Below are 143533 nucleotides of genomic sequence, written 5' to 3'. Positions count from 1 at the left end.
ACCAAAGACGCTGGATCAACCCACATCTCTACGTCGGAAACGGAAGTTAGGATATCCCAGCTGGTCCATCCTAACCAGCGCCTTCAGATACCGAGGCGCAGAGATTGGATTATAGTAAGTAAGGGCAGGGGTCTGAACCCCCTACCTGCAAGAAAGTCAGTAGCTCGGTTCCTTTCTCTGTAGATGTGTGAGAACCGAACATGCCGTTGAGAAGTCATACTCCGGATCAAAGCCATGTGATGTCTGAAATCCGCAGCGCCAAGCTGTCCAGATGACAACAAGGTAACCAGAGCCGCGGAGTCAAGCTCAATCCAGATGTGTGTCGAAAGCTCCATAACCATCTCGAACCCCCGAATCAGAGCCAACAGCTCCGCCTCAAAGCTCGATGATGCGGCTATCGGAGCACAGAAGGCACGCAGAAGTCCTCCATCAGAACCTCGAACCAATCCTCCCTCCCCCGCCTCCATTGTCGATGTAGAGAAGGCACCGTCAGTGTTTAGCTTCACCCAAGGGGTATCAGGGGGATGCTATAAGACCATGAGTGACCGCAGAACACGCTGTCTGGGGGAAAAAATGCATGAAATCAACCGACGGCGAGCATCCCCTCCAGTGGGTAGGGGTGATCTTGCCGGCCAAGACAAGCACGTGCAGGTGGTAAGTGACCTGCCAAATAACATGAGAGTGACGAAAAGGACGACCGCCATGCTTGCAGCCGTTCCTCTCCGTCCAAAGAAACCAAGCAATCAAACAGGGAACAAGAAAACTAATATGTAAGGCGGGAGCCCTCTGGAAAGAGGACCTCCGCCAGTGACCTAGTCTAAGTGCAATATCAGTGCTCGTGTGAATCGGTGTGTGCGAGGAAGGAAACCAGGAATCGAAAAACTCCCATGCAGAAAAAGGCGATTGACTCAAGAAAAAGACATGACTAAGAGACTCGACTGAAGGAGACCGACAACACTGACATCTAGATGCTAACTCAATCCCCCTCCTCTGCAACTTCTCATCCACCGGCAACCTACCAAATAACAACCTCCAAATGAACACCGAGATGGTAGGGTCAACCCTTGGTTCCAGATAAGCCCAAAAATCTCCCTCTTCGGCAATCTAGTCTGGTTGCTTTCCCAGGCTGAGGTCACAGAGAACTCGCCATGGCTAGTCAGACTCCACCGCCTCACATCCTTCGCCCCCAACTCGATCGGCGTGGCTCTGATCTAGTCTATCACATCTAGAGGAACGTCAAACCTGAAAGATAAACTATGCAGCATATCCCCATCCCATGCATAATCATGCCAATATGATGCAACTGCCTGAGATTGAGGAGGATCATTTCCCGGGACGCACAGACTCCGGATGGGGCTAGCCCCAAGCCAGACATCATCCTAGAAGCTGATCTTCCCCTCACCCAAGGACCAACGGATATACTCATGCATGTATGACCAAATACGCCGCAAAATTAAATTACATATTATCATCTTTCATCCATCCACATATATTTAAGAAATTAAATTACACTTAATTATAATAAAAAACTTAATTTATTAATTTTAAAAATAACTCAAATAATTTGGGTATACCCGATCAGATATCGGGTTCCGCTACCCGATCATCCAAAATTCTCACTACCCGATCCCGATCCGGATCCGATACTCGAAAATCATGTTTCGGATATCCAATTACTTGACTTTTTCGGGTTTAGATATCGGGTATCCAATACCCGATATCTATTTTGACAGGCCTATATATCAGCTTCGTTGGTTACAACTTTAAAAATGAATCGCCAAATAAAATGGCAATATGGCATGCCCCAAACTATTTTATCAGTATGGATGCTATTTTGATATTTCAGTAGCTAACAAAAACTGGGCTCATAATGCCTGCTGGGGAAGTAACTTAAAGCTATTGGAGGGACATGTGAAAACAAGTTCCATGGATGTTGATTATGTGCCATTATTCCATAATTATTGCATTGAAAAAAGCCGTGACATTTTAGCTGGATATCCTGCTTGCAAAAAAACTTGTGACATTAAAGTTACTATTTACTAATTTTTACATTAATACTCGTATCGAACCCAAAATATATATTCTTTGAGAACGGAGGGAATATTAAGCAAGCGTATATAACTAACTACATGACACATTGGCAGTGTTTACCAATGTGATCTGGACAATTATATAACATACAACAATTAAAATTTTAATAATGAATTAAGTATATGATTTTGATTTTATTTCTTTACTTACAAAATATTAATTTCTATACATTCTCTATTTTTGGAACGTTACAGTCGAACCTTGATACATAAATAATCACATATTCTAAACTCATTCATTTCATATGGAAAGGTAGTATATTTAATTTTTTTCTCTTTATTTATAAAATATAAGAATTTTTAGCTCAATATGGTATACTATCATGCAACAAATTAGAACTTGACTAATTCAGTTTACAGTTTTAGTTTTAAAAACTTTATATTTTTAATTTAAAGATTTCTATTTTTTTAATTATTAATTTTTGGAACGTTAAGTCAAACCTTGATAAAAAAAATAATCATATGCTTTTGACTCGTCTATTTAATATTTTAAAGCTATAAAATTATTATTTTCTTTAAATAATCATATAGTGTGTTTTTATACAGCATTTTAAATTTCCTAAAAAAAGGTTCTTAATTTTTTTGTAAAATCTAATTTCAAAATCATAAAACTTAAATTTTAAAAGGAAAAATTCAATCATTATATACTAAATCACAAAATCCTATATAAAGCAGACAATAAATCATTGGATTTTTTTTCACATTATGAGTCTCAATTTCTCATAATAATATATTCAATGTGAAAAATTGTAAAAACAAATTCTCCATTTATACTATTTATATTATTTTCTCTTACTTTATCAATTTTTTTAACTATTTTTGGTGGGCAAAGGAGTATAAATAAAAATTGGTATTCGATCATGGAAAGTTTAAAATTTTGTTTTCAAATTGGGCTCGCAAACATCCATCCCTAAGATTGGTAAGCACCGGAATTTTCCGCCCCTAATTTCTCTCCCTGCTTCCTCAACGGTGTCCACCGCTCCGCCTCCCCTCGTCAGCTGGCTCGTAGCCTTCGCCTCCGCGTTTTTTAACCTAGTTAGTCTCCGATTCAAATATGTGTTCAATTGCATTGGTGTTGAAATTTTAGAAGCAAATAATTGATGTCATAAATTTTAATGTTGTATAGTTTGAATCTGCAGTACAAGAGATTAGAATCAAGTAAGGAATTTCATTTTACTTGCTAATTGATATGCGGCCTAGGAAAGTTAGCCTTGTGGTCATGTTTATGCCTCTCAAGTTAGTATAAATATAAATTGAGACTTTGTGATAACAACAAACTCAAACCTAAACAGTAATAATTGGCAGTAAGCATTTACTATTATTTAATATCCTTGATTGTTGCTTAATTTGAGTTGGAGGTGGAAGCTAATGTTGAAAGGGGAAGCACCTACAGCTCAAGGGTGAAGAGTAAATTTGAAGGACTTGATTTTTACTCATCTTCTTCTTTTCAGTAGCAAGCACAAGGGGCAGCAGACTACTTAATATTCACATTGGTGATTAGGTACTATTTCTGGAGGATATGCACAATGCAAATATAATGAACTATCACAGGGCTAACTTGTATATTACTCAAATCTGTTTTCTCTTGCCACACTTACAGGTGGCCACTTCATGGCTAAAGTATGCTTGCTCCTTATCTTCCTCTTGTATTTTCTTTGTCAATTCCATAGTAGATCTACACTTGTTTGGTTGTTGAATTCCAATCATAATTTTTGGTGTGTTTTATCAGGTGAATTGGAGGAAGATGCGAGCTGAATGGGATCAACAAACTGAGAAGACAAAAAATAGTTTTAAAGCATTGCACACTCAAATAATGTTGTAAACAGTGGCGGATCTAGGGGGGGCAGGAGGGGGCGGTCGCCCCCTCCGTGCGACTATTTTTCCCTTATCGGGATGTAAATTTACCATGTCTGCCCCCTCCGTTTGCCTCCGGCGTCGCCCCGAACAATAAAAAAAATAGCCATGTCCGCACTAAACCAAGCTAATACTATATATTCCGCCCCCTCCATTTCCGGATCCTGGATCCGCCACTGGTTGTAAAGCTATTTCAAATGAAGCGTACTGCACTTTTGTTTAGTTTAATGTCATTTAAATTATGTTCACTGTCTGTTGATTTAACACTACTACTATTTAGAAAAATGAAATATATTCAAATATAATTTAAAAATAATCTTAAAAAATTCCCACAATTACAAGCATCCAAGCACGATACTGAATTCCGGCTCTCACACACTATTAGAGCATCCACATCCGTGCTCTTACCAACGAGCAGGAATATGGGCCCGGACCCACTTTTACTCTCTACTCTTAGGCAAGAGCACAACGTGCTCTTCCGCAATGACATGCTCAAGGGTCCCACCATTCTATTATTCAATTTAAATAAAAACATTTCCAAAATATTAAAATGCATTAAAAATAACCGGAATAATATTACAAACTACAAAAAAATTAAAAATTACATAATTAAAATCCTAAAAATTAAAATTTTCTTCATTAAAGTCTTAAAAATTAAAAATTACATTAATTAAATCCTAAAAATTAAAAATTACATAATTAAATTCATAAAATTAAAAAAACTCACTACTCGTGGCCGAATTTCGCCCAAATGGATGATGAATGTGTGTATTAATAGATGATTTTAGGATTAAATTTTTAAAAAAAATTTCAAAAAATGGTAATAAAATCTGTATATTTTTGGGAATCCAAAAAATATATTTTTTTAATTTTTGGTATTATTTTCAATTTTTAAAAAAAAAAAAAAGAAAATGTCAACTGCCAATAGAAACGCGCTACGTCAGCCTGCTCTCTGGCACGGACGTGCTCTTAACTAAGAGCAGCGCCGTGCCAGCGGCAAGAGCGCAGCCGCGGACAGCGGTGTGCTCTCCGCTATGGATGCTCATAGTCCCTTTTATAGTCAATGAGTCTACACAAACACATCTTCCATGAATGCAATCACATCCATGGCCTATTATGATTAAAATATTATATCATGATCATGCCAACCTAAAACGGTCATCATCCTACAGAAATTAGTTCGTGAAACTTCACAGCGTACACCACAAACTACACAAGTATTCAGTCCAAAGAATTTGATAAACTAAGGATGTCGAGAAATTGACAATGAATCATACACATCTATTCTATTGACCATATTTATTATGTGAACCTTAATGGGAATTAAAATATTTAAGTGACACAAGCTAAAATCTAGTGTACCAAATTTATTAACTCTTCTTAATTAGGAACAGTACTAAAAAAAGCATTGCACGGTATACAACGAATGCAATTTATATATTTAAATCTAGAGCCACAGTATTTCACAATATTAACAAAATCCACAAGAAAAAGCAATGTTAAAGAGTAAACTCAGACAAAAGCTATCACCAAAATGCAAGACTCCATATGGGTCAAACCCTGATTCAACGCAATCTTCATCTAAACTCAAATGAATGAAGCCAAGGTCTCAACAAATTGCAAAACTTTATATGTGGCCAACCCCTGAATGAAGCCAAGGTCTCACAAAGTGTGAAACTCTATATGGGCCAAACCCTAAATGAACTAAATCTTCAACAAAAATGTCTCACCAAAATGCAAGCTGACTCGAACCCATGTTTCATCAGCTAAACTCAAACAGAAGCCAAATTCTCACCAAAGGGCACGACTGCATATGGGTCAAGCCCTAACTGAACGAGATCTTCAGTCGATAAAGTTGTACAAAGTAATACGTCCCTCCACCATAACTAGCACAACCGACCCATTCATTACCCCCAAAATCTCCCCAAATCGTGGTGTGGGTTGATTATGCATCATGACCCAATGAGGATCAACACCTTCGAGCTTCCAAACCTGCATTGCTGTGTCGGGAGTACCATGATCCACTGTGTGAATTTGAAATAAATCACCGTTGGATACTTGGTTGTAAAACCTCATCCTACTTAGCAGATTCGGATCTTCCAATTCCTCTACATAGAGATTATCCGGATACTCAATTTCACTTATTTGATTGCTAGCCCTGTTCAAATAGGGTATATCCGACATGTAATTTTCAGGCACCATTACCACTCCCCATGTAGTCAACACAACATGCCTCAAAGTAGGGAGTTTGATATCAGAATTAAACTCCAGAATTTCCCAGGTGTGAATAAATCTCAATCTCATCATCGGACTCATCTTCTTCCTTTCTGAATCGGAGTCCCTCTCATAGCTCTTCACACGGGCAATCACGTAGAACGGGGATGTGGCTGGATCGAACTGGAAACTCATTCCTAAGGCACAGTTGTACCTTTCGTCGGCATTAAACGTAAAATATCTCGATAATATATCTCGAGTCCCCGGAAGCCGGATCATAGACCCAACAGTGGTCTCTATCGACTTGCTTACTCTCAACAGCAACAAACCATTCGAACAATGGGACAAGTAGGTTGTTGGAAGGAGAAGATCTTGGAGAATCAAGAGGCTGATTTTCCTACAATCACAATTAATAGGAAGATTAGTATTTTATATTTTCCATGTATATGAAATTAGGTAGATCTTACCTTATGTGTATTCTTGTTGGTAGCCTATAAGAAGGCATGTATAGCTGCTCCAATAATCAATTGAATCGAATGAAATTATCACCCAAAACCCATCTTTTAACCTATTTTATCATGGCTTCAGAGCAGGAGTCGAACTAGGGCTCAGATTTTACAAAACTCATCACTGCCCACCCCATACCAATCTCGGCCAATTCACAAAATCAGAGAGCAAACAAACTCAAATCAGTATCCCAACAATGTCAGACGAAAAGAAACCAACCGAATCAGACTCAGAATCATCAAGAAGCAAGATACGAGCAAGTAAAAACGTAACTGTTGCGTTTAAACTCAATGGAGGAAATTACCCTCTATGGTCGCGGCTAATGAAAGTTGCGATTGGGAGCAGGGGAGGCTACTCCCATATTACCGGAAAACCAACTCCGCCACTGCCAGGGAGCAAGGAGTACGATGATTGGGAGGAAACGGATTTAATCGTTTTCTCCTGGATTGTGGATAATATCGAGAACGATATCATTGCCGATTTCGCTCATCACCAATCGGCCAAGGCAATTTGGGACAGTCTAGCTACCACATACGAGAGTGAAGCCGATCTATACCTCGTATACGACCTGGAAGATAAAGCAAATACGATCAGACAAGGAACCATGGATCTAGAGACATATTACTGCAAAATCCACGGGATGTGGATCAATATTGATCGGTGCCAAAAACAACCGATCGATTGCTGCGAGAAGGGCGTGAACCAGTTCAGAATCTACTCAAACACCAAGAGGCTACTCCGATTCCTCGCGGGATTGAATGATGAACACGAGGGAGTGCGACGGGACATCCTCAAAGAAGCGTCCCCCCCTCCGCTAGAAACTGCCTATGGGTGGATCAAAAAGGAGGCAGCCCGACGGAGGTTAGGGACACCGGAATCCCCAAATCCGGTTACCCATAGTCACGGAGGAGGAGACTCGCAGGGGATTGGACACGGACTGGCGGCTCAAGGACAGCGACCCGGAGGTCAGGGGATTGGACACGGACTGGCGGCTCAAGGACAGCGACCCGGAGGTCACCGAAACGGACCCCCCAGACAACCCACCACCACCCACCGCCCGGGAAACAAGCCGGTGGACAAATCGAAGTTGTGGTGTTCTCACTGCGGGATGCAGAAGCATACCCGCGAAACGTGCTTTCAATTGCACGGCTACCCTGAATGGTGGGAAGAGAGGCAGACGGCGAAGGCAAGGATGGCGGTTGGAGTAACCACCGGAGATGAGTCACACAAATCGGTGGCTGGAAACCGAGATGCTCAAATCGGGCGTGGGAAACAGAGGAACGAACCGGAAGCCTCCAGCGGAGGCGGGAACGGCGGTGGATTGATTGGCACCGGCAATTTCGCCGGCAGAACACGAGACCGAACTGGGGAAGGCGGCGACATCGGAGGTAACGGGTTAGGGGGAGTGAACCCTAACCCTCACTTTCCTTATCAAACCCCCAATTTTTTTAAATCTCGCTTTCCTCCCCTAGATTTCCCTAAATTACAGAATATACCCCGTTTTTTGCATAATAGTCCCCAAACTTGTGATGTGTTACACCCTGGACCCCAGACTGTTGAATTTTGTGAAAACCCCCCAGATTGTTTGGAAAATAGACAATTTAGCCCTATCCCACTTAGAAATCAATTTGAGCCCTTGGACCATATTTCCGCTGCATTTACAGTAAAACGGGATAACCGGGATGAAAAAAAGGGTGGATATTTGATTGTGGGGCAACCGACACCATGACTCCAAATAAAAATGATTTCATTTATTTTAGTGATATCACTAAGACCTACATCCAAACTGCCAGTGGGGAATTAATTACTGTGGCTGGGGCGGGTACTATTGAGATATCCCCGACGTTAAGATTATCAAACTGCCTCTATGTTCCTACTTTGTCTCAGAGATTGATGTCCATAAGCCATGTAACAAAAGAATTGAACTGTACATTGCTGATGCATCCGGATTTCTGTATTTTGCAGGATATTCGGACGAGGAAGATACTTGGGCGTGGCACTGAGAGCCAAGGACTCTACTACGTGGATGAGATAGCTCAACAAGGCAGTGCGATGCTGGCTCACGGGTCCACGAAAATGGAGATTTGGCTTTGGCACCAACGACTGGGACACCCCTCTCCTGGTTATTTTAGTTTGATTTTTCCTAAACTTTCTATTCCCAAAGATTTTTCTTGTGAGACTTGTGTTTTGGCCAAGAGCCATAGACAAACATTTAAACCTTCAATTACTCGTATGCATTCTGTTTTTTCCCTTGTTCATGCTGATGTGTGGGGTCCTGCACCTGTTATTGGGGGGAATGGTTTGAGATACTTTGTGATTTTTGTAGATGATTGCACTAGGATGACATGGATATACTTTCTAAAACACAAATCTGAGGTGGTTGATAAATTTATCCTTTTCTTTAATCTTATCCAAACCCAGTTCCAAACCACGATAAAAACCCTTCGATCTGACAATGGGAGGGAATTTGTGAACCAAAGAATGACAGATTTTTTCACCGAAAAAGGCCTGATCCACCAAACTTCTTGTCCTTACACACCAGAACAAAATGGGATAGCCGAAAGAAAGAATAGAACCATCCTCGAGATAACCCGAGCCTTGATATTTGAGTCTAAGGTTCCCACACACTTCTGGCCCGAAGCAGTTGCTACCTCTATCTACCTTATAAACCGACTTCCCACTAAAGTCTTAAACAAGAAAACACCCCTCGACACCCTCTCCAAAATAACCAAAATACCCAAACACCGTAACCTCCAACCAAGAGTTTTTGGGTGCACTGTTTATGTCCATATCCCGAAACATGAGAGAACAAAATTATCACCTTGTGCTACCAAATGTGTGTTCGTGGGCTACGGAATTCACCAAAAGGGATATCGATGTTATGATCCAACCACAAAAAGGGTAACCACCACCATGAATTGCAATTTCCTAGAAACAGAGTTCTTTTACCACACCCAACTTAGTAGCCAGGGGGAGAGTGAGTCGAATAACTCAATAGACTACCTAAGTTGGTTTGTGCCCGAGTCAAATCACTCCAACAACAACCTAACAGAGTCAGTTAGCACCGCCACCGAGCAGATCTCGACCACTCCAGAGTACTCTCAACCGCAACCAAGTGTCTCGCCTCAACCGATATCCGAAACACCCGAGGTAACTCCTAATCCACCTCACGAAGATAGTACTACTGCTGACCCTATTGATACAGAAACTGTCGATGAAAGCACAACCCTTGATGAGAGTACAGGACGATACATCCTTCCACCTCGAAGTAATCGTGGAATTCCTCCAAAAAGATTCTCCCCAGAAAAGACAGGCAGGAAAAATCAGTATGCGGTGGCTAACTTTGTGAAAGGAAATTTGGCCAAAATGGCTAGGGCATTTGAGGCTGCTCTTTACGAGGAAGAAGAAATCCCCTATACCGCAGAAGAGGCATGGAAAATTAAACATTGGAGGGACGCTATATTTGTAGAGATGGATGCATTGCTAAAGAACAAAACTTGGGAAGTCAGCCCACTACCTGAAGGAGCTACTACAGTGGGATGCAGATGGGTGTTTACAATAAAAAGGAGGCCTGACGGATCCATTGACCGATATAAGGCAAGGCTAGTAGCAAAGGGATACACCCAGACTTATGGTGTCGATTATGCAGAAACCTTCTCGCCAGTAGCGAAGATCAATACAGTGAGGGTACTTTTTTCGATAGCCGCCAACCGGGACTGGCCGCTGCACCAGTTCGATGTGACAAATGCTTTTCTGCATGGAGAATTGACCAAGCCGGTCTATATGGTCCCTCCACCTGGATTTACTGGTGACTTCAAAAATGGGGACGTGTGCAAACTCAAGAAAACGTTATATGGCCTCAAGCAATCACCCAGAGCTTGGTTTGGGAGGTTCACTGAAGTGATGAAGAAGTATGAGTATTGCCAGAGCAACTCGGATCACACCTTGTTCCTCAAAAAGAAGAATGGTAAGATCACATGTCTCATTATTTACGTTGATCATATGATTATCACTGGTGATGATGAGGAAGAAATAGAGCAGCTAAGGAAGAACTTGTCCAAGGAATTCGAGATGAAAGACCTTGGTCACTTGAAGTATTTTCTGGGAATAGAAGTGCTTAGATCAAAACAAGGGATCTTCATCAACCAGAGGAAATACGTACTCGACATCCTGGCAGAAACTGGAATGCTAGATTGCAAACCAGTAGACACTCCAATGGTTCAGAATCACGGACTACAGATTCGAGAAGGAGCCAAACTCGCTGATCGAGGGAAGTATCAACGGTTGGTTGGGAAACTCATTTACCTATCCCACACCAGACCAGATCTTGCATATGCCGTTGGAGTAGCAAGTCAATTTATGCATGCTCCACAGGAAGAACATTGGGAGGCAGTAATGAGAATAATACGGTACTTGAAGGGTACCCCGGGTCATGGAGTATTGTTCAAGAAACATGGGCATTTGGAAATACACGGCTATACTGATGCAGATTGGGCAGGAAATCCGAATGACAGGAAGTCGACAGCAGGATACTTCACCTTTGTAGGGGGAAACTTGGTGACATGGAGAAGCAAGAAACAAAAGGTAGTGGCATTGTCGAGTGCAGAGGCCGAATTTCGGGGAATTAAGAGTGGATTAACAGAAGTGCTATGGCTCAGGAGATTGATGACCGAACTCGAACTCAAATCCACACAACCATGTCGATTGTTGTGCGACAACAAGGCTGCCATTAGCATCTTAGAGAACCCAGTCCAACATGATCGGACGAAGCACGTGGAGGTGGATCGACACTTCATAAAAGATACCATTGATGCAAAGATAGTGGAATTACCCTATGTCAAGTCCGAAGATCAATTGGCGGACATCCTGACAAAGGCAGTGAACTCAATCTCTTTTCGAGGTGTATTGAACAAGTTAAGCATTGGGGATCCCATCACTTAACTTGAGGGGGAGTGTTGGAAGGAGAAGATCTTGGAGAATCAAGAGGCTGATTTTCCTACAATCACAATTAATAGGAAGATTAGTATTTTATATTTTCCATGTATATGAAATTAGGTAGATCTTACCTTATGTGTATTCTTGTTGGTAGCCTATAAGAAGGCATGTATAGCTGCTCCAATAATCAATTGAATCGAATGAAATTATCACCCAAAACCCATCTTTTAACCTATTTTATCATAGGTATTTTCTACGTTGATCACAAATTGCACCAATGCCTCGTTAGTAGAGCAAAGATAGTAATACCTGCTCATATTTATCACGCTATCGCGGTCGACAATAACAGATACGGGTGGATTTGGGTGGCGGAGGAGGTGTTTCCAGCGGAACGGATGAGAGCATATAGTGGCCTTCCAATGCTGTGATACTGCCTTCATTCTCACAAGAAACTTGCTGTCACGACCGCCATTTAGGGTTAATAAATGCGGGCAATCGTGATTAAAGAACTTAAAGAACAGACATAGAAAACTAGGGTTTCAAGAAAGGTTTGACCCAGAATTAATAAAACGACCAAGGGTTTGACATTATTCAAAAGATACCAAGTTTTCAAACATTCAAATAGACAGCTTCAAAGTTTAATAAAAGACAAGTTAAGGAAATGTCACAGCGGAAGCATCCAAGAGAAGAGTGAAGTCATGTGTGGAGACACAACGACACTCAGTGTTTCAAGACAACCATAGTTTTTATTTATATTTGCTCAACACCACCAACCGCTCGTCGCCGCTCAACCTGCACATAGGGAAAACACATGCAGGGCTGAGTACTATAAAAATAATACTCAGTGGCTCATGCCGAAAACATTTTTAAGTAAAAATATAATTTATCATGCCATCCGTAAGTAACCATCGGGGTTTAGCTTTAGAAAGGCCCGAGGCACTCAAAAACATTTCTCATAGTAAAAGTCGACTGATCAGTCATTTTCCCATAAACGTTAGCCATATCTGCCAATACATGACAAGGAATGCGGCCGCAAACCAGGTCACTAGACCGGCCAGCCCGTACGCTAGCACACGATCTACCATAGGTGTACACTAATCCAAGTAGGGTTTGCGGTCCTACGAGGATCTAAATTCGATTTAAATAATAGTGGCAAAAGCCACATCAGATAGGCACGTTAAAACAAAACACGGCATGATAAACATAGTAATTTCCACCGATAAAGTATTTAGGACATTGTCCTTAGTTAAAAGAAAGCCCACCTCGACCGTTTAGACCTTAAGTACTTCTTTCCCTTTGTTATCACACTTCGTGCACGAGTTATCACCTTTAGATAATATGTATTATCAATCAGTCACAAACATTGACTCATAATTATGCATGTCCGCAACGTTTCCCTTTTCCCCAGCAACAAAAGGAAGCACACCGTAGCATGCATCATCGAATAACACATCACTTCATCATAGAGTGGGTTCCTTAACACATACATATCATGTATATCATTTAAACACAACAACATCGTTATTTTCGCAAGGATAGAAATCTGGCAGAAAAGCGCGGTCATTTTGTAAAATTTATTTAAAATTCATCCGGCCTCCGTTGGGGCTGAAACTTTCCCAAAATACAGTAGACACATCGAATATCATTCAGTTAAAATTTCACATCAAAATAATCTTTTTAGGTCAGTAAAATTGAAAACGTAACTCACTGGTCGATAAAAAAAATTTCTGGCAGAACTGCGCAGTCAACTTCAAAAATTCACCAAAATTTCATCTTTCATCCAAATAGGTTTAAATTCACACACGACACAGAAGACACCTTGAGTTTTACTCAGAAAAAGAATCGTATAAAAAGGAGTTCGTTTGGTAGGTCAAACATGCGTCAGAGCCTACTGTCCGAACACTACAGATTTCATACTTCAAAATTTGAATTAGGGTTTTATCCTCATTCGTCCAAACACAACCTTTTTATGCTTCCAACACACAACCATGCTTAAAAAGGTTCTCACAATCATGTTCTCATATAATCACACATCATTCACTCATGATTCATTTAGACTTCACACAAATTCATTCAAAACGCATATTCACAATTTGTTCTCATTCAAACACGAATTCCCACCGATTAAATTACTAGATTTCAAATCCCTATACTCACTATATGCATGAGGGAGTCAAAACAATGTTTGAATGGAGAGGATGAAGAAAAGTTCGATTGTACCTTTCTTGATTGAAAGGTTCGGTAGAACAAATATAAAACTTGATTCTTCAACAACTCTTGGCAAGGATGAAAAGATCTTGAGTGGAGTAGAAGAACAAGTGGGAGAGGTGTGGGGAGGAGATGGGCGTGTGGAATGAGGAGGGAGGGAGGCGTGTAGTGACTAGGGTTAGGTTTTTCTCCCTTGTATTTATAGGGTATGAGAATTAAATTCCAAAATAATTAAATAAAGATTTTGAGAAGATTTGGTGGGGAGAAGTTGACGTGATTTCTGGGGAGGAATAAGTGGGATTTTCGAAATTATAGGCTATTTAATTAGCCTATGATTTAATTTGGTATTTCATGGAGTAGAATAAAAGAACAAGGAGCAGAATAAAAATAATAAATCCTCCCAATAAATAGTGAGTAGGCGATTTTTATATATATTCTCCCACAAGGAATTAAATTCAAATCCTAATTTAAATAGGATATGACAAGATCTCCTTAGATATGGTAAGATTTGTTAGGATGTTTATATTTATTCATGGAAGGGAATAAATAAGGGATCAAAATATATAATGAATAATTTCCTCCTCCCATAAATAGGAGAATTTTGAAATCTCCATGGTGTAAGGCATAGGTGTCGTTTTTCTCATAGAGAGAATAAGGAATAATCGGACTTTGGATTTAATTTGGATAAATATCCCAAGCAATTAATTAAATCCAAGGAAAAATAGGATTTCTTCTCCAATAATAACAGGGGTCGAAAATGCCAATTGAATACTGATGCTCCTATTTAATCTCACTCATCCCTTAAGAAATAATTCGCCACAATATATTTCACCCCGCATAGATTATTCACACAGCCACGTCACAATTTCAACCATTTTCACTTCCACCACATATTCTCAACACTTTGACCTTTCAATGGCCACGTCATATGTTCCACATCTTTGACTATTCAACAGCCACGTCATATGCTCAACGGATTTGGCTAATCAAATCAAATCTAAATTCCAAAACGCAATTAGATCACACAGAAAATATGCAATTAATTCACTCATCATTTAATTCACATACTTCACGGCATTAAAAGCATTAAATGCAAAAATTTTATGCTTCGCAAATTAGGGTTCTGAAAGTGGGGCGTTACCCTTGCATGGAACCCTAACTAGAATTTGATCAAGAAGATCACCATTCAGAGCACCTGATCTATCGCTGCCATAGTTTGATGGATTGTGAAAGTCAAATGTTTGAATTCATAAATGACTGTTTGAATTTGATACATGATATATGGAATGCAAATAAAGCTGACGTGTGAGTGTTGTTAAAAGAGGAAACGAGAGTTAGTTAGAGCTGAAACAAGAGTTAGTTAGAAGCGGTTAGAGTTGTTAGCCATTGATTAGTTACACACTCAGCTATATATAAGTTGATATCTCTCATTTGTACTCATTCAATTCACATATTAATGCAAAGCTCTTCTTCTCTCAATCTATCTTCCTTCTCGCCGAGTTTTATCTGTGTAGGTGCGATTCCGGTGGCCGTTCTCCCCTCCGGCAGCTCCAATTCTGCACCAAGTGGTATCAGTCGTAACAATCCTTCGTCTGTCATGGTGGAAACTCGCTCCGGCGACACGCGTCGCTTGGAGGAGATGCTATCGGCCGCCTTGGCTGACTTCTCCGCAAAAGTCTCTGAATCCGATCGCAAGCATGAGGAACTCGACTCAATTCGCGATAACGCTGATAGCGCAAGAGATACAGCTATGAAGGAGCTGTGCGAAGCAATCCTCGCTCTGCAACTTCAACATACTGAGATTCTCAATCGATTTGTGCCGAATCCTACTGCTGCTACTGGAAATCAATTTGCTGGAGGTATTCCTCACAATCATTTTGGAGGAAATGGACCTCAACGTCAGCCGTACTTCGCTGCTCGCCAATCGAAGGTCGGCTTCCCTATCTTCTCCGGCGAGGACCTGGCCGGCTGGATCCTTAGATGCGATCATTTCTTCACAGTCGATCTAACTCCGGAGGAATCTAAAGTGCGTTTAGCTGTGATCAATTTTGAAGGCAGAGCACTGCAGTGGTTCCAGAATTGGTCGAGGTATCAGGATCACGCTATGGCTACTCCTTGGCCTCTATTTCTGCAAGCACTCGAAGGAAGATTTGGCGATCAACTCCTCGGTGATCATATGACAGAGTTGCTCGCATTGAAACAAACAGGTTCATTCTCTGAATATCATGACCACTTTGAATTACTCTTAGGTCGTGTGTCTATCTCTTAATCTTTTGTTGTGGGCCATTTCATCAACGACTTGAAACCTTATGTGCAAAAAGCCGTGAGAATGTTTATGCCTCAAACTCTTGTGCAGGCGTATGCTTTAGCTCGTTTACAAGATATGTCTACACCGGTTAAAGAAGGACTTACTCAGCCTAGTAGACGATTTAACACTTCTGATGCTAGATCTTCACAAGCACACAATTCTAATCCCTTGCTCCCCACTCCTATCACACCTGCCTTTAAATCTAAAAGACTTCTCACTGAAGAAGAAATGGATGACAAGAGAGCTAGGGGTGTGTGTTATGGTTGTGATGAGAAATTTGAAAGAGGTCATCGATGTGCTAGGAAACAGCTGTATTTGCTTGAGATAGATGATGGTATGCTTCATGTTGAACCAGAATCTGATGTAATTAATGAGGAATTAGATGAGAAGAATCCCTTAATATCAATTCATGCCATTAATGGTTCATCCGCAAGAGGCTTTAGGACCATGAGAGTCACTGGAAGGTTGGGAAGGAGAGCTCTTCACATCCTTATTGATTCTGGTAGCACTCACAATTTTCTGGACCTCCAAACAGCCAAGAAGCTAGGGCTATCTCTCACGGGAGTGAACCCTATGTATGTGGATGTAGCTGATGGTAACAGATTGGAATGCAACTCCATGTGTAAAGGATTGAAATGGTCATTGAGAGGCACCACATTTGTCACTGATGTACTTCTTCTGCCACTGGGCAGTTGTGATATGGTGTTAGGCATTCAATGGTTGGAAACACTTGGTGATATCCAATGGAATTTCAAGAACCTCACTATGGACTTCACTTTGAATGGCAGACGACATGTACTTCGGGGAGGTCATAATGAGCAAGTGATTCACACTGCATCAGAGAAGGAAATGACAAAAATCCTTAGCTATAATGCAGGAGTCCAATTGTGTTGTATTCAGTTAAATGGTGAGGATTACTCTGATTTTTTTGTTGTGCAAAGCACTGATGAGCAGCAACAACTCCCCCACTCCATTCAGAAATTCTTAGATGCACATCAGTCTGTATTTGCAGAACCTACTACCTTGCCCCCTATGAGATCACACAACCATAAAATCTCGCTGATCCCTGGTGCCTCCCCGGTTAACTCTAGACCATATAGGCACTCTGCCTTACAAAAAAACATCGTGGAGAAACAAGTTGCTGATCTATTACATCAAGGTTTTATTCAACCGAGTTCCAGTCCATTTTCTTCACCCGTAGTGCTTGTTAAAAAGAAAGATGGAACTTGGAGGATGTGTGTTGACTATAGGCGGCTAAATAAGCTCACTATTAAGGACAAGTACCTCATTCCCCTTATTGATGAACTTTTGGAAGAACTCAGAGGTGTCACACTCTTTTCAAAGATAGATTTAAGGGCTGGTTATCATCAAATCAGAATGGAAGCTCAAGATATACCTAAAATCGCTTTCAAAACCCATGATGGACACTATGAATTTGTTGTTATGCCCTTTGGACTCACAAATGCTCATGCAACATTTCAGAGCCTAATGAATGACATCTTTAGACCATTCTTAAGGAAGTTTGTGCTAGTTTTTTTTTATGATATATTGGTGTATAGCAAGGATTTGGACTCTCGCTTGCTGCATCTTGAGAAGGTCTTCCAGAAACTGCATGAAAACTCTTTGTTTGCTAAAGCTAGCAAATGCGAATTTGCTAAGAATCAGATTGAGTATTTGGGACATATAATATCTGATGCTGGAGTCTCTACTGACCCAAGGAAAGTTCAGGCTATGCAAGCTTGGCCTACACCCACTGATGTTTCTAAATTGAGAGGCTTTCTTGGCCTCACTGGATATTACATAAAGTTTGTAAAGAATTATGGGATAATTTGTAAACCCCTCACTGATCTACTCCGCAAAGATGCATTTCAGTGGGATGCTAAAGCTGAGGAGGCTTTTTTGGCTCTCAAACAGGCCATGGTCTCTCCACCCGTTGTAATACCCGTTTTTTTTCTATCTTTTTAAGTTAAGAACTTTTGTTTTGAGAATGAGCAAGCGATAGAACTTGAATAAAATGCCGTGTTTGTTTCGATTGGTTGTGAATGGAAATAGTGAATGCTTGAGTCGTTGTTGGTTAATCGTGTGGTGAAAGTAGTCGGCGAGATTGATGTGAGTTCTGTCGACGTGAGTTTTGGGCGTTCGTTTACAATGTACTTGGAATAACAACAATGTACTAAAATAATAAAACACCACAATTTAATCAATGTAATAAAATTATATATTTTTTGGGCCTATCACTTTTGTCTATTTTTTTTCTTAGCCCATTTATCCTTATGCAATTGGGCTACTTTTAATATAGCCATTATTTCCTAATTCCTATTGAATTCCTGCAGCCAACATAAATCCATTCTTCTAAATTCTTCTACACGTTTCTTTACTCATCAAAACCTCCACTCCAAAAATCTCTCCAACAAACAAATCAACTCTCTGCATTATATATCTCTCCCCACAACTGCATCTTTTATCAGCCGTTTCATAATTTCTAGTGCAGATTTCTTTCCTTCCAACAAAGGTATAATCTTCCACTTCAATTCAGTGTATACAACTCTCTGGTTATTAAATCCATAGCACCATTTTTTTTTCTTGTCACAGTTAAGAGGAAAACAACTGAGCAACCTGTGAAATAACCATCCCTCTGCAATCTCAAATTGTTCTCTTCATTTCAAAGGTACACTCCCAAATTTGGAAATCCTCTGCAAATTAACATCCAAACATTCATAGTAGTACACGAATTGAAATTTTTTGAAACTGTTTAATGTTTTGTGCTTGATAAAGTCTCGATCTTTAGGGCCATTAGAAACTATCCTCTCGTTTCTTTAATCTCTAGATCTTGGAAATCCTTTTCTCCCCATTAATTTTTGAAATCTAATAATTAGAAATCATATGAAAGCTTGGGTAATAATAGAATGGGGAAACAGGAGAGCGAGAGCTTACCTGTTGTGAGAAACGGTACTGCCGACGGAGGAGCTGGGTAGCGGCTGGATTGCAGTGTGATGGCGAGGACGGTGCTGAGACAGAGACAGCGACAGCACAGTATCGACGGCGGCGACGGAGGGGCGTGAGGCGGCGCCGAGTTTGGGACGAGGGAGATGAGTTGGGATCGTTCCTGTTTTGGTGAATTGCAGAAGAGGATAGAGAGAGAGAGATATCTAGAGGGAGACAGAGAGTAAAAAGAAATAATTCGAGAACTAGAGAGAGAGCATTAGCCGAATTTGTGTTTATGTGAAAGTTAGGGAGAGAGAGACACTTTTGCTGGCATTATATTAAATTCTTTTGGTTGTGATGGAAGGGAAATACGTGTATTTTTAAAATTTTGTTTTAGATTTACTCTTGTGCTTTTTTTAAAATCAGTGAAGAGTTGGGATGGTATTAATGTTTTGTGAATGGAGTATGTACGGGCGATGGACGTGGAGGATGTTGAGCAGAGTTCATGGATTGTTTTGTCATGATTAATAATTGTTGGATTTGTCGTGTCTTCATACTCGGCATTTTCCGTGTCTTGAACGCTTCCGCTAAGAGTACTTTTCTTTAGAGTTGTTTATTCGTGCAGAGTCTAACTCGTTTGAAAATTGTTTATTGTCCATTCTTTATTTATTTAGAGTTGGTATTATTGTTAGGATAATATTATGACGTTTTCAAAGTTAATCCAATTATTAAATTTTTGGTCAAATGTGTATGTTTTTCCCCTTTCTTCCCCGCTTCTTTAATCCTCCCCTAGTCGCGATCAACCGTATTTTCTATCCTTAGAAAATGCGGGCGTGACACCCGTACTTGCATTGCCTGATTTTTCTATTCCATTTGTGGTGGAGACCCATGCTTGCAGTTATGGCATTGGAGCTGTGCTTATGCAAAATAACCATCCCATTGCTTTCATAAGCAAGGCTCTTTCACCCAAGAATAGAGGGCTATCAGTATAAGATAAGGAGCTCTTGGCCATTGTGTTTGCTGTACAATATTGGAGCCATTACTTGAGTAATATGCCTTTTGAAGTCAGAACTGATCACAAGACATTGAGTCATTTACAGAAACAGAAACTCACTACTCCGGGGCAACTCAATTGGCTCTCCAAACTGATGGCTTTTGACTTTGAAATCACTTACAAGAAGGGTGCAGGCAATATTGTTGCTGATGCTTTATCTAGGGTCCATTCATCTGAGATATTTTGTATGGCTATAACCACGGTTGCTACTGATATCTATCCTTTGATTCAAGTCTCATGGGAAGCTGATCCAGAGTTGCAGAAGGTGATCCAGGAGCTCAAACAGAATCCTAACTCTACATCTAAATTTTCTTGGTTGGGGAATCAGCTTAGAGGAAAAGGGCGTCTGGTTGTAGGGAAAGATGAGGCTCTGCGATTACAAATTATCCAACTATTCCACAACTCAAGCTCTGGAGGACACTCGGGTGTCCTTGCTACCTACAAAAGATTATCCTCTCTTTTCTACTTGGCCAACATGGAGAAACAGATCAGACTCTTTATTCGTGAATGTTATACTTGTCAGCGTTTTAAATATGACAATAGTGCTTCACCGGGGCTGCTCCAACCTCTGCCTATTCCTGAAGCTGCTTGGTCCCAAGTCAGCCTTGATTTCATTGAGGGGCTCCCTTTATCTCAAGGGAAATCGACCATATTGGTGGTGGTGGATAGATTGACCAAGTATGCTCATTTTATGTCTCTTACTCATCCATATTCAGCTCTCTCGGTTGCTCAAGCCTTCCTTGATCACGTGTTTAAACTCCATGGTCTTCCTACTATTCTCATCAGTGACAGAGATAAGGTTTTCCTCAGCCAATTTTGGTCGGACTTTTTCAAATTGCAGGGTGTAGAGCTCCATATGTCCACAGCTTATCGCCCTCAATCCGATGGCCAAACCGAGGTTGTAAACCGATGTTTGGAGACTTATCTTCGATGTATGTGCGGCGATCAACCCACCAACTGGAGTAAATGGCTGAGTCTTGCTGAATTTTGGTATAACACCTCTTTTCACACAGCCATTGCGACCACTCCTTTTGAAGCCTTATACGGTTATCCCCCTCCACTTCATATTCCTTATTTCCGGGGTGATTCAACCGTGCATGATGTGAATGAGAGTCTTTTGGCTAGAGAAGCTATGATGGACGTGTTGAAATTCCACCTAGGCCGCGCTCAGGCCGCACTAAACAACAACACGTTCGGCATCGCTCAGACTGACGTTTTGCTATAGGTGATTGGGTTTATTTGAAGCTCCAACCTTACCGACAGAACAACCTCCATGATAGACAATTCCATAAACTCAGCCCCCGCTTCTTTGGACCTTTCAAGATTGTGGACAAGTTTGGGGAGGTGGCGTACAAGCTTGCATTGCCTGCTGATGCAAAAATACACCCGGTTTTTCATGTATCTCAATTAAAGAAGAAGGTAGGGTCACTCTCTCAACTCCATGGAGGTCATAGGCAACTCAAATTTTTTGGAACCAGTTCAGATTCTGGACCGCCGTATGGTGAAATGTGGGAATCAACCGGCAACTCAAGTATTGATACATTGGACCAACTCCTTCCCCGAAGACACAACATGGGAGTTCTTACACGATATTCAAGAGAGATTTCCTCAATTCCAACCTTGAGGGCAAGGTTATTTGAGGGGGGATGTTTGATACATGATATATGGAATGCAAATAAAGCTGACGTGTGAGTGTTGTTAAAAGAGGAAACGAGAGTTAGTTAGGGGTGAAACAAGAGTTAGTTAGAAGCGGTTAGAGTTGTTAGCCGTTGTAACTCAGCTATATATAAGCTGATACCTCTCATTTGTACTCATTCAATTCACATATTAATGCAAAGCTCTTCTTCTCTCAATCTATCTTCCTTCTCGCCGAGTTCTATCTGTGTAGGTGCGATTCCGGTGGCCGTTCTCCCCTCCGGCAGCCCTAATTCTGCACCAGAATTCTTGTTTACCAGTTATCAACCGATCAAAACTAACGGTAATGTTTCCAATTCTAAACTCTATGCTTCATTAACTCATTAATGCTGATGCAACCTATATTTTGTTGACTACTTTGACTGAGGGTATACAAAAATTACTGTACTGAAATTTTGTCAATAGTAATATTTCTAAGGATAAAATAAAATGGCTGAACGAAATGCCTATTCACAGTAGCACCATTAAATCCGCCCTTAATATGCTTATCTCTATTGTTTAGCATTTTATCAATAGCACCTAAAAATACAAAGCAAAAAAAACTAGTAGAAAAACTAGGAAAAAATAGGGTATTTAGAGAAAAGAGATTGGGTTGAATGAGTGATAAATGAGGTGAAAATTTTGATATTGATAGAGTGAAAATATAGAAAAACATTATAAAAAATTTAAGAAGAGATTGCATTGCAATAGCGCCCATCCCTCCGCCCATAAATTTGTCGATGATCGGTCGCCCAATCCATATGGTGAGTGCTAATGCATTTTCTCCGGGCAATGTTCTTGCAATAGCAGACATAAATCCACAGTTCGCTTAGGGTGGATTGGTGGGCACTATTGCGAATGCCCTAAATCATAACTAATTGGGCGGATAAACTAATATTTTATTTCATAATATTCCTTTTGTCCCATTAAATATGAAACATTTGGTTTCTGGCACGTGATTTTGTGTAGTTTTGTTTTGTGAATTATTGAAGAAAGAGTAAAATAAGATAGATTAAAAAGTAGAGATGATATTATTTCCATTTCAGAAATATATTTTATTTTTAATTAGACATCTCAACAAGAAAAACGTTTTATTTTAACTGGACAGAGGGAGTAATATATAAGCTATTTAAATTGTTAGAATGGATTTATGGGCACTATTGCAAATGTCCGGAGTCATAACCAATTGGGCTATAGGCCAAGGCCACTTTTAACTCTCTGTCTAAGAGCATCTCCAATGGCGGACGTCCGGTCGGACGTCCGCGACGGGCGACCTGGACGTCCGCCATTGTGGCGTTTCAACTCTGATACGGACGTCCCGTAAGGACGTCGGATGTCCTCGGACGTGCGGGCGACAGGCGGGCGGACGTCCGCCATTGTGGCGTGGGTCGGGCGTCCGGTATTTAATTTTTTTTTAAACTCTATATATACGGCTCGTTGAACTTCATTTCATTCGCACCACTTGTGTTAACAAGTTTCTCTCTTCTTTTACTATAAATTTCATTTCTACTTAATGGAGACCGACAGGAACTCCCCCGCCACGAGCGAGTCGCAGACTCCGACATTTCTCGCCGAACTATAGGGAAACTCTAGCGGAAATGCGACAACGGTTCCGGCAATGTCGGGGATGGGTGGAATGGGTAGGATGGGTGGTATGGGTGGGATGAGTGGTATGATGTCCCCTTACTGCAATATGTACAATTGGATGGGTGGGATGGGTGGTATGATGCCCAGGACAGCGGGGATGGGGGGCATGACCCCAAATATGATGGGGATGGGGATGGGGATGGGGGGCATGACCCCGAATATGATGCGGATGGGTGGGATGATGCTGGGGATGATGCCGAGGATGATGCCGGGGATGATGCAGACCATGCCTGGGGGAGGGGGTGGCAGGGGCCCTGAACCACTAGCGGATGATGTCTATCGGCCGGTTATCGATATGTTGTCTACTGATACCCCCTCCAGTTTTGTTCCGGAGACTCAGTTCACCTGCGTGGATACTTTCTCTTTTGAGGAGTTAGGGCTATCTCCAGTCAGGGAGACTCCCGATGATGTGGGGACAGCGGCAAGGGGCAGGGGCCAGGGCAAGGGGAAAGCCACAGGCTCTTCCCCGCGAACGGTGGCTGAGGAGGAGGATGATGAGGAGACGGTAAAGAGGACGGTCTGGAGTGTGTGGGAAAACGTCGTGCTTTCGAAGGCTTGGGTTTCAATAGTCGAGGATCCCTATGTCGGTGCTAACCAGCATGTTGACAGACTGTGGCATCGCGTCGCTGAAGCCTACCTCACACACAAACCGGCTGGAGCGAAGTGTCGCGTGCCCGAACAATGCCAGAAACAGTGGGAGCGGTTAAGGCCTAAGCTTAGTCGATTTGCCGGCCTCTACCAAAACAATCTCCGCCAGGCAACCAGCGGTATGTCCGAGGAGGATGTGAAGAACCGTGCCTTGGCGCAGTACCCCGACAGATCCTTGAAGTTCAAAGATTTCGACCAGTGGGATATCTCATGGTGAAGGATTCCCAAAAGTTTTGTGGGTGTGTCGAATCGGGCTGGCAGAAGCGGACGAAGATCAACGCTTCCGGTGAATACAGCAGCAGTGCTGGTTCGCACGAGCTCCCAGAAGCCGAGGAAGTGTCCCCGCTACCTCAATCAGACTCCTGCCGGCGTCATCGCCTGATTGGGCAAAAGGCTGCGCAGTGGAAGGCTAGGGGAAGCAGCAGCGGTAGCGGGTCGTTCGAGGTCCAATCGGAGGCCCCTGCTCCCCCAGAAGAGTATAATCGTCTCGCCCGCGCGCAGATAACGACTAGTTTGGTCCGGACCATGCATAGGTGGCATAGCACGACAGATCCTGTGTACAAAAGGATGTTGAAGGATGTCATCGATGGATGTCGGCGCGATTTGGGGATGCCACCCATTGGAGATGATGGCGCCGAGATTAGCGGCGGGGACGACGGGGGTGGCGACGGCGAGGGCGGCACGGGCAACGAGGACAACGCGGAGTGAGCCGAGTCTAAATTTTCCCGTATTATGTTATTTTTATTATGTAATTTTTCTTCTTTTTTTATGTAATTTTTTTTAATGAAGCATTCGCAATTTTCCCGTATTCCGTGTCAAAATTATAATTCCGTTACGTTTATAAATAATTATGATTTTTTTTATTGCGGGAAGTCCTAGTGGGAAGGGCGATGAAAATGGCGAATTGTGAAGGGGATGTCCTAGTGACGTGGCAGTGGGATGGGAAGTCCTAGTGACGTGGCAGGAGGTGTTTTTGGGAAGTTCTAGTGGATGTCCGAATGAGACATCCGTGCATTGGAGATGCTCTAAGATGTTTTTCAATCCACTACAACACAAATACTACTATGACTAATTATTGATTATACTTTCCAATCTCAGCCAATCAAACACTATTCGCATAAAGTATCGAAAGTTAAATTGTCCGATCATCAGATCATGGGAACCAAATTGTTTGCAGAATCACTAGACATACATGTGTCTGGAATTCATGTTTGAGTCTCTCTCTTACGAGTATTATCAATCAGTGTGCCATCATATTCTATTATTAATTTCTTTTACAATTATTTTTAAAAGCAAAAATATAGAGTTTTGAAAGAAAAAAAAATGCCCTCGTCCGTCGGGCGCTAGCCGGTTGCAATAGTGGATGAGCGCGACGGACGAGCGGCTCGCTGGTCGCTCGTCCGCCAACTGATCCACTATTGTGGATGCTCTTAGTGTAGGAACCGTCCATATCGAGAAATAGAGAGAGAAAAACATGTAAAAAGAGTGTGCTTCCAAGTTTTCTGCACAACGCAGCTAGGTTTTTGTCATAGTCGAATGTCCAAACATTGTCCGATCATCTTGAAATTTTAACAGGAGGTCAAGTTTCATTCTAACTAAAAAAAATGAATTTGAATGGTTAGACTCAGTTATTAATATTTTAACGTGACTGCTGTTTTTTAAGATTTTTATTTCATCTCTTTTGGAGTTGTGTTGATTATCTTGTGTAATTCTTTGTGTTGTTAAAGACCGGATATCATTATAAATTTCTAGGTTGTATTTTCTCTTTGGTGATAACGGATTTGGTAGAGTGGCTGGTTTTATCTCTTTACTTTGAAAAAAGTTTTTTCACGCAAAATCTTGGTATTTCTATTTTCTATTATCATATTTCATTATCATCTCATTGATTTGTCTATATTAGGTATTACTAGTATATTGTGATCTAAATATTTTTTTGCACATTGAGAAGGTTTGTTTATCTATTCTGCTTATAAATTCCTGTTTATGGGAAGTTCTATTTATGAAAAGTTTTCTTTTCCGTCTGTTCCATAGAAATAACCAATTTCTATTTATGGAAAGTTCTCCTCAACTCATCACTTATATACCTCAATTTATTTACATCTTATACCATCATGGTCCACCACTAAACACCAATAATAATGTGAGTCTTACTATCCACTAACACTATTTTTAATTACCCTTCTCATCTCCTCTCTTATCTTACCAATTATGAATTAATTTTTATGTCGTCCTAAATATCCCTATTTTTATGGGACGGGGGAGTATAAAGCTTTCATTTAATTTTTTTTTCAAGAATCCATTTCCATTAATATCTTCAAATACAAAAATAGCGGTACAAATTTTCAACTTGCTTCTAGCCTTCTCTTTTTAAATTTTGCAAGGAAAGAGTGATAGACTCTAATTGCATATAAAAATTAATATTCTATCCATTCACAAAAATAGTTTAATTTTGTCATTTTACGTTGTCCAAAAAAAAGTCTCAATGATAAAAACGAAAAGTTTCTTTCTCTTACTTCACGTACTTACTTTCTATCTCATACTTTACCTAATTTTTTTCATGTCTCTCTTGCTTTTCTAATTTTTCATTAAAACTCATGCTATATGAAATTGTTTTTTATGGACGGAAAGAGTAAAAAAATGTTTTGGATAGCTATACGAAGATGCTTTAAGGGGACTATTTAAGAATAATGACGTTTGATATCTAGAGCTTTTGACTTCTGATTAATCAGTTGTAGTATATTCTAGTTGGGACAGGAAAGAAATACTCCATTCGTCTCAAGGTAGTTGGATCGTACTCTTTTTTAAATTGTCTAAGGTAGTTGAATCATTTCATTTTTTGGAAAAAAAATCTCTCTTCTCTCATACTTTATTCTCTTTTCATCTTTCTTATTTTATCTTCTATATTACTTTACTCTCTCTTCTTTAATCTTTAATATATCAATTTCTTAAATCTAAATGCTCCAACCACCTGTCTTCTTTAATCTTTAATATATCAATTTCTTAAATCTAAATGCTCCAACCACCTTGCCAGAGGGAGTATAACTCAGCTGTAGAATATCACTTTGATACGAGTACTTCTAATATTATTATTTTGTTTAGATATATTAATATTATTATTTTGTTTAAATATATTAGGTATTTGCATATCTTTTCATATATTTGTTTCTTGTTCATTAAGTTAGGGTAGTAGTTCTAGTATTATAAATAGGATAGATTGTTATCTTTTTATTCATTCAACCCATTAATGAAATCAGTATTTCGCCCAACTTGACTTGAATCACAAAATTCTATTTCTCTATCGCTGCCGATGAAAACTTCTCGCGCTCAGCTGTAATTTTTTGTCGTCCAAGCCACGACCAGTTGTTAAGGACCTAAATCCTTAACGTCGATTTCCACACAAAATCAAGAAACGAGATGTCGTCGTTGTCGAGCGCCCAACGTTTGGTCGTGACTTGGACGGCAAAAAGGGGCGGTTGAGCGCGAGATCAGCCTCGTCGGCAACCTTAGGAGATGTTTCTTGTTTGCTACTCAATTGAGCCAAAAGAATGATAATTTCATATATTGATTGAATGAATAAAGTGATAACAATAACTCCTATTTATAATGCTACTGACTTAATGAACAAGAAAACAAAGATATAAAAAAAAGATATGCAAATCCCTAATATATCTAAACTAAATAATAATAGTATAAGACTTGTATCAACTCCCCCACGGTTAAAATCCACCTTGTCCTCAAGGTGGGAACCACGAACCAAGGACGAGAGTTGAAAGCAAAAGCTTTAGCTAGAAGTCTCCTCCTGGATCAAACACATATCGAACAGCTGAATGTCTCCCTTTATCACCTCCAAGAATGCTCAAATATGGTGTGTCATTGCACGGAGGGATGAATCGTGTATCGACGTCGTTGGATGTCGAACGATGAACAATACTTGGGACATTGCCATCAAAGAAATCCACGTAGAAATAGGCAGTTATCCTTACACCAGTGCAAACACTTCCTCTCTTAAACCAACAATTCGTAACATCCGTCGATGACATTTGATCAACACTGAACGTTGCGATTATCTTCTCCACTTCACCAATAGAACCATCCTCCTTTTTATCTTCTAGCAATGTCTCCTCCTTTTCACCAATCTTCTCATCATATACCCCAACGAGCACTTGCGGTGACTTATTGTCGTTCTTGACAATCCATTTGTTCTTGACGAACTCTCCAGGGGACTCGTTGTTTGGAACATCAAGAGGAGCGCCATCATTGTAAACATCGGTAATGTCATTGGGAACATCATCACCGAATACTATCGTGGGTGTATTATCAGTTTTCTCTTCGGCTAAATTCTCATCTTGAATGTTCTCCTCAAACTCCTCCCCATCATCCGCATAACAGAGAATGCGTTGTTTACACACATGTCCCATCACCCATTTCTCGGGACAGTGCCAGCAGAGACCCAACCTGGACCGTTCTGACTTCTCCGCCTGGGAGACCCGTATTAGCGGCAGGCGTGGCTGCTCCGGAGTTTGACTGGTCACACGTGCGGGCTGACTGTACAGGTCCCGCGTTGGCTTTTCGGTGGAGTAGCGGGGCTGGTGGGAGGCGGGCTGGACTCGCGCTCTCACCTCCTCCCGAGGGCGAGGTCGATCCCAGCACGTCTCCAAGCGTCGGGGCCGGTCAACGGTCGGGTAGCCGCGGTCCTGCTGTTGCACCGGTGGGTTCCAGCACGTTGGGCGGTGCCGCTGCGTTGCGGTTGTCGGGTAGCGATCAAACCCTAATTGGTTCTGATGATCTCCGCGATCAGATAGGTGGCCACCCCTCTCGACGTAGCCACCGCGGTGTCGGGGCCAAGCGTCTTGCACGCGATCGCGGTACCCGATGGGCTGGTATCTCGGCTGTGGGCGACAATCAGGTGGATCCAAGTGGTGTGAGACGTAGGGTGATTCTGGATTAGGCCACGACGGTGGACGGAGTACTTCCACCCTGCTGCTCGGAGGGTCCCAACTGGTTACACGGCAAGGTTGGGCCGGCTGGTAGGGACGGAATGGCTGTGTGGCCTAAGGGAAGTCGTATTGACGACGACGATATCCGGCGTAGTCGTATGACATGTTGACGGACTGAGGCGTGGTTGTGGTAGGGGTTCTGTTGCCACAAAGCAGATAAACCTCCTTCCAATATTTCTAGGCCTAGGCAGTGAGTAATATGGTGTCTGGCAATTTCTCCGATTGATATTCTCATAGCACAGAAATTGTCTATATCTATAAACTTTCTTTACCGAATTGCCAGTCACACGGACGCTCTGCCGCAGCTTGAATTTCCAACTATAATATTGTTTTGGGTTATGGTTGATAGAAGATGGAGGATGAGATGCGGCAGTGATGGTGGTGCTGCGGAGGGTGTGCGGAATGATTCCGTTGGTCAGCGGTGTGGCTAGTTGTTGTGCGCGGGTGGATTCCCGTCGGGCAGCGACGTAGCTATGGTTCGATCGATGTTGTGGAGGGTGAGCTCGGGATGAAAGCACCAGTTGTTAAGGACCTAAATCCTTAACGTCGATTTCCACACAAAATCAAGAAACGAGATGTCGTCGTTGTCGAGCGCCCAACGTTGGGTTGTGACTTGGACGGCAAAAATGGGCGGTTGAGCGCGAGATCAGCCTCGTCGGCAACCTTAGAAGATGTTTCTTGTTTGCTACTCAATTGAGCCAAAAGAATGATAATTTCATATATTGATTGAATGAATAAAGTGATAACAATAACTCCTATTTATAATGTTACTGACTTAATGAACAAGAAACAAAGATATAGAAAAAAGATATGCAAATCCCTAATATATCTAAACTAAATAATAATAGTATAAGACTCGTATCACACTTCGACGTGATAGAAATGAGAGGCGGATTATTCCCAAGTCCAATGTGAGTGAAGCATTGTATATCCTATTGCGAGGGAGATATTATCCATTATCCACAGACTCCGATAATAACTTCTCTAAGCAAAATTAGCTGAGTTACTTTAGACTTGGACTATTAATAGTCTAACAATATCCTAGTCAAAAACTCATCTTGCCATGTCATCATGTCTTTCTCATAGCCTAACTACTGCCTTAGTCAAGCAACAGCTTAGCAATAGGCTAGCAATAGTCTAGCCAATGCAATAGCTCTCCCGAGAAAAAAAAACACAAAAAACAACAATAACGAAATGAATTGGGGAAAAAAACCATAGAAAGAAATGAAACAGGAATATGATATTTTAGAAAAAATAAAAATAGTTGACAAGCGATTGGCTAACGATAGACTAACCGTACTAGTCCGCGCCCTAGCTCTAGGGCGTTGGTTTTTCGTCCACTCGGCTAGCCTATCGCAATAGCGGACTAGTCGAGCACGCCGGTGGCTAGAGCGTCGGCTAGTCCGCTATTGTAGATGCTCTTACATTTCAATGAATATACTTCCAATCATGGATATCATAATCCATCTATTTTAGAATTAAATAATTAAAAATAATTTTAGTTATATATGTGTTATTTATTTATCTTTTCTACTAGCTTCTAGTAGTAATATATTAACAACTCGATTGTTTCATGACTTTCATCCCGTTTAATTTGCATTCACAACTCAAATAATCATTTCATCCCATCTAAAAGTCTTACACAATTATTTTTCTCTTTTCAAAAAAATCAATATAGAAAAATCATCTCACAAACAGAACATAATAAACTGTCTTGTGTATTCACCATAGATCTTAAACTAGATCCCCAAAATGGTTTACATGACCTCCTCCATGGTGTATCTGATTTGTAAAATGTTGTCCGTGGTGTATCTGATTAGTAAAATGTTGAAGCTAGTAGATAGTTTGATTAATTTATTATTCCGTAAACAAAAAATAGACAACATTAAGAATGACACAAGTTTTAATGTATAATTGGTAAAGTAAGAGAAATATAAGAAAAAGTAAGAGAGAGGGAGGGAAAATGTAATGGACACACAGTATTAGTGATTGTGAGATCCACATTCAAAATGACGTGTGAGGTTAGTATTTGTTGAAAACTTTATATTTTTAGACTTAGTCTATATTTTGTAGACGGATGGAGTAATAGATTTAAAATCCGCTGTTGTAAAAAATATTAGAGACTTTAGGGATGTCACATGTTTTAACAAAATTGATAAAAAAAATTAGAAAAAAATGATCAGGATATTATAGTGGAGATTGAAGTTCACCTCATAATAAAGAAAAACTTGCTAATTTGATGAGAGCGGATCAAAATGGACAAATGTTACTTTAGTATGTGGACGGAGTATCTTCGCCCATAATAAGAGTAAAATTATGATGTCACCACAATTAACAACACTATTTTTTAACAACACCATTTTTTTAATAAGTAACATATTTCTAAAATTAAAGTTATTAATATATACTGTATGATATATTTACACATTTAATATTATCATAATTAACAAATATATATTTATTCTTTTAATTATTATTCTTAAGAAAGTTCATCTTGTTAAGGTGGACATTTTGGATAAAAGCAAAATTCCTATAAAAATAGAGAGAATTTTGAAAATAGTACTCGAGATTTAACAAAATTGATAAAGTATGAGATTTAAAAAGAAAAAGCGATTGGAGTATTTAATCCGAACCAATCTCAAAATCCAAAATTGGCCTAAAACAAAATCAAATCAATCCGAAATTTGAAGGGAAAAAAATCGAATCCAAAATTTGAAATTCAGTTTGGTCCAGATCAGATATTCGGATCACGGGTACTTTGTTCACCCTTATACATATTCCAATTAGTCATGTCACTTATAATTTATTGTAAAGCTTTCAGTAATTTTTATCTAACTCTCTGTTTCTTAAAATTTATGATGAAAAAGTGATGGACTCCTAATTGTGAATGGAGGGACTATTTATTTTATAAATTTATTTTGAATAGCTATATGAAGATGTGTAATAATAATGGCGTTTAGTATCTAGACCTTTAGACTTTAATTAATTAGTTATATTGTAGTTAGTACAGGAAAGAAAAATAGACCATTAGTAGAATTATCACCTTAACTCCCACCATGTTCATATCTAGCTGGTTAACTTACTACTTTTGTCCACTTCCAACTAGTGTTGCCCACGGTTCACGAACCGGCGGTTCCGGTTCGGAACCGCCGGTTCCGGTTCGGTCGATGGCGGAACCGGAACCGAACCGTGAGGCTATTTCACGGTTCCGGTTCCGGTTCGGAACCGCCGGTTTTCCGGCGGTTTTGGCGGTTCCGGTTTTCGAACCGGCGGTTTTGCCGGTTCAATTTTTTTTTTTTTAAATTTGAAATTTGACTTTATACAATAAATCGGAACAAGACAATGCATAATTCAAGCACAAATAAGACGAATAAGGAGAAAATGAAATAAATTTTATTGATTTTGAGTTGTAACGGACAACGATACATTACAATTTACAATACATAAGTATACAATACAACAACATACAACAATATAATATAATTTACAAGTGTCGTCGCCTCGTGGGACTCGGAAGGTAAATAAAAAAAACATGAAATGGGGGGGAAAAGGAAAAATTGAAAAGGGCTTGGGATCAACTTAAACTTTCAAAGTTAAACTTTTCAAATTTAAGTTGAGTTGCCTACGTATCCACAATTTTATTGAGGAATCAAAGCCCACGTAGTTCTCTTACCTTAGGATCAACCTTTTTTTCTTGCAAAATGTTGTCCATTTTCTAAGCAAACACATATCAGCACGCCATATACACATTGCTGCATTTCTAATAGGGGCAATTTGATCTTCCAAAGCAATCAATGCATCTCGAACACACATAGCACAAATGAGAAATTGGAGACAAAGAAAGCGAATTGGGAGATTGAAGAGAGAAACTCTTATTAACACAAGAGTGGGGTGAATGTAAATGAGGATAGAGGGGGGTATTTATAGATAAAAATGGGAGGGGAAATGGAAGAATTCGAATTTGAAATTTGAAAAAAAAAAATTTGAATTGTCGGCAAAACCGGCGGTTTTTGGCGGAAAACCGCCAGAACCGCCGGTTTCCGGGCAAAACCGCCGGTTTCCGGGACAAAACCGCCGGTTTCCGGGACAAAACCGCCGGTTCGGTCAACGAAACCGTCTGCAAAAGCTGCGTCATGTCGCCTCGTTTCTCGCGCCGCAACCGGAACCCCCTGAACCGCCGGTTAACCGCCGGTTCACGACCCAAAAACCGCCGGAACCGGCCGGTTTTTCAGCTGAAAAGCTGCCGCCGGTCTGTCCCATCCACACGCCTTGAAATACGCGCCCGAACCGGCGGTTCCGCCGGTTAACCGCCGGTTCCGAACCGTCCGGAACCGTCGGTTCGGTGACGGTTCCGGTTCGAAATATCTTGAACCGGAACCGGACCGCGACCCAAATTCCGACGGTTCCGGTTCGGGAAAATGGCCACGGTTCCGGTTCGGAACCGGAACCGGTGGGCATGTCTACTTTCAACTATATACCCTACACGGAATTCAATCCCATGTGTCTTCATTTCAATCGTCTCTTTCCCCGCTTTCATCAATTTTGCTAATGCGATCCTACAAATCATACACAATAATATCATTTTGCTTTTGATGCTCTTTTCATTATTGCTAATCTAAGTTTTTTTTCGTTGTTATTTTGGGTTATTAACGTATAATATCATGTAACTTTTTAAAAACAATTCTACAAATTTCAAATTTAACAAATAATATCATCATCTTTGATATCATTTTCCAAGATGGATATCATCATCTTTGTTATTTTGTGAGTTGAAAATAATCCGAAAGCTGGCGGTGTTACACGGATGCAGCTACATTCGCAGAGTCCAAGATGATCGGTACAGGTTCTTTATTGCTATCGCATGACAGTTTATTTCTTCATGCGTTTTTCATCTTGTCAGTATGAGATTTTTCCTCCCCGTGTGTATCTGAAGCGAAAGCCATTCGTACTACACTTCAGTATGTTTCTCAACACTGCCCTGGGCCAGGTATCATACACACAGATGCACAAGGGGCAGTCTTCTCCATTATGAACACATCACCCGATTGGTCCGAATACGGACCCGTCATATCGGAACGTCAACAATTACTACTACAGAGACCTGATGTGGTAGTTGCTTCGGTTCGTCGTTCAAACAATAGATTAGCACATATTATAGCTCGTAACTCTTGTATGTATTCTCCTTGTATATTTTGATCTTTTATTCCGAATTGTATCATCAAATACTTTTTAATACTTGTATGTTTTGATCTTTTATTCCGAATTGTATCATCAAATACTTTTAATACTATATTATTTGCATTTAAGAAAATATGTGACTTCAGGTGGGATAAATAGTCTTAATAAAATGAATCTCTTTATATAAAAATAAGTAGTGAGAAGTATATAAAAACAAAAAGAAAAAGAGTAGATGAAAGTAGACTGAGTAAACGGTGAACAAGTTGCAATGAAGCAAGTACGTAAGGTCATCCACAACGCTGTTCCTATACCGTTCCTATACCGTTCCTTAAACCACTATTTGAGGGCACCACTGTACTTTTTTACTCCATTCCTTAACTAAGGAACGGAACCTGCAACCCTCCGTTCCTTAACCGTTCCTTAACCGTTCCTTAAATTACTATTCATTCAATTTCATTTTTTTTTATTTCCAACCCAATTCAATTTAAATAAACACACTTCATTAAAATTAAAATAACATTACAACTTAAAATTCAAAAAAATTAAAAAAAACATAATTAAAATACTAAAAAATAAAAAATGACATAATTTAAAATACAATTTTATAGAGACAACCAAGAATGAGTTTGTCCCACATCGAAAGTGGAATATAAAACATTCAAGGATGTCTCTATAAAATAGAGATAACCAAGAATGAGTTTGTCCCACATCGAAAGTGGAACATAAAACATTCAAGGATGTCTCTATAAAATAGAGATAACCAAGAATGAGTTTGTCCCACATCGAAAGTGGAACATGAAACATTCAAGGATGTCTCTATAAAATAGAGATAACCAAGAATGAGTTTGTCCCACATCGAAAGTGGAACATGAAACATTCAAGGATGTCTCTATAAAAGAGAGACAACCAAGAATGAGTTTCATAAATTCGCAAGCCCATCAAATATATATGGGCTAATACGAATTTCTAGTATTCATTTATTTGTAAAAATTGTTTTTAAATATAAAAAACAATTTTTATAAATAATAAATATTTTTTTTAAAATTCATTTTTTTAAAAAAAAAATGAATTTATTGCGTCAGCGTGACGACGCCCACTCGCGGGCCGGCGAGTGGGCGTCACGCACGACGCAGGGCGAGCCACGTCGCCGAAGCGCGTGGCGGCACGGACCGTGCCGCGTCTCGTGCCGACGGCACCCGGGACGGCATGGGAACGGAACCGCGACGAAACGCAGCGCCGCAACGCGTTCCGCTACGGTTTCGTTCCGAAGGAACGAAACGCGGAATGCCCGCAGCTCGCGTTGCGGGTGCCCTAACGTAGCAAAGATCTTTCTGGATTATCGGCGATCGAGTGGAATAAATTACATGGTCTCTTCATTTTTACCTTTCTTCTCACTCACTCACTCACTCAGATCCATTCCTTTTTCTTTCCTTCATTCATTTGCCCTTTTCGTTTGAGGGCTTTCTTCTCCAGCTCTCTAACGAACGATCCACTCTCCCAATTCCAACCTAAACAGCTTGAAAACACATCCAAAATAAAAATAATTATAATAATAATCTGTATCCCTTCTCCTTGAAATTCATCAACGGAAGTATATCGATTACCTCATTTTCCACACCATTTGGTTTAATAGAGAAATTTGGTTGCATCAGCATTCTCGCCGACACATCTAATACTACAACAGAAATTCATTCAAGGCACAGTGTTGCTTTGAAGAGAAATCACGGAATTTATTTTGAGGCGAAACGCCGCAAATTCAATCTCATTTAACGTAAGAGAAGGGGATTTTCCCGTGCCCTAATATTAATCGGGTGGGGTTATGTCTTGTTGTGATTGGAAACAGTTGGCGATCAATTGTGAGTGATGGATATTGCGTCGCAGCTGAAGCGCGGGATCTCGCGCCAGTTTTCCACGGGGTCGTTGAAGATGAGCCGGAGATTCAGTTTCCAGCGGCAGAACTCGCTGGATCCGCGGCGGAACAATTTCCGGTTCAGCTTAGGGCGGCAGTCGTCGATGGACCCCATACGGCGGACTCCGGTGCCGGAAGACAGCGCCGAGGAGGAGATGACTGTGCCGAGCAACCTCGACAGCACAATGCAGCTGCTGTTCATGGCGTGCAAGGGCGACGTGGATGGGGTGCGGGACTTGCTGGATGAAGGGATTGATGTCAACAGCATCGATTTGGATGGCAGGACAGCACTGCACATCGCTGCCTGCGAGGGTCACGTCGAGGTCGCCAGGCTTCTCCTGAGCAGGAAGGCCAATATTGATGCTCGGGATCGATGGGGCAGCACGGTACATTGGTTTATTTGTTGTGCTCTGCATTTGCGAAACTAAGAATTAATGGTGCTTGATTGATGGATACTTTTATTGTGCCACTGGAATTTCTTAAACTAGCTCAAATTTAAGGAGAGTGATAGTTAATGATTCCTTGTTTTACTTTACTTTTGTGGCAATGACTATATTAATTTTGATAGATTTTCATTTTGATCATGGCAGGCTGCTGCTGATGCCAAATATTATGGAAATGTGGAAGTTTTTAATATGTTGAAATCTCGTGGAGCTAACGTACCAGTAAGTATGAAAATCATTTTGTAGAGAAACTTATTTCCTTTTTACTGTCTCTAATATAAATTTGTTCTGTATTCTCAGAAAACCAAAAAGACACCCATGACGGTTGCAAATCCTCGTGAAGTTCCAGAGTATGAGCTCAATCCATTAGATATTCAAATACGAAGAGGTGATGGCATATCTAAGGTATGGTCTTCCGTGCAACTACCAGAGCATTGTACTCCAACTAGAAATTTAATGGCTTGTCAATATATTTGTATGTAAGTAATATGTATGACATATTGCTTTGAATTAATGGATTATCATTTATCAGGCATAAAGAGCTATTGTGCCTTCTCTATGTTGCTGATTATCAAAATGTCTCAAATTTTTCTCATGGAAGGAAATGATTACATGTTATCACACTTAGTTAATTCGATAGGCTGATTTTTAGGTATGGTATCTGTGAACAGGGATCTTATCAAGTTGCTAAATGGAATGGCACTAAAGTTTCAGTGAAGATACTCGACAAGGACAGCCATGCAGACCATGACTCGATGTATGTGCTGCTTTCTTTCCAGCTTTAATTCTAGTTTATCTATTTAGTTTCATTTTTAGTAAAAAAATTTCATTTGTATGTCTGTGTATCTTTATGCAAATTACTAAATTGGCCACCCCACCTAAAGCAGTATTGGCCAATTTATATGTTAAAAAGAGAAATGAGCTAACTCTTATAATGTGCATGCAAGTTAGATGAACTTAACTAATTGAATGTGTAGATAGTGTTTCTCAAGCAGTGATGTTTCATTGAAGTGCATTATCGGCATCCTTAATTTGCGAGATTGCCATGTCACAGTTACCTGCTAAGAACGAAATCTTTCAGTAAATTCTAGAAACTTTTTTAGTACTCATATGTCATTCACAATAGTTCCCAATCTTGGTTTTTCTTTTATCTATTGGCATGAAAAGGGGCTATGTGGCTAATGAAATTAGGTTTTTTACATGTTTTAGAGGCAAAAAGCTGAACAATAATTCCATAGTCTTTTATATTTGACATCGGTTTCCTTACCAATTAGCATACTCTGATGTGTTATCACAACTTGTTGTCTGAATGCAAGCTGTAAAAAATTTGCATTAGTACTGCCATAAAATCTGATAGTATTATTGAATCATCATGTTTTCTTTCTTTTTGTTATACTAGTACCTAGTATTTTATTTTCCTGTCTATGCATGACTTGATGAACTAAACTAATTATTATGCCCTACTCTGCAGAAATGTGTTCAGGCATGAATTAACCTTGTTAGAAAAGGTTCGGCATCCTAACGTGGTTCAGTTTATTGGTGCTGTCACCCAAAATATACCTATGATGATTGTTATGGAGTATCATTCAAAAGTAATCACCTCTCTCTCTCTCTCTCGCTACTCCCACTTCCAAGGCATATATACATTGTACCTCTATAAACCGGTGTAGCTCTGTATTTGTTGTTTGCTTCCTTTAGTATTAGCTACCTTAACCATCTTATGGTATTTTGACTTCTGCTTTGTGCATTCGTATGTAATGATGAATTTGGATTATATACTAGTATTGTGTGGCTTGTTTAGTTTTTAGAGTCTCTCATAGGGTCGACGGATGATAAGTTGTGTGTAGTTTCCCCCTAGTAACCACTTTGCTTATTTATGCTTCAATTTTTTCAGGGTGACCTTGCTAGTTACCTTCAAAAGAAAGGGCGTCTATCCCCGTCTAAGGCATTAAGATTTGCTCTTGAAATTGCCAGGTACTTGTGCTGATTCACAAAGAGATACTCCACCTGTTCTGTTAATCTGCTCAATAAGTGCTTGCTTCTGCTGTTTTTTCTATCTATGTTGCTCTTTTGCTAGTTGCTTCATTATTTTTTTCATAGTGCTTTTTGTTCAGTTGAGAAACATTTTTTCTTCTCCAGCTCTCTGGTTGAACTTCTGAGTTACTTCTATATTTGTTGCATTCTGTTTTTCTATATGATGTTCTTTTTTTTGCAGGGGCATGAATTGTCTTCACGAGTGCAAGCCTGAACCAATCATACATTGCGATTTAAAGCCAAAGTAAGGAATGCTTAAGTTGGTTAGAGTGTCTGAATGTTTTCCACTTAGATGGAGTATTTTCTTTACAATACACGTTTTTTTTAATATTTGCAATTTTTGTAAGGTGCCAGAAATATTTTGCTGGATTTTGGAGGGCAGCTGAAGGTTGCAGGGTTTGGTGTTACTAGGTTGTCAGCACAGGAACCTGATAGAGTAAAACTTTTGCAGCCTGAGGCCATAGATCGTTCAAGTGAGTCTTCACAGTTCTCACAACTATTTTACTAGTTTCTGTAGTTCAAGTTACTGTTCAGTAAATGGAAATTTCTACCAGTTTGGCTAGTTTCTCCAGGCTATGCTTGATTAAACATTATAATATACTATGAAGTAGTTTACGGTCTTATTCTTTTCTATATATGCTATATGTAGATGTATACTTAGCACCAGAGGTGTACAACAACGAAGCATTTGACAGAAGTGTGGATGTGTACTCTTTTGGTGTTATGCTATTTGAGGTATACTTTAACTACATGCTGAAGCACTTTGAGTGCACATGTTTGAAGTATGTATTTGTGACAAATGATATGATTAAAGTTTAAAATTGTTTGCCACGCTTCTTATAACAGATGATGGAGGGCTCTCCGCCATTTTCTTCAAAATCTCCTGAGGACGCTGCTAGGGTGATTTGCTTAGAAGGGAAGAGACCATCATTTAAGTCAAGATCTAATAAATCTTTTCCTCCAGAATTGAAAGAGTGAGTTATTCACTTGATCAAAGATGAAAGGCATAGAATTGAGTTTCACAAAAACAGCTGCTGTTCTTCACGTCTAATGCTGGTGGTGTATCCCAGGTTGATCGAGGAATGCTGGCATTCAAGTCCCAGTGTGAGGCCGACATTCTCACAGATCATAATACGATTGGATAAGATTGTCATGACATGCTCCAAGCAAGGATGGTGGAAGGACACTTTCAAACTCCCCTGGTATGCTCACACGTTCTTTCTTTTTATACAAATTATAGCACAAAGCAAAAAACGAAAACATGCTAAAACTGGCTATCCAGCTTGTCACTATGTGACTATGTTTTGGGGCATTGTCAAGCCAAAGATTTGTTATAAATTTTTCCGAATACAAATACTTGAGAAGAGGCGGATTATTTAAAGTGAGAAAAGCTCGCCTAATAAGGGACTTTGCTGAAACTGAGCAACAAAATGGACTAAATGAGACGTGTGATGATTAATAAGATGTGTCGTTGTGCAGGAAATAAGGGGTGTATCCGATGATAATCCATTACTCTCTTTGAACGTAAGAAGCTTGTACAGTACCCCACGTTCAAAGAAAGTAATGCAGGATCGCGAGCCAGTGAAGGGGCACACATAAGCCCAAGAACGTTTGTATTTACACAAATATATAATCGGAGTTGAGTTTATTATAAGTACATATTAATGTGCATATTTTTTGTTGCCGTACTTGTATGAGAGTTAATGTTAATACCCTTCATTTCTTTACCTTTCAAATTTTATTTACTACCCCAACCACAAAAACAGTGTTGTATTAAAGATAAATTCAATTCCTACTCCATATTGATAATGAGAGATCCAACATATTATTTACCTTTATGCATATTGACACGACCTCGGTAAATTTCTAACAGTACATAATTAAGATCTGAGTTATTACTGTTCGTTCTATTAATAACGTCTTACAAGGATCAGTATATGGAAATTAAGAAATGTATATTTTGTGGCTTTAAATTAACGAGGCCACCCATAAGAAAATTTTAGCCATTTTTTTGGGGTTTGAAATATTATTAATAGAACAATCAGAAAATGATTTTTAGATATTATTACAAAACCAAGTTTCCCATCAGGCATCAGCAGTTATCAATCCTAAGACCTAAGTTATCAATCTCAAATTTTCAGTTACCTTATTGTATTAAAAATGGTTTGGGGTACACAAATTTTCCCTGTGAACCTGAACCATAATCCATAATATCTCAATCTAAATTACCTTATTTTATTAAAACTGACATCGTTTTAACTTTTAATTAAAAAAAAATTGTCATTTGTCACTTGCGACGAACACATCAACCTTTATTTGAAACAAAAAAAATTAAGTTTGAGGGAAAAAATAAGAAAAAAGATTGAAAGTTCGTGCATTTATAGACAAATTATCTTCTTCTATTCAAACAACGTTGTTTTGATGATACGCTGAATTTTTCATATTGACACTTTTGGCGAACATGCCGGCTCCATTTGGAAGGAAATTAGAATCTTATGTCGTCGAGCTCTCTTCCGCTCGCGTTTCCTACCTACTCGAGAAAACTAGGATGATCTTTGAAGTTTAAGTCGCGGAGGATCAAATCGTCGGAGACTACCATAAGGAGAATACTTTTTAGAGATAATTATTGGGGCATACAATCAGAATCGACCCGGTAGGACTTCTATACGCTCTTACAAGAAGATTCGGTCGTGTGAGTTACGTAATTCAAAACTTCTGAATCATTTACAACAATGAGGAAAAACAATTGGCTAGTGTATATAGTTTGAAATCTGCTTTCAAAATCTATCAAACTGACAACAAAAAAACTTTCAAATGTGTCTTAACTTGGGGAAAAGTTTCTCGCATCGACAACTGGGCGGGTGACATAGAATCGACTTCGAGCTCGGGGCTGGGGCTGAAATGCTCAATGTACACTAATACGAGCCATTATTCAACAAGCATCGAGTCTACATAATGAGCCAAGAGCCGCGACCTTGTCCAACTGAAACGAAGACGACGAAGATTAAAGGCAAGGGAAAACCGGTGGTTCGAGCAGTGCACCCCCTATACCTTCGGAGGAGCGATATGGGTAGAAGTGTCTTGTTTATCCTTTTGCAGAAATATATAAATACCGAAATGAGAACAACGTGCTCACAACAATTTGAATCCCTCTAGAGGAATGATTGAGTATTTTAATTATAACAAATTGAAATAAGAAATGAAGAAAAAAATTAAAATGTGGGATCTATGAATAGTTATGGATAAAATAGTGTTTGTGATAGGAACAATTTTTAGCGACATGGTTGTGGATGGGAGAGAGTTACAACCTTTGGGGTTGAATTTCAATTTTAGCATACATATGAGGATAGAAATGATATGTGTGAAAAATGGGATGACTCAAATGTAATATTGAACAAATTTGGCATATAAGCAAAGTACGCATTCCCCATTCCCTTCCAAAACCTCCCCAAACCCCTCCTGATCAATTGCTTCATCACTTTCTATTTAATTCATAATTGTTCCAAACCCTGTCGATTTCTTCTCCACATTCGTTCATCATTTTCTTGCTGCTTTCCTAACAATCTGTGAGTAACCTCTCTCTTCCTCCCTACATTTTCTCACACACAAATAAGACATTCGCATAAGAGCACCTAATGTGCTGGAAAACTGAATTTCTTTCTTTTTTTAATAATTTTTTTCATTTTAAGAAGTTGTTCGTCGATTGCTTACGATTGGGGTTTTTTTTTGGCTCTGGAGGTTAGATGGTCGATGGTTTCAATTAAGTTCATTTTCTTTGTTTTTTTGTTTATATTTTGATTTGGCTTCTTTACTGATTGTTTCTGCAAAATGTTTCATCTTCCAACTCCATGATTGCAGCTCTGTATCAGTCGAATTTTGTTGTATATACGCTCCTGTTCTGTTCTGTTTTTTTTTTGTTTAATAGTTTATTGACTCTAGGTTTGTCGATGTGCCAAGGGGATTTCTAGGCATATATGTGCACATATAGCAGAGGTGTTTGTATGTTCTGTAATTCTTTCTGACTCTCTCTAGATGTACTAGCTAGTTTCTTTTTGTTGTTTTGGTAGTTTCTATATGGCAGAGATAGTGCTTTATTTAACTAATTAACAAAGGTTGGATTTCGTTCCTCACCTAATAGATGCTCTATGGGGTGTATGAATCCAGCAAAGTATATAAGCAAGTCACGCCCCTGCAATATCTATAAGCAGATGAATCTGATTGCTTCTTCACTGCCTTGAGAGAGATGGAGTATTGTGCAAGGCAATTGACTGTTACCAGCAACTTAAGTTTATGCAGTCAATCTTGTTGAATGGTTCATCAATTGTCTTTTTTAAGGCCACTTGAGAAGGAAAATATATAATTTTATTCAACTCTAGTATGCTCCCCAGGGTACAAGTAATTACTTTTGAAACCTTGCAAGTGAAATCTTAATTAGTACTAGATGGGAATGAAATATAACCTCGTACCTTTTGTTTGACTGACATGAGTACCACGAAAATTCTTTTTAAATAAAGGATTGAATAATTTCTTATAGTCTAATCTATCATGACCTTTGTAAACAAAATTCACTTCTTTAGATAGGTGCTTGTTACCTGATTATGTTTTGATCTTGTTCAATAATTAATTACCTATATAATTATAACCGAATTGGTTATAATAAACAGAAAAAATCCTTGACATTCCTAATTGGTTAGGTTTGCTTTTGACTGTCAGATATGCTGTTGAAAAGTTATAGAAAGACTATAGAAGTAGCTTACTTTATAGCTATCCTCTGCCTAAGGAATCAAAATACCAAAATTACTAATGTTTCTCTCCCACATAACTATACCGATTGACCGCCACGTTTCTTAGAGCGCGGTCCCTACTTGCATTTGGGATCTACCTTGGAATTATTTAAAATTGTAGAAGTGGTTTATTTAATATATTAAGTAGGGCCGATTAGATTTGTTATGCAAATGTAATTTCTATTGGAAGTTCTGGCTACTACTATTGGTGTTTAACTGCTTCATGGTTGCAAGAAATGGTTCCAATATACTTGATAACCATGGTCAAGTCTCAGATTTCAAACATAAAATTGACTTCTTATTTTCCTTGTCCTGTTATTTATATTATATCGTATTCAGATAAGTAATATGATGATACACGTTCTGATTCAGTTCGTATTCATTTGTCTTTCTTGTTCCGTAGCTTTGCCTATTGGGTTGGTGAAGTCTGTCTTTGATTTTGGTGAAGTGAGGAAATAATGGCCTCTGGAGTGATTTTGAGAAGGAGAAAGACTCTTTCAGATTACTTGAGTCTCTCCCTTCGCTCTATTCAAACTTTCCATACATCTGGTTGTGGTCAATCTTGCTCTCCTAGCTACGCCTCCATCACAGACCACAATCCTCATAACATAGATCTATTGAGAGAAAAACAGAAGACTTCAACTTTGTGCAAGAAACCACTGAATCCTGTAGCCTTAGGGGTCTGTAGTCCTAAAGCTTATGAAATTACAGCTCTAAGATATGGGAATGTAAGGTTGGATTTCAACTGCCTGATGGGTGCTAGGATGATATCACAATCTAGATGTTATGCTTCAACAGCAACTGCAAGGCAGCCTGACCCAAGAAATGATGATGAGGATATTGAAGAAATGACTGCAAAAAGGAAAAAAGAAGCTTCTCCTGAAGAATGTGATCAGGCTGTTGTGGCCTAAGTACTGCAAAAGCCAAAGCCAAAGCTAAAAAACTGCATGAATCTCAGATTACTGTTAAGCCGATCTTAAAGAAACTATGGGCCACATTTTTAGGTATTGGTCCAGCTCTGAGGGCCGTGGCTTCCATGAGCAGGTCAGATTTTCTTTTTAATCTATCTATATGCTCCACTTTTATGTTAAACTAATGAGGAAAGGTGTCATCTATGATCATGTAAACAGGGAAGACTGGGCCAAAAAACTCGTACACTGGAGAAGTGAGTTTGTATCAACACTAAAACATTACTGGCTAGGATTTAAACTTCTAGGGGCTGACGTGAGGATCAGTTCGAGATTATTAATGAAATTGGCTGGTGGAAGAAGTCTCTCCAGAAGGGAGAGGCAACAACTTACAAGAACTACTGCTGATGTTTTTAGGCTAGTCCCAGTAGCTGTTTTCATCATCGTTCCTTTCATGGAATTTTTGTTGCCTGTTTTCCTCAAGCTCTTCCCTAACATGCTACCTTCAACCTTCCAGGATAAGATGAAAGAAAAGGTATGGACCAGAAGGCAATTGGCGTCTTTGGGATGCTGTTCAATTACGTGTATTTTCATCCCTATTTTTTTATGGCTACATCTTATCTTCCACAACACAAAAGTCTGTTCAAAAAATATTTCTTCTCATCAGGGAAATAGCTAATTATCTGTTTATCTTCTGCTGTAGAGATTTTTCAAAAATTTCTTGGAGCTTTATTGTGATATTTTTGAGCTCATATTACATTCTATGTTTGCCAAAATGCCCCCTCAAAAAAAGATGTCTCACTTCCCTTTTTAGTTTGTCCCCCGCAAAAGATGTCACATTTCCATTTTTGAAAAAATTTCTCTCACATTACTATAAAAATTATATTCTCTCTCCATTTAACACACAGAACAAAACCTCCTAAAATCCCTTGTCATCCGTGTGACATCTTTTATAGGACGGAGGAAGCATGAAATATCCTACATTTAAGTCTACATATCTACATCTTTCACCTGTTGCCTTAGAGATCAAACTTTTAATGTTATTTTATCATCCTGCAGTTGTCTGATCTATTACTCAGTTCTGCTTGCTATCTTATCTAGTCAATTCTCAATTTTATATTTGGGGGCAAGACTTTTGTCTTCCCCAATGTATACTCATGGGCTCAATTCAATATTCGTGTTTCAGCCACTAGCAAGAACAAACATTGTGTATATCATCAACCTTTACCTGCAACTAATACACGATGTCTTTTGTATTCAAGAGTATTTCTTATTGTCCCAACTTTTATATACATTCTGGAGCACTGACTCAAAACCCCCGACCTACTGGTTTTGGATGGAAATGTCTTACGCTTATCAACTGAGAAGCACTTCGTGGTCAAATCAAATGAAATCTTTTAATTAATAATGTAATTAATTGTTTGTTTCAATCCAGATACTTTCCAGTGGTTAATGATGATTTACATGTCATGAGCACTTTATAACTCTGTTTCTGCTGAAAGTAAGATTTTTTGACATCATCATCATCACTAGTATGTTTCCATGCACTCTCTTGCAGATATTTGCTGAGTGTTCTGTCTTTGTTTGGTTATATTTCTAGAAGCAATCTTCATCTTGAATGTTATACTTGCAGGAAGCACTAAAAAGAAGGTTGAAAGCCAAAATAGAATATGCCAAGTTTCTCCAAGAGACTGTCAAAGAAATGGCAAAAGAAGTCCAAACTTCAAGGAGTGGAGAAGTTAAGAGAACAGCTGAAGATCTTGATGGGTTTCTGAACAGGGTCAGTGAACATTATCATTATCATAAGTAAAAAGAGAGAGTCTCCTGAGTCACCAATTTCAATGAAATTTAATGTTTTCTATACAGATTAGAACTGGTGCTCGCGTCTCAAATGATGAAATTCTAGGATTTGCTAAGTTGTTCAATGATGAACTCACTCTAGATAATATCAGCAGGTTTGCATTCTCAAGATTATGATTGTGTCTCATTGCCATTCTGTTGAATATGTTATTAATCTATTTGGTACAATTTTCTTTTCGACAGGCCTCGTTTAGTTAATATGTGCAAGTATATGGGAGTGAGCCCTATCGGGACCGATGCTTATTTGCGGTATATGCTTCGGAAGAGATTGCAGAGGTGTGCTATTTCCCCTTCCTGTGTTAATTGTTTGATACATAGACTTTTTGCTATTAGAGATTGCACAATTTTTGCAGCTTAGGCCACTGTAGTATCACTTAACTATAATTGTATTATCACTTAATTATAACTGTTGAGTGTTGTATGAGCGTAACTTGCGTTGACTATGCAACTGCTGTCTTTGACATGATATTTTCTATGATAGTACTGACATTTCCGCACATTCTCTTGAAATAAATCCTGATACTCCCAACCTTTTGTATTCTTTCTTCTGTTAGTGGGTGATATCAACTTTTATGCTATAGTTTGGTCTTTGAAATATTATCTGTTGTTTTACTCAGTTAGCCGACTTCAAAAAATTTAAATCAAACTGTATTATATGTTAATATATACTTATTAAAGTCTGTTTGGGTTCTCTTTTTAGCATAAAAAAAGATGACATAATGATCCAAGCAGAGGGCGTAGAATCTCTATCAGAGGCAGAGCTTCGTGAAGATTGTAGAGAGAGGGGTATGCTTGGGGAGTTTTCAGTGGAGGAAATGCGTCAACAGGTCTGTATCACAAAAAATTATATCACTTAATTGTTATCAGTGTTTATAGGGTTTCTGGGTGGCAACCTTACATATCATGAATTGCATGAGATGATTAGTTATATTGCTTGAGCATGAACTCTGACAATGTCTTGGATGGAATGTTTAACACAGACTACAACTCAAGAGTGAACTACTATAATTGGTGAATACTGTATTAGAAATTTGTATGCTGATGAAAGATATGCCAGCGATAGGACATATATTGGTGTGACCTACATCCACTAACCTCTCTCTTTTCAGTTGCGAGATTGGCTAGATTTGTCTCTGAATCACTCTGTTCCATCCTCACTTTTAATTCTTTCCAGGTTAAATTTCTCACCTAGATTGTTCACTATCTGCTTTGAAAATTATCATTATACATCCTTGCACAGCTGTAGAATTTTGATACATCTGCTAATGTTGTTCGCAGAGCCTTCACTGTGACCGGAAGGATGAGGCCAGAGGAAGCAGTTCAAGCTACTTTGTCCTCACTTCCAGATGAGGTTGTGGATACTGTGGGTGTTACGTCATTGCCATCTGAAGATTCTCTTGCAGAAAGGAGGAGGAAGCTGGACTACCTTGAAATGCAGGAGGAACTTATCAAGGTTGATCATTTGTTTACTTTTGCTCCTATTAACATTTTCTCCTGAAACTGTAAAATTCTTGATCTTATGTACCCCCTTTTTCCCATTCATTTATGGGGCTATAGAGGAGGAAGAGAAACAGGAAGAAGAATTAGTCAGGAAAAATGAATCTGCTGATGCGGAAGTTGATGTTGCTTTGAAAGAGATGAGCAATCCGATGGCAAGAGAAGCACAAGAGCAAGCTAGAGCTAGAGCTCTGGATAAACAAGAACAGCTTTGTCAACTTAGTCGCGCATTAGCTGTTTTGGCTTCTGCATCGGTAATTAAGAAATTTCTTGTGTGAGTTTCTTGAGGATAAATGTACTCCTTCCACATTTATACTTTATTTATTATTGCAGTCAGTGAGCAGGGAGCGTGAAGAGTTCCTGAGGCTTGTGAATAGTGAGGTATTTTTGACTTCCATTCAGCTACAGTTGAATATTAATTGGTTGACTTTTGGCGATGAACAAAATATTTAGCTGGCTTCATTCTTTTACCAACTCTTAACCATTATGACACCTTTTATGATTTGTGCCTTGTTGCCTGGAAAGGCGATAAATCTGTCTTTTCAAGTAATTGCTTTATTTTGTGCAATTTTACTTCCGGAATTGGCTTTAAATTCTGCATTCATTATATAGAACTTCAATTATTCTTCTGAATCATTCATTATATTCAATTCTCAAATTTTAAATCCATATAGGCCACTTGGAAACGTAACGTTTTTCTTTCATGTTTTCAACTTCAACTAAACTTGTATGCAAAACATCGATGGTTTCTTCATCTTCTCAGATTAAGCTATACAATAGCATGGTGGATAGAGATGGAACAGATGGCGAAGAGCAGGCAAAGATGGCATATAAAGCTGCTCGGGATGAAAGCAAGGATGATGCTGAAGTTCCTGAACAGAACAATGTTTCATCTGCTCTTGTTGATAAGGTATGTCTCTCCCTAGCAGTCCATAAGAAGTAATGGATGGCCTTTCATGCCTTAGGCTAGGAGAAACAAAATGAAAAAAACTGGCCAGCACTATATAAGACTATGCTAGAACTGGGTGAATGAACATTTTTAAAAATATCCGTGCACCTTAATAACGTATTGATATAAAATTTAAAATTGCCAATTTGTGGGGTTTTAATATTGAGGAAATTAAAAAGTTTTATTTAATTCTAATCATTAGTGGACAAAATGAAAAGTTTTGGTTTTTACTGAATTTTGATTGAGGTTTCAACATCCCCATGATATTATATTTACGGAGATTTAATATTGCCATTGATTGGTATTTATAAGTATGAGGAATAACGACCTTTTGTTGTATGAGTATGCGGATTAACCGAAAGGTTGTAAAGTAAATCTGAGATTATTGCTTCAATGGCCTTCCATTTCATTTTCCAAAATTTATTATACATTTATTCGTTACTCATTTCATACAAATACAATGGCGGAAATTATTGTCATTCATTTTCCAAAATTTGATAACATTTACGTAACGCTTAGTTTTTAATTTTGAGAAATTAAAAGGTTTTAAATTTTTAATAATAGGTGAAGAAAGTGAAAAAGTTTTGAGGAGTTATCTTCTATTTTTGGACTATAAATATATGACATTTGGTAATTTATCCACTTACATATTTTTTTTCATCACGTTTTTCACTCCCTCCATATTTTCCATTACTCTTCTTGTTTAACATGAAGTTATGATATTCTTTTTTATTTTTTTCTATTATTAAAGTTTGTTTTAAAGTGATTAACAAAGTAAAATTGAATTGGGACGGAGGGAGGATTTTATTTATATTTGGCTCATTTGTTGGTCATGATGAGTATATTTTAACGTTAAGGGTTTAGGATTTAGGTTTCAAGGTTTGAGTTTTTAGCGCATTAGGGTCACTATATTGCAATATAATGAAGCTCGACTATGATAAAGTATAGTGCTAATTTAAATGGATACAGAATACAAAAAAGATTACACACAATTTTGTGACAATATTATTCTGCGTCGGCGCTTTTATACTTCAAAATACAATTTTAAAACCGTTTTGAGGTTTGAAAAGCTATCGTCCAATTTTAAAACTTGCAATACTACCAATTTGTTTTCGGAATCAAAACTTGATCTTGTGTTAATCAATTAACAATTTAAAATCGTATGATAAAAAATATTTTGTCGTGCATCGCACGTGGGTTGAAACTAGTGTGGTTAAAACTTAAAACAACCATGAATCAGTTTCATTCATCTTTACCAACACAAATTCTAGGTAATATGTGTATAAGTTTATGTAGGTAATTCAAAGGGAGATGTCCAAGAAGTGACTAGCATAGGAATTACTATAAATTAAGGGCAATTATTGTTTATCGTAGTTGAGCTAAAATTTTAAATATAATAATTTAAATTAGTTAGTACGTACTCAAATTGTCACTTATATAATTTCAATGACTAGGTACGTAATATATTAAATGATTTTTTTTTTCAAAAATACCAAACTTTGATTTTTATTTAAGGTAAGTTCTATCACCAATCTAAATCTAAAAATGTATACAAACAATTAACGAGTGTAAATGCTAGACTCAGGAGAAACAAGAGAAAATAATAACAATGGATTAATTAATTATAAATATATAAGAGTATGAAATTCAAGACACGATCGAGTCTTATACATGGATACATATTTATCTTTTTCCAAATTCTAGTCAATGATGGAGAAAATAGTGTCTTTGTACATGAATGAAGGTTATTCTTGTCAAAATAGAAGAAAATGGACTAACCTACCTTGAATAAAATTAGACCAAAGGTTGGCAGATTCATCAGTAATCCAATTCCAATTTCCAAACTCAACTAACTAAAAACTGTGGGAATTAAAATTATACTTAAATTGGTATAATAGTAATAGATGATGATGAAAAGTGTTTTTTTAGTTAGTTAGTTTAACCAACCATGTAAAAAGAAGTTGTTTTAGTTTCGATTCAGAAATTTTTTTTTGTGTGCGCGCGTAGGTTAAATAGTTACTAGTATGAATTTATACTATATAATTGTAGGTCTCAGTCAATGTTTTGTAGTCCGTTTCTATAGCAACTGTTGAACTGTAATCAAATTATTTCAACTGAACTAAATGAGTCTTATTTAAAGAGATTTTTTCTGTTGACTATCTTTATTTTTGCTTTTATTTTTTCCACCGGAGAACTAGGGACTGAATCTGGCCTCTGAATTTTTATGGAGTAAAAAATAGGATATTTGTCCTTAAAATCATGAATTTTTACTAAATTTTGATATTTTCCATAAACTTTATAATTGGTTTAAAATATCATAAATTTTATATTCTATTTGTTACTCCATTTCCCAACCTAACCCATATAAAATATCTTCGACAAAACACTTATTCTACGTGGGCAGCCGTGAAATATTTATGATATGTCAGACCACTTTTAAGTTCGTGACAAATAGGATAAAAAGCTATATAGAAAAGCATGTTGATTTAGTACTGTCAAATAGGATAAAAAAATGCATGTAAGTTAGTATGATATGGTGATTGGACAAAATTTAAAGTTTATTATATTTTAGACCAATTTTTAAGTTCGCAAGTACTAAATTTGGCCAAACTTTATGATTTTAGAGACTAAATCCAAAAAAAATATGAAATTTAAACTTGTATACTAAAAGATTATGCTTATCAAGAAAATTCGCCATTGTAGCTAATGACAAGGAAAAAAGGGGTGGATTTGCTGTGATCAATTACAATCGGTTTTGCATGTGTAGTGATTTTACATCCAAACGATCTATGACAATGGTTCGTTTAACAATGCTCGACGGTTTTGCATGCGTAGTTGAATTGAATCCAGCTGGTCTGTGGACAGTGGTTCGTTTAACAATGCTCGTGAATAGAATGTTGAAAACGTGAGCAATAAGTGATCAAAGGTGTAGCACCCCGTAAAATTGTGACTTTTATTATTATTATTTTATTTGATGGCTTATTTTATTTTTAATTAATGTGGATGTTGAATGAGAATTTTTTGTGGAAATTTAATTTTTATGTGATGAGTTAATTATGTGAAATTAATTGTTTTGAGTTATGTGAGTTAATGTGATTAAGCTTCCAATGAGTGAATTAACTTAAATGAGATAATGCATAATCATTCTGGCCATTTTATATGAAATTTTCGGCCCTCCTATTTATTGGAAATAATACTTTCTTTCTTGGATTAATTAATTGCTTTGAGATATTTATCCAAATTAAATCCAAACCCAGTTATCCCTAATTTATTCTACATGATTTTCGTCCCCTATTGCTTTCAATTACCTTGTGGAATTAATTTATTTGTTACCTATTTTGTGGGAGTCTTTTTCTACAAAGAAATTACCAAATTTAAATCTTATTCCTATTTAATTTGATGATTTAAATATATTTTCCTTGTTTACATCCCACTATCACACGCCTATTTTCTTTAATTGTGGAATTTATTCATTAACCTCTATATTTTATTCTTCCACAATTTTAATTGCCTTATTTAATTGTGGGATTATCCTAGACTATAAATTAAAAGAACCATAACCCTAGCCCTCATATTTTTCGCCTCCCTCTCTTCTCTCCTCCCACACGTTTTTTTCCTCTCTTCCTCTCCTTCTCCACCAATCCTTCACCAATTCCTTATTCTTGCATCATTGTGGAGTTGGAAATTCAAGATTCATCGAAGAATCGTATCATTCGTCACTCCTACCGATTGTTTTTCAAGAGAAAGGTATACTCTGATTCATCTTTCTCCTTCTTACCATTGAATCCATGTTTCTTGATCACCTCATGCATATAGTGAGTGTAGAAATCGTAGATCTAAAAATTAATCGGTTGGGAAGGATGTTTGCATGAGAAAGTATGTGTATGTGCGTGTGTTAGTTTGTGGATGATTCATTGGTGAATGTTATATGTAAATAGGAGAACATGGTTGTGATGTCGTTTTTGAAGCGGGAATATGTGTTGAAAGCATGAATATGTATGTGTGGATGAATGATAGACAAACTAGGGTTTGTAAATGTTGAGCATGAAAACTGTGTCGGACATTAGGTTCCGACGAGTGTTTGGCCAACCAAACGATCTTATTTTAGCACGAATTTTTAACTGAGTGACATTTTAAGTGTCTTCTGTGTTGTCTCAAACTTTCAGCCTCTTTTGACGAAAGATGAATTTATAACGAATTTTTCAATTGAACTGCGCAGTCTTGTCAGAATTTGTATTCTCGTCCAGTGAGTTTCGTTTTTGTTTTTGACCGACCTAAAGATGTGATTTTGGTGTGGATTTTTAACTGGATGAACCTTGATGTGTCTACTGTGTGGTGACCAAATTTTAGCTTCAAATGATATCGGATGGATTTTAATGATTTTTACAAAACGACTGCGCTGTTCTGCCAGATTCATGTCTTGATTGAAATAGTCTTGTTGACAAGTTTTGAATGAAATACATGATACATGTGTGAGTAAGAACTTATCCTATGATGTGATTATGCGTTGCACGTTGATGTATGCCAAAGGGTTCGTATCGTTTATGATGGTGAACGGTGGGATGGGCAATATGAGAAAACGATGAAAGGAACGATAGGGCATGCATGAGTAATGTGTTGATAGAAAACTAATTGTGTTGTATTATGTGGTTATGATGTTGATAAGGGTTGTTGTGCGTACGTGGGTACGAAGAGCAAGGATTTCAATAAAGTTGTGAACCGTGTTTGTAAGCAATCGAGGTGTGCATTCTTTTACTAAACTCATTTTACGTTTCAAATTATGATATTGGAGATATAAGGGTGGTTTAAAGTGTTATGTCATGCCATGATTGTTTTGATGTTGAGATTGTTGTCTGATGCCTAGTTCGTTTGAGCTTGCTCCGTTAGGCTATATGGCTATGTGTGATGTTGAGATTGTTGTCTGGTGCCTAGTTCGTTTGAGTTTGCTCCGTTAGGCTATAGGGCTAAGTGTCAAACGAATTCGGGTCTGAGTAGGGCCGCAAACCCTATCAGGCTGTGTACACAGGTGGGATCGGGAGCCGTCCTTGCTAGTCGGCCGGTCTCGTGGGCGAATAGTGTGGCCACACTTTCGTCGCACTATGGTAAGAGGATGTGATTGATTGATTGTGGAGAAAGTGAGGAGATTGTTTTGACTGGCCAATCTATGAAAATGTTTTGTGATACTCGATGATATTCTTTTCTAAAATGTTAAAACTCGAGTTCACTATGGTATGGATGACATAACTTTTATCAAATATTTTGGCGTGTGTGTCCACTGAGTATGTCAAGTACTCAGCCCTGCATATGTTTTCTTTATGTGCAGGTTGAGCGGTGATGTTGCGGCGGATGTTGAGTCGAGCCTTAAGAAATTCCGGATGCGTCGTGTCTTCATACATAAGCGTCTCCCTATGACTCTCTAGACACCTTTATTCCGCTGCCTTGTTTCGAATCGTTCTTGATAAAGTCTTTCGTTTTACTCTACACTACTTTATGACATTAATTACCTTGAGATATTAACCCGCTGCTTAATTGTTTAATCGATTAGAACTTTTCTTTTGAAGCTTTGTTTAAGATGTTGTCTTTCATTGTTTTCCCCTTCTTCTTCCCCGCTCCTTAGTCCCTTCCCTAGTCACGATTTCCCCTTCTTTGCTATCCTTAGTAAGGGCGGTCGTGACAAAAGGCTTTTTGCTTTTCATTTCCAAGATTTATGATCTTTCACCAACATGTAATCTCCAACTCCATTAAGAGATATCTTGATTGTAAAGGCTTTTCAAGTGCTTTATTCTTTCCTATTTATAGGTGGAGTTTGGGATTGAGAAGAATACACCAACAATTTGTGCATATCATCGACCAAGAGCATCCACAGTGGGACGGATGTCCCAGCGGACATCCCGACGGACTTCCCAAAAACACCTCATGCCACGTCATAAGGATATTCCACTGTACTACCAATGCACAATTGCGGACATCCCTAAGGACATCCTGACGGACATCCCACAATAATAAAAATTTATAAATGAAAAATCGGGACGTCAGCCGAGAACACGCAATGGCGGACGTCCCGACGGACGTCGTTGGAATGCCATGGAACTCCGGTGTCTGCAGCGGACGTCCGTATCCGTCACGTCTGCGTGGGACATCCTCCGTTGTGGATGCTCTTAGGGTTGGCTAATGGTAGAGAAACTATACATTTTTTTGGACCTATATATACATCTTTAGTTGATTCACCATCGTGTGTTGGATCCTTAACTAATGCTCAAGTATATCGTTATTCTCTTCCAATTTAAGAGTAATTATTATACATTGATCTGTGTTCCTTATAATTTAATACGAAACATGAAATTTATACTATGCTTTTGAGGGGGCGTGAACCCATTTTTATCGGTGTAGACAATGCATGTTTCATGTAGGGAATAATGAATAAATATCTCGTTCCACCTAAATAATTCGTTTCCCATCCATCAATACAACCACAAGATTTTAATGTATCCTGAAAACAATTTTCAGAATATAAACATAAGAAAAAAATATTAGGAGTAAAATTTGTTAAAAGATTCGAGTCCCTATAGTATACTCCATATTGGATGCATTGATAACCAGAAACATGTGGACCCCGCTGGTTATTTCCATATCCCTTCTTCCCATGGAGATTTCACACGCACCACAACCTAATTATTATGTGTGCGTGCGTGCGCGCGCGCCTGCCTATATAATATATATGGAGTATAATAGTACTTGGAAAAGTTATCTGTTTATTCTTTAATATTTCCAGTTAATTTTATTATGGTACCATAAATAATGTCAAAAAAAAAAAGAGAAGAAATTTAGTATCTTCTCCACAGGTAAATTTTCCATATACTCAATTGAATAAAAGAAACTTACACATGAAATGAATTTTACTAACTTCTTGCCCAACATAGATTTATTTCAGCTAGAGCATCCGCAGCGGCGGGCGTCGGACCGGCGTGCCGGACGTCCACGCGGGACATCCGCCATTAGGCGAGCTACCGGCGGACGCGGACGTCGCTTGCGGACACCGGAGTTCTACGGATTTCCGACGACGTCCGCCATTGCGGGTTTCCGACGGACGTCCTGATTTTTAAAATTTTTTAAACTATATATACGACTCGTTGAACTTCATTTCATTCGCACCATTGAGGTTATTTTGTTTTAAATAAAGTGGTTGCATTTTCTCCGTATTCGTGTCGAAATTTTAATTCCGTAAATTGTTTAATTTGGTGAATTTGTGAATTTTTATTATTGTAGATGTCCGTCGGGATGTTCTTGGGGATGTCCGTCATTATGCAGTGGGATGTCCTTATGACGTTGAAGTGCCGTGAGATGTCATTATGACGTGGTAGGAGGTGTTTTTGGGAAGTCCGCCGGGACATCCGTCCCACTGTGGATACTCTTAGTTTTTCTAGCTTGCTAATCACGTGAATTTCTAGCATGTCAAGAACTAGATCGATGGAATGCACTGAAAATAAGGAACGAACTCTCATGTACTATTTCGGATATATTATGTGAAAAAATGAATTATACAAAACATATGAATTTCTAACATACAAGTCAATAATATAAATAATAAATTGAAATGACTTGGTTGGTTCGAATATGATAATTTTGACTTCTAAACTCATGTCATTGTTTTATACTACATCCATATAATAAAATACTCCCAATATACAGTACACACTATTTTTGATTGTCCATACAACTTTTAAAATTTTAGCATATTTATTTATAAAAAAAATTAAATATAACATGTCATATGTATCCTACCCACCCTAACAAAACAATATGTTGGTGTACACTGTAGAGCATTTGGTATAAAATGTGTAATAAAGTTTAACGCATTTTGATGCCAATATAAAAAAAATAAGGATATTGAAACCTCCGGGCAGCAATAAAATTTCATGATATTAGGCGTCGATATTTCAAAAAATAAATAAAATAGTTAGTACAGAAATAAAGAAAGAAGAGGGTGAAGAAGATGATGAGGTTCCACGATGAAACCTCCGGGCAGCATAATTACCAATTTTACCGTTGTCCCATTTGTTTAATGACGTCTCTCCTCTCTCTACCCACTGAATCTGAGTCCATTTATCATGTCTGCTGTTGTGGGTCACCTTCATTTACTCGTATTTTGTTTGCTCCTCCCAGTCCCCCAGATACAGACTATTTTCGCCACGCCATCTTTGGGAGGAGAATTCCATGCCCTGTCCCACCTTGTGATTCTGCTCTACTGTCGGTGCTTCCTTATTCATTTATTGGGATTCTCCTTGCAAATCCAAATGGACTGCTTCTCCTCCTCCACCTAGGGATCATATGCTCAACATGTCGCCCACGCCTCCCCACCATCTCAATCCCGTCAGTCTACATTTTCCCTTCCTCTTTTTTAATCTTCTTATCTAATATACATTGTTACATTGCATCGTGTAGCTGTCTGTATCTATCTAATGCTTTGAATTGTGGGAGAATGCCAATTTGTGGTAATCAATGCGATTTCATTGATTGAGAATTCCCGGGGTGTATGATGTTTTGTTCATTCAGTAAAGCCCTACTCTTACATGTATTGCTTCAAATTGCAATCCCACTTAGCATTTTAGTTTCTGCAACTCTTCCCATGTTTTAATGCATTTATCTTACTGAATCCTACTATTTCTCATGATCATTTTATTTAAGTTAGTTATACTGCTGTTTTCACTACAATTTCGGAAGCAATGTCACTTAAGGAAATGTCAATAATTTGATTAACAACAATATGGAGAAGTTGCTCATTTGTAACTCTGTTATGGGAGGTATCTATCTAGCTACTATGAACTAGTACTAAATCCTATTGATCAGGGAATTACTGCTTCTTGTGTAACCCGTTCCTGTTTATCGTCTCAGTATTTTTTTACTTCGATGAACTCATTTAGTTATTTGGCCCTGTTTGCTGCAGTCTTCATCAGATTTGGTGAAAGAAATCAATACACTCGAGGTTAAAATAATACATTTGGAACGGTATCTTCTTTCTATGTATCGTACTTCTTTCCAGAAAACTATCCCGAGTAATCTGGGACACCGTGGAAGCCACATACAACAAATGACTGGAATACAACCATTGCTAACATCTGACCTATCATCCCGGAGAACAATGTCAGAAGTGTCCAAAGGCTATTGTGAACATCAACGATGTTCGTCCCCAACAAGTGCTTTAACTGGCCCAAATGATACGGTTCCATTCACTACTCCAAAGTCATCATTTGCAAGGGTGATGTACTTATTACCTTGTTTCACATTGAATACAATTGGCTTTCTTTCTATGCACTCACATATATTTGCTTTCACATAGTAATTCATCTAATATTTTGATATCGATTACTAGGAATGGAAATGATGGTGATTGGATCCAAGTGATTGCTGATTTCTAGGCCTATTGCATTATCTTTGATTTAGTTTTAAATTAAGAAAGTTAGGATTTCATGGGATTTGAATAAATTAGGGATTGATTGAATAATTGAATTAATTAGAGCAAATTTGGTGGGATTATTGTCTACTGCACTCCTATATATTTCGTAGGGGAGCTTGAAGAATGTATCCAGAGAGATCAAAGCTATTAGGCGGTGAAAACCGAGGCCTCGGTGAGAGGATTATTATCTATTTTATTTCCAAGTTCTGTTGGTTCTTGTTTACAAAAGCTTGAGATTCATTTTCTGTTCTTTATCTTTGAGTTGTTTATCCATTGGTTCTTACTGCCTTATCACTCCATAACATATTTTGGCTGAATATGTTTGGTGCATTGCAGGAAAGGAAGAGTGCTTATTATAGACGGCGTAGCCTTGTAGACCATCTTGGAATATTTTGTGTTGGTGATGCCTGCATTTTCCCGGATAAGCTATCTGAAGACATTTTAAGATGTATATCTGACATTTACTGCAAAGTGGGCAACTCTGCACGAAGCCATAAAGGCTATTCAGTTTCATCGAATTCATCATTCTGCTCCTCGGGCACATTTTCTCCCAGAAACTTATCTGGCAGTTGGAGTCCTCAATGTCATGATGAAGTTTCGGAGAATTATAATATCGAAGGTCTGAAACAAGATAATGACCCTTATGCTGCGATGGTAGAAGTCCTGAAGATCTGCTTAGATGACGAGAGTTACAGTTATGCTGCTATAATGCTTCAGAAATTTAGGTTTGTATTTACAAATGTGCCATATCTCAACTCTATTTATGGAAAACCAGTATGATTAAATGATATGTGTTCCTTAAATATAGAAAGAGCTAAGTGTAATTATGCTTTTGCAGTGTGAACATTTGCTTTTCTTTTATGTAGGTCTCTAGTCAAAAGTCTTGAGAATCTTGACATGAAGAAGATGAGGCATGAACAGAAGCTTGCCTTTTGGATTAATATTCACAATGCATTGATGATGCACGTATGTCTTTCACGCTTCTCCAACTTTGTATTCTGATCAAGACCATACCACTTAATATATGTGTGAAGTTATGCTTGTATTTATGTTTGAGCGGCCAGAACCAGATCTGTTACTAATCATCACATATAACCAGATAACGTTACTCCACTACTTAAGTGGCTCTTTTGTACAAATCAAAACTATAAAGAAACATTAAATGCATCATATTTCAAACTGGATTCACAGGACGACTTCATGTATTTTCAACTTCCTTTGCAGGCTCATTTAGCATATGAAAATCAAAACTATACAAAAAGCACTTTCATCACAAAGGTAATGGCTGATGAGGGAGTTTTAATCGCTCAGTCTTTCGTTAGATTTATCATCTGCGTATCTGATATTTCCACGTGAAACTCTTTGTTTCAAGCAGCATATAATGTCGGTGGGATCTGCGTTACCGCTTATGACATACAAAGCTCCATTTTGGGGATAAAATCTCACTATTCTGCCCCGGTAAATGTCTATTATAAATCAATATTTCTTGAGCTTGTGCATATTGTAATACACCAACGAGTACTTAGACATGAATGCTGTTTAGTGTTCACTGTGTTTTATATTCATAAGAGAAATATTCTATGGTTTGCTGGACTCTAAGTAAACATCAAAACAATTGACAGTGAATGCCACACAGATTTTCATGCTCTGTTAAGAGATTCTCTTCTTGTTTGCTAACTACTATATGACTCGAAACTGATTCTTCTCTTCTCCATAGTTTTCTTGATTTAGCAACTTACTCACTTAACATGACATGCACCAACGCAGTGGCTTCAGACACTTCTTCTCTCTCCAAGGAGGAAATTCAAAACCGGGGTCTTAAGACATGCTTATGCTATTGACTATCCCGAACCGCTTGTTCATTTCGCACTTAGCTCAGGAGCATGCTCTGACCCTGCGGTAATGTATTTGTTAGATGTTTATCTGGCTAGCTTGATCGAAATCTTCTCCCGTTTTTGCAAACGACTGAAATTAGTGTATTCTTTCTTCCTGCTTATTCTCAAAACTTTTTAATGGTTTGGATTGCAGATTCGCATTTACTATGCAAAGAGTATATCTGAAGATCTGAATATTGCCAAAGAAGAATTCATACAAGCTACAGCTTACGTTCATAAGCAGAAAAGGCTGCACCTGCCAAAAATCTTGCAGTATTATGCAAAGGATATGTCACTTAGCACGGCTGCACTTCTGAAAGTTGTAGGAGACTGCCTACCTGAATATCAACAGAAATCGATCGACAGATTCCTGAAGGGTCGACCTGAAAAGTGTTTGTGTTGGCTAGAGGAAAGTTCGTCTTTTCGGTATTTGATCCATAAAGAAATAGCTGCAACGGCATGGTGATGATTTTATCAGTTTTTTAAAGGTAATTATGATGCGTTTTGCAGTTTTGAAGGTTTTTTGTACAGAAAGATTGTCTAAGAGTGACGCAGATTTTATTGGCGTATTGATAGAAAAAATAAATATGTTTTGCTTATGAGGTTTTGAGAGTACTGTTATGATTTTGAAAGGTATTTAGTTGAATAAAATACCCCTTTTTTCTTTCAGTTACTGTGTGTATTAGTTTCATCAATGTTATGCACCCTAAGTTTAATTCATTTTTGGCATTGAATATACTTTAGACTTTTAAGCACATTTGTAAAAAACTTGTAAGATTAATTTTCAATGTCACACTCAATACACTATCTATAAGGATAGAGTAAAAAAGAAAGCGAGCAGTTTGTAGTTGAAGAAGTGGAGCATGTTGATTGGAATTTCACATATGTATGTATGTATCCCTATTCCCTAGGCTAATGCAACAACTCGGTTATAGATTATTAAACGGGAGAGAGAGTTGATTGTATATTAGATGGGATAGCAATGATTTCGATCCGTCTCCATGAGGCCCAATGTTCTCATTGGTGAGTCACGAACACAACTCCGAGATTGACTCAGATACTAGCAGTGGCGGATCCAGAAATTTCGTATTAGGGGTGCGATAAATAATTATATTGACGTGAAAATGTGAAATCCAATTCATGTTTTCTTTGTTATCTCAATTTTTCCTATTAAGTCATTTCATTATACATAAAAAAAATTAGTGTTATTACTTGAAAAATTTTCAATGTTGAATTGGGATTCTTAGATATTTATATAATAAAGAATTTATTTTAGTTTATAGAAAGTTCAAAATATTTAAAATAAAAATATAACACGTCATATTTTCTACATAATCTAAAACATGAGCATAATAGAAATCATAAATACTAAAGAAAATATTCTCTTTATTATGTTTGAAATAAAGGAGAAAACAAAATAATTAATGATTATATTTAATCAAACATGATTAGAAAGTAAGTATACATAGATGATAGACGCATATGCACATGAGAGAAAGAGAAATAGCCAAAAATGCACACCTGAGGAATGATGATGCTTTTACCACTTCCATATTTCATAACCTTTAATGGTTTGAGTCCATAACTTACTCACAACTTTGCACTCAATGCCACACATTATTTGTGGCCGTGTTGTTGGACTTTGGTATAGGGATCTTAAGAGCATCTACATTGCTAACCTGATAACAACAGTCACATTTTAACAACACTTCCATTTTCAATTGTCATGTTAACCTGTTCCATTTGAGCCATGATTCAGAATTTCAATTTCATCATTATTTTTATTATTTTCAACTTCATTATTATATAATTATTAATTGATATATTTATAAAACAAATAAATGAATCAAAATTAGAAAATTACTTGATTAAATATCGAAAAAAATCAATTAATTAAATACCAAAAAATGCATATTATAAACTCATAATATTACTTAATGAAACATACTTCTGTTGTTGTGTGCCTAATTTTTTCGATTAGATCTTGTTGGAATTGTTCGTAAGTTCGTTCCTCGTGTATGAAAGCCTCATATCAAAATTGAGGTGGTGGGCCCTATGTTGGACTGTAGCTGGAAATTCCTGAACTAGATCTTTCTTTCTCCTCGCAAGATAAACGTTTTTGCTCCTTGTTCTCGATTATCATATCATTCATTATATACAAGCATACATCACGTCAGCGGAGCATGATTGGCCTAACATCTTGGAGCATATTGAAAACCCTCTCAACGTGTAACCTCTCACCTTTGAGAGAATAATACTCCCTCCGTCCACGAAAAATAGAGCACATTTGCCATTTTTGATTGTCTACAAAAAGTAGAGCACATTTAAAAAAGGAAAGTTTTCAACAACTTCTCTCTTACTTTTTCCCTTTTCACTTATTAGGTCTGTTAAATTGGGTACCCGCGGATACCCGATCCAAAATTTTCGGATACCCGATCCCGAAATTCACAAAATCCAATACCTGATACCCGACCCGAATTTGATTTCACGTACCCGGATACCCGACTCGGGTATCCAGTCCCGAAAAATTGGGTATCCAGTCCCGATTGTAATTTTGAATTTTTTTTTTGAAAATTAACTACAAAGTTTTACAATTTATTTAATACTCCACCGTCCCATAAAAATATGGGCAATGAGTATGACACGGGAATTAAGACAAAATTAGTAATGTAAGAGAGAAGGGTAGAATGGTATGGTAAAGTAAGAAAGAGGAGGAGAATAGTTGTTAAAGTATAGTTAGTGGATAATGTGACCTACATTATTTAATTGATATAACTTTTTCTAAAAATGGAATGCACATATTTTTGTGGGACGGACGAAAATGCAAAATGCACATATTTTTATGGGACGGAGGGAGTATTATTTAATTTGAATTTAATACAAAGTTGAAGTAGTATTAAAGAGAAAATAACTACAAACTTTTAGATATACAAAACTCTTGTAGCAGTTCGAATTAAGAGAAAAATAATTACAAATTTTGAGAAATACAAAATTCATAAATTATAGTAACAAATGAACATCTTTCATCCATCCACAATAAGAAAATAAATTACATTAAAAAATTAATCTACATATTAACATCTCTCGCCCATCCACGTGTAATTAAGAAATTACAATTATATTTTTCATCTTTCATCCATCCACAATAAGAAATTAAATTATATTAAATTACATCTTTCATCCATCCACAATTAGGGTTGGAACGGTACGGTATACCGCGCCGAAATGGCCATACCGCATACCGTACCGTACCGTGCGGTATGACCAAAAACCATACTTTTACCGTACCGCTTTTGTCGGTATACCAAAATTTAGATATCGTTACCGTACCGCTTTTGTCGGTATACCGTACCTTGATTTTCGGTATATACTGCAATTGCGGTATACCGTAAATTTGCGGTATGATGCGGTATAACGCGGTATACCGCGGTATATACAAAATGCATACCTTTACCGTACCTAAAACTGTCGGTACGGTATGATACCGTACCGAAAAGTACGGTGTACCGAAAATTCGATATTTTCGGTATTTATTCGGTACGGTAAGTGCGGTATTTCGGTATATTTTTCCAGTCCAATCCACAATAAGAAATTGAGATATTAACTTCTTTCATCCATCCACATGTAATTAAGAAATTAAATTACATTTAATTATAATAAAAATATAATTTATTAATTTTAAAAAACAAATCGGATAATTCAGGTAATCGGATACCCGATCATCCAAAATTCTCACTACCCGATCCCGATCTGATACCCGAAAAATCAGGTTTCGGGTATCCAATTACCCAACTTTTTCAGGTTTGGATATCGAGTATCCAAACCCAATATCCATTTTGATAGGCTTATCTCTTATAATAATATGGACGCCACATTCCACTAACACTACTTTTCTCTTACTTTTTCCCCTTCTCTCTTACTAATAATATGGATCTCACATTCCACTAACACTACTTTTTTCTTACTTTTTTCCTTTCTCTCTTACTTTACCAATTCCACATTAAAACTCGTGTAATTCACAACATGTCCTATTTTTCATGGACGGAGGGAGTATTTTCTTTCGATTAATTGAATATGTAATCGTCTTGACGAATACATGTCACTTCAAGTAGTACATCATGTGGTATTATTGTTAGGGTTGATACTTAATTATCTTATTGTACTAAAAACGATGATCATTTTACCATGTTCAAATTTCCGCAAACACATCAACATCAATTTGAAGAAAAAATAATTTTAGGGAAAATCGGCAAATCCCAAAATTCATAGCATATTTTAAAATTTAAAAAAGAGATTGGGAGTAAAAAAAAAGGCAATTTGTATATTTAGATCAAGATAATACTAAAATTATTGGGTTAAAACTAGATTTCCAATAAAAACAAAGAATTGGTAGGTAATTTTCTTTCGATCAACAAAATCCGATTAGAAATACTAACTAGGTACTTCAACGAAACAAAAAAAACAGGCGAAATCTGTAAAAAGAAGAAGACGGTTGTAAACAGCTGAGGCATTTGGATCAAGCTCCGACGACCTGCCACCGCCACCATGGTATCCTTCTCTGTCCCCACCTTTCTTCGATTCTATATTTTCTCATTTAACATTTGTTCATTCTCATTCCTTGCTTGTCGACGTAACAATTGGTAATTTCCGTCTCTCTTCACTTTCATGATCTGATTAATTGATCAGATCTCCCCTCACTTTCTCTAACTATTACTACATGATTTAATCGCAAATTTAAGTTCCGATCGTGCACCTGTTATCTTGGATGGCCAGTTTGTTTGATTCAATTATGCATCTGCTCTATTGGTCGACGCCGCTGGGGTTGAAACAGTCGGATATCTTTAAAATTGACATGAATTCGGAAACAAATGCCTCCGATTTTTTGCGAGCTAGTCAATGAAAGAAATAAAAGAATTAAAATTTGGGCTTACAATCGTATTAGCAATCTATCAACATGATCCCTTCCAACCGTAGAAATCATCAATTAGGATCCACGTAGGTACAATAACGTGAACAATCAGTAGCCGTGATATGTGTAGTGTGAAAAGGCACCTAATTAGGTAATTTGAGTAATGTGATTTTTGCAGTCTTAGATAGTAAGCTGTTTTCTATGTAACTAGAGTATTGCATTGGCCATGTCTCGTTTACCTAGTCCATAAGTCGATAAAACCCCAATATCTCCTGCTGCTTTCTAGTTTATGAGCTTCATATTACTGTCTATTAATGGTGTACTACTATTCTTTTACTATTGATGAGAAACTAAAGCTTTTCCATTATTTCAGATTCACTTTGTTCTTCTCATTAGCAGACAAGGGAAAGTGAGATTGACAAAATGGTACTCACCGTATTCTCAAAAGGAAAGGACAAAGGTATATGACTTTACAATTATTTATGATCAGGAAAAAATTTCATCTTAATCACTAACCCTTTTCACGCTTGGAGTAAGTTCTGTCTTCCCTTGATTCATGCCGCGAATGTAGAAATTGAAAACATAGAACTATACAGGAGTTTATTTTCTGAACTCAATTTGGACCTTGTTCCTAGTTCATTCAAACTATGTTTTCATTGACAATCTTTTAAAATTAAACTAACGGGGAGGTTCTTTCTTCCTGGTAAAGGTTATCCGGGAGCTTAGTGGTATGATTCTCACCCGAGCCCCTAAACTGTGCAACTTTGTTGAGTGGAGGGGATACAAAGTTGTTTACAAAAGGTAGTATGCATTTTGCATTATTTTTAAACCTTTCCCACATTGTTTAATATAACTCGTAGTTTCATACACCTCCCTTTTATAATGTGCACAATTAAACATTTTGCATCTTACTGCTTACTTGACAGGTATGCTAGCCTTTATTTCTGCATGTGCATTGACCAGGATGATAATGAATTGGAGGTCCTCGAAATTATCCATCATTTTGTTGAGATACTAGATCGCTACTTTGGAAGTGTATGGTTCAAACTGAAGCAACTATTTACTTCAAGATTTTTATTAGCTTGTGATATGATGTTCAACATGTTATTTGTTTTATTTTTAGGTTTGTGAGCTGGACTTGATCTTTAATTTCCATAAGGTATGTTTACGTTGTCTCAACTGCTTCTGAAATGTTTGGAGAGATTTGATCTGTCCAAAATCTGTTGAGAGTGAGACTTCTATCTGTGTCTTGAGTTGTTAAGGCCACATCTATTCTCCTATGCATGGTTATATACTTACGTAATGCCTGCTGCTGCTTTTAAGTAAACTAAGTAATAGTATGCATACATAGATTCATGCTGATAACTTTATTGACACTAATTGTTCTTATGTCAATTGTGTCGGATGGTTTTCTAGGATTCTGTGGTCTACATGTTTTAGGACTTATAAATGTCTCATATGTTGTTAATATGAGAACCTTTGCTATATTTTTGGAAATGCATCTCAGTATTTGATCATGTGGTGGAACTTTTATTTGAACAATATAAGTGCTTATCTAAGAAACTCTTAATATAGGTTTTAACCTGGATGTTTCAAGCTAAATTTGAATTTTATTAGGAATATGAAGAAAGTTATAATTCTTTGGCATAACAAAAGAATGAATTTTTATGTCTATCTTGATGATAGCAATACTAAGTTGCCTATGAAAAGTTCTAAGAATATGGCCATTGTTAGTCAGAATGTACAAGTACCATATGTACCATATCAATTTGCGACTCCTGGAACCAGTGGTGTATAGATGTTAATTCAGTCTACACTTGGTTTTTGGATAAACTAGAAATTCCTCTTTGATCTAAGGTTTGAATCATTTTAGTCCAGATATATCCTGTCCATCTTAGACCGTGTGACCTTTTGCTTTTATTTTGATATACCCAGAGTGTTATTCCTTGTAATCCTGGAAGGTACTAACTAATGGTCTTGCTTCCTTGCGTCTCCCTTTAATGTCCTGTTCTCATTTTGGTCTTGACAATTGACACTAGTTGTAACAAAAAGTTCAATGTCTATTATGGCTTCCATGACTAGAAGTGTAAAAAAAGTGGTGTGTCACTTCTATTTATATTCTTCCAGAAAATGACCTTGCTATTGCCTTGCATAATACTCAAAGTGCTCTACTCTCTTTATAAACGAGCTAAGTTAAAGCCTCATATTAGTCATGTATCCGACTAACTGCTCTTTTATATTTGATGGTAATAGTTATTCTTCTTTACTATTTTTCTCTCTTTTTTAATGGTAAACAAATATAAATACAGAACTCCCAAGTGTTTAATGCAGCCACTTTGTGGCCTTTTTTATCTCATTGTAACTCTCTCGGTTTAATGCAATGGCAGGCATATTATATATTAGATGAAATCCTGATTGCTGGTGAACTTCAGGAGTCGAGTAAGAAGACAGTTGCACGCTTAATAGCTGCACAGGTTTGTTAACTTCAGATCTAATGAAATATTGCCATTCAAAACTCTGTACTCTTCTGAGTAACAACCAATTGTTTTACAGGATTCTCTGGTGGAGGCAGCCAAGGAGCAAGCTAGTTCCATCAGCAATATGATTGCTCAAGCAACAAAATGAGGATGTGCTGGTATGTGATCGGTTTTTATTATACACCAAGTCTATATGATTACATGTATTTCGATCTTGTCAAGATCTGTGGTGACCTGAAGTTGCTCATTCTGTTTGATTTTCGTACCCACATCTTATGATGCTTAAGGTTATTTAATGCCTGTTATGATACACCAACTCATCTTATTTTTTGGCAGGACTTAGACTTGTTTGGAGATATCGGGTTTTAGAAATTGATGGTGCTGTTGTGATTTCGTTAAGTCTCAGATAGCATTGCATTTGTGGAAAAAATACGATCAGGATGATATTAAGCCGGATAGTATGTATCGGTATCGGCGTTGCGATAACATGAATGTTTTTAGTGATTTGTTTTCAATCGGAACCAGATATATTTCGTCTGGGCAAAGGAATGGAATACAAACGTAGTAAACAAATCTCAATTTATCTGTGGGTTGTGGCCATAGGGAATTTAGCTTCGATCCATTGATTGAAGGAAAATTTTATAACATCAAAATTATTTTGTGCAGCTTGAAATTTTCGATCTACTTAAAAAGAGAGAAGAAAATATATTTTAAATAATGCCAATTGTTGTAAAATCATGAAGCTGAAGTTGATGAAATTTAAGTCTATACCCGGACTTTGAAAATTGGCATGAAAAATCATTAGTCTTAACATTATTAACAATCATACCACGAAGAAATATTTTGGTTGCCTGCATGTATGAAATTATTGACACTATGCATACATGTCTTATTTGATGGTATGGTGCACTAGGTGGGACAAACGTGTTTTAAATGACACCATTTTGATTTATGAAATTAAAATTTATATATAAAAACCTAATCAAATTAAAACATAAACTAGGGAAAACCCTATTTCTCAAACTTCTGCCACCTAGAACTGTTGCCACCGGGTGGAACCTGATCGACATAAGTTCAACGTTGCTGCTAGGAGCCCGTCGTCTTTAGGAAAGCGATTGGTGGCATGGATCACACACTATATACGCTGGACTAAGGCGAACAAAAGTTGTTGCGTTGTTGCATCTTGGCGACTATAGGCAATCGATTACGGAGAAAATAAAAAGGGATGAAGAAAAAGGCTATTTTAATAGGACAACGTTGTTTTGCATCTTAATAAATGACGTTGTTTAAGTGATCGACCATTTTGTTGACGTATGATTTTTTGGCTCCAACAACATAAGATACTATTTCCATCTACGTGGACTTTGTGGGACAATTGAGAATATTAAATCTCATGATTAGGGGTGGCACGGTACGGTATACTGCACCGAAAATGTCATACCGCATACCGTACTGCAAATTGCGGTATGAGAAAATGTCATACCTATACCTTACCGAATGCGGTATACCGAAAATTCGGTATGTCAATATTTGAAAACCTTTACCTTACCTACATTGCGGTATACCGTACCGTGTTGCGGTATACCGTGGTATACCGCAAATCATACTTGTTTGATTTATAAATAATAAATATAATAATTTTATAAATAATAAATATATTAAATATATATAATTATTAACGGTATGTACTGCAAAATTGCGGTATGATGCGGTATACCGCGATATATGCAAAATTCATACCTTTGTCGTACCTTAATCTAACGGTAAGGTATCATACTGTACCGAAAAATGCGGTATACCGAAAATGCGGTATTTTCGATATTTTTTCGGTACGGTAAGTGCAGTATTTCGGTATTTTTTGCCAGCCCACTCATGATTTCGTGTGCCATTATTCAAACATCTTTGCTGCACATTTTTTTTCCAATTTGCCCTCTACATATTTTTTGCATTAATATCTCAATTAAATGAGATGTACAGCGGCAAGTGATAGCGGCGACGAGAGTGAAATCAGTTAAGTATAGCTGTGTGATTGAAATGGCTACAGCAGCATCGGCGCCCAAATGGGCTCAGAAAACCATCACCATTCCTGCCCAGTCGCGAGGATGCCATCTCATCACCTCCAAGGTCTCTTTCTTCTTCATTCTCAATCCAATTTCATATCGCTTTGCCCAGAAATTAGCTCTCCTCTTTGGGATTGCCTGCTTTTACTATCAACCTTTTCAATTCAGTCACAAATTTGTATTTTTCTTGTTATTTCACTACAATTTTCTCACGACTTAACAATCAATGATAGTATAATCGATATACTTTGTCTTTCTTATGATTTTCATTTACTCGAATGAACTCAATCGAAGCATAAGAAAATAGTTTGGGAAATGTTATGGTGCAACATCACTTTGTTTTGTTGCTAACTCCTCGATGAAGATGACTTAGAAAAGATTGCATTATGTTGCTGTTTGTGCTTCACTATTGTCTCAGATTTTGAAGGAGATTGGGCAGGATCTATCAGGGTTTAAGTGTGGTCTTGCTCATTTTTTCCGTAAGTTCTGCCTTTCCGGCCTCCTTTAGTGTAGGTTTACTACTATAATTTCGCAAGAATCTGGTTTTCTTCCGAACTTCTTCACCGTTTGGATCTGTCTGCTAATAACAGTGCATCACACATGTTGGAAATCGAGATCGGAGCAAAGTCGAAACGGAAACAAGAACACGAGAGATTTAACGTGGTTCGGCGTAAGCCTACATCCACGGGAGAGTAACGGATCGATTTACTTCAATCACGACCAAGAACTACAATCATACAACAAGATCACACACTCAAGAACAAGCTACTCTCTCTTAGCATATGAACTCACATCAAACCGAAGACTATACAAGCTAGTTCCTCACAAAGATAGTGTGTATCTCTCTCTCTAGCTATTGATTGTTGTTATGATCTCTCAGCTGATTTCTCTCTCTCGTTTCTTCTCTCAGAACCTGGAGATATTCTCTCACTGATCTATGCGGCTTGCATGAGCATTTATAGGAATCGCATCACCTCATGCAGTTGCAACTGCCGCTGTAGCCGTTGCACAACTAAATCTTGAACTCTTTCTTCTTGATCATGTGTTGCACACTCCACGCTCGGTTCCGATGTACCATCACTCGTTGTTATCATCACAAAATTCCTAACAATCCTCCACCTTTTGAGATGATACAACACATCTTTCGATCACTTTGTTCTTTGTTGATCTCATGTCCGAGTAGCGCCAATCTTGACTATTATTGTCAGCATCCTGACTCCGAGAATCATACCCAGATCCTCCTTTATCACTTCCTTGATCAGCCACAACGCCCCCACCGGACGATCGCCTCCACCGGACGACAAAACCTCCACCTAATCTGAATCTTCCCCGATTCAGAATTGGAGTTGCTGATCCCTAGAGATATCACACATCTCTCATAAGTGATAACCAAATTTCTGTCAAGATTATGCCACCTTCACCGCTTAGGATGACACGGCTGTTGCACCTCTCTCACGGACAATTCAACAAACAAGGCTTCACAGCCTCCTCCAGATCGCATTCCCGCGAGCATCCATTGATCGGCGTGTTGTACGTGATGATGTCTGGCCTTATCCCCGATCTCCTCACTTCACCAAGAAGCTCAACCTCGGAGACTCAACAACTGAAAACAGCTCACTGACTAAAAACTTCTCTCAGACATTTCGTCGAACACGCTCTGCTCGAATTGCCGAGCTTGGTGCCGAACTGCCGAACTGCCGAGCTTAGTACCGAACTGCCGAGCTTGGTACCGAATTGCCGAGCTTGGTGCCGAACTGCTGAGCTTGGTGCCGAACTGCCGAGCTTAGTACCGAACTGCCGAGCTTGGTGCCGAACTGCCGGACTTGGTGCCGAACTGCTGGACTTGGTGCCGAACTGCTGAGCTTGGTGCCGAACTGCCGAGCTTGGTGCCGAACTGCCGAGCTTGGTGTCAGCCACTAAATCCAACGCCCTTCTCGGCATCCAAGCAATCAGTGTTCCAGCATACCTTACGAACACCATCTTTGCACCATCCAAGATGTCTCACCATCGTCGTCTGCCTCTGAAGCATCATCTCATCAAGGCTCTCATGGCCTTCAATATCCATCAACATCATCATAGGCTTCGGAAATGAGTTGCATATCGCCATACTCGATCCCATTATGGATCATCAGTATGAGCAACGATCATTGAGCGAGCTACACCAACGATCACCAAGAACTTCCCTCTTTCTTGATCGATGAACCTTCGAGCTCTCTCCACAATGAATCGCCAATGCAGAAAACTTCTCAACAATATCGCTCAAAGCTGCACGAACCAAAACTGACCACACCGTCGTCCCCTTCAACTGACGTGATCAAGAACTCAATCTCCTTCTCCAAAACCGCTGCATTCGAGACGCTACTTTCAGCATCTCCCTTCGTTCTTCATCTCCGACTTCTTCCAACGATTCTCCTCCTTCCCACAGACGGCGCCACTTGTTGGAAATCGAGATCGGAGCAAAGTCGAAACGGAAACAAGAACACGAGAGATTTAACGTGGTTCGGCGTAAGCCTACATCCACGGGAGAGTAACGGATCGATTTACTTCAATCACGACCAAGAACTACAATCATACAACAAGATCACACACTCAAGAACAAGCTACTCTCTCTTAGCATATGAACTCACATCAAACCGAAGACTATACAAGCTAGTTCCTCACAAAGATAGTGTGTATCTCTCTCTCTAGCTATTGATTGTTGTTATGATCTCTCAGCTGATTTCTCTCTCTCGTTTCTTCTCTCAGAACCTGGAGATATTCTCTCACTGATCTATGCGGCTTGCATGAGCATTTATAGGAATCGCATCACCTCATGCAGTTGCAACTGCCGCTGTAGCCGTTGCACAACTAAATCTTGAACTCTTTCTTCTTGATCATGTGTTGCACACTCCACGCTCGGTTCCGATGTACCATCACTCGTTGTTATCATCACAAAATTCCTAACAACACAAGTGCTTCTTTGACTATAAACGAGAACTATGACTCGGATGTCCGTGTTGACACAGAGACATTTTTGAACAAAGTAGTTCCCGAAGTAGGTTTTCTTTATCCATGGCTATGCATGCTGGGCATATCTTGTTAGATGATGATATTCACATGATAAAGTTCTTGGTCTCAGGGAAGGTCTGCACCGTGGAAGCATACTTTGGAAGGTGGGGTCTTTCATCTTTCTTATTTTTATCAAATAAGATAAGTATATAAGAAATAAATTATCTATGGATATTTTCTCTTTGGAACTTCATGTTCGTGATAAACTATTGTCCACTAATTTTGTGTCACAAGAAGATATTGTTTGTTAGGAGTAAGTGTTTTCTATGCTTGCATGAAAGTGCTGTCCATACTTGATGATCCTAGTAATCTAGTTTATATACATGTGATACGTGTAAAAGGACCTCTTGCAGTCAATCCTCCTTATGCCAACTATGGATTACTACTATTATGGTAAAAACATTGGAGCTGCTTTGAAATTGAGTTTCAATTAGTTTGAAAGCCAGAAGGGTAGCTTCACTTAAATGTGTTTACCAACACAAGAACCTTTAAGTAGAAATGAGGCTTGAGTTGCTTGTTGGCTAATGAGGTAGGCAATGTGCGCTGCATCATGTGCTATCGTCAACTTGAGTTCCTATACACATCTTTCAGAGATATTCTTCTCTGTTCTGTTTCCTATTATAGCAGACTGATTGGAATATGGGGTCACAGATTAATGAAATTTCTAGAATATGTAAAAAATGCTTGACCATATATGGCCATGGAATCATCTTTATTAAAGCCTGTTGTCCTAGGTCTTATTGCAAACTTGTTTAACAAAAGTATGCCTTTATTTGCTTTAGGTAGTGTTAACTTTTATAAACTGTAAAACACAGAAAAATAAGTCATAATGTGAAGTAGTTCCTACTTTAAAATGATTTAACATGATGTATGACCAACACGGAGAACCTAAAGTTAGATGTGAAGTATAAGCATGAAAAACCTAAGAAGGAAGAATCTTGATTATTGTACGTGATAACATAGTGATAGGCTGTTTACCACCTTGTGCGATGTTGCAGGTCCGGATGACATGCCGGCACATATCAAGTCATCTATGTTTGGCTGCTCCCTCACGTGCGAATTTCAACCATCTGTATTTAACTTATGTTGCAGTTTATTGTTGTTGGCCGAATAGGCTAACAACCATTCTCTACGTGTGCAGGATCCCTATATCAGATGGAAAACTGAACATGGGAACTTGGCAGGTATATTCGACATCACTTTTGTAACCTCCATGAAGGAAAAGCTAATCTTAAAATAGAAGTGGTCTGCTTAGGTTATCTGCAAATGTAGTAAAATTGCACTAATAAAAGGAAAGATCTGATGATGACCTATGAATTTTGCTCGTGGCAACAAAAACTATTCTAGAGTTATAGTGCATACACCAGACATAGGAAATAAGTAAATTTCCTAAAAATAATGATTTAATTTTCAAAGTTGCAGGCGTCATTTGATTTTACCTGAAGGTTGTCTCAATTAGGACTTATGCTAATATTTTGGCCTCTCCCTTTTTAAACCAAACCTCAAGTTATCTGCAAAGGTGTTCTAAAATGTATGCTTGAATTTTTTTTTTTTTTGGGTCAGGGTATCTGGCTATGCGAGCACCGTGATGCTGCTACTCCTCGCAGAGTCGTGGTCACCCTTAATGGGATCTAAGACTCTTCGTCTTCTTACTTGCTCATGAGTGCAGCCTGTCTTGTCTTCTGTGAATAGGTGTGCCCTAAGTAAGCAGAGACTTGTTTGAGTGAATTGTAATGTAAGACATCTGTAATGGCTACCCTTCTCTTTATGTACTGTTCAAATATGTATATCCCAAATAAAATACACTTTTTACTCCAGCATATTGCATTCAATTGGCATTCAAAATTTCCAAACATCAAAAGCAACAAAAAAAAACAAAACTAAAAGGACTGTCGTATAAACATTAGTTTAGGAAAAAATGAAGATATAAAAAATGTGAACATTCGGAAGAACATGATGTTTCTACTAATATACTCTGCCTGAGTCGTTACAAGAGAAGAAAATGGGTAAAAAACCACAGTACAAACTTATAAGCAGAATGTGGATCATGACTAAACAGTCATGATTTTGGATAAATACATAAAACAATCACAAAGTTTGGTACATGATATCACTATACACGCTGTAATGATAAACGAATAATAATGATATACACTAGTTGATCATTCGGCTTCCAAACACATACCACAATAATACAACAACAAATGCTCTCCCAATCCTTGATGCATGCTTTATGGTTGTCTCTGAGCACCAGGTGGTTCAGCTGGCATCGGGAAGTTACCTCCGGCTATCTGAGGAGGAGCCTCCACATACGGGCTCTGTGTAGTTCGATAAGATAGTTGTTATAAATATGACACGAAGGAGCAAATTGTTTAGGTTAACTAGGATACAATAAAAACATGAAAATAATATCTGTTCATTAAATTTCATGAGGAGAAAGGGGAAGGGTTTGAGACGAAGCTATACCGTGTTTATATAGACATTATCATTGTTTACTGATCTAGCAGATGTGCTTGAAGGAGTATTGCTATGATTTGGTTCGCTTCCATTCAGTTTGTGACTTGTAGGATCGGTTGGTACGTTGTTACTACTATTAGCTGATTTCATGTCTTCTTGCAGTTGAATTAAAACAGCATACGAACAATTTTAAGCTTGTGTATTTAACTAGGTAATCATGCCGCTCCCGAGATTAGCTAAATTAACAAAAGTTCCCACACTTTAAATTTAACAGTAAGTACCTAAACAAAGGAAAGTACCAACTATATTGCTACACTATTTTTATCCGGCGATAATTTACTATGGCCCCGACATTCTGCTGCCCAATCACCATTCGATACAGAGAGCATTGAAAATGCATTTAAGATACAGAAAATAACTAACAAAATCCAGAAAATATAGTCATTCAACAGAACAAATTAGTCATTTCTATTGATGGCTGACTCTTGGCACTCTAGATATATCCCACAGTATGAAATGGTGCTGACATAGGATCTCATTTATGTTATCACTACAAGGCATGGCGACAATTAGCTCCAGTAATCTCTCATAGCAAAGCTAAAAGAACAACGTTCAGGCCTGTTTGTTTGGCTTCTTTATGTAGCACAATAGTCTCTGACTCGTGCTGGAATCACTTGCTTTCGAGCTGCAATATAAATGAAGTCAGTAGTAACTTGACTCAAATTCTAATTTTCTTGCTGTGAGTAGGTTAACACAGTTCTGCAGCTGGCTCTAGTTGCTGCAGCTCTACTTCAACCAGGATTTGGAAGTGAAGAAACTCTACTTTATATCGACTATTTGAGGTAGTTTGTTCTTGACTCGTGTTTGTCTATACCTGTTTTGTGGGTGTGAAATTTTACATTTTTGTTATTTTGGATCTTGTCAGCTGGTTGGTGGCTTCTACTACAGTTGCTTCAAGTGCGGCTTATGGGGTTCAATACTGGAGATTACACTCAAAAAGGATAAAGTTTTAATTGTGAAAGCATAAGGATTGCAGTTTTTTGTTAAGAGATTAGATTCTTTGTTATTTGGTTAGAAGAAATGAATAAAATGTAGACTCAAATTATTGCAAAGAGCAAAATATATGACACAGCAGATGCTGAGTGATATAAGAAGAAAACAAAACTAGACGGTAGGAGAAATCTCTGTTTCATTTGGCAATTCCATTTCAATTTGTTCCCAAATTTCTGCATTTCTGCGGAATCTCTTCTTGAGAAGTTGTATAATTTGACCGGGCTCGTCAAGCTTGTTCGTTGAGGCCAGTCCACGAACGAGCGTACTCATGGTCGTAACGTTAGGGAACCAACCATTGGAAATACAGTTGTCGCAGATCCTCAACGCACCCTCAAAATCCTTTCCCTGACACAGAAAATGCACCAATGTGAAAAAACACTCGGCTTTTCCGCCTTCAACCCTTTACCGACCATCTCGTCGTACAAATCCTTTGCTGCGTCCAGCTCCCCTTGCCTGCAGAAGATGTACAATTACAAGGGCTTCTTTTGCATGACTGGTTTCTGCAAAACTAAGGTATGTGTCAGAATATGTTGGATATTTTCGTGACTGCTTCATTTTTTTTTTCACTTGATGACTTAACCTTTAGATATGGTCCGCATTATTGTGGTAGCATTTGTGTATCTGAGTAGCCGTTTGTGATGGGAAAGAACGAGACAGAGATTTATGTTAAGGTTATTTTTAAACATTTAAGATTTCATATCGGTCTGCATACTTGTGGAGCACCATACGAAATAAAATATGGAGTACTATATTGGTTAGTGTTGAAGATGGATTTTTGCAGAGAAATATATTGACTGCTCTAAGCTTTTGACTTTTCTAGAGGTTTGAGGAGAACCATTATGGCATGCTGAATCTCCGTTTCATTATGATTGGTGACAACACTGCAAGGATTATGATTTAATTGCATTTGTATCTGATACTACTTATAAAATATATAATCTCCTATATTAGATCCCGTGTGAGGTTATGGAGGCCTTGGAGCCTATCAAGGACAATGAAGAGGTCCTACGGTATTCACCTAGGAACATAAATGTGCAAGAAGATTCTGGCTAGTGGGATCCGAACTCTACATCTCTAAACCTTAAACATGGAGAAATCTGCTCTGGAGATATTGGCAGTTAGTATTCTTAAAAACCCCTGACTTATCTAAACTCCCATTGCAAGATCTTGGACTCATTGAGGAGTCCAAAATATCAAGGTCCTTACGATGGAGACGTCCGACAAATATTTTCAGGGTAAAGGAAGGTGTTCGCCCAATTTTGTAGTAATATTTTCTTATTATAACTAATTTTCCCTGACAAGAATTATGTTCGAACCTTGTAACTTTGTGGCAGTTCATGCGACCACGCTCCCGTGACAAGAAGCTTCAAGAAGAATGGGCTGTTCCTTTGAAAAGTGTTGAAGATATTTATGAGGTATACTCTGCACAGCTTTAATAAGATCTGGAAAATCACAAACTGAGTCCTTATGAGGGTTTGAATGCTTCAGAAATTGGGAAACTTAGAAGCAGTCCATGGTCTGAACTAGATCCAAAATCATTAATGAGAATCTTAGTGGTATAAACTTGAAAGGTTTTCTCACCATCAACAGCCAACCTGCTGTTAACGGAGCTAACTCTGATTCACCAACTGTTGGTAAGCCAGTATTTTCTATGTAACTGTATACCTAAACCTATACATGTAGCGCCAGTATTCACATGGGTTTCTTCCTGCAAAGGAGATAATTCAGCCTACCGTTGTGGATCCTGCAAGCTTCATGGTATGGAAGGATGAGTCATTTGAAGTCTGGTCGAGAGTATGGGCTAACCTTTACCCTGAAGCAGAGCAGACCCATAATCGAGGAGGTAAGAAGTTTCATACATGGTTTTCGCAATTTTAATGAAAGTGCATTCAGTTTTTACATGGTGTTTCACTGTGTGTGCGCAGGCGAAGAAGAACAGGTAGGTATTACTTGGTCAGTTTGGTGGACAACGATTACGTCCACGCTGATCTGTTTGCTGTTTTCAAAAGCATTTGAAATGATTTCATGAATGTTTGCTTTTCGATGTAATTCAGCATTCTTGCCCATGTTCAGGCTGCTTCTATTCTATGTACTAAATCTCGGATTTTGGCTTTTCCCAACTCATCATGTAACCTTAAATAATTTTTTGGTAATTTTCAAATGTTACACGTACACTAGCTCATCAAATAGGATCAAATAAAAATGTGTATACATCTTGTTCGGATTGTCGACTGCAACACAAGTTTGATATTGTCCGCTTTAGGTCAAGCGGATCTGATACCACTTATTCGGATCGTCAGAAAAATGCAGTCAACTTGGCTCTGATACCACTTGTTTAGATTATCGACTGCAACAACAGTTTGATATTGTCCGCTTTGGGTCAAGTCCGCACGAATTTGTTTTTTGGTCACTCGCAAAAGGCCTCAAACTAATTGGGGTTGGACAAAAATCATGTTTGTACTCAACACATCTTGATTGGTAGATGGCCATAATTAATTTTTGAATGAGATTTATTTCTACAATTATGTCTTTTACATAACCTAATGCTTTTGATATGTTTGAATAATATTTCATTCATTTTAGCATAGCCCAACCACTACTTGAAAGCTCCTAAGCGATTATCTTACATACCCCATCTGTTGTTACATTCTGCAGTGAATGTTTTACAAGATAGCTTATGAAGTTTTATCAAGTTAATATTTTACAATATAGCTTATGAAGTTTTATCAATCTTCAGCTGCACTGGCTGCATTCAGATCCACATCAAGATCGACAACCTGAAAAAAAGAAAGAAAAGTGGTGGTTCAGTGAGAAATATCACTAACTAAGCAATCCGAATTTCTGTCAATGGATTTCGTTCTCACCTTTCCCGTGATCAACGTATACATATTCAGAACATCAGAGACAGTGGACTCGAAGTGAGTTGTAGCATCATAACTCTGACATTCGGAGTTTGAGTCAGCGAGCTTGTGAGTGTGAAAATGGTCACAACAGTCTAGTAAGAAGAACATCCACAACAACTTACAGTTGATATGAAGCAATTGTCCAGAGAAGGCTCGTTTACTGGCTCGAATCTGTCGTATGTCTCGAAGAAAATCTCATCTACATGCCCAAGTAGATCGGTACCTGGCTTCAGTTCAGTCTCCGGGTGATCAGTTTCTGCTTCGGTTGAGACAAATGCAATATATTTCCCTTTTGGAGCGATGTTGTGGGAATAAGAGCAACAGAATACATACCTGCAGAGTTCCACAAGATACTCTCAGATGCAGTATTAGTTTAACATTTATCAACACTCATTTGAGATTCGATTACCGACATGTCTGATTTGCGACACAACTGCTTCTGAGGTAGAATAATTTGCACCGAGTGAGAATCATTTGTATCAGGAATTGGGTGGCTCATGATAGCAATGGCTCTTGCAACTTTACCAACCTTCTTAACCTGTAGGACATTGTTCTTCATAAACATAGAGATGTGCTTGCAATACAAAGATCGGTATTCCATAACAGAGTGAGCTTTTAAATGTTGGAGAAGAGTTTATTTTGAAGAAGTCCAATCTTGAACACGAAAATGATAAAGTACCTTGTTGGGAAGGTAGGAAGGATCACAGACAACTTTCTTGCACTTAGCTGTTTCCCCTTGTGATGTAACACCATGCACCTTGCCTTCCACATCAAACTCCACCTGACAATACACTGATTGAACGTGTCAAGATTCACAGCAGATATCTATTCCGACGACCAACACTGCTCCTCTTTATGTGCACGTCCTAATTCTAAGTATTCCGATGGAAGAAATTCATTTCGTTATTTTGACTTCCAAGACTAATCTATTTGGAAAATCACCAATACTTGAGACAGAACTTTTATCCCATCCCAATTTATCTTTTCCTCAACCACAAATTCATCATAATGGAATTATATTAATACCTTGCAATCAGGTTTATCCAACATGTAGGTCCCGCCATAAACAGCGCTGAGACGAGCAAATGCCTGAGGACACAAATTGAAGTTAAGCTATGAGCAACAAGGGGGGAGAGGACCTTAAGAATCAGAAACTAAGATATAAAGCAAACGAGTGGAAATGCAATGTCAGTGGAAGACCTGGGGAAGCTCTGCAAGGCCATAAAAAGGGTAAATATAAGACGATCCACCACCAAAACGTGCAAACGACTCTGCATAAAGCTACCATAGAATAGGAAGCACGTCAAATGAGCACCAAAAATCTCAAACTGCAACATAATGATGTAAAAAATAACCTGCATCCTCTTCACAGTATCCAGTGCTGGTTCGTCCAAATAATAGTCATCTCTGTGGAGAGCTACTGCATGGCCAATAAAATCCACAGTGTTCTCATCGATACCATACTTTCTGTCGGAAGTTCAAGATATTAGAATCGGACAAGTTTGAATGCAAAAGAGTAACCTCATCACACATATAGCTATTGTCGAATGCAAAGAAAATCTAAACAGCTTATGCAATGTTTTCGGGAGAGGCTTACGCAAAGAGTTGCCTAGTAGTAACTCGTGTCAAATCCATTCCTTGATGTGTATTAGGATCACTTTCATTATAATTATGCACATAAGTGAACAATGTCCTGGCTCGCCGCTTCTCAAAAAAACCCATTAGGGGTGATTTTAGCGCCTCCATATCAGTTGCAGGCACCTTGTGAATCTGTTGATTCAATATTACCGAAAAATCAAAAGTGAGGTGAACAAATAAAGAAAAATACAGGGAAATGGGACATTAAACATAGGCAAAACACAACAACAAAGATATACCTTTCCTTTGTTGTACACATAGCTACCATCAACAGCTTTGAATGACAAATATTTAGTGACATCCGTGTGGATGAGGACTCGCACGAGAGCACCATTCGCCATAATATACTGCATTGAAGTGACTACCCATCACTAGACCAATTTTGAAATTTACGAAGTAAGTTGAGCATCGAACCTTTGGGATCATGTCGACGTTATAATCTCGACTAGCGCCCAAGTGTGGCGGAGGATTATCGCCTCCTCTGAATCTCTTCCACAACTGAGTGAAAGAGGAAATCAATCCAAAATTTCAAATATCTCATGGCAGAATAAGAAACGAAAGATAATACTTACCTGGATAAGATTAAGAGAAGTGGATTCACCACCATAATAGTCATTACGATCCATATGCAGAACCTATATTTAAGGAGATGAAGCGAATGAAGTCAAAACTAGTTGTTTCATTCATAGATAAGGGAAGTTGTGATTCAAAATTGTGTTGATTCAACAAAGCTAAGATAGCAAACGAGTTCGCACAGATTAATTTGACAAAACATATCAAAGATCAGCTGGTTAAAACAATCGATTCAATTTATAGCAAATAGAGCCTAAAATCAACTACCTGCGAAAATCACTACTACTATATTGATGGCTCTGCACCAGAAAATGGATAAAAGAAAGAGAAAGGAAACCTTGAGGCCATCACCGGAGAGAAGACCGCTGAGGATGCATTCCTTGAGACCAGTTCCCAGGACTATCACATCATACTCTTCATCCATCTTAATCCAATTCACAGATCAATCTTGTGATTACAATTTCTTTGTTCTTCAAACTTAAGGCTATCACTTTCAAACTTTATGCTCTATCTTATTTTCATAAATTAACTTATAATCACTCATTCAAAAAAATATTGAACCTATCCCACTCTTAATCTCTTATTTACATTGTCTAAATGACTTATCCATTAATTTTTTACAGTTAAAGATAATATCGGTTGTTTTACTTTGCTGTAAGTTGTACTCCTTTATCTATGTTTTGATATTAAAATACCTCAAATTATATTAACTTGCTGTAATATATATTCATATTCGATTTGTTTGGTTCAATTTTAATCTGTTTAAATGAAATAATATCTGAAAGAGGATTTTTTTCAAAACCCCAGGTACGTTATGATTTTTTTCAACTTCTTGCAAATAGTTGAGCATAAAACATATTCCATGCGTATGTGAAATGTCGTTTACTTTAATTTTTTTTCCAATTTTTAGTAAAATGATTTTATTTTTTACTAATTCATTCTACATTCTTATAAAATTATTATATTAATGTAAGATTTACATTCCATTAATTTTTTCAACTCATTTTCTTCATATTCTTTAAAACTTGAGTCATTCTTCATATTTTTTAAAACTTGAGTCAAGTCAAATGCGGATAAAATTTTATGGACGGAGAGAATATGTATTTATAAAATATTTTCAATATGTGATTTTTATCATCAAAATTAGCGTCGTTTCAACAACTTTTGGGAAAGTTGGGAGTTGGGAGATCGGACTAAAGATATAAAATATTTAACATCCATTTGAGAAGCCCATTAGCCCATTTGTTGAGCAGCCTTTTTATATGAAAAACTGTTTCTCGCTTTAGAATTTTGAGCCTCACATTTTCTGTTTTGGTTGTATCTATCATTTGTTTGATTAACGAAAAACATATTTTTAGGTTCACGAATTTCGCCAAAGTATCATTTTAGATCCGTGAACTTTAAAAATATTATTTTAGATCCGTCAACTACAAGTTAATATCATTTGAGGTATTTTAAACTTTTTTCGGACGAAAATGCCTTCAAGGCCTTCAAGGGCAATTCGGAAAATTCATTTGCTACTCATCTTGCATCAAAGACCTAGAGTCCAACAATTTTTTTACTACCATTTAATTCAATTACCATCCAAATTGAATTTAAATATAATTAAAATTTGCCGTAAAAAATATGTGTTAATTTTTCAATTATTAGATGACCAATTATTTAGCAATAGTGAACCGGGACTTGATACTTTATTTTATTTTTTCAATCTAAACTGCATTTTAAGAACTTACAATAGGTAATTTGTGAATTATATTTAATTTATTTATTTTGAAATTAGATAGCTATTAATTTGGATTGTCATTCGGAGTATTATTTATATGAATTTCAGAATGAAGATCAATTACCATCCAAATTGAATTTAAATATAAAAATTTGGTGTTACAAATTGTTGGACCCTAGGTCTCTGACGCAAGATGGGGGGCGAAAGAATTTTCCAAATTGCCCTTTGAAGGCCTTAAGGGCATTTTCGTCCGGAAAAAATTTAAAATACCTCAAATGATATTAACTTGTAGTTGACGAACCTAAAATGATATTTTCAAAGTTCACGAACCTAAAATGATACTTTGGCAAAGTTCGTGGACCTAAAAAGATGTTCCCTCTTGATTAATTGATTTCATCAAGTAATATTTATGTAGGATGTATGTGTCGTGTGTTTAGTTGTTAGTTTCCGAGTTTTTTGCAACACACAAGTTGTTAAGGATGAGAATTAGGTAGAAAGAAATTGGTTTTGGGCATTGGCACATATGAACTCTTTTAGTTATTTTAGGTCAACAATATTATGATTAGCTAGAGTTTTTTTTATGAACTTTTTCTTCCTTTCTCGTTTTCTTGATTTTATTTTGGTAGGTTAGTCTATAGTAATTTTACTGCAAGTTAAGTGCCAATTACATCATTATGGGTGAAAATTTTGTGGTGTCTAAACAGCGGCGGATCCAGGTGGGGTCGGCCGACCCACTACCGGCCCCGGAGTGCTGTCGGGAAGTTCCTTTCATTGGCTTCCGACCCTACAACCAGGGGCGGATCTATATGTTATTAAAGAGGGCCAATTGCCCCACCTCATGTTTTTCATCCCATATATTTATATACCTATTTTAAATTAATTTCTTTTAATCTTCTACTAATTGCATCTCCTCAAATTTTTAAAATTCCTTCACATGTAAATTTGCCCCATTTCCTATAAATTCCTAGCTCCGCCCCTGCGCATACGCATCTCCGACCACACCTCGCATAGTGTGACATGATGAGATTGGGCAGAGAGAAAGGAAGTGAGGGAGGGCAACGTCCGAAATACGGCGACGGCGACGGCGACGGCGACGGCGGCATCGTGGTAGGGAGGCGGTAGTCGAGCATGAAAAGATAGTTAGATTAAATTCAGAAGACGGCTTTTCGATTTTTTTCCGAAGAGATAACTTCGTGATGTCATTATTGTTTTTCCTTTCCCCAATGGAAATAAATGAATTACAGTAAATGGCGTCAAGAAAGAGACGTGACCGCATAATTTTTCTAAGATTAAAAGATTAATATCTTGAAATATCTAACTTTTGAATGGGCTAGGAAGTTCATTAAATATAGACTAAATTCTCAATTTGATCCTTAACCTATTGCGATTTTTTTTATTTTAGTCAAAAACATTATCTTTTGAATTATTCGGTCCCTCACATTTGAAATCGAATCACATTTAGTCCGAAATGGACGGAACTGTTAAAATGTAACAGTCAACGAAATTTATATTGATTTTGAGCGGATTAAGAGTTATAAAAATTCAAATTTTAATTCTTTTTCAAATAAATTCAAATTAATTTCAAAATTAGTTTTAATAAAATATATTGCTTGTCATTTATAAAACGAATTTTAATTCTTGCATGCTCTATTCATCTTCTTCATCGATTTAGGCTGGCTCACGGTGAGAAACCCTAGTTCTTGGAAGAACCTCAAGTAACCCCAACTCGCCAACCATCGAACTACAGCAGAGAGACCGGTGAGAGTGGCGGTGGACGTGACCTCCGATTCTGGTACGAATTTTGCCATTGTAAGAATCGGGCTTCACTCCGAATCGTTAACACCCATGCAAAACCAACAAGGGGGAAGCTATACTTTGTTTGTGAGAGACCGAAAGTAAGAGTTTTAGTTTGATTTTGTCATCAATCGAGGAGAATAATAGGGCAATAGAGAAATTACGTAGTGTTGTGATGTATGGATTTTGTTTCTTTGTTGTGGTGTTTGTTTGTATATTAGGGTTCAAGTAATGAAATTTCGTTTCCAATGGTGAATCAAATCTGGAATTCTGAATCAAATTTCGTTTCTTTGCTGTGGTGGTTGTTGTACTCCAGAATGGTATGAATTGCACTCCAAAATGAAGTAGTAGTACATACTTGGTTGCACACCAAGTGTTTGATAAAATGAAATATAAGTTGCACACCAAGTGTTTGATAAAATACCCATTAGGAAGGATATCCACTTTCTCTCTTGTGAAACACATAAAAATTGTTGATTTTGAGTGAAATTGGTGTATGAATTAGGTATCGTTTGAAGTGTATGTATATCTGCAACTCTATGCATATATTCTTGTTGGTTGTTACTGGACTTTCATATATAGACTGATCTACACCTTCATATCATGATTTTAGAGTTGCCATTAATTACATATACGTGTATAATGTGATATATGTAGGGATGTCAATGTAACCCGAACCCGCGGGCCGGCCCGAATAACCCGATAAAAATACAGAGTTAGAGTTGTAATTTCGCAGCCCGAATTTAAAATCGGGCCATTCGGGCTTACCCGTTCGGGTTGTCGGGTTAGGCGGGCTGACCCGTTCGGGTTACGGGTCGGCCTGTCGGGTTGAAGGCTTCTGCACAGCGAGCAGTTTTTGTAACGGTCATAACTTTCTCTACAAAGCTCCGATTGAGGCGTGCAATATATCCACGCGAAGCTCTTTCGAAGACGAAGAGAATGATATGTATTAGAGGTTTATCAGACTTCAAAATCGCGAGAAACATTGACTCAAACAAGGCTGCTGCACATCCACATATTTTGTGTCCATTTTCTAATCAATTTTCTATCATTTCTCAACAAACATGTAAACATACCAAAATATAGAAATATAATCAAAATCATCCTAGACAACCCTCTAAAACCATGCAAAATCCAAATACGTCAACCGACTATATAAGATCACGAAAAAAATCACCATGTGGTTCATGGATTCATAAATACTCGTATATAAAAAAAGCTTTCTTTTAGTATATTTCCAATATAATAGTGCAAAGTGTTTTGACGCCGCTTCGTCATTGAATTATGCGTACTTTGATGATTCTTAAAACAAAGATAAATTATTATTTGACTTACAACTGGAATAAATTAAATTTGACCAATTATAATTCAAGAAAACTTAGAGTTATTCCAATTAGCTAGCATCTTGATAATTCACTTTTTAACAATTCAAAATATTTTTGTTACATCTACGATGCACCTCTCACGTTATGCAAATTTTATTTAATTTTCTACGAATTGATTTATGTTTGAATTTTGAAACAAAGTGTTTATTTATGTTTTAAATACATAAACATAAACATACTATTGATAGATATTTTATAAATAATTATGTAATGAATAAGTTATTTAAATTTAAATAACTTAATCTTTTTTTTAAATATTAAAGAAAATTAAAAATATGTATTTCATTGTTGAATGATTAATTAAAAATATGTATATAATTAAAGAAAATTTAAAATACGTATTATTTTTTGAAAATATTAAAAGAATTAAAAATACGCATTGGCCCGAATAACCCGATGGGTTAGCTCGAAACCCGAAGGGTTAGGGTTAGGGTCAAACTTTTATAACCCGAAAAAATCATAACCCGAATAGCCCGTACCCGACGGGTTGGCCCGAACCCGAACGGGTTGGCCCGATTGACATCCCTAGATATATGGTGTATAATGTATATATGCAACTCTATGCATATATTCTTGTGAAAATAGTCACCAATTTTCAAGTGATATATGGTGTATAATGTGCGTGTAAGAGAGAGAGAACTGAAGTCTTATAGAATAAACCAGAATGTTATTAACAAGGATACCCCGTTTTGTGAACCTAATCCATCATCATTTGGTTTTTATAATTTCTGAATTTTCTTGTGAAAGCTCAGAAAAAATATGATGTTTGCTTTTATGATACTCATACAAGCTTATAGGATGGATTTGGTGCTCTCGGGTGAGGAGGTGTATGCTCTAGCTCTAGTTAAAAAACTGATAATGATCTAAGAGACAACATAAAAATCATCCACATTCAACATACACTTCATTTCACCAGAACATACACAACCACTTAAATCAACATACACTTCATTTCCCTTGCAATATGTCCATATTCAATATACATTAGCCAAAATGAGAACCACCAAAATCAACCACCAGTTTATAAAGTGAAACCACCAAAACCTACAACAAGTAGGCAATAAACCACCACAATGGGCACTGCCCAAACCAAAATAAACCAAATCAGCCAAAATCTAAGAAAGTCAGGTGGTAACACAAGAGTTTTGAGGGGGTAACACAATTGTTTAGTAGACAAAAACACATTAGAATAGTTTTAGTTCTTCTTCACAGTTGATGAAGTAGCTTGGTTGTCACCCGCAGCCGAGGATCGCCGAGTCAACGGTGATATGAGTCATACACGAACCAACTCATGGCGAACTACGTTGGAGTCGGCTGCGAGAACCTGGGTTGAATCGCCTGTGAAATCTAGGGTTCCAAGTGTTCAAAGTGAGAGATTGGGGAGATGGACCCTAATCGATTGTGAAGAAAGAAATAGGAATTACAGTTTGTTTTTTTTTTATGTTTTAATTGAAGAAAGAAGCCAATTTGTAGGTGTCGATTGGAATTACTTTTATTTTACTTTTATGTTTTAATTTCATGTTTTAATTTTGATTCTTGTTAAATTATTTTATATTTTAAATTTTTTAGTTTTAGGTTAATTAGATATTAGACATTAATAAAATATAATTATACCTCTTAATCCAGTCAAAATCGATTTAAATTTCGTTGACTGTTACATTTTAACGGTTCCGTCCATTTCGGACTAAATGTGATCCGATTTCAAATGTGAGGGACTGAATAATTCAAAAGATAATGTTTTGGACCAAAATAAAAAAATCACAATATGTTAAGGACCAAATTGGGACTTTAGTCTTAAATATATATTCAAATCTAAAATTTCAATTAATGTTAGTATTTGTCTTTATATCTAAAAATCAACTTATTTAAAATAAACACATAATTTAATGATTATAGAATAAAATAAATGTTTCTTAATTTCTTCTAATTTTAGTTTATAGTTAAGTTTTCAACCTTATTATTCATATTCAAATTATTTTTAAAATTTCAAAATTAGGGATGATGTGGAAAAGTTATACAATCTCTTTCCCATAATAATAACACATTTTGTGATGACACAAATTTTTTAATATATAATAAGAAAAATAAAAGAAATATAAAAATAAAAGTGATTGAATATATTATTGTTAGTGGAAAATAGTATTCACCTAAAAAAAAGAGAAAAATAATTACAAAAAATAGAAGTATGTATTTTATAGGACATGCTAGTAAAATTGTCTATTTTTATGTGATGAAGTGAATATTTGATTTTAGAGTTATCGATATGAATTATTTAATTAAAATGTACTATATTTATATAAATAATTATATTAAATAATTATTTTATATATATTTATTATCTAATTTGACCCCACGATATTTAGTTCCTGGATCCGCCATCGTGTGTAAATGACCATGATTAAATTAGTAAATATATCATTCAAGTATTATAAGTTTGAATATTTCTGATATCTAAATTAAGTTTCCTAAAACGTATTGATTATTGATTGTATTATGTACTCCTGTGTTGTTTAGGTGAATTAATAATAAATGGTTGAGGTTTTAGGATTTCCATTGGCCGTGTGCTTAGCGCTTGCGTACACCGTGCCAAGCACGCAGGCCCAACCGGCATCAACATGCAAAAGGATGGCTAATTAATATGTGGTCGACGTGTGATAAAACTTTTAGTACCAATATAAAACAATTTTTCTACCACTATTAAATAATGATGGAACATTTTGTACTCCGTACACACAAAGTGTTAATAGTGTCTAAAAAATGATGGAATGTGTTGGATATTTTAGTGTAATTGGATTAAATTGATTGATCAACGTGATCATAATGAGACATCAAATAAGTTGGAAGTGCAGAGTGTACACTTATTTGAATTTCTTATGATTAGATGGGGGGTTCGGGGGCAGCGCCCCCGAGTAGCGGGGTCCAAGGGGCAGAGTCCCTGGCTGGGCAGCTTGGAAATTTTTTATTTCCATTAAAGTTGCTGTACAGAAAATTCATCCGGAAACGTAATTTCCGAAAGTTGAAGGATTATTTTGCAATTTTCTATTCCCGCCTAAAACTGTTAAAAACAGTTATGAAACGAAGAGACACGACTCTTCGTTTTCAACCTCTTCTTATTATCAATTTCTGGGTTCAAAGATTTTTTACAGAATCTACATATGAATATCTTCGAAACCTGAATTGTATCCGATCAAATATTGGTAGAACCGCCAAATTGATTTGATCTGAAAGTGTTTCACGCCTTTCAGGACATCCGATTTGTTCACGATTTGTTTAAACTCCCTAACAGAATGTACTAGTAAAACAAAATACAAATGAAACTTTTTGTACTCCTATTTATGCAAAATTCAAATACTTTGTTATTAATTTGTACCAAAATGAAAAAAAGCCAATCATTTTCGACGAGTTGTGTAAGTTTCCCTAAATAGAAAGGTAGATATGTTGTTAGTTGAATTGAATGTAAAGGAGTGTGTTTTTGGACAAACACGGAATATATCCAAACGTAAAGAAAACAAAGATGGTTTTGTCATAAAAATAAAATAAATGTCTATTGTTTTGTTCCCTAATTTTTCCACAGTCCCCACTTAATACTATGGAAGATAGAAATGTCTATTGTTTTGTTCCATAACTTTTCCACCGTCCCCACTTAATACTATGGAATATGGAAATGTCTATTGTTTTGTTCCACAAATTTTCCACAGTGCCCATTTGATATTATGGAAGATGGAAATGTATATTGTTTTGTTTCATAATTTTTCCACAGTCCCCACCTGATATCATGGAAGATGGAAATGTCTATTGTTTTGTTCCCTAATTTTTCCAGTCCTCACTTAATTTCATGGAACATGCAAATGTCTAAAACTTAGCCTTACACAGCCACAAGATTGATAATATCATGAAAGGAATTTTGTATAATTTAGAAGACTATACCATAATTTAATTAAAGCACTAATTCTGTGTTGATAAAGATAAACTAGCTTATTATTTATTTGTTAGATAATTTTATGTGATGGGAATAGATTTACCGTGGTCTGATGGTGCACTTTAACATTTTTTTAAACTTGCATCATAACTAAAACCAAATTAACAAATTTTTAAATGCAAATTCATCATTCTCTTATGGAGTACTAATCTCAACTTGCAAACAAATTTGAGTAGGGTTGACAAAAACAGGGATCCTCACTTTCTGCTTACATGTGAATTGTGATATTTAAATTTTTTGAATCAATATATATGTAGAAAAGAAAGAGTGGGAGATGGTGAGATTATAGGGTTTTGGAATCGTTCAAGGAATTTAAATTTTGTTGTGAAATAGTAATAGTAGTAGTAGTAGTTAGTTAGTTAATCAACAATGTGACATCCTGTAGGTCTAGCTAGTGGATGCATGACATAAATTATAAAAAGACCTGTGTGTGAATCAAAATTTTTATATAAAGTCTATTGACTATTATTACACACTTAACAACTAACAAAAACAAATAGGTATGAAAAAAATATAAATGATATATATGCACGTCTAGTGCAGTTTCGATAGATTAACCAATCACACCAAATTACCACTTTATTAATTGTGAGTTTGCAACTGGTTTTATAATTAAGTGTAGGAATCTAATTATGTGTTTGTACCAAGTCATCGCAATGATAAACATTCGTATTTTCTTTTGAAAAAATGTAGTACACCAATCTAAATATTTCTACACGTTCACGAAATGAAATATAATGAATATACATAAAATCATATGTTGGTATTTTCTTCTGAAAAATATGGCAATTGGCATTGACCTATATGTACCAATCTAAATTTTTCTACACGTCCACGGAATAAAAAATAATGAAAAAGTATATATGTATGGGGGTTCCTATTGAAAGAAGACTTAATTACAACTTGAGGTGGAACTTATCATCAACACTTACAAAAGTGAAACAATAATACTTACTATTATTATTGTTATTAACTTCCTCACCAAATGAAATTGTTATTATTATTGTTATTATTATTATTATTATTATTATTATTATTATTATTATTATTATTATTATTATTATTATTATTATTATTATTATTATTATTATTATTATTATTATTATTATTATTATTATTATTATTATTATTATTATTATTATTATTATTATTATTATTATTATTATTATTATTATTATTATTATCATCATCTATAGTCATTGACTTGTACGGAAAGTCAACCTCAATATTAAAAATAGTAGTTAGAATGTAAGCTAAGGGCACCCGCAACGCGTGCCGCCGGCGTTCCGCGTGCCGTTCCGCCGTAACGGTTTCGCCGCGGAACGCGTTGCGGCGCACCGTTCTGCTCCCATTCCGTTCCGCGTGCCGACGGCACGGAACGCGGCACGGCTTCTGCCGCCACGCGCTCGGGCGACGTGGCGCTCCCCGCTTCGTGCGTGCTTCCCACTCGCCGGCCCGCGAGTGGGACACGTCAGCGATGACGCAATAATTAATTTTTTTTTAAAAAAATATATTTTTAAATTTTTTTTTAAAACGGTCATATTACCATTTTTTTAACTTTTTTTTTATTTTTTTTATTTTTATTTTTATTTTCTTATTCTATAAATACACCTAATTTATTACATTTCACACTCAACTACACATCTACCCTTCCTAAACCAACATCAATTCCTCTCCAATTTTCTATTTCAATCTCCTTCACCAAATGTCCGGCGACGGGAATTACGGCGGTGGCGGCTCCGGTGGGTGGGATCTCAACGCGTTCGGCGATTGGGAGACCATGTACAACACACTAGGTGGTTCCGGGTCGTCGACGCCGGGCACCCAGGGGTCGGCGACGCCGGGTGGGTACCAACCACCCACTTTCGATGTGGATGCCTACGCTCGACCACCCGGCTCGCGGCTTTCTCAGGGTTTGTCCCAGATTCGGGAGGATATCCCCGTAGAACCCACCCAGGGAGGAAGCCGAGGCGGTGGAAGCTCTAGGGCTGCGTCTGAGGCACCCGAGGAGGAGGAGGATGAGGAACTGGAGGATCTGGGCCGGCATCCGTACAACAACGAAGAAACTAAGGCGGTGTACACCGCCTGGCTCACCGTCTCGTACGATCCCATCATCGGGAACCAACAAGCCGCCAAGTGCTTCTGGGAAAAGGTCCGTGATGTCTACCACCAGACTAAGCCGAAAAGGGTCCGGAAGCGCAAATATACAATGCTCCGTGCTCACTTTGGCCGAGTCGACGCACAGGTCAAAAAATTTTGCGGCATCTACTCGGCCGAAGCGGCGAACTACCAAAGCGGAGCTTCGGGCGCTGACATTCTGAGGGCGGCTTTGCGCGTCTTCTACCAGGACACCGGTCTACAGTTCAAATATGTTGATATTTGGCAGCTCGTCAAGGACGAGGAAAGGTGGGCCGGCGGTGTCCGCTCGAGCTCGGGCTCAACCTCAAAGCGCACGAAGCACACGGCGAGCGGCCACTACTCGTCTGGTGACACCGGTGAGGCCAGCGAGGGTGAACCGCAGGTGTTTGGGGGTACGGGGGATCCAACGCCCGACGAATACGGGGGATCCAGCCTTGGGCGCCGTCGGCCGCAAGGGACGAAGGCGGCGAAGACGGCTAGAGCGAGGAAGGGCCGAGGCGAATCAAGCCAGTCGGCCTCGGGATCGGGCTCGCGGGGAGGCTCGGACACACTTATGGTGGCGTACATGACCGCCTCAATGGCGGACACTTCCCGCTTCTCGTACGCCCAATTCACGGCCTGGTGGAACGGAATTGTGTATATGGCAGCACAACTTGGCCTTCCGACTCCCCCTCAACCTCGACCGCCTCCGGAGGATGATTCGCCGGCGGAGTAATTTTTTTATTTTCCCACGTTTAATTGTGTGTTTTTTATTTTGTATTTTTTATGTTTTTAGGATTTTAATTGTGTGTGTTTTTTATTTTTTTTAAGTTTAAGTTGAATTTTTTTTAATGTTGTATTTTTTTTAATAAAGTGTGTTTGTTTTTTTATTAAAGTGTGTTTATTTAAATTGAATTGGGTTGGAAATAAAAAAAAAATGAAATTGAATGAATAGTAATTTAAGGAACGGTTAAGGAACGAAGGGTTGCAGATTCCGTTCCTTAGTTAAGGAATGGAGTAAAAAGTATAGTGAGGCCCTCAAATAGTGGTTTAAGGAACGGTATAGGAACGGTATAGGAACAGCGTTGTGGATGGCCTAAGGTTGGCCTAAGGTTGATGATTTCCTGTCATTGGATTCCTATTTGGCGTTGTATTGTTTTCCGACTGTCGGACCAATTCACATAGGAAACAATATCTAAAATATCCAACTCTATCAACTTCTATTATAATATACGTATATACGTAATTAAGAAAATATAGATTTTAAAAATAATACTAACTGCTAAGACATACCTGCACATGTAAAATATACACTCTCCAATCCCTAATAGATGTATCATATTTGATCAGTCCAAGTTTTAAGATATTGTTTAATCTGTGAAGTAAAGTGAGCGAAAAAATTAATAGTGTGTTCCCACCCTACTTTTCTATAATTCATTAGTTGAATACTAAAAATTAAATTATGCTAGGCATAATTCAGTCAACCAAATACATAAATCTCATCTTAGATTATTTCATACTTATTATGTAAATTCCTAGCAATCAAGAAATATTATGAAATATTTATGCATGACAAATTATTGTCAAGCAAGGCACGAATACTTGATCATCAACTTGTATTGAATCTTCTCCAATTCTTTATAAAAGGAAGATATAAACAGAGCTGTCCTGTGTCTGTGTTTGTGAGAGAGAGAGAGATGGCCGGAGGTGGTGGAGAAGGAGCTTCCCTAGAGTATACTCCGACATGGGTGGTGGCGTTCGTCTGCAGCGTCATCGTTGCCATATCATTTTTAGCTGAAAGATTACTCCATAGTTCTGGCAAGGTTAATCTTCATTTCTTCATTACTTCTTTCAATTTCACTACCTCATTTAAAGGATAGGATTGAATTGAATTGTGGTGTTATATTATATATGTGCAGTATTTATTGAAGAAGAATCAGGGGTCTCTGTTTCAGGCCTTGCAGAAAATAAAAGAAGGTCACATTTTCATTTCCTAGTATTAGTAAGATGATGAATCAAATGCATGTGTAGTAGTATTATTTAATTTACTGGGGTGGTGTTTTTTTTTATGAATGATGCAGAGCTGATGTTGCTGGGATTCATATCCTTAATGCTGGCTGCATTTCAATCCAGACTTAGTAAAATCTGCATTCCTAAAGGCTGGACTCATCATTGGCTCCCTTGCAACAAGGAACAAAAGATCAAATCCACAGCTCACTTCCTCACCTTCTCTTCCACCCGCCACCTCCTCGCCGCTGCTGATGACTCTGCAGGTTACTGTGATTCCAAGGTCTCCTCTCTCTCTCTCTTTATCTCTTTCTCTCTCTCTGTCTCACGAAACGATGTTTGTAGGGAAAGGCACCGTTGCTGTCTGTGAAAGCTCTGCATGATCTCCACATTTTCATCTTTGTGTTGGCTGTGTCCCATGTTGTATTCTCAGTTCTCACACTCATCTTTGGGCGTTTGAGGGTAATTTTATCCTTTTTCTTCAACTTACTTCCCTCTCATCTTCATTACCTAATTGCCTTGTGTTTTCGACAGATACGGCAGTGGAGACATTGGGAAGATTCCATACTCAATAAACAATATGATCCTGAACAAGGTCATTCTGCATACCATAATTCTCTTCTGATTTTATTTTATTTTATTTGGACTCATCACATATTGATTGAAATCTTACAGCTGTGACTCATGTCCAAGATCATGCCTTCATCAGGAACAGATTTTCCGGCATCGGTAAAGTGTCGTTGTTTGGATGGGTGGTAAGTCACACCACACGGATTTGGCGTATAGAGAAATGAACAGATTGTCATGAGAAGTTATGTTTTTTTATTTTCCATTTTCAGAAATCTTTCTTCAAGCAATTCTTTCACTCTGTCAGCAAAGAAGACTACACCACTCTCAGGCTTGGCTTCGTAATGGTAAGAATAAACATATAAGTCTATCTTTGATTTGTTCTTTTGTTTATACCTCCTACTTTTATGCAGAATCATTTCCGTGGAAATCCCAAGTTCAATTTCTACAAGTACATGACTCGCGCTCTCGAAAAAGATTTCAAGAAAGTAGTTGGAATTAGGTAAGCAGTGGATACCTTTGCTCTTGGGTGTTGATTCTTCTTCTCACTGATCACTTGACCTCAACTGCAGTTGGTATCTTTGGGTGTTCGTACTTCTCTTCTTGTTGGTGAACGTCGATGGTAAGAACTACTAGTATTCTCATGATCAAGAAAACAATAGAGAATTATACATGCATGCTTTCTTGACTGAAACATGAATTTTGATTTGTTTTTGGATCAGGTTGGCATGCATATTTCTGGATCTCCTTCATTCCTCTAGTAGTAAGTAGTAGTAATATCCTATTTTCTAGATATACAACATGAAATAATTTGGTATAACTGGAAATGAAATGAATGCAGCTTTTGCTAACTCTGGGGACTAAGCTGGAGCACATAATAATCCAACTAGCTCGAGAGGTGGCGCAGAAGCACATAGCAGTCGAAGGGGACTTGGTTGTGAGCCCTTCGGACGATCATTTCTGGTTCCACCGCCCACGCCTCGTGCTAATACTTATCCACATCATTCTCTTCCAAAATGCCTTTGAGATTGCTGTCTTCTTCTGGATGTTCCTCCTCAATGGCTTCGACTCCTGCATAATGGGAGAAGTCGGCTATGTCATTCCTAGACTTGTCATAGGGTGCGTAAACCATCAATTCAATATAATTACTAAGTTTTAGTATACATTGATGAACTGAGTGATTGTTTTCGTGCAGGGTGTTTGTACAGTTCCTTTGCAGTTACAGCACTCTACCGCTCTACGCCATTGTTGCGCAGGTAACTTGCTAAAAAACTGAAGATTTGTGGATTATTCACAGAGTTTTGATATATTGATTTGGTGGTTTTGAAGATGGGGAGTTCGTTCAACAAGGCGATATTCAAAGATCATGTTCAAGCCGGGCTGGTCGGGTGGGCTCAAAAGGCTAAGAACAAGGACGCTAGCAAGGGCAAGGATTCGGTGTCGGATCATCAAGGATCTCTTCTCAAACTTGAGGTGATGCAGAGTCCACCTACACACAACAATAATGGGACAGCCCCAGAAATCAAACATACAACCTGATTGAAACCAAAGCATACGTGTCCAAGATTGTGTTTGGATTAGTCAATTTCAAGACAGTACAACTTGATTTGTATTAAGAGTTCATGTGATTAGTATATGGTTGTATGAGTGAGTGTTTCTTCTTTTTATACCACGCTCGCATCTTGATTATAAGGTAATTATGTGAAAGGAATTGAAGTGAAAAAAACACTAAAAACTGGGCCTTACACAGCAACAATATTGATAATATTAAACAAAAAAAAGAGAAAATTCATGCTAGTTTACACGCAGATCAAACTGAGAACTGTTGAATATTAAGAAATACATGCACCATACTATATCTACTCTCGAATCTGAGCTGCTCATGTGTAGTGTTAAGGCAGTTGCCTTGGAATTGTTTCACAACGAGTACGATACGATAGCCATTCTCACCAGCTGCCTAATTGTTTTTGGATCTTTGAATTATGAGAGGACTTTCCACCTTTGTCCTTGTAACTATTTCTAGAGGTTATACCTTTCCTCCTCCCACGAGCAGCTTGGATGGCACGTTGTCGTTGCTTGGTCAGACGCTTTTCAAGCTCAGGGTCATCGTCATGCTCCTCTTCTTCTTCTTCTTCAGAATTATCGTCCGCTGAACTATCATGGTGCTCAACCTGCCTATCTTCCCAGGCCATTTCGCTACTTTGTCTAGCCTCGTTGGAAGTATGCTGACGCAAAATGTTTTGATTGGCTTCTGAATCACCTTCGTGCAAGTTATCTCCTTCCTGCAACCAGAGTTTTTTACGTTCAAGAGGTCAATGCACAATTCTGAACATAATCAATAACAATAGAAACTTAAATGAATCTGTAGTCTGTAGGCATACAATAAAAAACTTAGCTAACATGCATAAGTTAACTCTACACACCTCTTTAGTCAAGCTCAAGGACTCAAAACCACTTAGGGTTGCATCATTTATGTGTTGAGCAGTATCATCTGCATCCTCACTTTCTCCAGAATCAGATCCCAGATCTTCTTCAACATCCCCATCAACAAACTGCATAATAACCATCAAAACAAAAGCCACTTTAGCAGGCAGCCAGAACTTAAAGAATTAACACCATATTCCATCAAACATGTCAATCATGTATTGAAAGATATTGATCGTTGTAGTGGAAAGCATTTTGCTATTAAAGATATTCGACAGAGGAAAGAATGAAGGTTGCAGCTTCTTCATATTAAGAAGAGTAAGTCTTTCGCCTCAAATATGAGCCTTTGATTAAAATCATAGAATAGCTCTTTATATACAAATAATGCAGAAATAAATACTACTACAATTTAAAGACCAAATCATACTTCCAAAACTTGTGGTGAAATTTGTTTGAAGATATTTGATAGATGAAAGACTAAAGGCAGTACCTTCTCCATATCATCTTGATCCTTTCTAGTGAAACCACTAGCTTCAAGTTCCTTGTCCAGGACACCAGAAACTTTATTTATGTCTGAAAACTGAGGCCGGCAACTTCCACCTAACTCTACATCTGAATCATCACACTCAATTTCTTTTTTGTCAAAAGAGAGGTGAAACCTAGTACCAAAAGAGAGACCATGTTAGTGTTATCATATCAACATTCAAGCCTTCAGTTCAAACTTAAAAATTGCAACCAGTATTTACTTGCTTGAGCAAATATCTTTTTTGAGAGGCCAAACATAACTGAATGCTGGTCAACTTTGTGGCTTCTCAAAAACTATATTTGCTCAAGCAAGTAAATACCGGTTACGATTTTTAAGCTTGAATTGTAACTCATGGATAGTGATGAAAAGTTTTCAAGTTATATTTTGATTTCAACATAAAAAACAGCAAAGCTAGTTTGAAATACAACTTACATATTTTTTTCAAAACCAACACAGTTATTCATGTTTTAATTAAACTTCTCTATGCATGAGATATGTAGTGAGTTCAAAAATGATCTTATCAAAATCCTAATTTTATTATTTTATATCGCATACATGCTTAGACGGTAAAGTGTTGACCAGGCGTCACTAGCTCCTTTCTTATATTACAACATAGCATTTTGTTTGAAGTAATCGACTACCTTTTCCGGAAAAACTTGAAGATGCACTCAATATCGCGGTCAAAGTACCTAAAAGAAGAGGAATTTAGTGTTTATGATAAAATTAAGTCATTGTGAAAAGTGTGAGGATAAGTCATCTTTCGTAATGGTCTGCAAAAACCTACATCTGTGCATTTCGATGAGAAACCGAGATCATTTGTGGAAAATCAATCATTGTCACCTTCTCATCATCATCAATCTACAAAGTGAAAATAACAAACGGTAAATGGTGGATGACAATACGTCTAGAACATTAACAGCAACATACATAAGCTTTTAGCTAGTAAGAACGGGCCAATACTAAGGCAAAGCCAAGTTGCAGAAAACAACATACATATTACAATGGATAAATATTCAATAAAACACAAAAATGTGACCATGAAATCAACATCCAATGCCTTACCATGATATTAAATTCATTGAAATCACAGTGAATGAGCCCGTGTTCTGCCAGGCGTACAACAAGACCAAGAATTGTTTCAAAGAGTGTATCAGGATTGGGCAACTCCTTAACCTGCAAACTGCATGGAACAGGATGATCAAATACAATTCTAGTCCATACCATATCAAGATTCAAGTTGGAAAACAATTTCCATACATTCAAGAGTTTAAGATTGAAATTTCCTTCTTGATGGTTTCAGGATTATGAGGATGTTTTAAGTTCTTAATTATGGAAATGCCATGAAACTCCTGTATAAGAGGCAATAGCTAACATAAAAAAGCTGTGACCAAACCATTGGAATCAATAATATCAATCATATATATTGCATTTTCCATCTACATCCTTTCAAACCCAACTTTACTTTCCTATTCATCATCATGCAACTCCTACAATAAACAAGGTTGGCGCAAAATATTGAGATGAGCTGTGTTTTATAGGCAACTTTTAGTTAATTAACAACCTCCACACACATAGCATTGCTTGCAAGGGTTAAACCCAGAAAAGGTACTGACTCAAACTTATAAAACTGTAACTATGGAATAGAAATGACATTTTATCCATTTGCTCCATTGGCAATTTGGCAGGTAATTTAAAAGTAGGTGATAAATATATTGCAGTTGGAGTCTTATAAATGAAAATTTCTCTTATGAATGATTTTCCCTTACAATGACCTAGCACAGCTGTATTAATTCATGAACGCCAGCACCACACATGCCTATATTTACATTGTAGTAGCCCTGAGAAGAGGAAGAAAAAATGGAATACATTAGACCATACACAACTTATACACTTACAGCGGGTAACCTTGGACGAGTGACATGATAACACAATGCCGATTGCAATCCACTGCATTTGGAACAGGAAAACCATGTTCTTCCAAGCCTGCCGATAAAGATGTGAAAGATTACGAACTCGACCACAAGAGCAGCACCTTCATTTTAGCTTCTATCCAAAAAATTTAGAAGAGAAAGAGAGAGTACAAGAACCAGACCTTCATAAAGGCAAATTCTTTGATGGCAGCAAGCCTTGACAAGTATAACCAGTTAAAGCTTCTGCGATGCCTCAAATAATCACGTTTAGACTTGACTGCTCTAAAAGAAACCCTACCAAGCCTGTGTAACTTCATAGCAAGAACTGTGCCATCTTCCGTACCAACCTCGAATATATCTTGAAAAAGAAAGAAATTTAATCAATACCACTTAATGATTATATACAAACACATCGTAAATCTGCAACAGGTGCAAGTCACATATACCAGACTCCTTCCCCACACCAATCTGTCGACCAACAGAAGCAAAAACTCCCCTGTTCACCAATGTCTTGATTGCAAGAAAGTCGTAGCCCAAGTATGTTAGCCGGAAACCATCATCTACACCAAGAATACACTACACTCAGATTTATCCTAGTAGAGTGTGCAAGCAGACGGTGGAAAGCAAGAGGTAAATTCATTAACAATATCTTATCAACATAAACTAATCAAAATATCGACTTAAAAAAAATTCAAATACATATTACAAAAAAATTAGCTCTGAAAAACTAAAATAACGCAAGAAAAAAGGTAAACTAACACTTGGAAGAGTCATGATGCACCAGCTTGTGCTTGAGTAAATTCTTTATTAGAAATAGGCCACTCACCCTTAAAAGGCCTCATAAGGGGAGGGTTATCCACACTTAAGGTCCTTAAGGCCTCATAAGGGTAAGGCCTCATAAGGGTAAGGCCTCATAAGGGGGAGGGTTATCCACACTTATATAGATTAGATGGGATCTTCACCAAGTCGATGTGGGATAGAATTTAGAGAATTTAACACGCCCCCTCACGTGTGGGCCGGAAAGGACATCGGTCTTCCATCACGTGGGTAGGCAATGCAAGAGAAACCATCATCGATGTGGGCCGGAAAGGACATCGGTCTTCCACTCGTGAGGTAGATAAGAGATAAAGAGAGAACCATCATCGACTTGGGCCCGCTCTGATACCATGGGCCACTCACCCCTTAAAAGGCATCATAAGGGGGAGGGTTATCCACACTTATATAGATTAGATGGGATCTTCACCAAGTCGATGTGGGATAGAATTTAGAGAATTTAACATTCTTCAATACTTTATAAGTGCCGCCATGCCTAAAAACCAAACATAGACATAAACAAAGCATATCAAACACCACGAGATAAAAAAAGTGGTATGCTACGGTGAATTCAATTATGCAGTGAAACGAATTCTTCAACTTACTTGAGTGAGGCGATTCGGCCGATCAACTCCGCCGGTACAATTTCATGCTAAAATAGTAAAAATAAAAAATTAATTGATTAGGAGAAGAGCAATAGTAATGCTAAACTAGAAAAAAGTACTAATTGGTAGGAGAACAGAAACAAACATTGCGCATTCCCATCTCGACGGCGGTAAGAACCCTGAAATCATCCTTCGTCAAATACCGCAAAGCATTCACATCTAACTTCATTGTTTGAAGCTCTCAACTATGCAGAGAATCAACGATTATTTCTTCGAAATTACGGATAATTATGAGAATTTGATTTTGAAGGTATTGTTACATCAGCTGACTGTAAAAGTATAGCGCGGCGACGACATGAAGGAATTAAGATTTTTTCTGGGCCTGATTAATTGGGCCGTATATAACCTTGTTGGGTTAGCAAGAAATTTTTTTACTATTGCAAAATCAGTTAAGAATTTGAAACTAAACGAAGTATTTCTATTTATAATCTATGTCCTATTGTCCATAAAATAATACTCATTCCGTTCCAAAAAAAGTTAGTAGTAAAATAGCACATCCTAGAATGACATGCATTTACGGTTAGTAAAATAGAAAAAGAGTGAAATTTTTTTGAAATACTGTTAGTACATAATGCGGTTCGCATTATTAAAGAAATTATTACTATAAATAGAATTGTGAAGTATATTTTAATAGGATGTATCACAATGATGAAAGTAGTCCATTTTATTGGGACGGAGAAAGTAGCATGAATAGTGAATGATGCAGATTTTAACACTCTCTTCGTCTCATGCTAGTTGCATTTTTCAATTTCGAACATTTTTAAACTATTTACACTATTTTTATTTTAAGAAAAATTTAGGATATTTAATTAAGATATTAGAGTTAGTTAAGTATTCCTTTATTAAATGTTCTCTTATTATACTTGAAATGCTAATTTTATAACACTAATTACTTATGTTGTAAAGATGATAAGTGTGAGTAGCATGTGATTGAGGGAGTGCAAAATTATTAAAGTAAAAGAATAACACTACTTCTGTCCCACGATAGAAGTCATATTTGGTGTGGTGGCACGAGTTTTAAGAAATGTAAAGAAAAATGGGTTAAATAAGTTAGTGGACTATGTTCCCCACTTAAAGAAAAATGGGTTAAATAAGTTAGTGGACTATATTTGGTGTGGTGGCACGAGTTTTCAATTTAAAAATTTATGATTATGTAAAATTGAAATGAGAATATCATATAACATTGAGTCCACAACCAATTTAATGTAGAGTATATTGACTTGCTATATTGTGGTGTCATGTTGATACATTTAAATAAGTTATTAAGGATAAACAAGGATTGCTTTATTTAGACTTTAGTACTCCTTATATATCATGAGTTTAAAATCGAGCTATTTCGAGTTTGAAGCATGCATGCATGAGCTAAACGCATGATTTCACCCAAACATGAATAACAAATATCACAATGAACAACAAATGAAACATTGAAGCAGATATCATTTCTCGGATTTTACAAGGCAAATTCTTGCATCCATAAGACATTAGTAGGATAAAAGCATAGAACAACCAACATTCTCATTCTTCAGCAGCACTTGCAGCACTTAAGTCAACATTAAGATCAAGAACCTGAAAAAAGAGCAAATAGTGGTATTTTTTAGACAATAAAGTCCATCTAATTTGTCTTCCAATCAATCAGATTAATTGAAGTGGCGATTCAAGTCCTCCCTAAAAAAAGAAGTATAGAGACAAGACAGTGATGGAACTCTCAGATCTCAGAGTCCAAGTAACATATAGGTTAGGAGACTCAATTCTTACCTTTCCTGTAATCAAGGTATACATATTCTGCACATCATCGACGGTGGACTCAAAGTGAGTGGTTGCATCATAACTCTGTACATATATAGGAAATGCCAATTAATCAACAAGTGATTTTTAAGTAAATTTATGTAAAAACTTACTGTTGTTATGAAGCAATTGTCTAGAGAAGGCTTGTTGGCTGGTTCAAATCGATCATAAGTCTCAAAGAAAATCTCATCCACACCTCCTAGAAGATCAGTACCAGGTTTGAGTTCACTCTGGGGGTTATCAGTTTCTGCTTCAGTCGAGACAAAAGCAATGTATTTTCCTTTTGGGGCAACATTGTGAGAATATGAGCAACAAAACAAATACCTATAAAGCCAAAAAATTATCTAATATTAAGAAACTTTCCACTCTTAAGGGCCGTAACCGTAACACACTTGAAATATGTAAAGAAGTAAGTTAAATCACACTTATGAAATCAGTTTGTTATTGTACCAAAATCATACTTTTATGCACTAATATTTTCTGCTCGGTCCCGTATAACATTTTGGTATATGCCAATGTGACCACATAGACAAGTTTTTTTAGAATATTAATGTCGCCCCCAAAGTTCAATCTAATTCTCCCTCCGTTCTATAGTAGTGGAGACAGACATTTCTTTGGGCACAGGTATTAAGAAAATTTGGGTTAAGTGAGTCAAGTAAAAAGAAAGAAAAAAGGTTGAGAGATGAAGGGAGAATAAAGTAAGAGAGAGTAAAGTAAGTGAGAAGAAATGTGTTGACTATTATTAAAAAGAGAAATGACGAACGTATCAAAATGGCAAAATGATTCTACTAGTATAGAACGGAGGGAGTAATAGTTTACATGCAATCAAAGGAAGGCTCTATTCACAGAATAAATAAACGATATATCTTTAACTTATGTATCTCTTATAACAATCATGATAGTAAAAATGAAATATAGGTTGCAAGATCACTTACATGTCGGATTTGCGACCCAGCTGCTTCTGGGGTAGGATAACTTGTGCTGAATTGGAATCATTGGTGCTTGGAATAGGATGGCTCATGATAGCTATAGCTCTAGCTACTTTGCCAACCTTCTTAACCTATAACAACCAACATGTTATTATTAATAATGATATCAATTTATCAAAGAAGATGCAGTAAAACACAGAGCTTAACTTTCATATGTTGAGTGCCTTGGGAAAACTAAATTACAAAGTTTAACAAGTAATTAGCACCTGTTAATATAGTATATGAATTCTATCCCACATCGGTTATGTAACATAGCCTAGCTTAGTTTCTTGTACTATATATATGTGGCATATGTTTACTAATGATATACACTACTACTTTCTCCATTATCCCTTTTGACATCTTTTTCTCCATCTTCTCTCCCATCTGTTCGTCTTGCTGATGGCAACTATTCTCCTGTAACTGGCACTGGTGTTGTCAAACCCACTACTCATATTACCCTTAATAATGTTTTGTTTGCCCCAAATTTTCCAGTCAGCTTAATATCTATTGGTCAGCTAACAAAAACTCACAATTGTTCTGTCACTTTTTATCCTTCATATTGTATCTTTCAGGACCTGCAGACGAAGAGGACGATTGGTGGAGGACATGAGCGTGGCGATCTGTACTACTTGGATATTGTTTCATCTGTCTCTCCTAGTGCTCTCTCTGCTGTTGTGTCTCCATATCAGTGGCATTGTCGTCTTGGTCATCCGTCTTCTGCTAGTCTTCGTAGTTTAGTTCCAGTTGCGTCTGTTGATTTTAATTGTGAGTCATGTGAGTTGGGCAAGCACCATCGCACTTCCTTTCCTTCACGAGTCGAGACTCGTAGCTCTTCTGTTTTTGATTTAGTTCATTGTGATGTTTGGGGTCCGAGTAGGATTGAGTCCAGGGGGGTTTCAAGTATTTTCTAATTCTTGTTGATGATTATTCCCGTATGTCATGGTTGTATTTGCTTAAACACAGAAGTGAAGTCGCTACTGTTTTAAAATCTTTTTATCATGAAATAAAGACCCAATATTCTGTTGATCTGCGTATTCTTCGCAAAGGTAAACGTACTTGTACCACCAAACACCCCGTATCTAATCATGTTTCCTTTACTCTCTTGAGTGCTCCTTTTCGTGCCTTTGCTCTTTGCATTTTGTCTACAGTGATTCCAACTTCTTACCAAGAGGCACTCAAACACCCTTTATGGCGAGCCGCTATGGATGAGGAGATGCGAGCTCTCTTGAGTCGTGGTACTTAGATTCTGGTACATGCCCCTGATTCGGTGGATATTGTATCTTGTCGTTGGGTGTTTACCATAAAATTTCTTGCTGATGGTAGTATTAATCGTTACAAAGCTCGGCTTGTGTCCAAAGGATATACGCAAACTTATGGTATTGATTACTTTGAGACGTTCTCGCCCACTGCTCGTATGAATTCAATCCGAATTCTGTTCTCTTTGGCTATTGATCTTTCGTGGCTCATGTATCAACTTGATGTGAAGAATGCTTTCTTGTATGGTGATTTGACTCCGACGGTCTTTATGGAGCAACCTTCGGGATATGTTGCAGAGGGGGAGGATGCTACTAAAGTTTGTTGTCTCAAAAAGGTAATTTATGGCCTTAAACAAAGTCCCAAGGCGTGGTTCGATAAGTTCAGCAGTGTCCTTGGAACTATTGGTTTTAAGCAATGCAAGTCTGATCATTCGATTTTTGTGCGACATCAAGCATCGGGTATTGTTATTCTCATTGTATATGTTGATGATATACTCATATCTGGAAGTGATGTTCGTGGAATTGAGGAAACTAAGAAATATTTGCAGCAACATTTTGTTATCAAGGATTTGGCCGTCCTAAGTATTTCTTGGGAATTGAAATTACACACGGAAATTCTGGAGTGTCTCTACCTCAGCAAAAGTATGCTGCATATCTATTGAAAGAAACTGGACTACTTGGAGCAAAGCCCGTTGATACTCCTATGGAGGTTGATCCAAGTGTTTGGGATGACAGTGGAGAAGTCTTGGAGGATAAAGCTAAGTATAGACGTCTAGTTGGAAAACTTATCTACTTGACAGTAACAAGGCCTGATATTTCCTTTGATGTTGGCTTAGTCAGTCGTTTTCTGGATAAGCCTAAGCAAGTTCACTGGGATGCTGCTATTCGAATTCTTCAATATGTCAAGAAATCTCGCGGCAACGGATTGTTATTCAAAAAGAATGGACATCTAAAAATTGAAGGATATTCTGATGCTGATTATGCTGGTTCTAAGTCTGATAGAAAGTCTACTTCTGGATATTGCACCTACTTGGGAGGAAACCTTGTAACTTGGCGAAGTAAGAAACAACATACTGTTGCGGGATCGTCTGCCGAGGCTGAGTATAGAGCTATGGCTCATACTGCTACTGAGATGGTCGGAGTCAAGAATCTACTTGGAGAATGAACCTTTAACTATGCATTGTGATAACCAAGCTGCAATCTATATTGTGAACAATCCGGTTTTTCATGAGAGGACTAAACATATTGAAGTTGATTGTCATTTTATTCGAGAGTGTGTTTTGAATCGGACAATTACTACTCCTTTCACTTCATCGTCTAACCAGATTGTTGATATCTTCACAAAATCGTTGCCTGTGAAGCGTTTCTCAGAACTTTGTACCAAGCTGGACTTGATCAATATATATGTTCCAGCTTGAGGGGAGTGTTAATATAGTATATGAATTCTATCCCACATTGGTTATGTAACATAGCCTAGCTTAGTTTCTTGTATTATATATATGTGGCATATGTTTACTAATGATATACACTACTACTTTCTCCATTATGTCTCTATATTTTACTGTTCTACAGCACCAATGTCATAAACTCTACTCGTTGAAGTACGGTACCACTTCCAAAAAGATTTTAATTATCGAATAGGTATACACATTAAATTCTTCCAAAAAATTTTAAATATCGAATATGTATACACATTAAATTCTTCGAAAATATTTTACATATAGAATATGTATATACATTAGATTAAGAGATCAATAAAGGATTTAAAGAAACATGGGGAAACCAAAAATATAAAGAAATTACCTTGTTTGGAAGGTACGAGGGATCACATACAACTTTTTTAGACTTAGCTGTTTCCCCTTCTGATGTAACGCCACACATCTTGCCTTCCTCATCAAACTCGACCTGAAATTAAAAAATATATATTGATACCAGTGCATATGAGTCACCATTTTAACAGCCAAAAACAGAACGCCAACTTAACTTTAAAATACAAAATTTCCATGGGAGCATAACATGAAACATACTAGGGGAAAAATGACAATGGTTATTGTCAGATAAAGCCATAAAAGTCATGTTTTATGGTTTACTCATGCTTAAGTCTTACTAATTCCTCTTCAGTTAAGGAGCACAATATTCAGTATGCATCCCCACTCTGTATGAAGTGCAAAACTTCTTTTCCCTATTTTGAGCCTAATCTTCATAACAGAAAAGATCCAGACATTTCAACCAAAGTTTTAATTCAAGAAAACATTTTTCCATATAAATGCAAAGTCTTGTATAATTTGAAGTCAATAGATTAATCTTCTGTAAAGAGAAAAAGAAGCATCATCTCATCCTTCTAGTTGGTGCAAGGGATAAAAATGGGGATGACAGTTATTGAGTATGAGGAATGGGTATGTGTAAATAATTAATTACCTTGCACTCAGGTTTGCTCAACATGTAAGTTCCACCATATACAGCACTTAGACGAGCAAACGCCTGGTCACAAGTAAAAGCAACCAATGAATGTAATTTTAGAGGAAGAGAGAATTTTGAAATGCATTGAGTTTGAAAATGGGAAGAAATTAAAAGCAAAATAAAAATTTCAGGAGCAGAGAAGAAGAATGAGATAGACTACCTGGGGAAGCTCTCCAAGGCCATACAAAGGATAGATGTATGGTGACCCTCCAGCAAAACGTGCCAGAGACTCTGCATAAAGCTACCAGTCAAAAGGAAATATTAGTGACAAGTCATGTACAACTATCACACAACAAACAAAACAAAAATAAACTGAATCTTGCTTTAGAAGACAATAGGAATTACCTTCATCCTTTTCACAGTATCTAATGCTGGTTCCTTTAAGTAATTGTCATCTCTATGGAGAGCTAGTGCGTGACCAATGAAGTCAACCGTGTTGTCATCAAGGCCATACTTTCTGCATGGAATGAAATGCACTTCATGAAACATGTGACAGCCAAACTAACAATTTTTGGTTCTAGTTGAGTTAAGGTATCAAATGATATAAATGTTTTTCATGCAGATTGGTAAAGACTACTTATGCTATGAACAAACTAACAACCAAGAAACATACACCCTATGAGAATAGCAAAGAAGAATCTTCACATGGTGCCTGATAAACCTTGAAAACTAATCCCACTTCATTGCATACAACATAAAAACAACAAAATGATAATTATGAAGTATAAGACCTTCGACTGATAAAGCAATAGTTATAGGTGACATACGCAATGAGTTCTTTAGTAGTAACTCTTGCCAAATCCATGCCTTCGTGAGTCTTTGGATCATTTTCTTTGTAATCTTGGACATAAATGAAAAATTTCCTTGCACGCCTCTTTTCAAAGATGCCCATGAGAGGAGATCTGAGGGCCTCCATATCAGTTGCAGGCACCTTGTGAATCTATTGCATTAAATTTACCACGTAATTCAATCAGTATCATTGTATAATGAATGTATCTACCGGAATACAAACATAAATAGAAAGTAGAAACACCTGCAAACATATGTGCAAAATGTTACCTTCCCTTTGTTGTACACAAAGCTGCCATCAACAGCTTTGAAGGACAAATACTTAGTTACATTGGTATGAATTAGGACACGAACAAGAACACCATTTGCCATAATATACTGTAAGTAAATGAAAGTAACAGAATTACCAACGAAGCAACAATATTGAATGCAAAGACCAATGTATGCAAACCTTTGGGATCATATCAACATTATATTCTCTGCTAGCACCCAATTGATCTGGAGGCTTGTCACCTCCCCTAAGCCTCTTCCAAAGCTGAGTAATCAAAAAGATTAAAAAAAAGTAAAATTGTGGACATGATTTTATATAATTGTACAATCACTTCAAGTTGGGGAGTTTAGTAAAGCTAGGAATCTATTTCAAAGCAAAGAAGAGAAGTACCTGAATAAGATTCAGTGAAGTTGATTCCCCACCATAGTAGTCATTGCGGTCCATGTGCAAAACCTATTAGCAAAGACAATGAGACATCAAACTCGAAACATGACTGAAAAAGACTGGTTTGATGTAAAATAAAAATTTTAAAATATACACTAACAGATAAGAGGTAAAATCATAACTAAGAGTAGTAGAAATGAGTCATTCACCCGCCTTATTAGGAGGAGGGTTATCCATACTTATATAGACAAGCTAGGATCATCACCAAGTCCACGTGGGACAAGATTTAAGAGTTTTAACACATGCACAGACTATTTGTATTTATAGACATGTCAAAAACATAAAAATACAAACATTACTTATTTTTTAATGAAGCAATATAAAAGGACTGGAGGAAATATAATATATAAAACAGGCTTTCCATCGAATTTACGGACAGACAGTGAGGAGATTAAATGATTGACAAGAATACAAAAAAACATTAGTTTACATCTCAAGATCAAACAAGAAATCCAATCAAAGAGAAGAAAAATTAAATGATCCATTGTAGCATAATGAATTGTCAAAATGATAGGCCATCAACCCAAAAGTAAAAAATATAAAATCAATGAGTAACAAATGGTTGAGGATTTAGCATTTCAATAATGAAAGAGGGCAAGAGATCGGAAATGAACGTAATGTGGAACCTTAAGGCCATCGACAGAGAGAAGACCGCTGAGGATGCACTCCTTGAGACCGGTTCCGAGCACTATCACATCGTACTCTTCATCCATGTTGAACACAAACAGAAAAATGACAAATTCAAACACACAGACACAGATCAATCATTGGGCCAAAATGAGTAGGATTTTCTCGATTAATCACAAACAAGAGGTGATATTTTCATGCATGTTAATCGGAAAACATAAATATATACAGTGTTGAGGAAGGCAATGATGTCCTATTTAATTTTTTTGGTTTTTTACTATTATGAGTATGTGTCTATGAATTCTTTTTTACTATTACGAGTATATGCATATTCTTAATGACTCTCAATTTCCACCTCACATCTAAATTTAAATTGCACTTTTAAATATGAAAATATTTGATTCGAGTTGAGCTTGCGTAACTGCATTTGGTGTTGAGCTGAGCCTCGTATTTTATTTACGGAGTATTTGAATAGTTGAAGATAAATGATCCGACGCATTTGATATTAGAGCATTAGCAGTGGGGCGGATGTCTCGGCGGACATCCCCGCGGACATCCTAAAAACACCTCATGTCACGTTATACGGACATCCCACTGCGGATGCCACGTCATGCGGACATCCCACTGCACAGTGGCGGACATCCCGACGGACTTCCCACAATAATAAAAATTCACAAATTCACAAATTAAACAATTTCCAGAATTAAACAATTTACGGAATTAAAATTTCGACACAAATAGGGAAAAAAATTCCATTAAATAAAAAAAAGAAAAGTACATTTCACCAAATTAAAAAATATATATTTCAATAATTAAAAACTACATCAATGACGACCCCTCCGCTGCCATACTTCTTCAATAATATCGTTCTGGACTCGAACATGAGCTTATTTTTGGCGCATGTCGGCAAATGCACGGACTCGATCGAGTTCGTCGTGGGGTATTGTTAAGAGCACAATTCTCTTAACGAAGAAATCCTGTCGATTACACTCGCAACACACACCAATCCGGCGCCCCGAGGTTTGGGGTCGGCGGCTCAAACTCGCGACTGGCGCGGAGAGATTCCTTCGTCGGCAGTGTTTAGGTTTTTAGGAGTATTGCAAAAGTAATGTGGGCAAAATAATTCTTCATTAATTGAGTACGGAATTAATGAGAAGCCCTATTTATAATACTAAAACCCTAGGGTTGGTTCGACCTAATCCTAAACATCGGGAAAGAACCAACAAAGAAAATCCGACGGAGCTTATAAACGCTCGACACAATAATTGTTCGAAATAAAGAAAGTAAAAAACAATAAAATAAATAACTAAAATCAAAAGACTAAAATCCGGAACTCTTTCAGGCATTCTGTCGAGTAGCTGGTCCGCTATTTGGAGACGAAGTCTTGGTAGCGTTCCGGCTGCTTGATTTCCTTCCTTGGTCTCAACTTCCTCCCCGTGACCTCCTTGGTGACTTCCTCTGGCCGTTTCTCCAGCTCCCCAATTTGTGTTGACGACGAAGACGGAGTCGGAGACGATTCAGCCATGTCTCCATTTGTAGTCTCCTCCGTTACCCGTGATTCTGTTGAGGTCGTAACAACTCCCCCGTCCTTAGAAACTTCCTTGTCCTCAAGGGATAGGGTAGGATACCGTTTCAACATTTCCGCCAACGGCTCCCAAGACGGAGAGTCCGACCCGCCTGACCACCGCACTAGAACATGCTCCACTGCTGTTCCTTGATGCCATAATATTTTCGAGTCCAGTATAGCCACTGGGTGGACTACGGGTCTATTGCCGACGAACTTCTCTGGGAGGGGGACGACCGAGTCGTCCTTCACGAAGGCGAGCAGGAGACTCACGTGGAATACATCGGGAATGCGACTCCCCTCTGGCAACCGTAGTTTGTATGCAACGGGACCTATTCTCTTCACCACCTCGAAAGGACCGTAAAAACGCTTAGCGAGCTTAGCGGAGATGGGCTTCGCGACAGAATGTTGGCGATACGGCTGCAATTTCAACCACACGAAATCACCAACCTCAAATTCAACGTGACGCCGATGCCTATTAGCTGACGCGGTCATCCGCTGCTGTGCGCGTGACAGATTCTCTCGCAATTCGACGAGCAGCTCTCCCCGCTGCTTGATCAATTCTGCGACTCTAGGTGGCGTTTTCGCCGACGGCACAAACGCCACCAACAACGGTGGCTCCCGTCCATATAACGCCCTAAAAGGGGAGGTGCCGAGGGCTGCGTGGTGGAAGCAATTGAGAGCCAGTTCGGCCCATGGAAGGAAATTCGACCAAGTAGATGGTCGGTCCGAAGTGAATGCTCGTAGATATTGCTCCAGGCCCTTATTATGAATCTCGGTTTGGCCATCCGATTGAGGATGATAAGCCGTAGTAAAGTTCAGTTTAGTCCCGCTTAGACGTAGTATCTCTTCCCAAATCGCGTTAAGAAACACCGAGTCCTTGTCCGAAACTAACGTCTTTGGAAAGCCGTGGTGGCGAACAACAATGTTAACAAATAGACGGGCCACCCGTAAGGCATCAAATCGGGTGGGAAGGGGAGCGAAGTGAGCATACTTGGAGAGTCTATCGATCACCACCATAATAGTGGTGTACCCGCGTGACTGTGGGAGGCCCGTGATAAAGTCCATTGAGACATCGTCCCATACTTGTGAAGGTACAAGCAAAGGCTGCAGAAGGCCTGCAGGCTTTTGCTTCGAGTATTTGGTAGACTGACACACAGCACACGCATCAACAAAGTTCTAGACTTCCTTCCTCATCTTAGGCCAATAGAATCCCGCCGCCAATAGATGGAAGGTCCGGTCATGACCCGGGTGACCCGCCATGGGCGTGCTATGATGTTCCTCCAGCAACAACCGCTTCAATTTGGACGTGTGGCTCACCAAGATCCTCCTATGAAAATATATCAGCCCGTCCGCGAAGGAGAAATGAGCAGGCGCCTCCCCGGAGTTAATTTGCGCCGTGAGATCCACTAATTCTGGCTGAATTGCCGTTTCTTGCCGCAAAGCATCCAATAACGTAGGGATCGGATGGGCGACTGCGGTTAAACACGCCGCGTCAGCCACCCGGGCAGCCTGTTCCGCTGCCAGATCATCTGCTGGGTCCTGAACCTGTTGCGGCGAGTCTGTCTCTTCCCGCCGAGACAGCGCATCTGCTGCTCGATTTAACGCCCCCTTTTTGTATTCGATGCGGAAACTGTATCCCATCAGCTTCCGGACATATAATTGTTGGTCCGGTGTTTGGACAACCTGTTGCAGCAACTCCTTTAAACTCTTCTGGTCGCTTCGAATTACAAATTCCCGACCCAATAGATACTGCCTCCATTTCTGCACAGCCTCAACGATCGCGTAGAGCTCCTTATGGTAAGTCGAGGTGACTCTGCGATGCGGGCCCAACTTGCGACTGAAGTAGGTAATTGGGTGACCCTCTTGAATCAATACCGCCCCGATCCCCATGTCTGAGTCATCCGTTTCGACATAGAAAGTCTTGGTGAAATCCGGAAGACGTAACACTGGGGTCGACGTCATTGCCGATTTTAAAGCTTGGAATGCGTCGGTCGCTGCCTGTGTCCACACAAAAGCATCTTTCTTAAGTAGTTCCGTTAGCGGAGCTGCAATCATGGCATAGTTTGCGACAAATCGTCTGTAGTACCCTGTTAGGCCTAAGAATCCCTGGAGTTGTTTCACATTCCGTGGGTGTGGCCAAGCTGTCATTGCCTCTATTTTACAGGGGTCCGCCTTCAACGTGCCGTCTGCAATCAAGTGTCCCAGATACTCAACAGTAGTGCAACAAAACGAACACTTAGACAATTTGACATAAAATTGATTAACGCTAAGGAGCGATAGTACCTCTGACAAATGGTCGCAGTGGGAACTCAGCGTGGGGCTGTATACCAAGATGTCATCGAAAAAAACAATGACACAACGTCGCAGGAGAGGCTGGAAAATATTGATCATCGCCGCTTGGAAAGTAGACGGGGCGTTTGTAAGCCCGAATGGCATCACCAAGAACTCGAAATGCCCATCATGAGTGCGGAAATTTGTTTTAAAAATATCAGCCTCATGCATTCTGATTTGATGGTAGCCTGAGCGTAAGTCTAGCTTAGTGAAGAACTGCGTCCTTCCCAATTCATCAAAAAGTTCATCCGCGGTGGGAATAGGGAACTAATCAGGGACGGTTGCCAAATTTAAGACGCGATAATCAATGCAGAAGCGAAAAGACCCATCCTTTTTTTGAATTAGCAGCACCGGCGAGGAGAAAGGGCTCTGACTTCTCTGGATTATGCCCTGGGATAACATTTCCTTGACTTGACGCTCGATTTCATTCTTTTGGAAGTATGGGTAACGGTACGGTCTAACATTGACCGGCTTCGTGCCCGGGAGTAGATGTATTATGTGGTCGAATGTCCTAGGCGGAGGCATGCCGGTAGGCAGATCAAAAACGCCCTTATGGGCCTCAAGAACCCGGTGACAAATAGCTAGCAGATCCGCAGGGAACTCTGGGTCAGCGGCTGAACTGGAAGGGGACCCCTCATCAGGGTCCAAGGCGACGATTTCATAGAATTCATGGTTCAAAGAGAACGACGCTAGTAGGGCTAAAGAATACAGCGAAATCTGCTGTGGACCCGTCATACTACCCTGTAAGATTACTGATTTTTTGTCTCGTTGGAACTCCAAGGTCTTACCGACAAAGTCAGCAGATATCCGGCCCAACGACTCCAGCTAGTCCATGCCGAGTATCACATCCCAACCATGAACATCAAGGATGTGCAAATCCGTAAAAAAATCAGCCACCTGTATTGTCAATTTTTAGTCCGCCTAGAGATGTGGGAACATATGAGTGATGCGCCATTCCCCACATACACCCGGAAGGGACGGATGTGCGATAACTGCGGCTGCAAACTCTCTGTGAACCGGGAATGGAGGAAATTGTGAGTGCTTCCTGTGTCAATCAAAATTCGCACCTTTGTGACCCCGAGTTCTCCTACGACTTGGAAGGGAACCGATCGATTTCCTCCCGTGAGAGAATGAAGGTGGGAGATATCTTCTGTAATTAACTCCTCATCTTGCGGCTGGTCGTCATGCCCCTGTCCCGATTCCTCCCAGTCATCATCCCCTACGTAACACAACAACCTGGTAGCACAAACGTGGCCCGGCGTGTACTTCGGACAATGCCAGCATAATCCCTTTCGCGAGCGCTCCGATTTCTCAGTATTAGACACACAGATCGGAGTAAAGCGAGGACGATCCTGCTCCTGGGGTTGCTGACTCATTTTCGGCACCTGGGAAGAACCGCTAGCCGGTGCGGAGGAAGGCAATGTCGGCTGTCGTGTATCTTTATTAGGCCACTGCCGTTTCTGCGACGACGTCTGTTGGTATCTGTGGTCTTGATTTGCAGCCAAACGCAAGGCTAGCGCCATGGCCCTCGGCCAACGACTGCGGTTGCTGCAGCTCTACTTTATCCTGAATGGGCATTTTAAGGCCCTCGATGAATACGGGAATTAAAATGTAATCCGGGACCCCTTCGACCCGATTCAAATACTTCTCAAATGTGCCGTGATACTCTGCGACGGATCTCGTCTGCACCAATTTGGCCAAGGGACCGATATAATTCTGGAAACTCTGTGGATCGAATCGGTGGCGGACATCCTCCAAGAATTCAGCCCATGTGACGTAACGGTTGTTGTTTCTGTAGTTAAATATCCATTCTGCAGCCGGGGGGTCGAAGAGCATTACTGCGTAGTGGAGACGGTCCTAGTCTGGCATCATGATGTGATCAAAATAATACTCCACTCGTGAAATCCAGTTCGTGGCGTCGGACCCGTCGAAATGTGGGGCGCGCATTTTTACTCCTTGATGCGAATCTGGACCATATTGGTATTGGGACCGGTCCCGAGATACTGGCGGATCCCAACAAGACGCGCGGCGACGATGATCACGCCACCCCCGTTGTCGCGCTGCTGGTGGGTCCTAGTTGGATAGGCGACGAGGCTGATATGGGACAATTCTATTATCAAAAACCCCCTCGTGTTGCCAATCGCCTCCTCGTCTCGCATCATCACGGCGTGGGAGGCCCCCACGCCTACCTCCTCTCGCACCCCTCATGTCGCGAAACCCTAGTAGGCGTTGGCGAGGGTTCGGGCCACGCTGAACATCATCAATTTCCCTATATTCCGCATATTCCCGATCTTCCGAATCGTAATCATCATCAGGGAGATCGATTTCACGTGACTGCGAAAACTCCAGACTATTCACCCTTACTTCCAATTGATCAAAGCATGCCATGATCCGATCAAAGCCCTGGGTGAGCGGGTCGACCGCACCCGTGTCTGCCCTCAGCTGAACGGCGGTAGGCGGATCCCCCCTCGGCGGTGGACGGGGTTGACCACCGTAGTCACGTCGGTTCCCCAACGGTGGTCGGCGTGCCGCACCGATGACTAGTTCTTGCGCATTACCCCTGGTCAGAAACGGCGGCGATCGCTGTACGTCTTCTACTGTATCCATGTGTTCGAGATGAAGCACCAGTTGTTAAGAGCACAATTCTCTTAACGAAGAAATTCTGTCGATTACACTCGCAACACACACCAATCCGGTGCCCCGAGGTTTGGGGTCGGCGGCTCAAACTAGCGACTGGCGCGGAGAGATTCCTCCGTCGGCAGTGTTTAGGTTTTTAGGAGTATTGCACAAGTAATGTGGGCAAAATAATTCTTCATTAATTGAGTACGGAATTAATGAGAAGCCCTATTTATAATACTAAAACCCTAGGGTTGGTTCGACCTAATCCTAAACATCGGGAAAGAACCAACAAAGAAAACCCGACGGAGCTTATAAACGCTCGACACAATAATTGTTCGAAATAAAGAAAGTAAAAACAATAAAATAAATAACTAAAATCAAAAGACTAAAATCCGGAACTCTTTCAGGCATTCTGTCGAGCAGCTGGTCCGCTATTTGGAGACGAAGTCTTGGTAGCGTTCCGGCTGCTTGATTTTCTTCCTTGGTCTCAACTTCCTCCCCGTGACCTCCTTGGTGACTTCCTCTGGCCGTTTCTCTAGCTCCCCAATTGGTGACGACTCTTCCTCACTTTGTGTTGACGACGAAGACGGAGTCGGAGACGATTCAGCCATGTCTCTATTTGTAGTCTCCTCCGTTACCCCGTGATTCTGTTGAGGTCGTAACAGGCATCCGCTTGCGTACATGGCTAGTGGCCACGCCGTGGCTTGGACCCGCAGCATCCTCATCAGCATCATCATTGGTCCAATCAGTCATTGCTGGACCTTCATCTTCGACAATCATGTTGTGCATGGTAATACATGCGTACATGATGTCGGTGATGCTGTCAACATACCACAGCCGTGCTAGACCCTTCACTGTCGCCCATCGAGACTGGAGCATACCAAATGCCCGATCCACATCTTTGCGCGCTGCCTCCTGATGTCCCGCAAAATAGACCTTCTTTTCTTTTGTGGAGCATCTGATCGTCTTCACAAAGACGGCCACATAGGGTATATCCCATTCCCCAAATAATAGCCAATATTGTGCTGGTTGCCGTTGGCGACAAAATTGACGGCCGGACCAACGCCCATGCACTGGTCGTTGAAAATGGGCGACGACTGGAGGACGTTGATGTTGTTGTTAGACCCGGCTACTCCAAAATAGGCATGCCAAATCCACAGCCGGTAGCCAGCTACCGCTTCAAGGATCATCGTGGGATTCTTGCCCTTGAAACCAGTAGTGTGCATCCCTTTCTAGGCTGCGAGACAGTTCTTCCACTCCCAGTGCATACAATCTATGCTGCCTAACATTCCCGGAAACCAGTGCTGATTCTCGTGCATATCCAGCAGAGCCTGACAATCTTCGGGGGCAGGCTTCCGAAGATACATATCCCCGAATATCTCCCTAATGCCCTGACAAAAATACTTCAGGCACTCGCGGGCAGTCGTCTTGCCGATGTGGAGGTACTCGTCGAACATGTCGGTCGCGCCTCTGTATGCCAACTGCCTGATTGCGTTAGTGCACTTCTGAATCGGCGTGTGGCCGGGTTTACCAGCCGCATCCTCCCGCACCCTGAAATACCTGTATCGACGCTCTAAAGCGCCCACGATACGCAGAAAGAACGGACGATGCATCCTAAAATGTCGCCGGAACATGTTCTCCCCATATCGTGGCTCCGGATCGAAGTAATCCTCGTACAACCGACGGTGTGCAGCGAGATGGTCCCGGGGTACTATAGATCGACGATGGATGGGTCGAGGTACGGCCGGCTCCAAGGCCGCTTGTTCCTCCCAATCCGCTGCCTCCCGCACTCGTGCATGAATCAGTCGCATCATGTGTTCATAATGCCCACCACTACCACTACCACTACCACTACCAGCCATTATGGATATATAAAAGAAATTTAGAGAGAGAGAAACTTGTTAAAACAAGTGGTGCGAATGAAATGAAGTTTAACGAGCCGTATATATAGAATTTTAAACAAAAAAAATAAAAAATTTAAAAATCGGGACGTCCACACGGACGTCCGTCGTGTCTCCGCAATGGCGGACGTCGCTAAGGACGTCCGTGGAACGCCGGAGAACTCCAGTGTCCGCAACGGACGTCCGTATCCATCGCGACCTTGCACAATGGCGGACGTCCGGCAAGCCGGTCGGACATCCGCCGGGACGGGCGTCACTGCTGATGCTTTTAAGCGGAGTTGAGACTCACTGATTAACATTATCTACTTTTAGTAAGTTTTTTTTCTCTCTAAATATTTGGTCTCACATTATATTATCGATATTTAAACCATTTTTTATCTCTCATATTTTTATAAATTTTACATTATCTGTCTCTTCTACAATTAAGACAATTTTTTTTGGCCAAAAATAGTTTTATTTTATTTTATTAACTCAATTTACCTTAAAACTCGTGTCGAACCAAAAGTCCATATTCTTTGAGGACGGAGGGAGTAGTAATAAATATGTATCGATGACTGAGGCTATGTAAATTTATTGTATAATTTGGTTATGTTTGATCCCTAATTCCTTATGAATCCGTTCCTGAATAGTATAAACTTTCTAGTTATACATTAAAATTCGTGTTGAACCAAATGTTGTATTTTTCAGGGACGGATAACGAGTATGTTTTTATATTGGTAGTCGTTCACTATGTGTGAATGTCCCTTATTTTTCTCCACTAAAATATATGTATAATCGAAAATATGGGTAGTAATAAAATGCAAACTTATATAGTATTGTACAAACTCCAAACTTTTCCACACAATGTTAACACAGTGTAAAATTTCAAGATTTTGATGTCAACACAATATCAATACAATGTCAACACCGTGTCAACCTTTGATACTGTGTTGATATTTTCTGTTGCTGTTATTTTGTAATATGTTGACATTTTTTAACAATCCAGATTATAGTTTGGAGTTTGTACAATATTTAGAGTTTGCATTTGATTACTTTACTCGAAAATATATAATATATATTAGTCGTGAATTCGCTATCCCAAACCTGGTTTTGTAGATTAGGATAATAAATATTGTATATAATATATATTAGTCGTGAATTCGCTATCCCAAACCTGGTTTTGTAGATTAGGATAATAAATATTGTTCTTATAGAAGTTATATATAAAATATTTAATTAGTTAATAGCAACTAATTGACTTATATTAATTAATTGATTTTACAACCTTGAATACCATAAATAATTTAATTAAAAGAGGCTCATGTTATTTGTAATTTAAATTTAGACGGCGAGTCAATGTTAATTTCGATATTTACACAAAGTAATAGTATTTCTGAATGAACGTATATTAAATCGAGCAAAATTCAATCAATAAAAAAATCATTTGGAATGCTCACTCCAACTTAAGGATCCATAATTATAAAATAGATAGCTGCATATTTTATCAATCACACGTTCCTACGCGAGAATGCATGTTCTCATATAAAAGATAATGTGGAGTATTATTTTTTCCTCTCTTTGCACTTATTATCATTTTTTTCTTCTCTTATTCAATTACTTAATATGTTTCCTATAAACATTCGAATGACAGAATATGAGATTTGGCCAGAAGAATTGAGATTAAATTGTTAGATCATATACATACAGCAGCACATATGCGAGCCATGCTTCAACCATGCAGATGGAAGAGAAGGAAGCTTCGAGACTCTAGCCAACAGCTATCTTAGCTCAACGGCTAGTTTAGTTAGATTGTTAGTTATCCTTGTTGGCATCAGATTTTTTGTGTTTGGTTAGCTTAAGCTTTTAGCTCTCGCGCTTAGTATATAAGAGCATAGCTCTCTTTGTAATCTCACTTTTTGTTCAATCAATAATAAATACACGATTGTTCTTCTCTTTGATTCAATCATGTTCAGATCATAAACTTCTCATGGTATCAAAGCATTTTTTTTTTCCGCACATCATCTCTGATTCGACTTCAACATGAACGGACGCAATAATCGTGCTCCAATTCCTCCATCAGATGACACATCAAGCCCCTACTTCCTCCATCCGAGTGATAATCCAGGTGTGATCCTTGTTCCACAGTTATTGATTGGATCTAACTATTCCACATGGAGTCGTTCCTTCACTACAGCTCTTCTAGCCAAAAACAAATTGGTTTTCGTTGATGGATCTATAGTTCGACCAAATGGAGATGATTTACTTTATCAAGCTTGGATTAGATGCAATAGCATGGTTGTTGCTTGGATCCGCAACTCAGTTTCACAACAAATCTGCTCTAGTGTCATGTTTTTGGATAATGCATATGATATTTGGTCAGATCTGAAAGATAGGTTCTCCCTTGGAGATTCTGCTCGGTTCTATCAACTAAGGCAACAGTTGATGACTCTTAATCAAGGAAGCTTGGATGTTAATGGCTACTTTACAAATCTGAGATCAGTTTGGGATGAATTTAAGAGTACTCAGCCTATTTCCTGGTGCAATTGTAATCGGTGCACCTGTAATAGCTCAAGCAGATGGCATCAGCACCAGGAAAATGAATGCACAATGCAGTTTTTGATCGGCTTGAATCCTAGTTTCTCACAGATCAGATCCAACATTCTGGCGATTACTCCTTTGCCTTCACTCTCTAAGGTGTTCTCCTTAGTAATTCAGGAAGAGAGACAACGACGCATTGATGGAAAAGCTATATCATCATCATATTCATCAGTCTCTACTCCAATCTCAAGTGAACAACCATTTGCTAATGCTACCTCAAACTTTGGCAGAGGATTCAACAAGTTTTTATGCACTCATTGTGGTAAAACTAATCATAATGTTGATAAATGTTTCTTCCTCCATGGTTTTCCTCCAGGATATGGAAGAGACAAGCCTAAACCAACTGGATTCGGTCAATCCACTCCATATAAACAGAAATCTGTCAATTTTGTTGAAGAAAATTCAGACTCATCCAGTTGGAAGGGATCTCAATCTGGATCTCAGCTTCTTCCTGCAAATCTACCAAGTCTAGATCAATATCAGCAGCTTGTGAATCTCTTGCAAAGTCAGTTCCACACTCAATCCTCTCTCACTTCCTCTGATTCTGCTCAAACTTCACAGATAAATTCACAATCTCAGACTGCACCTTTCTCTGGTACGGTTTGCATCTCATCTTCTTTTTTTTTTGTTTATCTTCATCATATTCTAGCCTATCTACATGGATTTTAGACACAGGTGCAACACACCACGTTTGTTATGATCCATCTTTGCTCACATCAGCTTCTCCAATATCCAATGCTTCTGTCAATTTACCTAACGGGCAAACAGCTCCTATAACTCATATAGGTACTGTTATTCTCACTCCACAAATCACCCTCACCTCTGTTTTACATGTGCCTTCCTTTTCATTCAACTTACTTTCTGTTAGTGCATTGACTAAACACACCTCATGCACTGTCACCCTCACTCATAATCATTTCCAAATTCAGGAAGCTACACGGGGGATCATGATTGGGAAGGGTAAACGTGTTGGAAACCTCTACATTCTTGACTTACCTCAATCATCAACCAGTATTTCAAGTACTTCTCAGAATTCCACACATATTGATGTTTCTGATCCAACTATTTCTGTAAACTCTGTTGTTAGTTTGGATGTATGGCACCAACGGTTGGGACATCCTTCCTTAAATAAACTCAAACTTCTGTCTGGACTTTTATCTGCTTCTAATTCTCAAACCTCTTCATGTCATATTTGTCCTTTAGCTAAACAAAGAAAACCAGTTTTTCCTGACTCCACAAACAGATCCTCAGCCATCTTTGATTTGATCCATTGTGATGTATGGGGGCCTTTTCATACTCCTACACACAATGGATTCAAATACTTCCTCACTATTGTTGATGATCACTCTCGTTTTGTTTGGACTTTCCTATTCACTCAGAAATCTGAAGTCCCAAACATAATGTCAAACTTCTTTTCTACCATCCATACTCAGTTTTCTAAGAAGATAAAGGTGTTAAGGTCTGATAATGCACCTGAATTCAATTTATCTTCTTTGCTTTCCACATATGGAACAATATCCCAACACTCATGTGTTGAAACTCCACAACAAAACTCAAGAGTGGAAAGAAAACACCAACATCTTTTGAATGTTGCTAGAAGTCTATTATTTCAGTCACACTTACCTGTTGAATTCTGGGGGGAGTGCATTTTAACAGCATCATTCCTTATAAACAGACTTCCATCGTTTGTCTTACCCAATAAATTGACACCTTTCCAACTCTTGTTTGACAAATCCCCATCATACTCAAACCTAAGAGTGTTTGGATGTCTTTGTTTTGCCTCAACATTGGAGAAAGGCAGAGATAAGTTCTCACCAAGAGCCACAAAATGTATCTTTATTGGCTATCCATTTGGATACAAAGGCTATAAAGTGATGGATTTAGAAAATCACAACATCTTCATCAGCCGAAATGTTGTTTTTCATGAGGGAGAATTTCCTTTTTCTCAGCAAATTCCAGCCAAATTCCCAGACTCTCTTCATGAAATATCAGACCCTCAACCTCTCCAAAATACCAACTCTTCTATACCTTTTCTGCCACAGCAAAATATTCATCAATCTCAGCCTCAGTCAGACTCTCTTTTACCCGAGAATGTCAATGCTCCATCTTCTACACCAACACTTCGTTCCACTTCAAGAAGAGTCATCAAAACCCCAGCACACCTCACTGATTACATATGTAATTCAGTAGTTTCCTCCTCAAAGTATCCCATCTCCTCATATTTCTCTCTTGCCAAAATCTCCCAGCCTTATCTCAAGTTCATCACTCTTCTTTCCAATCTTACTGAACCTACCTCCTACAAACAAGCTGCTCAACACCCCGAGTGGGTATTGGCTGTGCAAGAAGAGTTACAAGCTCTGATAAGGACTAACACATGGTTGATTACAGTGCTGCCTCCAGAAAAAATTCCCATTTCTTGTAAATGGGTGTTTAAAATCAAGTTTAAGGCAGATGCTTCAGTAGAGAGGTACAAAGCTCGCTTGGTTGCTAAGGGCTTTACACAACAAGCTGGAGTGGACTTCCATGACACCTTTTCACCTGTTGCAAAGCTTACTACCGTGAAAATGGTTCTTGCTCTTGCGGCTATACATGGTTGGAAGCTTGCACATCTTGATATTAACAATGCTTTTTTATATGGTGAACTAGATGAAGAAATATATATGGCATTACCACCAGGTTTAATCATTCCAGAAGATGTAAAGGCTGCAGCAGGTTCTGGACAGCTTGTTTGCAAGCTCAGAAAATCTCTCTATGGGCTTAAACAAGCTTCAAGGCAATGGTATTTGAAATTCTCACAGGTTTTGGCTGGTTTTGGCTTGTCCCAATCTGCATCAGACCATTCCTACTTTTATAAACACTCTACTGATGGATCATTCTTTGGGATAGTCATCTATGTAGATGACATACTTGTGGCCTCAAGTGATGATGCACAAATTACAAGCTTCAAGGAGTTCCTTACTAATCACTTTAAATATAAGGATTTGGGATCTCCTAAGTATTTTCTTGGGATTGAAATTGCTAGAAATCCCAGTGGAATATTCATATCACAGCACAAGTATGCCCTCGACTTAGTGACTAATGCTGGGCACCTTGGCTGTAAACCATCTAATATTCCCATGGATTCTTCTAAGACTCTGCAGCAAGATGAAGGAGATCTTCTTCCTGATCCCACAGCCTATAGAAGACTGATTGGACGTTTGGTTTATCTCTGCATAACCCGACCTGATATTACCTTTGCAGTTAATAAACTCAGCCAATTCTTGGCTAAACCTTGCACTGGACATATGCTCGCTGCTGAAAAAATTCTTAGATACTTGAAACGTACTCTGGGACATGGTCTTTTCTACTCAACACAAGCAGCTCCAACCTTAAGCATTTTTTCAGATGCTGATTGGGCTGCTTGCCCAGATACAAGACGAAGTATCTCAGGTTTTTGCTTATTTCTTGGTAGTTCTCTTATATCTTGGCGTTCTAAAAAGCAGCATACGGTCTCTAGATCCTCTGCCGAGTCCGAATATAGAGCAATGGCTTTGGCTTGCTGTGAGGTTGTTTGGATCTTGGCTTTACTCAAGGATTTTGGTGTACAGATCAAGCAACCGGTTCCACTATATTGTGACAACCAAGCCGCGGTTTATATCAGTTCAAACCCTGTGTTTCATGAGCGCACGAAACATATCGAGATCGATTGCCATACGGTCCGAGAAAAATTACTTGAAGGTGTTATTAAACCTATCCATGTTAACAACAACCTTCAACTTGCCGATATATTCACTAAGCCCTTATCTACGACACCTTTTCACACGCTTTTATCCAAGATGGATTTCACAACTGTGTATAGTCCATCTTGAGGGGGGCTGTTAGATCATATACATACAGCAGCACATATGCGAGCCATGCTTCAACCATGCAGATGGAAGAGAAGGAAGCTTCGAGACTCTAGCCAACGGCTATCTTAGCTCAACGGCTAGTTTAGTTAGATTGTTAGTTATCCTTGTTGGCATCAGATTTTTTGTGTTTGGTTAGCTTAAGCTTTTAGCTCTCGCGCTTAGTATATAAGCGCATAGCTCTCTTTGTAATCTCACTTTTTGTTCAATCAATAATAAATACACGATTGTTCTTCTCTTTGATTCAATCATGTTCAGATCATAAACTTCTCATAAATATTGAAGATCGACATCAAATCAAAAGTTGCTTAAGCAAATTTTATAGTTGCAATTTCTATCGAGGTGTGTAAAATATCCACCTAAAACTCTTTTAAAGACGAATAAGTTTTATTCGAGGTCTTAAAAGAAAATTAGATTGTTTGAAAGGTCAAATGAGGTTTTGAAATTTGTTAACATGAATATATTTTTGCTGAATGTTTTGATCGTTACAGCCTACATGTAGAAGGAGCAAGTAATCAAGATCTTTTTAGGCCAATATTTTGGTAATCCTTCGTACCTCTTTTGAAAGCATGTGTTAGAATTTCAATTTTTAAAGTTGGAATCATATGCCAGTTCAAAGGATTTTGACCAATAATACTTCTAATGAGACATTTAATTTTATGAAATTAAATGATATAGCGTCAATCTACGTTCGGTGTGGATGACCGTGGTATATTCATTTTCTCAAATCCGATTCCCTGTAAGTGAGAAATAATGTATTAAAGTCGTGCAAAATTGCGAACTATTTAATTGACTATGAGAGAACTCATGGGATTAATTAAGTGAGTTAATTATCCCACATTGAAAGTAACAAGCTTATTAAACAAGTATGTAATAAGTAGGATTATTACATGTAATAATTCTAGTGGACTAAGATGGGTTGTACAACCCACACGCGCGCCTCGCCGCGAGCCCGAGTCCTTATCCTTGGATCTTGGCAATTGGTCTTTGGACTGTTCTTTGGGTCTAGTCGTGGGGCTCGGTGCTTGGGTTCGACCCAAGGCTGGTTGGTCTAGTTCTTTTTAGAGCACCAACGTTTCCACGTCAGCGAGCCAAGTGGGATAACACCTCGTCCGTATGACGCGGTAAAGCCTATATGGCTGACACGTGATGAAGTCCACGTCGTGAACGAACCTAGACGATCAGCGTGTCCCGATACGTCCGTCCAGGGTCAGCCTCTCCAGCTCTCGTAACAGTTTGTAACGCCTTGTAACGGTCGAAGGTTATAGACTCGCAATGATGACAGCCATCATGGCTGGTTGACCCCTGCAGTGGACTAAGCCTATAAATAGATAGGTTTAGTCATTCCATGTATCTCTACACCAATTCACAAGCATATACAACATAAGATCTCTCCCTCTCTGCATTGTCTTTTCTGTCGAAGTTCTGCCCTCTCCTCCATCCAGTTCTTTGGAGCTCTGCTGATAGCGATGCTGTTTCACCAGAGACGTAGCCGTTTTATCTTTGGGGACGAAACTCCAATCCGAGAGCACTACCGGGGCGTATCTCGTCTTGCGGAAAGATGAGTCATCGGCTCGGCTAAAATACTCATTACGGTTTACTGTTTCGTTTTCCGTTGTAATTTTGTTTCAGTTTCTCTATTCTGTATTCCTTCTTTTGATTTGTATTACGTCCGATTTATATCTTGTAATCCCATAATCCAACAAAAGTTGCTTGCTAATGGGCGCGTATTGCAGTTTGTGGAGTAGGATTTGAAGTTCGAATGCATATTTTAATAATCCAGAATATCCTATATAATGATTGGGGTGTAATCAATACTAAAATAGTTACGTAGAAATAAAGTTAGACTGTCAGGATATACATTAAAAAGCATATTATATGTTCTGTCGTACTCTGTTCTACAAGAATATGCATTCTTTTTTTTAATCCGTCACACAAGAATATGCAATTTTTAATTTTGAAACTCGTTTCTCTCTAATGAGGTGAGACCCATTCTCCACTAACAATACTTTAATTATTTTTTCTCTCTACCTCTCTCTTACTTTACCAATTTTGGATTAAAACTCGTGTCAAATCCAAAGTGCATATTCTTTTGAGATGAATGAAGTATGATAAAAAAATCATAGAAAAATAATTGATATTGGATCAAATAAACATTCTTCTATATTGTAGACTAATTAGTAGACAGATGGCTAAATGAAATCTTTCCGTCGGCATTTTAAGTATGAGTAATTTCCAACCTAAATAAATAAGGACAATTGATGCACAAACCTTCATTGCATATTCATAAATCAGGTGGATTATATTTCTTGTGCATCAATATCAGGTGGTTTCAATATCACGAATTATGATATTGCATAGTCCATTATTGATTGTTGATTGAAAAATTTCAAAGTTGTATGCATTATTATAAACATATCATTTTCAAAACTGCAAAATAACAAAAACATGTTATATTCTAGAAATTGTACATATATGTGTGACAATTGTCAATTTATAGTAGAGCTGGCAAAATGTGATCCGAACCCTGAACCCAACCCATTTTTAATTTTGGGCCTGCCGGCTCAAACATTGCTATTACTTCGAAAATATCTAATCACGCCCAGGCCCATTGGGCCAAGTTTGGTTAAAAAATCACATTAAATTAAACTTAAAATTATATGCCCTAGTCTCTATCAATTGTGTGTTACTTGGTGTGAGAGGAAAAGGTGCCCAAAATAATAATAGGAGTAATAATAATTAAATAAAAAGAAAGCCACGTTTCTCACTATAAATTTTCGACTGACACCTGAAATCTGAATCAATGGTTTTCATAATCACAGATATAATTAAAATGGATTTGAAATAGTATTCGAACAAATTAATTGATTAAATATTTTTAATTATTGCCATATAAGTAGGCATTTGAATTATAAAAATATTTAATGATTGGTGACGGTCTTATGATGCGTGGTGGTGGATGAATATGGACAAAAGGCAGACATGAAATAAATGAAAATATATATCGGTCTTCACATGTAGGCCCATTAAAATATATGCCTCACTTAAATAATAAGGAAAGTGAAACCATTTAAAGGGGTAAATTAATTCTTGATTTACAGTGTGCATTCTAAATCAGGTGGATTATATTTCTTGATATTCATAGTAATATCATTATATCAACATAAACAATCAGTAGTTTAGATCCAAGTCATGTTAACTTTATTAGGATAACAATCGAATCTCCAAATTTGCAAAACAATAAAGTAATTCTGAATGGCTTATAATATATAAACGGTTATTTAAAAAACCATAATGGTTAAGAATCTGATTCTGTTAGCATGTTTAATTTTTTATTTACCGTTATGTGCTATTGATTTCTTTCTTTGATTCTGTTATAACCAATTATATATTAAAAATAATTGTATTAATTTATAAGGAAATAAAAGAAGAAGAAAAAATGTGAAAATGGTAATGGGAAAAACAGCAATTTTGGTGAAAAAAAACAGAAGAAAACAAAAGAGCTGAGGAGTTAGGACCATACACAGAGAGACAGGCGCAACCACCAACATGGCTTCTCTCTCTACCTCTCTCCACTCATAATTATTTAGGTTTGTTTTTTCCTCTCTCTATTTTTCTTTTTCTTTTTGTTTTTTATTTTTGGATGAAATTGTTTCTGCAATATCTTTGATTCTAGTTCGTGTTATTCTGTTTAATTATTGTATGCAAGTATTCGGAGTTGCGTTCATTCATTTTGTGCGCTATTCCCTTTTCTTCTTCCCGTTTCCATTATCAATTTGGTATTTACTTTTCATCTTTTTGAGGTAATTTTGTTTTTATTGATGTGTGAAATTTTTGGCATTAGGAATTTGGTAGAGGGATCTGCTTCTGATATTTGGAGGTTTGAAGGTTTGGAGGTGAAGGGGAATATTTGATTTTGGAGGTGATTAGGAAGATGGCAGAAGTTTTCGTATGAATCAAGGATAGAAGGCTGAATTTGTCATCGGAATTTGGATATCTGTCCTTGGGATTTCTACTCTTATGTAAATCTTTGTTGTTTGCCTTTTTGGGTGTATAAATTGGATGTTTTATTTGTTTGTTTATGGAGAAGGGTTTTGATCGAGCTTGAGATTTCGAAGTTTAGATTTGGGATTTCCTTATTTGTACTACTGATTGAGTAAATAGGTATTCTTGGTCTGAGATTTTCTGTGGAAGTACAGGAATGGGTGAAAGTTGGAAAAACTGAGTTTTCTTAAGTTCTTTTTGCTTCCTTTCCAGTCGTGTTGCGAGCTTGAGATCAATGGAAACAAAGAAGGTGCCTGTATTTGAAATAGAAGGTGGGGCTCGAAGTGAAATTGAATGCAGAGGGTTAGACATAGAGAAACAGATCAGTATGGATGAGCCTCAGTGTTCTGAGATTGAAATGATGGAAATGGAAACTGCTGAGACTGAGATACCGAGGATGTGCGATGAGGGCAAACATGGATCTGAGATTGTTTCCTTTAGTTCGAACAAGGGTGAGGGAGGAAGTCATGAAAATGTTGTTTTCTCAAGAGAAGTTCCTCTTGCCGTTAAGGAAGATGTCAGCATTAGCTCTTGTAGCTGTGGGGCTGAGAAACTGAAATCCAGATTGGCTGCTTCTGATTCTCTTCCTGGAAAGAGTGGGAGGAAGCTTAGTCGACAAGATAGAATTGAATTGGGTCGGTTGTTTCAGGGTGCTGTGAGTTCCCATGATTGGGAGCTTGCTGAGAGTTTGATCTTGTTGGCTGATCCACAGACTCTAAATGATGCACTGTGCATAGCTTTGGATTCAATCTGGTTTTTGAGCACACAACAAGAATTATATGGAATTACTGGATTAATCAAGAAAATTATTGCTAATGGGGCATATGACTTCACCCGAGCAGCACTCAGGACTTCATTTCTTGCTTCATGTGTTTCTGCTTGCCAAAGTCGCACAATGAGCCTTGCTGACACTGTTACTGTTATGGCGCAAAGGTATGTAAGAGACCTTTGTCAACACACCCTCATTCATATGTATAATTATATATGAGTGTTGTAGCCTTGTAGGACTGCTCAATAGGTAGGATTTTATATTTTTAATTGAATTATTTGTCATAAATCAATTGAGTTAGATGCTTCGAGTAACTTGGAACCTTTGTCTGCCTCTCTTGCTCTCGAATCTCAGGAAATTAAATAACTGAACTCTCCAATTTGCTTGTACTGTCTGGTAATCAGTTTGGAAAGTAATTTTCAGCTTGTGCTAAATGCTGCTAGGCCTTTCTGTCGTACTAATATTATTGGGGTCTAATCTTGGGTGAATTGCTCATATAAAATATCAAAATCCACTTTATAATTTATAGAAATATAATTGATATCTTGGCTGCTGTGCTTCTGCGCTGTTCCTTACTGACATTCTTCCATATGTTCTGAGCATTTCCACCATCCATCGTTGCAGGTTACATGAAAGGCTTCAAGAGTGCAATGGGGATGAAGTCTTGAAGGCTGAAGCTGGCGCTAAAGTTCAGAAATTTACTGAGTGGGCTCTTAAATGTATAAGTTTCCATTCTCGCTGCCAGGGAAACAGGGACAGAGTAGGCCATAATTCTCCTGTTGAGATTCAACTACAGCTATCTGCTTTCAAGACCTTCCTAGATCTTGCAGGCAACCATCTTACTGGGAAGGATTTCACTGAAGCATTTGATGCAGCTTGCTTCCCACTTACTCTCTTCTCTAGCTCATTTGATCCTGGATGGGCATCAGGTATATCAGCTACTGCAATCCAAGGGTTACTGGGCATGCTAGTCGAGGGGGGCGCAGACAATGTTAACCAGTGTTTTTTGGAGGCTTCACGTTTTGGGAGTACTGAACTTGTTCGCATTTTATTGCAGGTATCTTTTCTGATGTCTATTGATAAGCAATGCTTTTACTAACTAGTATATGGTTGCTGTGTGAATACTTTTTTGGTTCCCACCCTTGGGGAGAAGTGATGGTTTGATTTGTTCATTGGTCATTGCTTTATTGTTGACTCTTTTCTCACTTAAATCTATCTACGTATGGTTTTTGTTTATCTTCCATTTTACTACAACTTTACATAATCATTATGTTGATGCATTTTTGCAAATCCATTAATAACCTGAAACCATCGCTATTGTAGTAGGAACTACAAACCAAAATGGTCTGTAGAATGTGACTAAATGGATGATGGCTAGGCTTAATTCTCGAAATTTCATACTCCAGTGTATTCTTACTTCATTCCACCATAAGCCTGCTCAATCTATCACAGCACACACCGAATGCCTACTATCGGTCACTTGTCCCAGCACCATCTACATAGCATGTAATATGACCTTGCCTAAGATAATCAGTACGGGTCAGAATGCCAATTAGTTTTCAAATATCCCATCACTTGAAATTTTTTGATGAATGCTCTTGCATTAAAACTCACAACTGGAAAAGTAACATCACATGACTTCTTTGGAAGGAAAGTTATTTTTTAGTATATTTTGCTTCGTTGCTTACTCGTTTCCATATTGTGTACTAGATTGCTCAAAGGAACAGCTTGGATGTGGATGTTGATCTGGCATTGGGCTTTGCTTCACATTATGGTAAAATAGGCACTATGGAATGTTTAATCGAAGAGGGTAATGCTATGGCTTTCTTGGGTCCTCTGATGAGAGCTGCTGAGAGGGGCTGCATGTCGGTCGTGCAGTGGTTCGTCCAAAGGGGTTGCCGAGACATGGAGCTCTGTCTCGCCCTTACAGCTGCCACGTCAAGCAGTCAAGTAGGTGTGGCATCATATCTGCTCCCTCACGTTCCTCAGCACGTTCTTGCTGCCCTGAGTATTGAAATACTCAAGGCAGCTGGTGAGCGGAGTGGAGGCTCTCTCGACGGTGTAGCATTCCTCCTCCACTCAGACTTTCTAGGGGACCCCGTGGCAACCTATGCGGTTGCAGACAGCATCGCCAGATCAGAAGATGAAGGGATCGCTCCGGAGTTGAGGGCTTTTCTCAAAGAACACTGGTCCGATGTGGCTTTCTTGGAAGGACTAAGAGAAGGAGAGCTACACTTCTCGAACCTAGTCCAGATTCTGAGATGGGGCGAGTCGCCTGTTTGTTTGAGGGGTCTGCCAGTGCCTCTGAGGGTGGCGATAGCGTACCTGCCTCTGTATAGGGAGTGTGTGAAGGCGGGAGGGGGGCTGCTGTCGCAAAGGCATCGGGGGCAGCTGGTGGAAGCGGCCAGGCGGCTGGAAGGGGTGGTCCTGGATGAGCCGGGGCAAAGGAGAGAATTGCTGGCAGTGATGGAGCGTCATCTACCTCCAGTTTTCATCACTACTTGAGGTTGGAGAAAATCAGTGTATCTTTTCTCTCAGTGGTATAGAAAAATAATGAAATTTTAGACATGCTTACGATGTTAGGTAGCTTTTGTCCTAGTTTTTTTGCTCTTTAGAGGCACTTTGTGCAAGAGAAGAGTGTATGAAATGGCTGGAAAACCTGATGAACTCGGGCATTATATGCTGATTTGCTCTCAATTCAACTTCACTTCAATTGCCAAATAATCAACTAAATGGATAATCATCATCTCATGAACCAAAGCTATTTGTGGCTAGTGATAGATCTCTTTTCAAGTTCCAAGTTATTCAGTAGCCTAATGATCTTAATCAAATTTTAATTTTAATTAAAAGATTTTTATTTATGATTATTGAACTTCACACTCCGGTGCAAATTTGGTCATGGGCTCAACGTATTATCGTTATATCATGGATTAACAGAACAATATCACACTACTCCTGCCATCGCCAAAAATTATACTCGATTAATCCCAAAAAGTTTGTCACTTATTTCCAGTTTTGTTCGTTCTACAAAGTTTGTCATATTTCACTTTTATCATTTATGAATCACTAACTCATTCTCACTCACATTCAATTTAACTTTTTCAACCCATTTTTTATTACTCCTACATTTCTTAAAATTCGTGTCGGATCAAAACATGATAGAATGGAGGTAGAGACGGAACTGGAAACTAAAGTAGGTAAGAGAATAAAGTAAAAGAGATGAAATGCATTACTCCATCCGTCCCACTCTAGCATTCCCAATTACTTGTGGGCACTCGTTTTATAAAAATGATAATAAATAGTTAAAAGTGGATAAATGGTAAAGTAAAAGAGAGAATAATGTAGTAAAGACTCTTCTCTACATTTTTTCAATCATTTTTTTCTTTCTATCACTCTTTTACTTTACCAATTGTGTATTAAAACACGTATCGTTTCAAATGTTGTCTATTTTTTATGGACAGAAGGAGTATTAGTTTTGTAACAAAATGTGAGTATTATAAATTAGTGAAATGAGAGGTCCATCACTAAAAGTAGTAAAAGGAAATGTGAGAAGTATTGATGTACGAAAAAAAAACTTAGTGATAAGTAATGGCAGAAAGGAATATTAAATGTTAAATTAGACATTTATTGACAGAAGAATGATATATACAATGGAGCGGCGGATGGAGGTGGGGTCGCGTGGGGTCGGCCGACCCCACCGCCGACTACGTCGACATTGGGATAAAATTACCCTTCATCAACCTCCGACCCCACGGCGTTCAAACCCCTGCCCCGTCGCCTACTCTTCGTCGTCATTCTTCACTTCTGATCTCTGAAGCGGTGGAGCTTATTATCTAACAAAAACTCCCACCGCCCATTCTCTGCAAGAAAAAACTCTCACCGCCCGCTTATTCTCTAATTTTAATTAAAAGTAGGTTGTCTTACAAGTGGGCCTTTTATTAGGTTTATAAAACTTGTGTTTTTACAGCCTAATATACTTTTTTTTAATATTATTCCAATTCCTAACAAATTCAAGCAGAATTAAAAATTTGACTTCTGATAGGCGATGGTAGTAATTTTGAAGTAACCAATTCTTGCTGAGCATTTGCAGAAAGAATTATTTTTTTTCTGATTTTATAGTAATAATCATTTTTTTTATTTTTTAAAAAATTTCTTTTATTAGCTGATTCTATTTACCCTAACTTAAATAATAGATATCATAATTATCCTTGTATTTTACTACAGACTTAAATGATTTGTTTTAAATCTATTAAAGTATTGATTTTCGTTACTTTACTTCTAGGTTAATGGGAAAAAAGCCTCATGTTTTTATCTATTCTTCTAATGTTGAACAAAAACCACAACAATTGAAAAATCATAGAGTGGTTGATAACAATCTTGACGAGATTAAAATTGATAAAAGAAAAATTAAGGTTGATCTAAGATTACGATATTCTATTGATAGTTTTTATGTGAACATTGGAGATCATATTCGTAGAGAATATGTAGTCAAAGGTCCTTGTCAATCAAAAGACCATGATTTCCAAAATAACTAACTAGAAACTCAAAAGATATGAGAAGTTTTAGGATGTTTGTATAAAGACTATGTTTGACTTGAATATAGTATGAAAAAAGATGTTGGATATTGCTTTCGGTATTTTTTTTCAAGCGCGATTATTTATATTTTAATATTTTATTAGAAATAATTATTTAAATATTATATTGTTTTTAGTTCGACCCCACGGTTATAAATTCCTGGATCCGCCCTACCATCATTTACTTTTGCATCTACATGTTATTAACATGTTTCATTCTTCGTTAACAATAACTTTGTCTTACTATTTGTCTCCAATTTTTTAAAATTTTCATGAGATAGCGTCAATATTAGAGATTCTTGCTTACCAACTTTTCCTCAGTTTTACAATTCCAACCGATTGATCATGAAACTTGTAGGAGTATATTTTATAACTAGTAACTCTTGTTAAAGTTTGAATACATAACTATATCAGTTTGTAAATATATCAATATCAGTTTGATATTATAAAATATAATAAAATTAGTTTCTAGTCTCAATATCAGGAACTTGTATTAATAAACCTATCTGAAACGACTTTTTATTCCCAAAAGTTTTTCATTTAACAAACACTACCGATCTTTTATGACTAATCCTTGAAAATTTCCCAATATATATCTCATACCTTACAATTTGAAATATGAAGAAAAGGGTTTTGCGAGTAACACTAACTCCTCCACCCCTCTATGCTTAATCTAACAATAGTAGAAAATGATGGTAATTTGAATAAGTAACGATACAAAAAAGGTGCAATCTAGAGACAAGTAGAGGGCATGAAAGCCAAGAAGAAGAGAAGCTCGAGAATGAGAATAGGCAGCAGCAGCAGCAGAAACGGCGGCGGCGGCGGCAGAATGAGCAACGACACCGTGAGGCAAGCAAGCATCACCACCGACTCCAACGTGAAATACTTATACATATCTCCAATCATTGCTTATACATATCTCCAATCATTGCTTAATTCAAGCTTCATACTTATGCACTCTATGTTTTCCAGACATAGTTCATAGTCTCATACTTATACATATCTCCAATCATTGCTTAATTCAAGCTTCATATGGATTCTACATTTGCAACGAAGTTCAAAATTCCACATTTCACCTTCATAATGATTCTATACGATACCTCGTACTTCATCAATCATGAATTATCATCACATAAAACGTCATTCATATATTGTGCAGTCAAACATGTTTGTCCATATAAACCATTTGGCATTCCATAGCATTTCATCCAGCGTATATTAATATTTAAAATAGTAACTCAATCAATCCATCGTCCATTGAATCATATTTCATAAATCATACAGTTCATGGATATCTGTATCACAATCACAAAATTGCAACTATGCACTCATCATGCTTTGCATTCATAGTTTCGAAATCATGCAATTTCGACCACATAGGCATAAAAATAAATTACCGCTCAAGTAATCAACATGTATGTCCTTCAAGTTAAATTCGTAGTTCAACCATGTAATAACAAGTCTCCGCCTCAAGCATGCGATTCATATTCACACTTCAATATCCATCACATTCAACGCATTCAATCACATACTCCCATAGTGTCTCACATCTCATATGACCACAATATTTTCCAAAAGCCATAGTATTTACTTTAAATTTCCAATAGGCCCAAAATTGCCATTTTTCCAATGAACCATTTTTTTTTCCATTGAATTTCAAATTTTTCAGTAATTCATTTCAAAAGTCGCCAAAATATTCTTACCTCTTCTTTCGTGGTTGGGCGTGACGAGTTGTGGTGTTGAGCCTTCGACGTTTAACACTTTAGCCAATTAGTACAAGGATAGATTTTGACTCAAAAGACTCTTGGGTCCAGAGCGGAAAGAAACTGAGGCTCTAATACCAAACTGTCACGACCGCCCCTTAGGGTTAATAAATACGGGCGATCGTGATTAAAAGAATTAGATAGAAGGACGAAAAGAAATAGAGTTTCAACACAAGTTGGACCAACAATTAATATCCAAATAAATAACCAAGAGTTTAATATTATCCAACAAGAAATTCAGAATATCCATTACCCTAACAATTAAAGTTGTCGGCCCAAATAAATCATAATCAAACGACATGTCACAGCGGAAACGACCAAGAGAAAGAGTGACGTCATGTGTGAAGACACAACGACACTCAAGGTTCAAAGACATCAATAATATATTAAATTCACTTGCTCAACACCACCACATCCTCGTCGCCGCTCAACATGCACATAGGGAAAACACATGCAGGGCTGAGTACCATAAGAATACTCAATGGGCTCATGCCGAAAACATTTTCAATAAAAGTTGTCAATTTATCATGCCATACTTAAGTAACCGTCGGGGTTTAGCTTTAGAAAGGCCCGAGGCACTAAAATCATTTTCCCATAGTAAAAGTCGACTGATCAGTCATTTTCCCATAGACGTTTACCATATCTGCCAATACATGACTTGGAATGTGGCCACAAACCAAGCCACTAGACCGGCCAGCCCGTACGCTAGCACACGTCTACCATAGGTGTACACTAGTCCAGGTAGGGTTTGCGGCCCCACGTGGACCCGAATTCGATTTATATAACAACGGCACATAGCCATACCAGATAGGCACGTAAAACACAAATCACGGCATGATAAAATCATTTTAAACCACCCTTATCTCTCCACGGTCATACGTAAAAGAGTTTAGTAAAATAAAAACCCACACATAGGGTAGGGTAGAAAAGAAGCCCACCTCGAGTGCTTAATTTGAAATTACTTTCTTTCCCTTGCGATCACGATTCCCTTGCGATGATTCACCTTTAACAATTTATATAATAGATAAATCAACACATTGCTTCAAACAAATAACTAAAACAAAAAGAAATGCATGCATCCTAAGCAAGTCTTTTATCTCGGTTTTCGATTGTTCGACGGCCGCTTATGCTCCCAATTTCCACCGTTGGCTCCTCGTATTTTCTTAATAATATCGAGATAAAATCCCCAAAATTAATTTAATTATTACTAAAAGATTTAATTAGTTATTGGCCCAAAGATTTAATTATTTCCCCCCTTATATCTCCAACTAAAATTTTGAAGCCCAACAATTAAATGGAACCCATAGTTAAATAATTCCACCTATGTCAATTAATGAAGCCCAAACAAAAGAAAGAGCCCAACAAGGATTTACCAACCCCCATTCTCCTCACAATCGGTCAACTCCTCTCTCCATCATCCCCAACTTACAACAAAATCCCTAATTGAAGAAGAACCCCAATTCTTTTCGTTGCCTCACTCAATCCCATACATCATTGCCGTCGTCTCACTTTCGTTCTGCTCAGCCGAGGCTACAGCTATCCGCTCGCCGCCTTCAGTCGCACCCCGCCGCGTCGACCCTCTCGCCGGCGGTCAGTCTTCACCAGCTTTGCCAGGCTCCGTCGCCCGACGCCGCTGCTGCCGTCGGGCTCCTCCGCCGCATCGTTCCAGCCTTCTCCAGCGACGAGGGCGAGTTTCTCCGCCGTCGATCAGTCACCGCAGACTGCCGTCTCCGACCTGACTTGCTGCAGCGCCGCCTTAAGTCAAACATCGCCGTCGGTTCGCGCAGCTGTCCGAACTTGCCCCGACTAGCTCCGAAACGACACCGCGCAGCCTCTAGACCAACCCGAACCGCCCCGCACAACCCCGAAGATAAGTTCCAGTTCAGTTTCGTTTGTGTGATCAATCAAAATTCAACTTTTCTTGCGATTAAAGTTTGTAAGCTTAGTGGAGGGTTCGAATGGTATTAAATCCTTATGTTTTATTCACAACGTGAGGGTTCGGTCGAGAGTTGACAGATAGGGGAAAACTAAGTCCATGAATTATGTGAAAAGCTCACGAATTGGAGAATTGAAATTGTATACCATGCTCTTGTATGAAGTACAACATAGGGATTTGAATTGGGAGGAAGTATACCTTAAACAGGTTTGAGAAAACAACCGCCAGCTCCGTCTTTCAAGTCTTGTTTCACGGTTTCTGCCGGAAGAATATTGAATGAGTTGATTTCAAAGCATGTAGAAAAGAGAGGAAATTTTTGCAGAGTTTACCTTGAATCAAAGTTGAGAAGAATGAAGCTTGTTTTCTTGATTGCAGAGAATGATAGGAGAGAAAAATGCTTCTGACGTGAATATTATGGAGGGGGGTTACAGATATGGGAGAGATTTGGGGAGAGAGGGAGCGGTTTCAACGTGGGTTGAGGGAGGGGATTCGAATTTTTCTCTTTTTTTTTTTTCTTATTTTTGATTTAATTGAATTTATTTGGTATTTTATTTGTAGAGTACGGAGGAGGAATATCTTTTCACGGAGGAGGAAGATATCTGCAGGATCTTTAATTAATATTTGAATTAAAGATATTTTATTTTAATTAGTTTAGTTTAAATCACAGCCCATTGTATTTTATTTTAATTTGTGCCGTCCACGATTTATTTATCACGGACTGGACCTTTATATTATTTATTTGATTTATCGGATCCAACACGGAATTGAGTCCAATAAATATTCCTCACGGACAGGAATTATTTAAATTCGTAAAATCATTTATTTCACAAATCTCTAGCCCAACAACAATTAATTTGCCGACAATTAATTCACGGCTTCGCAAAAATAATAGCATTAAAAACCAGTAAATTAGGGTTCACAAATTAGGTTTATAAAAACGGGGCGTTACACTTTTTGTAGTCACCATCTTCAACTTGTCTCCTCAACCACTGCGCAAAACCCATTTCCGTTTCACTTTCTCAAACCTCTCCATCTCTTCATTCTCGACAACCGCCTCTCACTGCCTCACTTCTTTTCTCTATGCTAGTCTCCTCGTAATCTCACTGCGTTGGGTCGGAGGCTGATGAAAGGAGCTTTCCAGCGGAACTCCGAGGCCGATGGTGGGGTCGGCCGACCCCGTCCGACCCCACCTGGATCCGCCGATGGTGAAGAGTATTAGTGCTACTAAAGATCTTATTATGTAAATGAAATTAAATGAAGCAGGGTGTATAATTACTAAAATAGAAATTGTATAGTACTTTTTATATAAACACAGAACTAAAATTATTATAGACTGTCTGAGAAGTAATAAACTTTGAAACAAAAAATAAATAACTGATTTTGTTATCATAGAAATATCAAATTAGTGGTAATACGTTTGTGTATATTGTTGTGTAATTAAAATGTGTCCTATTATCAAATTACTACAATCATAATAAAAATATCTTCTCAAAATCTCGAATTTAAAATTTTATAAATTTCGAGTTTTATTTTTCACCGACCATAGTAGATACATACGTGAATGGAGATGTGTGATATTGTGTTGGACAAAAGCAAATAATGAATTAATGAATAGAATAAAAATGGGCACATTGAGGAGCATCTCATGTGTGGTGTTGTGTGCCCTCTCTTATTTATTCAATGCATACTCAATATTTCTAATCCTCGTACAAAATCTCCACCAACTGTATACAATTATGGTATTAATATCAATTAACAAAAAGTTTAGTTATAACCAACTTTTAAAAAATATCCCAAAACCTTTAAATAATTATAATTATCTCAATTTATATTATTTTCTAACACAAAATATATCAAATTAAAGATAATTTTATAAGGATTCTAACTAGATCTCACTTGTATAGATTCCGATGTCAAAATTTGAATTTTTTTTAAATTTTCGTATTTTTGAATAAACAGCTCAATGTCAATGATCATAATATGTCAATGTAATGCATATACAATGTCAATGCTAAATTTTGTTGACATATTCAATGAATCGTATTGATATATTGACATTTTGATCCAAAATCCAAATTTTGATAGTTTCTTATCTTTTTAAATTTAAATAATAATAAAATGAAATTACACATGACAATTTTAGACCACTAGATTTCTACAAATCTTATGATTCTAAATTAGTTGTAGTTAGCATATATATATATATATATATAGGATTGTGATCAAGATAGAACCATTCTTAAACGTAGAACCATTCTTAAACGTAGAACAAATGCCAAACGGAGGTCGTTAGATCTTTTAATCCAATGGTGTTGATTTGCACAGCAACTTCCCATTACAACCAAAACTATTATTAATGGGTGAATGCAGAGAAGTGAAAAAATAAAGCATGCATGGACTCTTCTTCGTTTCATTCATTCTTCCATCAACATGTGAGTTTTTTCACATGTTGAGTCCGGAATGTCGTGAAAACATAGTCTAATATGTATGATTTTTAATCTTGACCGTCATTTTTTCCTCATCCAATGAATAAAATATGTAGAGTTCTAGGTTCTACACTTAAGACTGGTTCTATCTTTAACGCAACCCTATATATATATATATATATATGAAAATGATCAATACAAAACTTGATCTCAATACAAAATCCAGACCAAATCCTGACCATGAGATTTGACAATCCAATGGTCAATAATTAAACAAAAACACGGAGGGTCATTGTAAAGCAGTTTTAGGTCATATTATAAACTTTGGGTTTGAGGTCATGTTAAGATTATTTCATGTCATTCTTACTATAATGACGTAAAAATAAGCTTACAATGACCTAAAAATGACTTTTGTATGCTTGGTTCTGCATTTTTGTATTAAGAATGATTTTGCATGGATCAAAACCATATATATATATATATATATATATATATATATATATATATATATATATATATATATATATATATATATATATATATAGATGTATTCATATCCTTTTTCCATCTTTTGTTCTGTTGTCCTTCTTAATCTCGGCCATTCAATCCAGATCTGATGGTTGATTTTGATGCCACTTGTAATTAGTTTAATTATTAAAAAAAACTGAAAAGGTCAAGAATGGAAGATCAATTTCACGCCAGTTATTCCCTTCCCATATTTCACACTATATTTTTGTTTGTGGGATTTGTTTTCCTTAATTACGACATAAATACGGCGATCACTTATGGGATCCATTATGCGCTGATTCTGCAGTCTACGAATCAAGGTTCTCGGCAAGGGGATGTTGCCGAATAATCTCCCTATAGTCTTCAAGGCCAAGTTTATCTCCAAAACGGCGGAGAAGAAGATCAAGGAAGCCGGCGGCGCAGTGCTTCTCACTGCTTAAGGTTATTGATTCTATTTCTGATTTATTGTTTCACTTTAGAAATATTCGAATTTCAGTGGTTTATGATCGAGTTTTGGACTTTTAGGATTTTTGCGATCGATGGATGTTGTTGAATTGGTTTCCGTAATGTTCTTCTTTAGTTTATTGCTCTGGATCTGATCTGATTTACTTCCGTATCTAATAGTACTATTTGATTGATAGATTTGAAATTGTAGAATCGCATAACAAATCTAGGAGCATTAATTAGGATGAATCAATCCAAACGAAACGATCCTGAATGGTAAATGAACAATTTCAGTCATTCATCTAAGGTTTAGAAAGCATATCGGCCAGGTAGTAGTTTTTAACTGATACACATAATGTACATATTATATTATATAATGGTTGTTTTAGGTTCTGTAATGCATGATTTGTGATTTGTAATGTACATTTTTACTGACCAGTTTAATTTAAATTTGGCCGTGTTTGATAGATCGGCACACGTTTCTTGTTTTCCCCAAGAGTTTAACAATCCTTGGGGGTAGGGTGTTGTAATAGCCGAGACCTAGATTTCCGAGAACTCTTGTGAAATAAATACCAGCTTTTATTTATTAATGTGAATGAAAGAGTATTTGTTTATTCCTTGAGTAAAAGAAATGCAGTTACATAGAATTTCAAGGCTATTGTCTTAGCTTACAAGAATGATAATAAGTAAACAAAGAAAACTAGTCTTTTACATGGCAGAGAAAGGAAGTTTCAAAGAGATCTATGCCTTTACAAACAAGAAATGGTAGAAGACTTCATTGGTCTCTTCCGCAAGCGGTCTCGGCCAGAAATGTAGGAAGCCCGAGAGGGCGAGATCACGAGGAAGACAGCCCCGGTAGCTGGTTCAGACACCGCCAACGCCGAGCAAATTGGTCGAGACCGAACCAGGATGAGGGGTTGTGCCTCCATCACTCCTCAAGCTGATTAAAGGCTGCAGTAAAGCAGCTGCACAGCTCCTCCAAACGGCCACAACAGAGTATTCAGGGGAAGTTTGCTGCCATTCCTTGTGCACCTGCCACAAAGCAACAGAAGCAATAAATAAACCTAGTACTACTTCTCATATGGAGACAAATACAGTTAAGAAGTACAGCAAGGAAATGCAAGGATTTAAGCACATATCCAGCTGTGAAATCAGAGCACGACCAGGAGCCATAAGCTCATCAATTTCACGAGTACACAGCCTGCAAGCTGCAGGGATGGCAGCCAACATAGGGCAGCCTTAAGGCTCCTTCTCTCCAGTCAAGCAACAAACTCTTGCAGCTTTCAGTTACACCCCACCTATAAATGTAAATAGCCCTCAACCTCTTTCTCCCTTTCCCATCTCCACAAATCAATTGTAATACAGTGAGGCTTAGAGTGGGAGGGACCGAAGTAGCAAGAGGGAGTAGAGGGGATCAAAGCCGGGAGAAAGGGACAACAAGATACGCAACAGCGAAGGTAAAACCTCCTTCGAACTCTTCTTAAACCCATGTCATCATGTAAGCATGTGCAGCATATTAGACCAAGAACATGCCTCAAATCAGAACCCTAGTGCAACTAGATCCACTGCAAACCCCAATAGAACGAAATGGATAATAAAAAGTAGAAGACTTAGCTTCGGCTAGAAGGAAGCGGTAGACGGAGTCCGTAGGCTGCCGTAAGGCAAGCTGAGCGTGCGACAGCTCGGCTGAGGGAGTCGTGCGGCGAAGCCGTGCCTTTCGAACCAGCAGCGACTCAGCGACGTCGGCGGAAGCCTCGCGAGGCGACGGCGAACACCGCTGACTCCGGCAGCGGCTGTGCTAGCGCCGGAGAACGATGAGGCTGCCTCGCGGAGGGGGGCAGCGACGAGAGGAGCCGTGCGACGAGATCACCAGGACAGCAGCGACGGCCGCGGTGCCGTGCTGACTCCACCAGGCCATCGACGGCGCCTGCTAGGCTGTTTCGACCTACTGGAGTCGTCGGTGGTGGCGGTGGCTCGCTGCTTGCCGGGATTTGACCAGGAAGGCGGTGGTGATGGACTGTGATGTCGACGAAGAACGAGGAAGGGGTGGAGGCTAGGGTTTCCCGTCGAAACTCCTTCAATTTTGGGGGAAAAGTTTCGAAAATGAAAGAGAGAGATGGAGGGGGGGGTCGACAGCTTTGGGGTATGGAGTTGGGCCTCCCCAATATTTTAAAACACTTGGGCCTGGAATTAATTAAGTTGGGCCAGATTCAACAGAAATTAAAATGGGCCACTGCCCTTATTTAATTAGTTTGGACCACAAAGCTTAATTTTGGTTGGAACCATTATCTTAGATTAATTCCAAGAGTTAATGGAATTAATTCCTTAAGCCACGGAAGAAAAGAACTTATAAGCCGTGAGTGAAATAAAAGCCAATAAATAATTAAGCGGACTTTAATAGTCACAAAAAGTATTTTAAAAATACTTAAGAATAATCCGGGAATATATATTATACCCAAACAGATCAGTCGGTTTCGGAACAAATTAAATCGCCGATTTAATTAAAGGTTTTAGATCTCTAATATTTAGAAAGAAAGAGATAAAATAAAAGATCACGCTTAGGCATGCATTCATGCAAGATCAATGATTACTTAAAGCCTAATTTAAG

The 143533-nt window shown here is 38.2% G+C and overlaps 11 protein-coding genes and 1 long non-coding RNA gene across 16 annotated transcripts; 9 read left to right on the top strand and 3 right to left on the bottom strand.

Moving 5' to 3' along the window:
- The first annotated feature begins 35643 nt into the window (after positions 1 to 35643).
- LOC121756514 (integrin-linked protein kinase 1-like) lies at positions 35644 to 40463 on the top strand. The gene is made up of 12 exons (XM_042152075.1): positions 35644 to 36534; positions 36739 to 36813; positions 36892 to 36996; positions 37263 to 37348; positions 38063 to 38183; positions 38486 to 38565; positions 38807 to 38869; positions 38980 to 39098; positions 39275 to 39360; positions 39472 to 39599; positions 39696 to 39827; positions 40105 to 40463. The coding sequence occupies exons 1-12, from the start codon at positions 36103 to 36105 to the stop codon at positions 40109 to 40111; spliced, it is 1434 nt and encodes a 477-aa protein (XP_042008009.1). The 5' UTR covers positions 35644 to 36102; the 3' UTR covers positions 40112 to 40463.
- Positions 40464 to 42072: 1609 nt separating this feature from the next.
- On the top strand, positions 42073 to 48617 carry LOC121754685 (mitochondrial proton/calcium exchanger protein-like). Its single transcript, XM_042150003.1, is given in 13 exon segments — positions 42073 to 42191; positions 43813 to 44309; positions 44312 to 44453; positions 44540 to 44852; positions 45951 to 46097; positions 46184 to 46272; positions 46361 to 46453; positions 46878 to 47004; positions 47287 to 47351; positions 47456 to 47631; positions 47735 to 47928; positions 48008 to 48055; positions 48438 to 48617. Coding segments are annotated over 12 exon segments (2016 nt in total). The 5' UTR covers positions 42073 to 42191; positions 43813 to 43867.
- A 7982-nt stretch (positions 48618 to 56599) lies between these two features.
- Positions 56600 to 60620, top strand: LOC121753946. The gene is made up of 8 exons (XM_042149246.1): positions 56600 to 56993; positions 57568 to 57879; positions 58414 to 58802; positions 58944 to 59043; positions 59302 to 59355; positions 59453 to 59535; positions 59845 to 59976; positions 60106 to 60620. The coding sequence occupies exons 1-6, from the start codon at positions 56952 to 56954 to the stop codon at positions 59513 to 59515; spliced, it is 960 nt and encodes a 319-aa protein (XP_042005180.1). The 5' UTR covers positions 56600 to 56951; the 3' UTR covers positions 59516 to 59535; positions 59845 to 59976; positions 60106 to 60620.
- Positions 60621 to 64344: 3724 nt separating this feature from the next.
- On the top strand, positions 64345 to 67920 carry LOC121755849 (AP-1 complex subunit sigma-2-like). Its single transcript, XM_042151264.1, has 8 exons — positions 64345 to 64499; positions 65234 to 65320; positions 65570 to 65661; positions 65787 to 65895; positions 65984 to 66019; positions 67248 to 67334; positions 67414 to 67495; positions 67674 to 67920. Exons 1-7 carry the CDS (start codon positions 64497 to 64499, stop codon positions 67483 to 67485), a joined length of 486 nt encoding a protein of 161 aa, XP_042007198.1. The 5' UTR covers positions 64345 to 64496; the 3' UTR covers positions 67486 to 67495; positions 67674 to 67920.
- A 1342-nt stretch (positions 67921 to 69262) lies between these two features.
- LOC121755850 (UPF0047 protein YjbQ-like) lies at positions 69263 to 74262 on the top strand. Its single transcript, XM_042151265.1, has 8 exons — positions 69263 to 69461; positions 69816 to 69876; positions 69988 to 69997; positions 72347 to 72431; positions 72516 to 72549; positions 73444 to 73498; positions 73587 to 73629; positions 74009 to 74262. Exons 1-8 carry the CDS (start codon positions 69372 to 69374, stop codon positions 74078 to 74080), a joined length of 450 nt encoding a protein of 149 aa, XP_042007199.1. The 5' UTR covers positions 69263 to 69371; the 3' UTR covers positions 74081 to 74262.
- Positions 74263 to 75462: 1200 nt separating this feature from the next.
- Positions 75463 to 78127, top strand: LOC121755851. 4 transcript variants are annotated; one of them, XR_006040874.1, is made up of 6 exons: positions 75463 to 75744; positions 75828 to 76468; positions 76907 to 77370; positions 77444 to 77589; positions 77675 to 77798; positions 77881 to 78127. It is a non-coding gene; the product is annotated as an uncharacterized LOC121755851 (long non-coding RNA). The 4 variants fall into 4 exon arrangements; XR_006040872.1 differs by having other exon boundaries at positions 75828 to 77190; positions 77290 to 77370; XR_006040873.1 differs by having other exon boundaries at positions 75828 to 77200; positions 77290 to 77370.
- Positions 78128 to 78447: 320 nt separating this feature from the next.
- LOC121755848 (guanosine nucleotide diphosphate dissociation inhibitor 2-like) lies at positions 78448 to 81603 on the bottom strand. The gene is made up of 13 exons (XM_042151263.1): positions 81407 to 81603; positions 81069 to 81131; positions 80911 to 80994; positions 80736 to 80843; positions 80456 to 80628; positions 80214 to 80325; positions 80059 to 80139; positions 79885 to 79947; positions 79538 to 79639; positions 79272 to 79396; positions 78981 to 79191; positions 78820 to 78894; positions 78448 to 78732 (listed from the first exon to the last, which is right to left on the bottom strand). The coding sequence occupies exons 1-13, from the start codon at positions 81491 to 81493 to the stop codon at positions 78682 to 78684; spliced, it is 1335 nt and encodes a 444-aa protein (XP_042007197.1). The 5' UTR covers positions 81494 to 81603; the 3' UTR covers positions 78448 to 78681.
- A 12073-nt stretch (positions 81604 to 93676) lies between these two features.
- Positions 93677 to 96309, top strand: LOC121753903 (MLO-like protein 1). 2 transcript variants are annotated; one of them, XM_042149196.1, is made up of 13 exons: positions 93677 to 93891; positions 93988 to 94045; positions 94150 to 94358; positions 94421 to 94537; positions 94610 to 94670; positions 94751 to 94830; positions 94915 to 94989; positions 95056 to 95144; positions 95215 to 95264; positions 95365 to 95405; positions 95484 to 95761; positions 95838 to 95898; positions 95972 to 96309. In XM_042149196.1, exons 1-13 carry the CDS (start codon positions 93766 to 93768, stop codon positions 96179 to 96181), a joined length of 1455 nt encoding a protein of 484 aa, XP_042005130.1. In that variant the 5' UTR covers positions 93677 to 93765; the 3' UTR covers positions 96182 to 96309. The 2 variants fall into 2 exon arrangements, with proteins under 2 accessions (XP_042005130.1, XP_042005131.1); XM_042149197.1 differs by lacking the exons at positions 93677 to 93891; positions 93988 to 94045 and having other exon boundaries at positions 94208 to 94341.
- A 75-nt stretch (positions 96310 to 96384) lies between these two features.
- Positions 96385 to 101231, bottom strand: LOC121753904 (serine/threonine-protein kinase rio2-like). Its single transcript, XM_042149198.1, has 13 exons — positions 101066 to 101231; positions 100921 to 100967; positions 100781 to 100811; positions 100262 to 100301; positions 99949 to 100062; positions 99686 to 99860; positions 99488 to 99577; positions 98655 to 98772; positions 98377 to 98450; positions 98234 to 98281; positions 97557 to 97725; positions 97066 to 97194; positions 96385 to 96924 (listed from the first exon to the last, which is right to left on the bottom strand). The coding sequence occupies exons 1-13, from the start codon at positions 101147 to 101149 to the stop codon at positions 96589 to 96591; spliced, it is 1455 nt and encodes a 484-aa protein (XP_042005132.1). The 5' UTR covers positions 101150 to 101231; the 3' UTR covers positions 96385 to 96588.
- A 1191-nt stretch (positions 101232 to 102422) lies between these two features.
- On the bottom strand, positions 102423 to 109669 carry LOC121754048 (guanosine nucleotide diphosphate dissociation inhibitor 2-like). The gene is made up of 13 exons (XM_042149379.1): positions 109583 to 109669; positions 108903 to 108965; positions 108693 to 108776; positions 108512 to 108619; positions 108220 to 108392; positions 107798 to 107909; positions 107613 to 107693; positions 107411 to 107473; positions 106796 to 106897; positions 103701 to 103825; positions 102879 to 103089; positions 102736 to 102810; positions 102423 to 102546 (listed from the first exon to the last, which is right to left on the bottom strand). Exons 1-13 carry the CDS (start codon positions 109667 to 109669, stop codon positions 102496 to 102498), a joined length of 1335 nt encoding a protein of 444 aa, XP_042005313.1. The 3' UTR covers positions 102423 to 102495.
- A 10351-nt stretch (positions 109670 to 120020) lies between these two features.
- LOC121754684 lies at positions 120021 to 121844 on the top strand. The gene is made up of 3 exons (XM_042150002.1): positions 120021 to 121178; positions 121508 to 121672; positions 121782 to 121844. The coding sequence occupies exons 1-3, from the start codon at positions 120021 to 120023 to the stop codon at positions 121842 to 121844; spliced, it is 1386 nt and encodes a 461-aa protein (XP_042005936.1).
- A 6090-nt stretch (positions 121845 to 127934) lies between these two features.
- LOC121755819 (ankyrin repeat protein SKIP35-like) lies at positions 127935 to 131999 on the top strand. Its single transcript, XM_042151221.1, has 4 exons — positions 127935 to 128052; positions 128307 to 129439; positions 129900 to 130332; positions 130986 to 131999. Exons 2-4 carry the CDS (start codon positions 128742 to 128744, stop codon positions 131778 to 131780), a joined length of 1926 nt encoding a protein of 641 aa, XP_042007155.1. The 5' UTR covers positions 127935 to 128052; positions 128307 to 128741; the 3' UTR covers positions 131781 to 131999.
- Positions 132000 to 143533: the final 11534 nt, after the last annotated feature.

This window comes from Salvia splendens, chromosome 11 (genome assembly GCF_004379255.2).
Source record: "Salvia splendens isolate huo1 chromosome 11, SspV2, whole genome shotgun sequence".
Taxonomy (NCBI): domain Eukaryota; kingdom Viridiplantae; phylum Streptophyta; class Magnoliopsida; order Lamiales; family Lamiaceae; genus Salvia; species Salvia splendens.
Note: the sequence above shows the minus strand (reverse complement) of the source record. Positions and strands in the feature narration are given on the sequence as shown.

Coding starts and splice junctions, on each gene's coding strand:
- LOC121755848 (XM_042151263.1), bottom strand. CDS start 81,493: ATGGATGAAGAGTATGATGTGATAGTCCTGGGAACTGGTCTCAAGGAA. Junction 80,995..81,068: donor CTTCTCTTAATCTTATCCAG/GTAAGTATTATC, acceptor TCTTTCACTCAG/TTGTGGAAGAGATTCAGAGG. Junction 79,192..79,271: donor TTGTGTCGCAAATCAGACAT/GTCGGTAATCGA, acceptor GGAACTCTGCAG/GTATGTATTCTGTTGCTCTT.
- LOC121755819 (XM_042151221.1), top strand. CDS start 128,742: ATGGAAACAAAGAAGGTGCCTGTATTTGAAATAGAAGGTGGGGCTCGA. Junction 129,440..129,899: donor GTTACTGTTATGGCGCAAAG/GTATGTAAGAGA, acceptor CCATCGTTGCAG/GTTACATGAAAGGCTTCAAG. Junction 130,333..130,985: donor TTGTTCGCATTTTATTGCAG/GTATCTTTTCTG, acceptor ATTGTGTACTAG/ATTGCTCAAAGGAACAGCTT.
- LOC121754048 (XM_042149379.1), bottom strand. CDS start 109,669: ATGGATGAAGAGTACGATGTGATAGTGCTCGGAACCGGTCTCAAGGAG. Junction 107,910..108,219: donor ACTACTAAAGAACTCATTGC/GTATGTCACCTA, acceptor CATTCCATGCAG/AAAGTATGGCCTTGATGACA. Junction 102,547..102,735: donor ATACCTTGATTACAGGAAAG/GTAAGAATTGAG, acceptor CTCTTTTTTCAG/GTTCTTGATCTTAATGTTGA.
- LOC121754684 (XM_042150002.1), top strand. CDS start 120,021: ATGAACGGACGCAATAATCGTGCTCCAATTCCTCCATCAGATGACACA. Junction 121,179..121,507: donor CTGCACCTTTCTCTGGTACG/GTTTGCATCTCA, acceptor TTCCAAATTCAG/GAAGCTACACGGGGGATCAT. Junction 121,673..121,781: donor ACTCTGTTGTTAGTTTGGAT/GTATGGCACCAA, acceptor TTTGTCCTTTAG/CTAAACAAAGAAAACCAGTT.
- LOC121755850 (XM_042151265.1), top strand. CDS start 69,372: ATGGCTACAGCAGCATCGGCGCCCAAATGGGCTCAGAAAACCATCACC. Junction 69,462..69,815: donor GCCATCTCATCACCTCCAAG/GTCTCTTTCTTC, acceptor CTATTGTCTCAG/ATTTTGAAGGAGATTGGGCA. Junction 73,630..74,008: donor TGAACATGGGAACTTGGCAG/GTATATTCGACA, acceptor TTTTTGGGTCAG/GGTATCTGGCTATGCGAGCA.
- LOC121753904 (XM_042149198.1), bottom strand. CDS start 101,149: ATGAAGTTAGATGTGAATGCTTTGCGGTATTTGACGAAGGATGATTTC. Junction 100,063..100,261: donor GCATCATGACTCTTCCAAGT/GTTAGTTTACCT, acceptor TTCTTGGTGTAG/ATGATGGTTTCCGGCTAACA. Junction 98,451..98,654: donor TCAATGAATTTAATATCATG/GTAAGGCATTGG, acceptor TTCACTTTGTAG/ATTGATGATGATGAGAAGGT.
- LOC121753946 (XM_042149246.1), top strand. CDS start 56,952: ATGCTCAACATGTCGCCCACGCCTCCCCACCATCTCAATCCC. Junction 57,880..58,413: donor CAAAGTCATCATTTGCAAGG/GTGATGTACTTA, acceptor GGTGCATTGCAG/GAAAGGAAGAGTGCTTATTA. Junction 59,356..59,452: donor AAAGCACTTTCATCACAAAG/GTAATGGCTGAT, acceptor TGTTTCAAGCAG/CATATAATGTCGGTGGGATC.
- LOC121755849 (XM_042151264.1), top strand. Junction 65,321..65,569: donor CTCAAAAGGAAAGGACAAAG/GTATATGACTTT, acceptor TTCCTGGTAAAG/GTTATCCGGGAGCTTAGTGG. Junction 67,335..67,413: donor CACGCTTAATAGCTGCACAG/GTTTGTTAACTT, acceptor ATTGTTTTACAG/GATTCTCTGGTGGAGGCAGC.
- LOC121753903 (XM_042149196.1), top strand. CDS start 93,766: ATGGCCGGAGGTGGTGGAGAAGGAGCTTCCCTAGAGTATACTCCGACA. Junction 95,406..95,483: donor TCTCCTTCATTCCTCTAGTA/GTAAGTAGTAGT, acceptor AAATGAATGCAG/CTTTTGCTAACTCTGGGGAC. Junction 95,899..95,971: donor TCTACGCCATTGTTGCGCAG/GTAACTTGCTAA, acceptor GTGGTTTTGAAG/ATGGGGAGTTCGTTCAACAA.
- LOC121756514 (XM_042152075.1), top strand. CDS start 36,103: ATGGATATTGCGTCGCAGCTGAAGCGCGGGATCTCGCGCCAGTTTTCC. Junction 36,535..36,738: donor GGGATCGATGGGGCAGCACG/GTACATTGGTTT, acceptor TGATCATGGCAG/GCTGCTGCTGATGCCAAATA. Junction 37,349..38,062: donor CATGCAGACCATGACTCGAT/GTATGTGCTGCT, acceptor CCTACTCTGCAG/AAATGTGTTCAGGCATGAAT.